The sequence below is a fragment of the Salvelinus alpinus genome, chromosome 1, assembly GCF_045679555.1.
Source record: "Salvelinus alpinus chromosome 1, SLU_Salpinus.1, whole genome shotgun sequence".
NCBI lineage: Eukaryota > Metazoa > Chordata > Actinopteri > Salmoniformes > Salmonidae > Salvelinus > Salvelinus alpinus.
In genome coordinates, this window is record NC_092086.1 from 78,046,224 (window position 1) to 78,190,402 (window position 144,179).

Genomic DNA, 144,179 nt, shown 5'->3' on the forward strand with positions numbered 1-144,179 from the left:
ATTGTGATAATGTGTTTCGTTTGACTTTTCTTTCTTCACAGGTTCAAAGACTGGGGAAGATGTCACCTGATCAGCAGTAAGTAAAAATTGTAAAGCGTTAAACCATTGTAATGGGTCGAATGTTTCACCTGATTATTCTCTTGTATTTTCAGAACTCGTGTCAAGGGAATGGAACTTGCAGTCCCCACTCAATAATAAAACAAGACAAATCCAGCAATAGTTGTTTATTTTTCATTGTCTCTTCTGTCCATACTGAACACACTCGATGTCCTATCTAATATTTTCTGTGTTTATTTTTGTAAATTAAAATCCACCGCACATGTCAGAATATTAGAAGTGAGTTTTATTATTCATAGACATACAGTTTAAGAATTCTCAGAGGATTTGTACCTGGCCTGAGATGGGTGTTACATGAGTCTGGTTCAGAAAATGTAATCAATAAATTAAACATGTGAACACTTGAAAAGCTTGAACCTTTACATGACTTCAATGCAAACCTCCAGCATTGGAGAAATTAAAGGAAAATTTTCAACACTGGATAGATGGAACCTCATGATCTTTGGATTGGAGGAAATGTGATTGGCAGTTAGTATTTGGCTTAGCTAGCCCCAACCACAGAACATGTATTGGAATACATCTTTCACTGTGTATTTACAACTAAATTGTAGGTTTTAAAGAAAGGGCTTGTAAATAACAGCTAGGTTTTGTAATTAGATTTTAGATCAGGAAAGGTGATTGTTTACAGCTGAATACTGAGTGGTTGAAACTTATATTTTCACCAAAACCAAATAAAAAAAACAGTATTTTACAAATATTTAAAAAAGTAAACCTTTATCTATAGGCATTTCAAAATATATTCCATCAAAAATAGTGACATTTTGCTGGTAGAAAAAAAAAAGTTCTAAATGACAAAGGTTTTTGAAGCAAATGTTTACAGTAGAAATGTGTTATGTTATATTTACTTCAGAACTTAGCTAAATACTTTTTCTCCTCCTGGCAGAAGATCTTACATAAATGTTTTTTTTTTCTCCAGCAGATGATGTTAAAAACCTTTTAAAACATGCAATAACTGTAACTTAACTCCATAATTTAGCAAAATAAGTTGATTGGTGATAAACGGTCAACAAGTTGGTTTCAAAACTTGTCTGTATCTGTAACGATGGTTAACAGTTCTATATAGATGTGAAAACTTGTTACCTTTGGCAAACTTGAATCATTTCAGACATGCTGAGAGCTCAAGGCACGTACTGTGGCAGCTCACTGGTCATCTCACACACTTAATGAGTTCAGTCCAAAGTACCACACCTTTCACTTCCATGCCCTTCGTCTTCCTCTTCAGATGACAAACGAAGATTTGTGTCGGAAGTCACCCTGGAATAAAAAGGAAGAGCAAGTAAGCTAAAGTTTAAAGGACTGCCTAGTTGAACTTTTTTTTAGTTAAAAAAAATCGTAGTTTTTCTTTACGCACCTCGTCCTCGGTTCTGACGTAGTCCACTCCTTCTCCTTTGGCTGGTGCTTTGTAACTGTGAAACACAATGGAGACATGATCAGAAGGCATTTATGCTGTTGCAAAAACAACACCATTTCTAGAAAGAATTGTTCCATGCATGTTCTAAAACCTTGGGCCGTAAGTTAACCAGGTCAAGTTGTGAAGTCAAGCTTGTTCATAAAGTCTAAATTGGAAAATGTTAAACCTCAATGAGCCATGACCCATCCCTATTGCCGCTCAATGGGAGGTTTCACTCACTTGTTTCCAGTCTGTTTCTGGCTGGCGAAGTAACCACGCTTGTACGCAAAGCAGAGGCCCACTGTTATGCACAATAGCACCACCACCAGCACTCCCAGGATGATCCTGGCAATATTGATATCATCTGGGGAAAAACAACATGAAGAATTGATGTTGAGATACCTTCAACTGTCTCTTTATGAAATGAATACCCGGACTACTGGAATGACATGCTTCAACAAACAACATGTGTCTTGTGTACAAATTTGTCAGCTGTCAGACAGACTTACAGATTTCCATCGTCTGCGGTCCACACTCTGAGTGACCCGCGTCGTTCTTTGCTCGGCAGAAGTACTCTGCTGAGTCGTTCATTCTGACAGCACTGAATTTCTGCAGAGGAAAAACCAACAGCAAGTCTCAATTACACTCCGTATAACCGGAGTCCTTTCATTCTGGTGTATTTACTGCATGTGGGAAAGTGCAGGCTTATAACGAGGTTCAATTTGAATTACATTGGGGGTGGAACTGTCCCCAAAATGAGTTGCTTTACTGTTCAGATATCCCTTCAGTTCTCGTTGTATGCTGTCTCCCATCGGATTTTAACCCACGTTAATGACGGTCTTGTCCTCTAATTCTAGTCCTGTTACTAATTAGTTGGCTTTCAGTTGGATATGAAAAGCAGATTTGGAAGCATGTGCTGGTGGTCTTCAAAGACAAGCGGCCAATATGAACAGTAGTAGGGTTGTGACTCCCTGGAAGTAAAGTATGTCAGTGACAGCCAGGCCAACCTTTAGAAGCCAGTGTAAAGGTTGAGTGGAGTGAAGGGGCCGAGCCACTGACTATCTGGCTGAGCAGGGGAGAGGGAGTTCAGGAATGTGCCAATGAGGACAGCAGATTCCCATAATGGCTCAAGCCCCCTCACACCATCAACTGTCACCCCAAAATATCTGCCCCTACCGCTGGGGGCATGGCCACCACCCCCGCAGCCTCGCCCTGCACTACAGTGGCCCCTTCCCTCCCAGTCACTGCACACAAACACACACTCACCAGGGTGCCTGTTTCGGCGTTGATCGTGTAGGAGGAGTTGATGAACTTAGGGCTGGTCTTGGGGTCATCTGGGATTTCCTCCTTGTTGCGGAACCATTGGTACTGAGACTTGGGGAAACCCTGATCCTCCACGCATCGCAGCTCTGCCGCCGTCCCTACAGGCACCGATTTGGGGACGGCACATTTCGGCACCACTGGCTTCACTGTGGACACAATCACACATTTAGCAATGGCAACATTCAGCATCTGATTGTGTCAAAAACAGCATAGCCCATGATACACACTGAATTATAGTTACTAGGCCAATGAATGATCTCGGAGGGTGGGTATGTGTTTTTTGTCCCGTGCCAAACCCTGCCAACACTTTCCATCTTTAGCACTGCGATTTAGCGGAGATGCAGTTTCAGAGGTTTCCCCATATAGCCCAGAACACGCCTTTCGGGCAGGGACGGGCCAGTCAAAAAGCATCCTCATACAGTACGTGTGCCAAAAAGTTGGCGTGACCTAAAACACGGTTTCAGCTTACAGCATCGATAGTTGTAACCACTAATGCAGCTCCATTTTAGTAAAACAGAGGAAAAACGAGTTCCTGTAAACTGATATGGCTGTTTTAGGGTCATTGTGTTCTGTTCATTGTGTTTTGTATGTTATGTTTCATAGCAACTTTCAAAGCTTCAAGGTTTAAGACTAACGGCAAACATTTTAGCAGTGAAATGATGAGATGCATTAAATAATTGCAACGCAAATGACTGATGGCAAACATGCAATTTCACAGAGATAGCGGCAATGCTTCCTTCCCCAAACATGCCATTTCAGTCATAGCCACAAGGTGATGCATCTTCGTGTGGGTGTATAGTCTTGAATTTGTTCTGGTTTCAATATTATACCACAGTTTACTGTAGTAATACAACTAATGATGTGCTTCTGGTACAAAAAAGCTGGTGATGATGTGTTGAGCAGATGTGAAGAAATGCGGCTGGGTGGGATGATAGACCTACCTCTTATGACGAGGTTGATCAAAATCTCATCAAAGGATCTAAAGTCAGTCTGGTCGCTGACCTCGCAACGATAACTGGCTGAGTCTGATCTTGTGGCGTTGGTTATCACCAATGTCGCAGGCTCTCTGATCCTTGCTCTGCCCTCCAAATCTCCTGCAGGAATAAAAAACATGCTTTAAGTTGCCATTGATTTAATACAGGCATAATTGATGATGAGTATAAAACAGAATGTCATTCCCTCATTAGTCCAAGTTGTTTGTGTCTGTAAGAGGATTTTAACATTTTTGGGGGGTGATTTTGAACCATTTTTGGTTTTGTCACTTTGATATTGATGTTGGAGAAATTAGTGAAGATGCCATTACGACAAAGCACTCCATTGAGTCTGCGTTACCTGAGATTTTCTTCTCAAAGTAGACATAACTGGGCTCTCCATCCTTAATTTTCTTCCATTCGATTCTAGGGCTTTTTGTGGAGATGGACTCTATCAAACAGGACAATTCGATAGCTGCCAGAGGAGACAAGAGGGAATTAGATTTAAGGTTTTTTTTAAAGGAAGAAGCAAAGGATAGATGTTATCTAGTTCGGGTTCCTTAGTGTCATGTCAAGATCAAGCAGGAAATGTCTGTAACTGATTGTCATGTTGGTGTATACATTACGACATTTCTATTGGCTCTTACATTCAAACTCGTTGGCCCATGGCGCATCATTCGTTGTTTTCAGTATTACTGCTAATACGTTGAAGTAGCCTGCAAAACAGGAAAGGAAGCAACATGAGCCTTACTGCCAAACTTTGCTATTACACACACGTGCAATGTCCATTGGTGGCTGTTTGCAGGGCTGTGGTATGTCAGCTGGCTGTTATGCCTGCATTAGGGATGTTTCTACCCAGTCAGTTCATCCAAAATTCCAGAAACTCAATTAACATCAAACCACTCCATCCCCTTGCTCCCAGTCTACCACCCCACCCAGACGCATTCCTCATTCTTTCCAGCGTACCATGACCTGGATCTGTTATCTTCCATTTTTAGTCTGGCGGGGCGAACCAATGCGGGCATATGCAAGGCGAGCTCAGTTTCTGCGCACGGTGGGTAATTGTGCAGGGAGATGCTGTTATGCTGTTATGCCTGCATTAGGGATGTTTCTACCCAGTCAGGTACCCAGGAGATGCTGTTATGGCTGTTATGCCTGCATTAGGGATGTTTCTACCCAGTCAGTTCATCCAAAATTCCAGAAACTCAATTAACATCAAACCACTCCATCCCCTTGCTCCCAGTCTACCACCCCACCCAGACGCATTCCTCATTCTTTCCAGCGTACCATGACCTGGATCTGTTATCTTCCATTTTTAGTCTGGCGGGGCGAACCAATGCGGGCATATGCAAGGCGAGCTCAGTTTCTGCGCACGGTGGGTAATTGTGCAGGGAGATGCGTGTCCTTCTCGGTGCGAGCTCTCCCGTGCCAGTGGCAGCCTAGCCGCCTGCCCGACCCCTCTCTTTCTTTCTCTCTCTCTCTCTGCGCCTGACACATGTGCCCATGTAGCAGTAATGGGCCATGAGTGCCCTGGAAACACGCCGCTTTGGTCTGTGACAGAGGGATGTACTGTAAAAAGTCAAATCTAAGCAATCTTAAATGCGTTTTCTTCTGACCAAACTAAATTATCTAACATCAATGGCAGATAATTTCACTTATTTTAACGAAAAAAATCCACACCATTTTCACATATGTAGACACTGGTTTGGTGCTGGAAATAATGAATATGAGGTTGAAAAGTGATGGAGTTGCAAGTAATTTATCTTACATGTATTTCAAGATATTTTACCTTAAATCGTCTTGTCTTTAAATAAGATAAATTACTTGGAACCCCATCACTTTTCAACCTCATATTCATTATTTCCAACACCAAACCAGTGTCTACATATGTGAAAACGCCGTGTTTCTATGATCTGTGGTTAAAAAGATAAAGAGTCCAAAAAAATGCTTCTCTGTGACATCACAGGGTGGGATTAAAAGTTTTTTTTAAATGATTTTCAAAACCTGCAACAAGTTTCTAGCCAGAGGGAGGGTATTTTCTTGCTCCCCACATCACCGTGAATCTCATAGTGTTTGAAAATCACAGTTTTTTAAATGTTTTAACTTATGATGATATAGAACTTTTTAACATTATTGTTTTTTACCAAACGTAGAGACACTGGTTTGTTGCTGGCCTTTTTTAGGTTAAAATAAGCACAATTATCTGCCAATGATAGTAGATAATTTAGCTTGGTATGAAAAAAAAACACATTTTAATAAATGAATTATCACTCTATAAGATATTTAGGCTTGATTTAGATTTCACTTTTTGCAGTGTGCACTGCAGAATCACACAGAAAGGCCATACTCCCACACATGCATCCCAACCCAGTCATACACCCATGAATAGTCTCCCTGAGACTAAAGCTTAGGCTCAAGTAGCTAGAGGCCTAAGCCCCCCAATCCATTAAAAAGACAGGAGCCCATTTAGAGCCTTTTACTGTTTTAGAGTTCACCATGCCTCTGCTGACACAGTGAATTAGCAAAGCACCACACGGTTCTTTCACACAGTAAGGCGAGTCGGTGACCTGAAGAGACAAGTCTTTCTGAAAGCGTAAGGTCACGGATCCTTTGGTAGACCATTCCCCAGGAAATTCTACTCACACCCAGGCATTAAAGTAGGTGTATTTTCTGTGACACTCACCCACTATCTACTAAGTCAAGGTCAGCTTGCTTTGGTATCATACCAGTTCCCTGCTATCCAATGCACTATCCAATGCATGCATGGTTGAGGGAGCTGTCTGGGGTTGCCTTCTAAAGCAGACAGGGTAAGCTGCTTACCCTAATGTCTCTGAGATCATTACTAGATCACAGCTTGTTTACCTTATGTCGTCAGTTTAAACACCATGCTATACATTGTCCCGCGTTTTGAAAAAGGTGATTATCCGCCCTCGTACATCAATATAAGATTAAACAATTAATGAGATGTAGTAAGGGAGTGATCCGTTTACCCTCACTACTTGGACAGACCAGACAGAGCCTTAGATATGCAGTTTTAGAAACTGTTCTTCGTCCTGTCAGCATTACATGGCAATACAGGAATTTTGATAGCACGGGCCAGAAGGTTGTAGGTTGGCATACCACTGTGGACAAGAGTAGGGGTGGAAAGATCGCCTTTATGGTAAAAACATTGCATGAATCTATCATCGTATTTGCAGGTCAGAGAAAAAAATGGCCTTTTAGAAACATTTCACGCATTTGTACTTCATTTTACATATTGGGAGAATATTTTTTAATACCACACAAATTACTGAAAGTGCAGGCTAAGGATGGACAGAGCAATAGGCCTATGTGTTTATCTTATCATATTTCTGCAATGCCAAATCAGTGTGTCTTGTTTGCAACGAACCTGTCCCTGTTTGTAAACATTTTTATCTGAGCATGGTACTTTCAAAAGTTAGGCCTACCTTTCCACCCTAGGCCGACCAACACAGAAAAATGTAAGCTTTAACTGCTGGCTACTCTTCTTCTGTGGCTTAACCTAACAAAAAAAGGTCACAGCTTTTCGGTAAACACTTGTCTGGGTTTAAACAAAAACATTATATTGTACCGAAAGTGAATAGCTTAATCAATTGATAGTGACAGAATTAGATTACTTCTCAAGCAAAGTCTATTTTTTGTTTCCTCGGTTAAAGGTTGTAGCTCAGCCTCTGAATGTCAAAGAAAATTAAACAATGAAAACCATATCCATCAGAGTCACATCTTTCCCAGTATTTTACAACTTGTTTCTAGCGTAAAGCATCGCCGACCAAAAAGCACTGTTATAGATCAGTTTATATAATCTGATCCATTTTATTTTCTTCAAAATGTTTAGTTAACAAGGGGTAGGCCTGTGCTTTTTGCCATTTTATTTAATATGGCATACCCTCTCATAGCCCCTCAATTCAAGTCTTGGTTTTAACTTAACAGCCCGTCAATGACACAGAGGTAGGCTATTTAAAGAGTGCAAGGTGAGTGTAGCACCTACAAATCTATGGATATAGCAGCTTATAGCCTCATTTCGTCTGTCAAACTGGTAGGCCTACCTCTTATTTTTTAAATAGGAAGAAATAGGCTCCAACACAAAGCCCTCTTGCTGTTAGTAAAGTCTAATTCAAATGAAGACGGTTTAAATGAATGCCTACTGGAATTTGCCTACATTCAACACCATCAGCTGTCCATTTCCCATTGATTTTGCTGCGGCTGCTGCTTCAAGTTTCAGCACCACAATGCAGGTTAGGCTACTCGGATCTGGCTTATTGTGAGGTCAATAACTCTGATGAATACATCCTGAGCAAGAAACAAATTGTTGTTGAATAAAATCAATTAAAGTAGTAAGCTATCAAAGTTCACCTCCAGTCCTCATCTTCGTGCTCTCTTTCTCAAACTGAACAGAACATAGGCTAGTCCCTGCGCAAGATAGTGAATTGTTTTGGACTAGACCTAATCAACAACAACAAAATTGTAAGAAGCCTTTGACTCTCCTCCTGAACTGCCACCCTAGGCCTACACAGCACAGCCGTTGGTTAGACAGGACACACATTTCTTTTTTTATCAGCAAGATCAGAGCAGGTCGAGGCTCAGGGTTGGAATATTCATTGCAGTGTTAAATGCAGCCTACTTGTATTTACACCGTCACAGCATCTATGTTAGAAATATAACTTTGCTTCTCCGAGCATGGACTTTGTAAACTATAGCCTATAGGCTATGGATCATTTGATTGAGAACACACTAAATAGCCTATAGGTGCACATGATATTGTGTGCACAGTGGAGAATCAGAGATGAGGGGTGGCATCGGGCACACATCAATATATAGCCGAATGTGGCAGTGGCTACAGTCCATTACGGATTACAAAGAAACCCAACCGTGATCTGCCCAACGATGCCTCTCTACCAGACAAACTCACACATCGATATATGGCCTAATATAGCCACGTGGCAGGGGCTACAGTCCATTACGGATTACCAAGGAATACCCAACCATGATCTGCCTAACGATGCCTCTCTACCAGATGAACTCAATGCATTGTATGCATGCTTTGACAACAACTATCGAGCCAGGTGAGGGCTCAACGACCCAAAGGATTGGGTGATCTTGCCATCTCTGAGGCCGATGTGAGAAGAGTCTTTAAAATCAGGTCAACACCCGCAAGGCCGGGGACCCCGACGGTATTCCAGGGAGCGTTCTCAGAGCATGCGCAGAATAGCTGGCAGGCGTATTCACGGTAATTTTTAACCTCTCCTGGTCACAGTCTGTAATCTCCACATGTTTTAAGATGACCACAATCATTCCTGTTCCTAAGAACTCTAAGGCTTCATGCCACAATGACTACCGCCCTGTAGTTCTCAGTTCTGTAATAATGAAGTGCTTTGAAAGGCTGGTTATGGAACATAATAACACCACCATCCCAGCCACCCTAGACGCACTCCAATTTGCATACTGCCCCAACAGATCCATTGATGACGCAATCTCAATTGCTTTTCACACTGCCCTCACACACTTAGATACGAGCAATACCTATGTGAGAATGCTGTTCATTGACTACACCATTGTCCCCTCCAAGCTCATGACCAAGCTTAGGACTCTGGGTCTGAACACCTCCCTCTGCAACTGGATACTGGACTTCCTGCCAGGCAGACGCCAGAAGGTGAGGGTAGGCAACGTCACCTCCGCCACGCTGACCCTTAACACAGGGGCCCCACAGGGGTGTGTGCCCAGTCCCCTTCACCCACGATTGTGTGGCCACGCACGACTTCATTATCAAGTTCACTGATGAAACGACGGTGATAGGCCTGATCACCGGCGAAGACGAGTCAGCCTACAGGGAGGTCAATGACCTGGCAGTATGGTGCCGGAGCAACAACCTATCCCTCAACGTCAGCAAGACCAAGGAGCTGATTGTGGGTGGGAGCGACGGGGCAGCAGTGGAGCAGGTAGACAGCTTCAAGTTCCTCTGTGTTCAAATCACTGAAGACTTAAAATGGTCCAAACACACACGCACAGTCGTGAAGGTGCGACGGTGCCTCTTCCCCCTCGGGAGGTTGAAACAAATTGGCATGGGGCCTCAAATCCTCAAAAGGTTCTATAGATGTACCATTGAGAGCACATTGACTGGCTGCATCACTGCTTGGTATGGAAATAGCACCGCCCTCCATCACATGGCGCGACAGAGGGTTGTGCTTACAGCCCATAACATCACTGGGGCCGAGCTCCCTGCCATCCAGGACCTCTAGAAGGCCCAGAAAATTGTCAAAGAAACCAACCACCCAAGCCATAAGACTATTATATCTGCAGCAGCACGGCAAGAGGTACACACACACACACACACACACTGTCACTCCAACACACACACACACACACACACACACACACTCACTCCATAATTTTCTCACTCACACATAATATGTACATACGTTTATACTGACTCTACACACCCGCACATCCATTCACATACTAGCTGCTGGTACTCTGTTTCTCTTCTATATTGTTGCCTAGTCTTTTTACCCCTGTACATATCTATCTCCATCACTCCAGTATCCCTGCACATGTAAATATGGTATTGGACCTGACTTTTTAAATATTTCCTGTATATAGTATGCTTACTTAAATACACAATAAAGTATTTCATATTTCTTAATCTTATTTCTCATGTTTTTTTCTAGTAATACATTGTTATTGATTATTGCACTGTTGGGTTTTGAGTTTGCAAGAAACACATTTTACTGTGCATGTGACATTAAAACTTGAAACTTAATAAGCAACTAATTCTAAAACACTGAAAAATACAGAAATGGAATCAATGACAAATGACATGACCCTCCCCTGGACTAGGTTTAAAACATACTTAACCCTTCCCTTGACTGAAATTGAAAAAGCATGACCCTCCTCCAGGTAACCATTATGTAAATTTCGATCCATTGCTAAAGTTCAGGAGTGGGAGCGATGGAAAGGTAGCCTAGCGGTTAGTTGCTTGTTCAAATCCCCGAGCTGGCAAGTTGGAAAAACCTTCCGTTCTGCCCTAGAGCAAGGCAGTTGACCCCCACAACAACTGCTCCCTGGGTGACTATGACGTGGATGTCGATTAAGGCAGCCCCCCTTCAGAGATTCAGAGGGGTTGGGTTAAATATGGAAGATATATTTTGTTTGAAATCATTCAGTTGTGCAACTGACTAGGTATCCCCTTTCCCCTTCTATATTATACAGTAGGTATGAGGTTCCTTTTTGGATATGCATCCTTCTTTCGACGCTAAACCCACCACTGGTGTGCATGGCCAAAGAGCTCTATTTTCATAACCAAGGGCATGTCTTCTTGTCCCTTGATATTCTGGAATAGAGGAATATGTGAATATGTTTCAGGCTTTGACAAAACAATTTGATGTAGGTCAGCGGGGTGGTGGCACTGGGATCCTCATCTCTCCCAAGTGGACATTCTCTCTTTCTCCCCTGACCCATCTGTCTATCGCCTCCTTTGAATTCCATGCTGTCACAGTTACCAGCCCTTTCAAGCTTAACATCCTTATCATTTATCGCCCTCCAGGTTCCCTTGGAGAGTTCATCAATGAGCTTGACGCCCTGATAAGTTCCTTTCCTGAGGATGGCTCACCTCTCACAGTTCTGGGTGACTTTAACCTCCCCACGTCTACCTTTGACTCATTCCTCTCTGCCTCCTTCTTTCCACTCCTCTCCTCTTTTGACCTCACCCTCTCACCTTCCCCCCCTACTCACAAGGCAGGCAATACGCTTGACCTCATCTTTACTAGATGCTGTTCTTCCACTAATCTCATTGCAACTCCCCTCCAAGTCTCCGACCACTACCTTGTATCCTTTTCCCTCTCGCTCTCATCCAACACTTCCCACACTGCCCCTACTCGGATGGTATCGCGCCGTCCCAACCTTCGCTCTCTCTCCCCCGCTACTCTCTCCTCTTCCATCCTATCATCTCTTCCCTCTGCTCAAACCTTCTCCAACCTATCTCCTGATTCTGCCTCCTCAACCCTCCTCTCCTCCCTTTCTGCATCCTTTGACTCTCTATGTCCCCTATCCTCCAGGCCGGCTCGGTCCTCCCCTCCTGCTCCGTGGCTCGACGACTCATTGCGAGCTCACAGAACAGGGCTCCGGGCAGCCGAGCGGAAATGGAGGAAAACTCGCCTCCCTGCGGACCTGGCATCCTTTCACTCCCTCCTCTCTACATTCTCCTCTTCTGTCTCTGCTGCTAAAGCCAATTTCTACCACTCTAAATTCCAAGCATCTGTCTCTAACCCTAGGAAGCTCTTTGCCACCTTCTCCTCCCTCCTGAATCCTCCTCCCCCTCCTCCCCCCTCCTCCCTCTCTGCTGATGACTTCGTCAACCATTTTGAAAAGAAGGTCGACGACATCCGATCCTCGTTTGCTAAGTCAAACGACACCGCTGGTTCTGCTCACACTGCCCTACCCTGTGCTTTGACCTCTTTCTCCCCTCTCTCTCCAGATGAAATCTCGCGTCTTGTGACGGCCGGCCGCCCAACAACCTGCCCGCTTGACCCTATCCCCTCCTCTCTTCTCCAGACCATTTCCGGAGACCTTCTCCCTTACCTCACCTCGCTCATCAACTCATCCTTGACCGCTGGCTACGTCCCTTCCGTCTTCAAGAGAGCGAGAGTTGCACCCCTTCTGAAAAAACCTACACTCGATCCCTCCGATGTCAACAACTACAGACCAGTATCCCTTCTTTCTTTTCTCTCCAAAACTCTTGAACGTGCCGTCCTTGGCCAGCTCTCCTGCTATCTCTCTCAGAATGACCTTCTTGATCCAAATCAGTCAGGTTTCAAGACTAGTCATTCAACTGAGACTGCTCTTCTCTGTGTCACGGAGGCGCTCCGCACTGCTAAAGCTAACTCTCTCTCCTCTGCTCTCATCCTTCTAGACCTATCGGCTGCCTTTGATACTGTGAACCATCAGATCCTCCTCTCCACCCTCTCCGAGCTGGGCATCTCCGGCGCGGCCCACGCTTGGATTGCGTCCTACCTGACAAGTCGCTCCTACCAGGTGGCGTGGCGAGAATCTGTCTCCGCACCACGTGCTCTCACCACTGGTGTCCCCCAGGGCTCTGTTCTAGGCCCTCTCCTATTCTCGCTATACACCAAGTCACTTGGCTCTGTCATATCCTCACATGGTCTCTCCTATCATTGCTATGCAGACGACACACAATTAATCTTCTCCTTTCCCCCCTCTGATAACCAGGTGGTGAATCGCATCTCTGCATGTCTGGCAGACATATCAGTGTGGATGACGGATCACCACCTCAAGCTGAACCTCGGCAAGACGGAACTGCTCTTCCTCCCGGGGAAGGACTGCCCGTTCCATGATCTCGCCATCACGGTTGACAACTCCATTGTGTCCTCCTCCCAGAGTGCTAAGAACCTTGGCGTGATCCTGGACAACACCCTGTCGTTCTCAACTAACATCAAGGCGGTGACCCGTTCCTGTAGGTTCATGCTCTACAACATTCGCAGAGTACGACCCTGCCTCACGCAGGAAGCGGCGCAGGTCCTAATCCAGGCACTTGTCATCTCCCGTCTGGATTACTGCAACTCGCTGTTGGCTGGGCTCCCTGCCTGTGCCATTAAACCCCTACAACTCATCCAGAACTCACCCAAGTTCTCTCACGTCACCCCGCTCCTCCGCTCTCTCCACTGGCTTCCAGTTGAAGCTCGCATCCGCTACAAGACCATGGTGCTTGCCTACGGAGCTGTGAGGGGAACGGCACCTCCGTACCTTCAGGCTCTGATCAGGCCCTACACCCAAACAAGGGCACTGCGTTCATCCACCTCTGGCCTGCTCGCCTCCCTACCTCTGAGGAAGTACAGTTCCCGCTCAGCCCAGTCAAAACTGTTCGCTGCTCTGGCACCCCAATGGTGGAACAAACTCCCTCACGACGCCAGGTCAGCGGAGTCAATCACCACCTTCCGGAGACACCTGAAACCCCACCTCTTTAAGGAATACCTAGGATAGGATAAAGTAATCCTTCTAACCCTCCCCCCCCTTAAAAGAGTTAGATGCACTATTGTAAAGTGGTTGTTCCACTGGATATCATAAGGTGAATGCACCAATTTGTAAGTCGCTCTGGATAAGAGCGTCTGCTAAATGACTTAAATGTAAATGTAAATGTATGTTTCAATTTAGAAACATAGTAAATTAGCTTTTCAGTCAAGCATTGTTACAGTATTAACAAAATACTGTATTTTATACTGCTTTTATGCCTTGTCACTTCTAATGCTTGTGGGTTTTTTAAAAGGCAAACTGAATAACTTTTTCCTCTCATGGCCTAACTTTTGTTGTTTGTCTGAACTAGAACTGTATGAAATGGATCACATCTCAAGAGACAAAGCCCAAAATGCTGTTATTAAAGATTCATAGCCATTAACATTAGCAATGTGGGGAACATTAAAGTTTCAAAGGCTTACACTAAAGGATTACTCATAGTCCTTCCTTTCAAGTAGTGGTGAATCTTTGAAGTTATGGGGCTATTTTGCATCCACTATTTTGCTTCCATCTTTAAGACAATAAACCCATATCAGCTTGCCTAAATATATTACTAAGCACAATAGTATTTTGTCTTTGATTTCACCAAACAGCTTTATTTTTGTTTTTACTGGCTAAAAGGCTAGCTAAGGCTGTAAATAAGACAGTATTAGTGCATATTTGGTGCTTAAGTTAGCTTGAAACTCCGATTAAAGGTTGTGAGGTCTGGCCTAGAAACAACTGTCCAGGAAAAAACTTCAAAAACCCCAGTCAAAAGGAATAACATTAAATTCCCATCTACATCCAGAGCATAATATTAAAGCCACAACACACTCTTTGGGAGTACAGAAGGCAGCTTTTAAAACAACATACTAAATAATACTGTGAAAATATACTGTCCCCGACGAGTCCCGACGTTTGGTAATTTACACACAAAATAGTCTAGTCTGCAGGCAGGAAGTCTGAATTCCTAATCATTTCCCTGGTTTGGCAGGCGAGGCTAGCTGAACAATACAAGAGATAGAATGGATCCAGCAGGCCGGGCCCTTGCTTGAACATACATCCTCTTAACAATGACATCCTCCTTAGCGTTTGCACAGCAACAGATGGAGCTTTCCTGATGGGGGCATTAGCGGATCGGCAGCAGTGGCCAGTAAAGCATTCGGAGTCTAGGCGGCAATGAGGAAGTGATGACTGTGCGCTGTGGGACAGGTATCTCCCGTCTCTCTTCCCCTGTCTGCCACATCCTGCCCTATGACGCCTCTGTCTTCCTGTCTATTCTCTCTCCGCCTTGCTCTGGGAGAGACTCTTCCCAGTGCCATGACGCAGCCCCTGACACCTGCGCCTGAGAGGCTGCTCTAGTGTTTCCCACTGGGTTCATATACAGTGGACGGACAGATCTTTGCAGTGTGTGTGCCTTTTGTGTGTGTAGTTTAAGCCCTCAAACCACAAAGGTGCTCTGTGACCTATATTACCCTGTCTTTCCTTCTCTCTTTCCCGTCTTCCTGGCAGGGCACAGCTGTGTGCGATCTGGCAATTTACATGAATGTTTTTTAATATCCCTCGCCCTCCTCAAGAGGGAAGGCTGGTTCTTCTTGGTAATCTTAGTGTAATGCCCTGATAAAATCCCAGGCTTAGCAGTGCTGAATAAAACAATAGCAGAGCAACTGGAGAAAAAAGCCATCCCTTAGCTTAATTTCGAATTATACATGCAGATGACATGGAGCGATGGTGATTGAACTGAAGACTATAGAAAGGATGTGAATTGGATCCTAGCTTTCTATGGTGTTTTTCTATTGGGAATTGCACAAATATTTCCCCTTATGGTAGTAAAACAACATTATAGAGGAGTGTGAAGTCATAAATGGAGGGTTCCAATTAAGCTTCCCAGTTAAATCCCCAAGTGACAACGCTGCCTAGCACCTCAGCAAGATACTCCCATGCCCCTTTGAAAACCACAGACATTAAAGTACCTAGTTTGCAAAGTATCTTCTAGTTGCTGTCTTCAAATATTTTTTTGTGTAATGCACACAAACACGTGATTAGTAATTTGACACATCTCCTCAGTGAACATTCAACAGCACGTAAAGCGGATAATATTCCTCGTTATTTTTAAACTGCTCCATTGATTCAGTTCCCCCAGGAGGAGGAGGCTGTGCGTTCGCTGAGCAAGTGGTGCCCACAGAGCAATTCATTATCCTCCTTAGTTAGCGATGGGATGTGTTTCTGTGCTCTGCAACTTCCACTCCATATGTGAATTGTGTTAAACTAGGCTCTACCCCAGTGCTAAGAAATACTGTCCAGTACAACACTCCTCAAGACTTAAGCTCTCTTCTCCCTCTACTGCTCTTAAAAGTTCAGCATGGCTGCCCGTTGGCCAAGGTGTGGATAAGGTCACACATTCTCCAATTCAGCCACTCGGGTAACTGCACTTCTGTACCTCCACAGTGTCTTGGCCTGCAGAGAGTTTAACTTGTAGCCGAGGGAGGCTATGTGAACACTTGGAATGCCTACAAAGATAGTAAATATTTATCTTTGCAAGCAAAACTAGGTTACAGTTTTTGTCACCACATACAGTGAACTACAAAAGTATTGGGACAGTGACACATTTTTTGTTGTTTTGGCTCTGTACTCCAGCACTTTGGATTTGAAATGATACAATTATTATGAGGTTGAAGTGTAGACTGATTATGGATAATGCTGAATGAATCGTGAATAATAATGAGTGAGAAATTTACAGAGGGTATTTTCATCCATATCGGTTGAATCGTTGAACCACTTTTTGTACAGAAGTAAGTAGCCTTGCACAAGCCTTGGCGTGTGCGAGCTGGAATGGCTCATAGGAGCAGGAGCCTATCTCCGGTTTCTGTAGTGTGAGGCAGCTTGAAGTACAAGTACACCCCCTAGACAGGACCCCCAATCTATCTCCTTAATGCTGCGTGCCAAGCAGAGACGCATCGGGTCCCAGAGATGCATCTGGTTCGCATCGGATCCCATTTTTACAGTCTTTGGTATGATTCGGCCGGATCGAACTCACAACCTTCCAATCTCAGGGTGGACACTAACCACAAGGCCACTGAGTTGGTCATAGTCCCCCCATTTTAGGGGACCAAAAGTATTAGGACACAATTCACTTATATGTGTATTAAAGTAGTAAAAAGTTAAGTATTTGGTCCCATATTCATAGCACGCAATGACTACATCAAGCTGGGGAATCTCCAAATTTGTTGGATGCATTTGCTGTTTGTTTAGCTTGTGTTTCAGATTATTTTGTGCCCAATAGAAATGAATGGTAAATAATGTATCGTGTCATTTTGGAGTCCCTTTCATTGTAAATTAGAATAGAATATGTTTCTATGCTCTTCATGAAATGTGCAGGCTAAACCACATTGTGTTTTTGAGTTACTTTTACCCACTAAAACCAAATGCGTTCACAATACTGTTAGACAGGATAGTGTTCAACAGAACTAAAATAAAAATATAATCTCACTGGCATGCTTTGCTTTCTCTCAAAAATACAGATCTGATTTGTTTTACCCCTATGAGATGCCAATTCCCACTTAGCTTAGCTGCAAATATATACACTGTGTCTGGACTCAGCCAGACTAATGAATTCATGAATTTACATTTATATTCCATATAGAATAAACTCCTTTCTAAGAAAGGATTAGCACTGACCCCAAAACAAAGCATGTTCCAGTTTCCACAGTTTCTATACCAAAGCATGCAAATTCCTGGACCTCTTTCCCTTCCCCCACCAGTAACCAGGAGCTCTGGTTGTCAGGGTTGGGGAGTAACTGAATACAGTTAATCTCATACATGTAATCTGATTACAAAACAACTGTAAATTTCATCTGTTACCAGAAAAAAAGCATTGTAATCAGATAACAGATACTTTTGAATACTTTTAAATTCATAAAGAATTTTTGCGAAAAAAGACATTATGACACATTTCTGTTTTCTCAATGACTTTAAATTAAGCATTGGAAAAAAGGTGCAAGTTTAAGTTTGTTCCACCTGAGGGAATCTGACCACAAGTCAAATGTGTTTGATGGATAATTTGTGTTCTTTCCTGCCTCTTGTGGGGAAAGTAATCAGATTACATTACTGAGTTTGGGTAATCCAAAAGTTACGTTACTTACTGATTACTACACAAGGTAAAAATCTGTCGTTCTGCCCCTGAACAAGGCAGTTAACCCACTGTTCCTAGGCCGTCATTGTAAAGAATTTGTTCATTAACTGACTTGCCTGGTTAAATAAAAGGTTAAAGAAAAAATTAAGAAATAAATACAGTTCGGACAGCAACTAGTAACTAACAGATTACATTTAGAAAGTAACCTACCCAACCCTGCTCGTGGTGGCCCACCTTTTTTATGAGCTGGGGGAAAGTGGCTAAATGGGGGTTTTCCATTACAGCACCAGTGCTTATGTTAATGCAGTGTTATTTTTGGGGAACTGTGTTTCCATATAGCTAGGGCTGACACTGAGGACTTGTGAAGAGCAGATTCAAAAACCACCGCATCATCAAGACAGTTGTTTGTCAGAAAGTGTTAACCGTGGAAGGTGTTGTTAACCCATGTTCACAGTTAGCCAATTATGTAAATCCCAGCTGAAAAGTACCAGTAGCCTGGGCTTGGCCACAGGTTAGACCAGGTCCGCCGGAGCAATGGCCCATAAGATGGAAACATAGATGGAAACAGAAAAGTCTGAGCCTTTTGGGGAAAACACTGGTGGTAAGTCCTTAGTAGAAATGTGACTATCTGACCTCAAGTCTTCAGTGAAAATAACAACCCTAACAACAACAATAGCAGGGACCGTTTTTTAGGGCAAAGCTTGCAGGCCGAGTGACCGCAGGTTGTGTTGTCACAGCTGAGGTCATCCAGCAGTGTCAGTGACCTCCAGTTCCTCATTGGAGGTCACTCTTGACAGCTGACTTGACCGGTCAACTTTGTTATCCCCTCTCACCCCTATTTTTATGCTTCAGGTCCAACACAGTTTAACATTGTTGTGGGGATACATAGTGGCGAGGGCACACTGAAGCCTCTTTATATAAGAAGTGAAGATTACCACCGTGGGCCGACTAAGACCATTACCAGCGGTATTTAGTTGAATTTTCATCTAGTTTCTTGGACGATAAGCAAAATCGCCCACCATTTGCTTTCGTAAAGTGCCACTTCTGTTCTTATTGGATGATACAAATAACCTCTGGTTTCAATCAAACACTGGATCCGTCTGTTCATCTTCCAAGCTTGAGCTCTGACAAGATATTCTGAAATGAAAGGTTTGTCTGCTGTCACAGATGGGCACAGATGAAACCCGAGGAGCAATATAAGCATCTGCGCGTAGGCGGCAATGAAATACAATGAACAAAAATATAAACGCAACATGTAAAGTGTTGGTCCCATGTTTCGTGAGCTAAAATAAAAGATATCAGAAATTTTCCAAAAGCTTATTTCTCTCCAATTATATACACAAATGTGTTTACATCCCTGTTAGTGAGCATATATCCTTTGTCAAGATAATCACCCACCTGACAGGTGTGGCATATCAAGAAGCTGATTAAACAGCATGATCATTACACAGGTGCACCTTGTGCTTGGGACAATAAAAGGCTACTCTAAAAGGTGCAGTTCTGTCCCACAACTAAATGCCACAGATGTCTCAAGTTGAGGGAACGTGCAACTGGCATGCTGACTGCAGGAATGTCCACCAGAGCTATTGCCAAAGAATTGAATATGCATTTCTTTACCATAAGCCGCCTCCAACATTGTTTTAGAGAATTTGGCAGTACATCCAACCAGCCTCACAACCGCAGACCACATGTAACCACGCCAGTCCAGGACCTCCAGATCTGGCTTCTTCACCTGCGGGATCGTCTGAGACCAGTCACCCGGACAGCTGATGAAACTGTGTTTGCACAACCAAAGAATTTCTGCACAAACTGTCTCAGGGAAGGTCATCTGCTTGCTCGTCGTCCTCACCAGGATTTCGACCTGACTGCAGTTTGGCGTCGTAATCATTTTCAGTGGGCAAATGTTCACCTTCAATGGCCACTGGCACGTTGGAGAAGTGTGCTCTTCACGGATGAATAGCGGTTTCAGCTGTACCGGGCAGATGGCAGACAGCGTGTATGGCGTTGTGTGGGCAAGTGGTTTGCTGATGTCAACGTTGTGAACAGAGTGCCTCATGGTCTAGGTGGGGTTATGTTATGGGCAGACATAAGCTACGGACAACTAACACAATTGCATTTTATCGATGGCAATTTGAATGCACAGAGATAACGTGACGAGATCCTTATGCCCATTGTCGTGTCATTCATCCCATCACCTCATGTTTCAGCATGATAATGGCTGCTGATGCAGCTGATGTGCCATGCTGCATGAGGCAAATGGTGGTCACACCAGATACTGAGTAGTTTTCTGATCCACGCCCCTACATTTAAAAGAAAATCTGTGACCAACAGATGCCAGTCATGTGAAATCCATAGATTAGGGCCTAATTTGTTCAGTGTAATTAACCCTAGGCAAATTTAACATTTGACCACTATTGCTATGCTGTGATTGCACAATATGTTGTGATAGTACGCTAAGATTCACACATCATCTTTGTGCCTCATTTCCTCGAATCACAGGTTGTCGCTAGACTTGCCTTGCCATTGCTGTTTTCCTCTCTCTTTTCAGTACTGAAAATAACTGAACAGGCTAAATATGGCACCGGCGGAAAGTCCTTTTGTATCCAGGATGCTGGGGTTGATAGTGGATACCAGATCAGGGAATGACGTCACATTGGTTGCATCTATATGATGATTGAAACAGTCACTGGAGGAATGTTAACTATTGTCATAAAATGATTCAATGGTAATGCATACAGGCATTCAAATTCCGAGTTCGGAAATGTACATGGGCTTTTTGGTCTTCCCTCATTCCATTGCGACTAAATATAGTGCAGTTCAAGCAAAGATAACGCAAGCCTCTCAAAGAAAATATCTCGGAGTCCTTCAGCTGCCGAGCAAATGTCACCAGGCTTGATATGGGAGAGGAGGGCTGAGCGTTCTAACAGTGCAAGAAAGCAGCAAACTTCAATTGTATATGCAATATTTAAGTGATAATGCCCAAGAAGTCAGAGTTTGGAGGATATATTGTCATGGGTGTTGTTGCAAACCGTGCCATACAAGGGGTTAAACATATTTCCATTAAAAACATAATTTTGATGAATTTATTCATACAATTTAATCATTCGACAAGATATTTATTTATTGTATCTTTATTTAACTAGGCAAGTCAGTTAAGAACAAATTCTTATTTTCAATGACGGCCTAGGAACAGTGGGTTAACTGCCTTGTTCAGGGGCAGAACGACAGATTTTTACTTTGTCAGCTTGGGGATTCGATCGTGCTAACCACTAGGCTACCTGCCGCCCCATATAGTCCTGACACAAATCTAAATTTGCTACCTAAGCCGGCTGGTCGTTCGTTCTATCACCCAGTCATTAAGTCTTTTTGTTCTGTATTTTGGGCAGTAGGAGTGAATGATAATGCCCTCGAAGCCCAGTCGTTCTTTCTAAATGTCCTATTGACATACTGGCTGGCAACATTCTTATCCTTTGCTTGCTAGCTAGCCAACTACGGCTAACTTAGTCACATCAAACTGTGCAGCCAGAAAAACAGTAGTAAGTAGCTGCATTTTGTGTTTGTTTAAGCTGTTTTTAGTGACATTTATTCAGATGTATCCATAATGAGCTAATGATGCACGAATTCGCCTGGCATAGAAAATGTACTCTCTTGTCAGAACACTGTTGTTTAGAGGAACTAGCCAACAACACACTTAAAACTAAAGCTGGAAAGACAGCAAACTAGCTGCATTTCATTTCGTTTTACCTGTATATATCCATAAAAATGATGCCAGCTGATTCATGATTTCGACTGTCTGAGAAAAGCTGCCTGCCTGTCTGTTTTGTCCGGACTCCTGACATGTTTATTACTATGGGACAGCTGGATATCGAATTTCAATATTGAAACAATGTTGCAAATGTCAGAGAGACAGACAGCGAAGTTTATCCAAGTCTCCGCTGTGTAATGCTAGTGTAAAAGAAATGGGAGATAATGTCTTGATGCTTTTTATAGTGGAGATCAAGTTTATAAAGTGCCTGGCTGGGCTGATGAGACAGTGGATTGCGCAGTGCCAGTGAGATGGAACAGAATAAATAGGCATTTCAACATCATAGATTTAGCCGGTGGTAACTTGTGGAATAGACACCGGCTGGAATGCATTATTAACCAATCAGCATCCAGGATTAGACCCACCCGTTGTATAACATGCTATATCCAGTAAGATACCTACTGCTGAGAAGAAACGGTGTACACTGTGTGTGTGTGTGTGTGTGTGTGTGTGTGTGTGTGTGTGTGTGTGTGTGTGTGTGTGTGTGTGTGTGTGTGTGTGTGTGTGTGTGTGTGTGTGTGTGTGTGTGTGTGTGTATAATGGTCTCAGAAGTTGTGGTTGGTAATCAGTAGTAAGCTCATTTACATTCCATCTTCTCCAGGTCGACTCTGGCAGAGTTCAGTTTTACCCGGAAGGGCTCTTTGCGCATTCATTTATTCTGCATTTGCATGTGTGGCTGCGATAAGCCCCGCTTCAGGGCAGCCCCCTGTGCTTTTACGGCAGGGAGGGGTCCTCTTGATCTACGCAGGTCAAAGGGTAGGCCTGACTAGAACCAATGAGAGAGTGGAGGGGTTAGGGGGGCGACGGTGTCACCGAATGCCTGGGAACATGTCACTTTGCATCAGCGTTTTCATCTGGCCGCTATCACTTTGTCCTCCAGCTGAGTAGTTACTAACTGACAGGGCTGGTCCACAAAACTTCACTCTTCACCTTTGGTCGCGCAGCCATACCAGTTGTGATCTGCACTCGCTTAACATTAGAATACAGGATGTCAAGTGCTCTAAAATTTCCTATTCAATTGAATTATTAACTAAATAATTTCTGAATGGTCTTTGAGGAGAATATTGCCACCCTCATTCATCGAGTCATGTGCAGCGTCTATGCATGATAAAATCTTGTTCCTGGATTAAAATAGTGCTCTTGTTTGGTGTCCTACTGGTGGTTCACATGGTCCAGGCCCTCGTGCATGCCAATTGAGACCATTGTTTTGTGACACCGTTTTAGGCAGTAGGAGTGAGTGAATGATAAATTCAACTGAACAATTGTTGATGGCTATTGTGTGCCAGGAATAATGGCATTCCAGCTTTACCCAGTAGAAAAGCATAACTAAAACTTGCATCCCCCAGCCTACAGGCCTAACTGAAATAAGAGGTCCAGAGATCTCTCTGGAACAAAATATGCCTGACCAGATTTACAAATGTGTAAAGTTATTTAACAGAAACATTGCTGCATTAACTCCTATAAAGATATGAAATATTTATGTTAAATTCAAGGTTGTTAAGAATGTAATCATGTTGTGATAATTTAATTCACTCTTTATTCCTCTTGACTTAATATGATATCAGATATCAACACTCAATATTCCCTAGACGTAAAGAAACAGGCACTTGATTCACAGTATGTTGCATCACACTTATCTGCACCAAACAGACCCCTCTGTACAGACTTTACAGTCAGACATCAGTCCTACTCACAATTACCAGAATTTATCCTTACTTTTCTCCATAAACTATTCCGCTGAGCTACAGAGAAAAATGTCATACTGTGTGCTACCTACAGTGCATTCGTAAATTATTCAGACCCCTTGACTTTTTCCACATTTTGTTACGTTACAGCCTCATTCTAAAATTGATTAAATAAAATCAACACACACACACACACACACACACACACGACAAAGTGAAAACAGACCTTTACAAAGTATTCAAACGCTTTGCTATGAGACTCGAAATTGAGCTCAGGTGCATCCTGTTTCCATTGATCATCCTTGAGATGTTTCTACAACTTGATTGGAGTCCACCTGTGGTAAATTCAATTGATTGGACATGATTTGGAAAGGCACACAGCTGTCTATATAAAGGTCTCACAGTTGACAGTGCATTTCAGAAAAGAAAACAAGCCATGAGGACAAAGGAGTTGTCCGTAGAGCTCAACGACAGGATTGTGTCGAGGCACAGATCTGGGGAAGGGTACTAAAAAATGTCTGCAACATTGAAGGTCCTCAAGAACACAGTGGCCTCCATCATTCTTAAACGGAAGAAGTTTGGAACCACCAAGACTCTTCGTAGAGCTGGCCACCCGACCAAGCGGGGGAGAAGAGCCTTGGTCAGGAAGGTGACCAAGAACCCGATGGTCACTCTGACAGAGCTCCAGAGTTCCTCTGTGGAGATGGGAGAACCTTCCAGAATGACAATGATCTCTGCAGTGCTCCACCATTCAGGCCTTTATGGTAGAGTGGCCAGACGGATGCCACGCCTCAGTAAAAGGCACATGACAGCCCTCTTGGAATTTGCCAAAAGGCACCTAAAGACACTCAGACCATGAGAAACAAGATTCTCTGGTCTGATGTGACGCTTGGCATTCAGGTTTCGTCTGGAGGAAACCTGGCCCCATCCCTACGGTGAAGCATGGTGGTGGTGGCAGCATCATGCTGTGGGGATGTTTTTCAGCGGCAGGGATTGGGAGACTAGTCAGGATCGAGGGAAAGATGAACGGAGCAAAGTACAGAGAGATCCTTGACGAAAACCTGCTCCAGAACACTCAGGACCTCAGACTGGGGCAATGGTTCACCTTCCAACACGACAACGTACCTAAGCACACAGCCAAGACAACACTGGAGTTGCTTCGGGAGTCTCTGAATGTCCTTGAGTGGCTGCGCTAGTGCAGAGAAGAATTGGAGAAACTCCCCAAATACAGGTGTGCCAAGCTTGTAGAGTCATACCCAAGAAATGTGATATCTGTTTTTTATTTGTAATTAATAAGGAAACATTTAAAACATGTGATATAAGTTTTTCTTTATATACATTTGGAAACATTTCTAAAAACCTGTTTTTGCTTTGTCGTTATGGGGTATTGTGTGTAGATTGATGAGGGGGAAAAAATCTATACAATCCATTTTAGAATAAGGCTGTAACGTAAGAAAATGTGGAAAAAATAAAGTGGTCTGAATACTTTCCGAATGCACTGTAGTCTATTCCCTGTGTTGTATTAAATGGCAAGCATACTGTTTATATTACTACCTCTTACACGGAACCCAAACCGGCTGCGCGCGTGCGCCATCGTGCATAAATGTATTTTGCCTCCCTACACCAGACGCGATCACGACACGCAGATTAAAATATCAAAACAAACTCTGAACCAATGACATTAATTTTGGGACAGGTCAAAAAGCATTGAACATGTATGGCAATTTAGCTAGTTAGCTTGCACTTTCTAGCTAATGTTAATTTGTCCTATTTAGCTAGCTTGCTGTTGCTAGCTAATTTGTCCTGGGATATAAACATTGAGTTGTTATTTTACCTGAAATGCACAAGGACCTCTACTCCGACAATTAATCCACACATAAAACGGCCAACCGAATTGTTTCTAGTCATCTCTCCTCCTTCCAGGCTTTTTTATCGTTTAACTTATATGGTGATCCATCTAAACTTTCATTGTATTACCACGACTACCGGCAAAACAGTTCGTCTTTCAATCACCCACGTGGGTATAACCAATGAGGAGATGGCACGTGGGTACCTGCTTCTATAAACCAATGAGGAGATGGGAGAGGCAGGACTTGCAGCACGATCTGGGTCAGAAATAGGAATGAGTTCTAATTTAGCCCTTGGCGTCGCAGACGCTCGTTGGCGCAATAATTGAATAACATGGGTTTCTAAATTTATTTTGCGGCGTATCCGGTCTGGTCAGCATGTTAGGTATTCTCTTCGTACTTGCCAAGGGCAACATGAAATTCAAAACAGCCAGTGCTATAAGTCTGATAACATCAATAGAATTATGATACGGTGTTCTGATAACAGGTAAAATAATCTAAGCTTGGAACTGCTAATCTACATATTTATATCCAGGCACATTTACACAGGAAGCATTATAAAGTCATGCACATTTTAGTGGGTATGAAAGTGAGAATGAAGAGGAGAGTGCGACATTCTGCTGTGCATAAAGTGAAGCCACCATGCTATATGGGTTGTGCATAGCCTGTTCTGGAGTCAATACTGTACATTAAGTGCAGGTTAGTGGTGATGTGGTGGACAATCAGAGGTAGCGGGTCTGGTAGGGTGAGAACAGGTTAGCGTTTGAGAAGCCTTGCAGCTATAGTGGCCCCCATAGTTCGCTAAATGGTTGCACTCTCAAGTAAGCATAGCAGCACTGCATCTCCTGATGTTTTACGGGCAGCTAGGGAAGCCTTGACCATTCTCCCTTAAGATCAATTGGTGGCTGATTTTTCAACCCCCGGCTGGCCCGTGTAAGATGCTGAAAACACCTTCTGTCAAGGCAAATTGAGTGAACGGCGCCCCTGATGTAGCACTCCAGTGCTTACAATCTGACACGCCACACATTTCGGACGTCAAAATAAATTGGGGAGCTCCCTCAGACCGTGGTAGGGGCTTAAGAGATCCATGGGCCTAATTCAGCTCATCAGAGTTTTGGCAGGGGACAGAGTCAATCCCATGCTCGAAGCGAAGCTCCTACAGCAAAAATCTGTGTTAAATCGTGTTGCTCTCGGGTGCCAGAATTAGCTGCTCACAGCACTCTGCACAGATGGCATCTGCCCTGCTCGCTGCAAATGCCTCACATTCTAGTCCAAGCAGACTGACCTTTTCCTAAATCCTAATTAGGAATGTAATTTCCACCCCAGCTTTTCCAATTGCAATGAAAATAAATGTCTATGCTTTGTCGAGAAAGGGAAAATAGCTTTTTGTGGGATTAAATAGGTTTCTGGGCCAAATATTATGGTCAAGAAATGTGATTGTGATGACATTTTGAAATATAAACTCAAGCAAATGGGGTTGAAACATGAGTGTTGCTTGTTCACTCCATAACCCCTGACAGTGTTCATACACAGATAGATAATACTATTGGGGTTAAATCTCTGGTCAGTCCCTGAGAGTAAGAGCTACATATGTATAACATCCTCCTATAATAATCCCAGCTCCCACAGACATATGCACAACCCCCCACATGTACTTCTCATCCTTCAACTCTATACCTGCGGTAATAACTCTTTCGTGAAGCTTTCCATCAACATGATACAACTCCTTAATAATTCCTCACGAGCATAAAGAGATACCAATGCGTGAGTTTCCGGAATGTCGCCTCAGCGTTTAGTTTACGTCGTAATGGCCTATTTGGCCCGATACACTGGGGTAGGTTCGGCCACATTGGCCCGAGCTACAGCGATAAGCGGCCATTGTTGAGAGTGCTGCATACATCGGCTTGCAGACACCGGTGAGCTAAGGCTTGTCTGACAGCTGAATAATAACGCCACACTGCTAGCAGAGACGTGTTGATTTAGTGGGGGCAAAAGCCTTAATCCGCCTCACTTCCTCGTCCAAAGGATGCTCGCTGTACACTGAAAAAGGGCTGAGTTGACAGAGCATCCCGTGTGACAATGCCTCTGGGGACAAGGCCATTGGCCAGACTTCACTGGCTCGCTTGAGCTTTTCACAAAACTGAGACTTTTCACAACCTACATATCTAAATCTAGCAAAGTGGTTTGACCTCATCTATTCATCTCTCTGTTTCCCAATGGAAGTTATCTACTACGTAGGCTTAGATCCTGTTGGAAGTGAGTGGAACAGGCCAGTTTTCTATTGGACAATGTGACAATGGCTGAAACACATTGTAGCACAGCCAGAGATGGTCACTTACTGAATGAACTCTTTAGCCACACAATCATGGTGTTCACAGGGCAGAGTCTGTGAGAAGGCAGCAGGAAGCTCATGAAGTCTCCATAATGGGCCTCCCGGTAGCATTCAGTCCACTCATCGAGATGCTATCAGCCCTGGAACAGCAGCCCAAGCACAAATCCCGTCGCCCCCACTGTCTTCCTCTCCAGCAGTCGCCCCCCATAGCCAATCCCATTAATTGCCTTTTGTTTGCACTCCTGAACAAAGGCCATCTTGTGCGGTGGGACAGCAACTTCAAATGCCTGGACAGTTAGGCTAGTTGAATGGATAAATAGCCTATACATCCCTCTAGTCACCTCTCTATTCTGGACACTGTTAAGCTCTGTGAAGCTGTTTCTTTTTTCATGACATACCCTGGTTTCATATCAGGGATTTTATGACATGTCATGGTTGTCAACAGCCATTTTATTTGATGAGATAGTGTGTTGCAAGGTATGCCTTCTAGAATGTTATTCTTACTGGCATTAAAAGAAATGAGCTAGCACTTCTATATAAAGAATAGTGAAGGGTGGGGTGAGGGAATTGATGCGGTTACATATTGCAATGTCATTTTTGGACGATATGTCTATATTCGACTCAATTTGTTTAAATAAAATACAGTGCCATCAAAGTATTCATACCGCTTGACTTATTCCATATTTTGTTGTGCTACTGTCTTAAATCAAAATGGATTAAATTGATATTTTTTCCACACAATACCCCATAATGACAAACTGAAAGCATGTTGTTGTTTTTTTGCACATTTAAGTATACACTCCCCTGAGTCAATACATGTTCAAATCATTTTTGGCAGCGATTACAGCTGTGGGTCTTTCTTTCTGGGTAAGTCTAAGAGCTTTGCACAACTGGATTGTACAATATTTGCCCATTATTCTTTTTAAAAATTATTCAAGCTCTGTCAAATTGGTTGTTGGTCAATGCTAGACAACCATGTAAGTCTTGCAATATATTTTCAAGCAGCTTTAAGTCAAAACGGTAACTCGGCCAACATTCATTCTCCTTGGTAAGCAACTCCGGTGTAGATTTGAACTTGTGTTTTAAGTTATTGTCATGCTGAAAGGTGAATTAATCTCCCAGTGTCTGTTGGAAAGCAGACTGAACCAGGTTTTCCTCTAGGATTTTGCCTGTGCTTAGCTGCATTCCATTTGTTTTATCCTGAAAAACTCCCTAGTATTTAACGATTACAAGCATACCCATAACATGATGCAGCCACCACTATGCTTGAAAATATGGAGAGTGGCACTCAGTAATGTGTTGTATTGGATTTGCCCCAAACATAACACTTTGTTTTCAGGAGAAAAAGGGAATTGCTTTGCCACATTTTGCCTTGTTGCAAACAGATGCATGTTTTGGAAAAAAATATTCTGTACAGACTTCCTTTTCGCTCTGCCCAGTAGGTTAATATTGTGATGTAACTTCAATGTTGTTGATCCATCCTCAGTTCTCCTATCACAGCCATTAAACTCTGTAAATGTTTTAAAGTCACCATTGACCTCCAGCAAATAAGTTAGGAAGGACGCCTGTATCTTTGTAGTGACTGGGTGTATTGATACACCATCCAAAGTGTAATTAATAACCACAAATGGATATTCAATGTCTGTTTTATTTTACCCATCTACCAATATGTGCCCTTCTTTGCGAGGCATATTTAACCTCCCTGCTCTTTGTGTTTGAATCTGTGTTGGAAATTCATTGCCCGACTGAGGAACCTTAAAGATAATTGTATTGTTGGGTACAGGTAGCATTAACTAGCGCTAGTTGGCTGAACCTGTGCCCCCACAAAAATGTTTCATCCTATAGCATGTGCTCCATCTTCTTTTTAAATAGTGAGCCAACATGTTTTCAGAACTTTTATTTCCCTGACTGATTAAAACTTTTTTCTCATGCTCTCTCAGCAGCAGACATAGTGAGAAATATGTTTGGAACATCAAATCGCAATAAAAATGGCAGTATTGAATCGCAATACATATAGTGAGAATTGCAATATATTGTATCGGCACCTAAGTATCGTGACACTTTCGTGAGGTCCCTTGCAATTCCCTGCCCTAATCAAGACATATCTACACAGAATTAAAACAACTTTTATTTATCACATGCTTCGTAAACAACAGGTGTAGACTAACAGTGAAATGCTTACTTACGAGTCCTTCCTATAAATGCAGAGAGAAATAATAGAAAAATATTAAAATACACAATGAGTAACGATAACTTGGCTATATACAGTACACTGGGTACCAGTACCAAGTCGATGTGCAGGGTAATTGAGGTACAGTTCATTGTAAATAAGAATTTGTTCATAACTAAAAGGTTACACATATGTACATATAGGTAGGGGTAAAGTGACGAGGCAACAGGATAGATAGTTAACAGTAGCAGCAGCGTATGTAATGAGTCAAAAGAGGGTCAATGTAGATAGTCCAGGTAGCTATTTGGTTAACTATTTAGCAATCTTATGGCTTGGGGGTAGAAGCTGTTCAGGGTCTGTTGGTTCCAGACTTGGTGCATTGGTACCGCCTGCCCTGCAGTAGCATAAAGAACAGTCTATGACTTGGGTGGCTGGAGCCGTTGACAATTGTTAGGGCCTTCCTCTGACACTGCCTGGTATAGACCCAGCAAAAAGGGGACGCCCTATTGATTATTATTATATTAAATATATATATATATATATATATATATATATATATATATATATATATATATATAAAAGAAATGTCCTCTCACTGTTAACTGCGTTTATTTTCAGCAAACTTAACATGTGTAAATATTTGTATGAGCATAACAATATTCAACAACAGACAAACTGAACAAGTTCCACAGACATGTGACGAACAGAAATGGAATAATGTGTCCCTGAACAAAGGGGGGGTCAAAATCTAAAGTAACAGTCAGTATCTGGTGTGGCCACCAGCTGCATTAAGTACTGCAGTGCATCTCCTCCTCATGGACTGCACCAGATTTGCCAGTTCTTGCTGTGAGATGTTACCCCACTCTTCCACCCAGGCACCTGCAAGTTCCCGGACATTTCTGGGGGGAATGGCCCTAGCCCTCACCCTCCGATTCAACAGGTCCCAGACGTGCTCAATGGGATTGAGATCCGGGCTCTTCGCTGGCCGTGGCAGAGCACTGACATTCCTGTCATGCAGGAAATCATGCACAGAATGAGCAGTATGGCTGGTGGCATTGTCATGCTGGAGTGTCATGTCAGGATGAGCCTGCAGGAAGGGTACCACAGGAGGGAGGAGGATTGCCTGCAATGGCAACAAGCTCTGTCTGATGATACTGTGACACACCCCCCCAGACCATGACGGACCCTCCACCTCGATCCCGCTCCAGAGTACAGGCCTCGGTGTAACGCTCATTCCTTCGACGATAAACGCGAATCCGACCAACACCCCTGGTGAGACAAAACCGTGACTCGTCAGTGAAGAGCACTTTTTTCCAGTCCAGTCTGGTCCAGCGACGGTGGGTTTGTGCCCATTTTTTCCAGTCCTGTCTGGTCCAGCGACGGTGGGTTTGTGCCCAGCATTCTCACATAGGTGTTCCTCTTATCCAGGTGGGAGAAGGCAGTGTGGAGTGCAATAGTGATGGCGTCATCTGCGGATCTGTTAGGGAGATATGCCAATTGGAGTGGGTCCAGAGTGTCTGGGATGATGGTGATGATGTGCGCCATGACCAAAGCATTTCATGGCTACAGATGTGAGTGCTACACATCTTTTTTTAAATTTAAAATTTTACCCCCTTTCTCCCCAATTTTCGTGGTATCCAATCGCTAGTAATTACTATCTTGTCTCATCGCTACAACTCCCGTACGGGCTCGGGAGAGACGAAGGTTGAAAGCCATGCGTCCTCCGAAGCACAACCCAACCAAGCCGCACTGCTTAACACAGCGCGCCTCCAACCCGGAAGCCAGCCGCACCAATGTGTCGGAGGAAACACCGTGCACCTGGCCCCCTTGGTTAGCGCGCACTGCGCCCGGCCCGCCACAGGAGTCGCTGGAGCGCGATGAGACAAGGATATCCCTATCGGCCAAACCCTCCCTAACCCGGACGACGCTAGGCCAATTGTGCGTCGCCCCACGGACCTCCCGGTCGCGGCCGGCTGCAACAGAGCCTGGGCGCGAACCCAGAGACTCTGGTGGCACAGCTAGCGCTGCGATGCAGTGCCCTAGACCACTGCGCCACCCGGGAGGCCCCACACATCTTTTTTTTTAATGACTCAAAGATGAAGGTTCGCATCTCTGTATATTTGTAGGTAAAAAATAACCCCAGTTAAGTCTTTAAATAAAAGTTGTTATTTTAAATATGCTGGCCATGTAGAATGGTGAAAAATGGGTCGTGGCAACAGAACCCATTTTGATGAATGACCCATGAATAGACTCCTGAAAATGATTGAGTGTTATGAGCGACTGTATTCTGAAAACAACTAGCATGAGGCGAGGTTGGAAGATGTAGGCTACCTAAACATTGTCTGAGGCATCCATAATACAGACTATTCAGACTTTGCTTGTTTTCTTTTTGACTTATTGTTTACTGACAAAATAGTAGTGTCAACACTTTTATTCCGGTGGAGAGCTGTCCACAATCACTACTATCGATTGAGGGACTCAGCGGTCATACAAGTAATATACTGCTTCAGCTAAGAATATATATTTTTACCAGATTTGAAGTAGACCTGGACTCAATAAATACGGTTATATATTTTGTGAAATGCTGTGGGCAGCAGTTCTGGCCTATTTCATTGTTCCTTGGTAAGCAGTTAGTGCAGAGGAGTGTAGAATGTGAGGTCACCCAAAGCATTTGACACAGTGGGGACAACCGGTCACAGGTGATGCAGAGTTTTGACAAGCGTGGACAGGGACAAGGGTCCCTTTTTAAAACGCACCCACACTCTACTCATAGACTTTCAGTGGGAGAAAGTCCTCCCAGGGCGAGGTCAACTAATGACAACAATCATAACTTCCCCCGTTAATTTGTTTACTGTCCCTTTTTATAATCCTCGCTTGTTAGTGTGAATACCCTTGTCCAACATATAAAAAGCTGTTTAAAGTGCCTTGCTGAGGCAAATACATTGCTCTGCTATATTCTATGTAGTAAATGTTATAGTCTTCACTACAGTAGGGTTTGTATTTTCATGTTTATTGACATTACAGCTGACCCCATTTAGTCGACTGGTTAATTGTTTGGTTGATAGACTGTTGGTCGAGATTCTTTTAGTCGAGCAGTGGCAAGTGTATAAAAACAAAATTATGGCACACGAGACGTGTCGGATTCATGCCTGTCTGAGTGGACTAATCCATTGGAGGCCACGGGTTTGGCACACCAGTAGTACATTTACCGTTAATTCACATAACTTCTAATCTGCAATATTTATTTGGTGACAGTAATTTCTGTAAATGCATTCAACATATTTTTACAGTTTTATCGTGGTCATTGTAGGAGTGGACACGTTTGCAGAGTGCAGAACCTAAGCTACGCTTGTTTTTTCCCCCATTTCATTTAGGAGTTCTCAATTTATTCATTGGCTTTTGCTTGGAGCGCTCCTGTCAATCTTGATTAAGGACACGCACCTGATTACGCATCTAAAAGTAGGACTAGGCTACCTGGCCTGCTCGCAAATGTAGGCCTACAAATGTGCCCATTTGGAGATCTGATACTATTGCTGATAGTCTTAACTCACCATCACTGTAGAGCTTCTCAAAGTAATTTTTTCTTTGCCTCAAACAGCAAGTCAACAGTCTGTTTTTACATCCATTGAGCATGACAAAAGCTCCTCAACGTAGCCTATTTTTAAAAATCTTTCCAGCTCTCTCCCTTTTGATTACCACTCAGCATAAAAAGGGGCCTACCTGATTACTTTTTATCCATTTCGCAAAATAGCCTACAGCTGTGTCTGTCTGTCCGGAGCTCACTGGCATGGGAAACTCTGAGGACCTAGAATATTTAATAAAATGTTGCAAGTTTGCTATCATGAGCTTCGGGCAGGACCAAGTTAATACAATGTTTCCAGTTTGTTGCAGACAGGCCATGTGTAGCCAACGTGATTTATAGGATATTTATTTTCATCAGGATATTTACCTGTGGTCTGCAATATTTTATTTGTTGGCTTTACAGTGCATTCGGAAAGTATTCAGACCCCTTGAATTTTTCCACATTGTTACATTACAGCCTTATTCTAACATTGATTAAATCGTTTTTTTTTCTCCTCAATCTACACACAATACCCCATAATGACAAAGCAAAAACGTGTTTTAAAAAAACAACTAAAATGTCACATTTAAATAAGTATTCAGAACTTTTACTCAGTACTTTGTTGAAGCACCTTTGGCACCGATTACAGCTTTGACTCTTTTTGGGTATGACGCTACAAGCTTGGCACACCTGTATTTGGGGAGTTTCTCCCATTCTTCTCAGCAGATCCTCTCAAGCTCTGTCAGGTTGGATGAGTGTCGCTGCACAGCTATTTTCAGGTCTATCCAGAGATGTTCGATCAGGTTCAAGGACATTCAGAGACTTGTCCCGAAGCCTCTCCTACATTGTCTTGGCTGTGTGCTTAGGATCGTTGTCCTGTTGGAAGGTGAACCTTCACCTCAGTCTGAGGTCCTGAGAGTTCTGGAGCAGGTTTTCATCAAGGATCTCTCTGTACTTTGCTCCGTTCATCTTTCACTCGACCCTGATTAGTCTCCCAGTCCCTGCCGCTGAAAAACATCCCCACAGCATGATGCCGCCACCACCATGCTTCACCTTAGGGATAGTGCCAGGTTTCCTCCAAACGTGACGCTTGGCATTCAGGCCAAAGAGTTCAATCTTGGTTTCATCAGACCAGAGAATATTGTTTCTCATGGTCTGCGAGTCCTTTAGGGGCCTCCATCATTCTTAAGTGGAAGAAGTTTGGAACCACCAAGACTCTACCTAGGGCTGCCTTCACGTCCCTGACCAAGGCCCTTCTCCCCCGATTGCTCAGTTTGGCTGAGCAGCCAGCCCTAGGTAGAGTCTTGGTGGTTCCAAACTTCTTCCACTTAAGAATGATGGAGGCCACTGTGTTCTTGGGGACCTTCAATGCTGCAGGATTTTTTTGGTACCCCTCCCCAATCTGTGCCTCGAAACAATCCTGTCTCGGAGCTCTACGGACAATTCCTTCGACCTCTGGGCTTGGTTTTTGCTCTGACATGCAGTGTCAACTATGGGACCTTATATAGACGGGTGTGTGCCTTTTCAAATGATGTCCAATGAATTGAATTTACCACAGGTGGACTCCAATCAAGTTGTAGAAACAGCTCAATGATGATCAATGGAAACAGGATGCACCTGAGCTCAATTTCAAAAAAACTGTTTTCGCTTCATCATTATGGGGTAGTGTGTGTAGATTAATGAGGAAAACGCTTAAAGTAATCAATTTTAGAATAAGGCTATAACGTAACATGTGTAAAAAGTCAAGGGGTCTGAATACTTTCAGAATTTTTATATATTGGCAATGGCAATAGAAGTTAATTTTAGATTTGTATAATTTTAATTTAGAATTTTGATTAACCACATGACATTGATTTTGAGGTAGTTTAACTTAATTTATAATAAAGTCTTCATGTTCCACGAAAATGTGCATATTAAAATCATAACTGGCACACAGATCAGTAGGATTACTTGGCACTCCAAATGGAAAAGGTTGCCGACCGCTGGCATAGCCTATTACCAGCAATTTCAGGAGAGTAATGGCACAATCTGCAAAGACCAGCAGCAGTGGGAAGCGGGAGGAAGAGGGTCAGGAACAGTTTTTTTTTCTTCTGCTTAGGCTATATTTATCTCTGGCTCCCTCTTTAGTAACTTGTGTGTCTTCATTTTTTGAACGCAGTGCTTAAAGCATCAGACAAGCTCAGTAGCCTACATATAGGGTGTGTTTATACAGTATATGGAAAAATGCACATTTAAACATTTTGACCAATTGATTGGTCGAAAGAACAGATGACTCTGTCGATTTAAGTGTTTTTATTTTTTCAGGGACAGCCCAAATTGACGTCCCAAAATTATTGTGTTCTGACTTTTCTGGTGGAAAAGGCGTTCTTACCACCCACTCTCCCAACTCTAAAGTATCCCAAATTCCACAGCATAAGATACATAACTTAATAAATCAGGACTATTTCAGAACCATTTCCAGACTAGACAGACATTTCCAGACTAGACTAGGCTCTCATATAACAAAAAAGAATTGAGACTTCAAAGTGCGCAATTCCCCGGTGAGCAATCCCAGCAACTGACCCAGTGAGCAGTTCTTCAGAACAACACAAAGGCATACTCCAGACTGAAATAGTTAGCATCGGCCGTCTGAGGAGCAGGACAGGGAATGTTACCACTGACCTCCCCACAGTACCCGTTTCCATCACCTGCTCGGGAGGAATTCCCCACAGATTTCTATGGGGAATGCTGGATAAATGCGCTGCATAACCGCTGAGCGCTCCGTGACCCCCATTCCATGGCCGGCTTTAACGCTAGAAATGCAGTCACTCGCGTGCCGTTACAGGAAATAAGACATACTGTACAATGTTACAATGTAACCTGGATGTTGGGACACAATGGTCAGCCACGGAAGTGCTTTCATGACAAGAATAGAGGACAGCTGTTGACCTTTGTCACCTGCCGGTCTTTTCAAACGTAAGTCCTCTGTGGTGTTCTGTTTGATAAACAAAAGTGCTCCACCGTCAATAGCCCTCCTTTATGTTTTGCCTCAAACGTAAGGGAGGAAAAAGGGGGGAAAATCAAGATTAAAGTCGCATACAAATGTGAAATTCTGCCACAGTTGCCTGGCAGGGACTTTTTAATTAAACAGTATGCCTTTCCCTGAAGCTCTGAAAGACTGAATGATATAGTTGGCAGATTAAGCAGTGTTTACATGTCAAGACGGAGTCACAAAAAAGATCTGGACCTTTCTAAACCCGCAGGTAATCCTCATTATTTATCCACTATACAGATGTGCAGTACACCGCTGAGGTGTGTTCATAACCCAACCTCCCAACCAAAGAGAGCAATCACCAGTCTCTGTCTCGGTTTCTTGCTATGCTTGTTCTCATCTTCTGTTTCTCATGCAATGGAGAATTCCTTTGTCGATGCACTTTAATGATACAGTTTAACCTATTATTACAGTACTAGCTGAGTCATTGTAGCATGACTCAGCTAACCGAGAGGGGAAAAAATGCCCTTTAATGGGAAATAATTATGGTCAAGCTCATTAGTCACACTGAGGAGAATATCCCCAGTAATTGGGGAGTGTCACTGGTCTGCATATTGCTCGGAGTATTATTTTGATTTATTTTTTCAAATATTATTATTTATTTGTATATTGTATTATGCATTGTTGGGAAGGGCCCGTAAGTAAGCATTTCCCTGTTAGTCTACACCTGTTGTTTACGAAGCATGTGACAATTAAAATTGTATTTGATTTGAATGTCCAGATTCTGATGGACTCTTTGCACTTGCAATTACAGTAGCCTCACCGCCGATAAGTGATGTCTCCAACTGATTGGCCAACTGCTGCCTGATCTCTAGTCAAGCGCCCAGCTAAACTGAGGGGAAAACAGTCAAATTGAGTGGGTATCAGTATGTTTAACCTACTGTACATACAGTACTCTACACTACCTTCATTGCTCAAATCTGGGGCCTCCTGTAGATATATGCTTGATCACAAGGCCTTCCACGAGGCTTTCCAAGCCCTGTCATTCCCAGCGCAACGGAGGTCGGTCTCAAAACATTGCACTAACACTCTCCCTGAAACCACGGGATGCTGCCCACGGACATATGCGGGATGATCCTGAGTGTTGATGATCTGAAATAAAACTGCATGGTTGGCTAGTTCCGCATGAATGACCGTCAGTGCAGGGAATTAATTACACTGAACAGGAGGCTGTTTAAAAGGGACTCGTCAGCCAAGAGATATACTGTAGATTCCCTCTGAAAGTGTGGTGAAAATGCACAAACCCATAAGATCCTTATTGTGGCTCAAACCGGATATAGACAGAATGGATGGGTCCGAGGAAGCTGCGGTTCAACTTTTGGGGGGGTGAGAAACTTTAGTTTTTCCTCTTCTCATCCAACAGGCACACTTTGAGGCCCCGTGTGAGCACTAACATAACTCGTCCTGCGTAAAATGCTTTTGTTCTTGTGTTTTCTACCGTTCTTATTTATTCAATCAATAAATAATTTGGGTGCTCTATTCCTTCTCTCTGCTGTTTTATGCGTTGAATATTTCAGGAGACGCACAGCTGTGCTCGCATTGTTCTTTCAGGAAAGACTATAAGCCACGTCTTCATCATACCAGCAGTACATACTGGAAATGAAGAACACTGGTCAAGCCCCTGAAGACATTTGACTCTTTCTTTCTCTATTACTGCTATCAGCTCAGTGTCTTAACTTCCTGATCGTGACAACTCTCTTGGTGCAGGTTGACCAGATGTTCCAGTACTTTCATCTGATTTGACAGGACTGTCAGGATACATCTCTCAAAACTATTTAATTTCATGGTTTGTTATCAATATGCTACCTTGCAATGCAGGCAGTATTTGTTTGAAGATCGGGGTTTGCACAGTGAGGGGCGTTATTTCAGCCAATAACAATCTCACAACTGATGACATTTTGGGATTGAATAAGCCTATGTAGGCCTGCAGACTGACTCAACATGGGTCTGACAAGTCACAACACAATTTTCTGTGTCAGGGGTTCAGGGCAACTAGTCTGCAAACGAAACCAGTGGGTGGATAGATGAATCAGTAGTTCTATATTAATCTTAGCTTTAATCCATGCAGAGGCTATAAGGAAATGGGGAGGATATGACAGAATGATCCTGTACAGCTTGCAGATAATTGTGACTGTGTGTGAAATGTGCATTCATGCATAGAGGGTCTTATAATCAATCAATGGTTTCGAGCATTGTTTTTAGAAAGGAATATTATTCCAGTGGAGACTTGACAAATGCCGCATCTAGGCTTAGTGCTTCGTATTCATCATTTGGGTTTTGGCCATTACAAAAATTGCATGTTTTCTATCACAATCTATTGTAATACTGACTTCAAAAGCATTATTGTTGCTTCTATTGGAATTAAGTAGGTTATGGGGAAAGTTTGTGGGCCTTTGCGCTTCAACAAAGGAAAAAGGGTTTTTTAAAAGGGACAAATTGAATCTGTCATTGTCTCACCTCCCATGTTGCTTTGCTCACAAGAAGTCGTAATTTCTATATCTCTGCCATTCATCTAGTGGTCTTGAATTCCTTCCAGCGTTACTCTTCTCGTGTCCAACTTACATGGCTATCTTTGGTGAATGTACCAGTATCTTTGTTGTGGTATCTTTCCACATTGTGAGGATCTCTTTTAAGCTGCATAATCCCCTCCAATAATACTGTCTGATTATTCTGCCTGTGTGAAACCCTTCCAAGGTCTTGGTGGCTCCTTTTAAGGTCATCTTGTAAGCACTGATCATGACCATTGTGTAAACATGTTCAACTCGGGAAGTGTGACTATCAGGAGTAAATGGTAGATGAGATAGCGTGGTCGTTTTGGGATGTCTCCGTTGCATTTCACATTAGAACAATTTAGTTTAATTACAACCTTCTTGCTTTAGAAAATCGGGAAATGCTAAATGTGACACATTTGACAACAGTTGTCTACTTTTTTCTCTCCTATTCGCTTTTTCTTTCCCCTCCTTATCCCTGGCTGATGCAGCAGTGTTTATGAAAATGTATCCAAATGACTGTGCACTTCCATGAGTTGGTCTTTTTTTTTTTTTTTTTTTTTACTTGCCAACGTCACCAGTTCAGGCAAGCACCCTTATCAGCCCATTTATGCTCTGCTACTAAAATGGACTCTTAAGCAAGCTTCACACATGAATGATTAAACCCTCTGTCTCCAGCTCTGAGGCTGCGGCCTTGTCCAGCATCCGGTTACAGCCATGACAAATGTCAGCCAAAGCTCTGTTGTTACAATGAAAATGACCCAAATTGTTATTATTTTTCTATAGCTTGCTGTAACAGTTGACAGGCAAATACTACAGAATATACACCCTCTACCGGAGCTCAGTCGAGGGCCACCATGGTACAAACTCGTCAACAATTTCTGGCATGTCGACAAATATCTCAGGCACTTACTTACCCAAGGTATGCACTCACACACGTGTGGCAGCTGCACTGTGTACATACTGTATCTGGGCTTCTACCATGTTCTCAGGCACAACTCATGGCAAACCTGAAAACATGGGTCGCCTATGTCCCTGTGATACATTCTGACAGGATTAGGAAATGCCATTAATGTCGCTGGAAATCAAACATGTCAGTGCTCAGTAAGTATTTACTGTATACATGCTCTGTCCGAACACTTTTCTCAGGCTTTTTCCCCCACTTAACTGATGAGGTTTTAATTGATGTGCTCCAGACTAGGTCAGCTGAAAGCCATCGTGAAGATATTATTACTGGCTATACTTAGTCCCGTTTGTCTATATTTACCTGGTATGTACTAATGAAATTATGCGATGACAATTAATACTTTTTGGTCCTTAATTCAAATAAAGCAATACTTCAGAACACTATTACTTGGACCCAAATGCTGGTGCTTTTTTCAATTAATCCCAAATAAACCAAACAAAGTTAAAGCTATTATTGATTATTTATTACCATTTCACCATGTAATTTCTAAGTAAGTACTAGGTAAATAGCATACTGTAATATAAAGAGTATCTGTGTTAAGAGCATTAATAGGACAAAGGAATTACTGAGGTCATACTTGCTCAGTTACACTGTGGCATCTCTGCCGCATCAAATCATCCTTTTTACAAGTTAATACTGTAGCCCCTAAGTGTTAGCCCTAATGCCCGGTCACCATATGTTCTGGTTACAATCTTCCAACACTATCTGACCAGTCAGCTAAATTAACATTGCAAGTCTGATGCTAATGGTGGATTTTCAACAGTAAAAAAGGCTATTGATTCTAATAAGGCCTTCCTTTGTTTGACACAAATCATTAATAATTTCTTGTAGCTTTGTCCGTTCTCTGTCGCCTACTCACCATCATTTTAACATTTAGTGGAGAGAGGCTTTATTTAAGCAATAAGGCCCGAGGAGGTGTGGTATATGGCCAATATACCACGGCTAAGGGTTGTTCTTATGCACAACGTATCGCCATATATCACAAACCCCAGAGGTGCCTTATTGCTATTATAAACTGGTTACCAATGTAATTAGAGCAGTAAAAATACATGTTTTGTCATACCCATGGTATATGGTCTGATAAACCATGGCTGTCAGCCAATCAGCATTCAGGGCTCGAACCACCCAGTTTATAATGTGAAATATAGTGTGTGTTGTAAATTCAATCTGGAGTGGCAGAGTGTGCTCTGTGCTCTGTGCGCTCGTAAATTCAGAGAGGTGTCAGATTGTCAGTTCGTAAATTCAGAGCGTTTCGCTCTCGGAGCGTTCAGAGCGTGCTGGGCTCACAACGGTAGTCAAGCCAACTGGCTAACGTTGGCTAGCTACTTCCAGACACAAATGAGAGTAAAATCTCACTCTGACCATTTTATGTTATCACCATTTTATGTGTTTTCATGTTATCCAGAGCGTTGATGACTGTAACCGTGCTGCTGGCAACAATTGAATTATGCTTTTTTGCCGACGTTAACTGACACCGGCCATATTCAACGGGTGTTGAGGGTTCGTAAATTCATCAGTTATTCTGAACTCTGGCACACTCAGACGAGAGTGCTCTGAAATCGGGGTAGACAACCAGAGTGAATTTACGAACGCATCCATATTCAATTGGAAACGGTACTATAGTTGTAGCCCTACCCATCAGCTGCCCAAATACAGGGCTCGATATACAGGGCTGCCCACTGGCCCGGGGAGATTTTGGAAACTCTGGGCCAATCAGTGGCCCGCTTGGGCCAGTAAAAACAATATGGTAATAATGCTATTTTTAATCTAGGCTATATAATTGATTTAAAAAACTGATTCCCGAAGCTGTTATTTCGTTTTTGTTGATTATTTATCACCAGCACACCGTACACATATAGTAGGCCTATATCTGTCGGGCAACTTAAACAGCTGGTTGTTGCATGGAGTTATGATCTCTACCAGTAAATGGTAAGGCAAGAATGGGTATGCAAACCAGGTATTTAAAATTGCCTACTTTGAAAATCAGACATTTCCTCTTGGCTATTTGCTATTTGAAAAAAAGTATTCAAGTTATGGCAGCCAATTTAGAAGTTCTACTGCACCAATATAATTATTCTTTCATTTCTTATCAGTTTTCATGATTGTTTCAATTGACAGGTGTTCTACCAGTCTGTTGCTTTCTTTGCGCTAAAACCATGTGCGGTTATTATAAGCAAGACGACATTGAACGCTGGCGTTTCATTGCAAAGGGAAACCGGTTGTTGGTCGCTTTATCGTTTTAAAACATGAAACAATAACCCCTCAATAGCTCTTCAACATCTCAAATGGCAAGACCTACTAGCTACCACATGGACAGACTTCATTAGTGTTTTTGTCGGGAGCATGATGTCTTTAGTCAATGCCCACCTTATTCTTACATATTTTATAATGTGAATGTCAATGCATAATGCCATTGGAAAGGCCTATTAAAACATGCATTATTCTTAGTGGTAATTAGGGTTGCACATTTTGGGGAATATTCAGAGGTGGAAACTTTCTGTGGGAATATATGGGAATTAACGGAAATATATGCAAATTAATATTAAAACCGTTTAAATGTAGATGTTTTTTGCATTGGATATATTTACCATATCATATGGAGACAGAAACAAACATTTTACCTTATCATAAGTAGACATAATTGCAAACGATTAAATCCTTCCAATAGAAAAATAAAAAACTAATTTAGTTACGAATTGAACTTTAATTAAATGAGTTGACTCTTCACATGGGATGATTTCACTGAACAACAAAAGAAAATGAATATTGAATGATCCATCGCATCTCCCAAAAACGTTTCCAACATACATCTGTAAAATGATAACCAAAGCTTTAGTTTCTTGGCTGTCTTCCTCTCAGGCTTCCATGTCTTCTCCCTGGACCTCCTCAATGTCCATCTTTTGAACATCAGACTCTGAGGCCTCATCTTCACTGTCACTTTCCTACCTTGTTGAGGATGGCTCGTTGTCAGGCTCAAAAAGCAAAAAGTTTGCCCGGATGGCCACCAATTTTTCAACCCTTGTATTTGTCAGCCTGTTGCGTGCTTTGGTGTGTGTGTTCCCAAACAAGGACCAGTTGCGCTCTGAGGCGGCTGATGTTGGTGGGATTTGGAGGATGATGGAGGCAACAGGGGAAAGAGCCTCAGATCCACAAAGTACCTTCCACCAGGTGGCTGATGAGATATGTTGGCACGACTGCCATATTGCATCTCAATCCCAAAGCCCTTGCTTGGAAGTGTACTTCGCCAGACTGCCAAGAACCTTGCCCTCATCCAGGCCAAGGTGGCGAGACACGGTAGTGATGACATCATAGGCCTTGTTGATCTCTGCAGCAGACAGGATGCTCTTGCCAGCATACTTGGGGTCCAACGTGTATACTGCGGCGTGTATGGGCTTCAGGCAGAAGTCTTCAGCTTTTTGATGCATTTCAGAACTGTAGTTTCCTCTGAGGTAGATTGCTGCTGTAACTTGATGACCCTTCACATACCTAACCATTTCCTTGGCTCTCTTTTAGAGTGTATCCATTGGTTTCAGTGCCATGATGTCCTTGAGGAGCAGATTCAATGCATGAGCAGCACAGCCAATGGGTGTTTGCAGCATTGTCTCTCACCAGTGCAAGTACCTTCTGTGGTCCAAGGTCATTGATGGCTGCCTTCAGATCATCTGCAATGTAGAGACCAGTGTGTCTGTTGTCCCCTGTGTCTGTGCTCTTGTAGAATACTGGTTGAGGGGTGGAGATTATGTAGTTAATTATTCCTTACCCACCGACATTCAACCACCCATCAGAGATGATTGCAATACAGTCTGCTTTCTCTATGATTTGCTTGACCTTCACTTGAACTCTGTTGAACTCTGTATCCAGCAAATGAGTAGATTAAGCATGTCTGGTTGGAGGGGTGTATGCTGGGCGAAGAACATTCAGAAATCTCTTCCAAAACACATTGCCTGTGAGCATTAGAGGTGAGCCAGTTGCATACACAGCTTGAGCAAGACATTAATCAGCATCTCTGACTACGTTCCTCCATTGAGTCAAAAAAACTTCTGATTCCAGGAGGACCATGAGCTGTTGCTATCGATAAGGTGTCTGATTCATCATTTTCACCTCGAATAGAAGTAGAGGGACTTTTGTCAGAGGTTGCTTGTTGTGAGCTCTGAGGGAACTTTATGCACTCGGCCAGATGAATCTGCATCTTTGTTGCATTCTTCACATATGATTTGGCACAGTATTTGCAAATGTACACAGCTTTTCCTTCTACATTAGCTGCAGTGAAATGTCTCCACACATCCACCCCGTGGCATTTTCCTGTAAAGATTAAGAAAAAAAACAAGTAAAAAAATATAATTCCATGTACAGATAAATAGTTAAGTAGTTAGATTAAACAACTCCTTTGTAAAAGAAATGGTTTAAAATGAAACATGTTTGGAAACCGGTGAATTAACACTCCTCAGTTAGCAGGCTCAAACAAACTAAAACCCACATGGTAGCAAAAACTAACTAGCCGAAATTGTTAACAAGGTAGAAATGATTTAAACACACTTTGCTGTAGGCTACTATTTACTAGTTAACAAAAAATGTCATAAAATATATTCACCCCACCCAGTATTGTAATCAAAACTTACCAGAAAGCATGTAGTCCTTGGCTCAGACAGTGTAGTAGTGTGGGCTCAATAGCATCTCATTAGTGTGCAAGATCTTGAGAATCAGCTGTGCACTGCAGAGTACACTGCACATGTGATGGAAGAATACACTGCATGCAGAGGGTTGCAATTCCATTGAATTGGGGATAGTTTAACCAAAATATGCCACAAGACCTAGAATTGCCTTATGTGTATCCCACAAAAAAAGGATCACTGTTATAAGCTAACTTTTTTAATTGAATTTAAGCAAAATTCCTCAAATTCCAGGGCTTAACTTTCCATGGAAAATTTCCCGGAAGGTTTCCGACCCTCTGCAACCCTAGTGGTAATGCATACTTTTTTGCATACATTTTGTAGAGTTTTTTTCCTATAGGCTATTACAACAATTCATATACATTTGGTAATTTAATTAGAATTAAGTACCTTAAAAAGTTATAAATCTTTGAATTTGACTTGCCAATGTCTGTATGAACCATGTATAGGCTACTAGCAAATCAAATCACCTGCTATTTAAATTATGCACGCATCATTCGCTTTCCTGTCAGATCTTGAACTGGGCCCGTTTTTTTTCTTCATTTGGGCCAGTAGCTTTCAGTTGCCACTGGCCTGTACCTGAATGTCGAGCTCTGTGAATAAGAACCTCTGGACAAAATTACTAGAACTGTGTAATACCAAACTTTGAGGGACCAAAGAGTTATCTGATCAAAAATCTAATTTGCGATGGCATGGTAGTCTGCAGTGGACTACTGTACACTTCCTGAGCTTGAGATGGTCGTAGGAAGGATTTCTCCCTGATGATGAATAATTTGTGGCAAATGTGTCACTGGGTGGATAAAGCATCTGGGCCAATTACCTTGGATAGAAACATAAAGAGAAGTCACAGTAAACTCCCAAACACTCCCTTTGGATGACCACAAACATTTTTGCCAGATCTTAGTGCAAGAATTGCACATCCCTCCCTGGAGGCCGTACAACCATGGCGCTTGCATACTGACCTTTTTTCGGTAAGGCACTACATCAAGAGAACGCCCCAGCGTGGATTAGTTACGGTCAACAAAATTATTGTAATGTCTTTTTTTATTACAATGCTGGTGTCATCTGCCCTTCATAGAAGACACTTAAGAACTCTGCTCTAAGGGATTGGAGTCATCGTCACACCTGCAATTCACAGGAAGGAGAGTGTTTTGACTGTCAGCTTGGCTGTTGGTGATAGACTTGTTTTGGGACCTAACACCGCTCCCTCTGAAAGTGCCAAATTGCATTTTCAGGAGGGTAGAAAAGCAGCGATGATGGCGCTGAAGCTAGCCAGTTGTCGACAATGTGTCTTTGATGAATTATTTATTGGTCATGGGGAATTTCTAATATGATTCAAATCTATTCTCCAATTTTGAAGAGGAGAAGCAATTTGGAGATAGAATTTAAGATTTAAAAAATAATTTCCTGAAAAATGGCAATAGTTTCTATAGTAGTTTTATTATGGTTTAGATGTCAGCACTATGCATATGTTTCAAGTTGAATCATATATTTAGAGTTGCTTGATTACAAGCCTAATGCTTTGGAATAAACAGTGTTCAAACACCTGAGGGTGTCTCATGATTCTGGCACCTGGCTATTTATAGAGAGAGTAATTGCCTTTGTGACAGTATGGTAAATAGAGGATGAATCCAAAGCGATTATCTGGCTATAACTCCCAGCATGTAGCTCAGCCTTCCCTTGCCTTTTCAGACAGGCAGTTCTTCAGCAACATTCACTTCATTATCTGTGCACTGTCATTAATTATTCTGTAATAATTTCACCAATTTGACAGCATCCCATTGTGTGATCGATGGCGGTTCCTCCTGACCTGTTGATGTGCTGGCTCTATCTGAATCCAGTGACTGAACACAGGGAGTAAAAATCCTCTGGTGCTTCCTCCCCTGGGGATCATGCGACCACAGATAGCCAAACAGGAAATCACCCAAGCACTGCTCAGACAGCCGATTTAAGAGAATTTCTGAGATTATCCCGCAGACACAGAATAAACATAGCATAATAATGTCTTAGTAACTCAAACAGCCTGCTATTGACAAGGGGAAATATCTCTTCCAGACTTAATGTTGACATATCTCATGACAGACAAAAGTGCAAGAAAGAGAAATAATGTTTCCATTAAACTACATTGAGGCCTACAGTACCAGTCAAGTTTGGACACACCTACTAATTCAAGGGTTTTTCTTTATTTTTACTATTTTCTACATTGTAGAATAATAGTGAAGACATAAAAACTATGAAATAACACATATGGAATCATGTAGGAACCAAAAAAAAAGTGTTAAACAAATCTAAATGTATTTGAGATTCTTCAAAGTAGCCACCCTTTACCTTCATGACAGCTTTACACACTCTTGGCACACAATGTAGAAAATAGTAAAAATAAAGAAAAACCCTTGAAAAAGTAGGTGTGTCCAAACTATTGACTGGTACTGTATATATATATATATATATTCATGGTGGGGTTTGGCCAGTACTTTCAGCTTATACAGCCAGGCTCTAGGTCTATTTTTTATCAGTGCTTCTTCCACATGATAGTCTTATTGACATTTGAAGAATGTACCTGCTTGCCATTCCTGGAGAGCACAGTAAGCATGTCATTTTCAACTTTCCCCTCAGCATCTGCCACTGCTTACCAAGAGGAGATGTTTTTTTTAAAGCATGATAGCGCCGACTTCAATAACCTTTCAAGCTCTTTGTGTGAAGTTCATGTGGATTTGTATCTCATGAAAGACCATTCCATTTTTTATCCAGCTTTTATGTGTAACTCCTTCAGCTAACACAACTGTTATGCTTCCTTTCTTAGTCAACTCCCCTTTCATTTTCTTTAAGCCCAATTTATCTGCAGGGGTTTCTTCTATCTCTTAACAAAACAGGTCAATCAAATCTAATTGTATTTGTCACATGCTTGCTTCGTAAACAACAGGTGTAGAATAACAGTGAAATGATTACTTACAGGCCCTCCCCAACACTAAAGTGAGACATTTAAAAAAAAACAATTTTTGAAAGAGAATAATACGAGGAATAAATACACAATGAGTAACAATAACTTGGCTATATACACAGGTACCAGTACCGAGTCGATGTGCAGGGGTACAAGGTAATTGAAGTAGATATGTACATATAGGTAGGGATAAAGTGACTAGGCAACAGGATAGATAATAAACAGTAGCAGCAGCGTGTGTGATGAGTCAAAATAGTTAGTGCAAAGGGGGGGGTCCATGCAGATTGTACAGGTAGCTATTTGGTTAACTATTTAGTAGTCTTACGGCTTGGCGCTAGAAGCTGTTCAGGGTCCTGTTGGTTCCAGATTTGGTGAAGTTGTACCACTTGCCTTGCAGGAGCAAGAGATCAGTCTATGACTTGGGTGGCTGGAGTATTTGATCATTTTTAGGGCCTTCATCTGACACCCCCTGGTATAGAGGTCCTGAATGGCAGGGAGTTCGGACCCAGTGATGTACTGGGCTGTATGCACTACCCTCTGTAGCGCCTTGCGGTAGGATGCCAAGCAGTTGCCATAACAAGCGGTGATGCAGCCAGTCAAGATACTCTCAATGGTGCAGCTGTTGAACTTTTTGAGGATCTTAGGTCCCATGACTAATCTTTTCAGCCTCCTGAGGGGGAAAGAGGCATTGTCGTGCCTTCTTCACGACTGTGTTGGTGTGTGTGGACCATGTTAATTCCTTAGGGATGTGGACACCGAGGAACTTGAAGCCCTCGACCTGCTCCACTACAGTCCTGTTGATGTGGAGCATGCTCGGCCCGCCGTTTCCTGTAGTCCACGATCAGCTGTTTTGTCTTGCTGACGTTGTTGTTGAGTGGGAGGGGTATTGTAATTCACTGTACATTAGAATGTTTTTCCCCCCTCCATATGCTTTTGATTCAGAATGCCATATGTGTTAACATACGGCGTCTGAGGTTTGGGAGGGACGCCACAGATATTTCTGGTCACCCATGCATTCACACCAAACACCTCCACCCACTCCTGCTCAGCTGTTTCAGGCCATTCCACTGTAGGAGGTATGTGCTGCGCTGCCTTTATCCCACGCATGGACCTTTGTAGGGCGGTTATCGTCTTGTTGTTGTCCATGGATTAGCTTCAACTTGAGTGTAACTTCTAAATGCTGAAATGAATCTGCATGTTTCGTGCACATCACATAATTCAAAATGACATTTCAGATTGTCAAAACCTAACCCCAGAATAGGTCAACTGTAAACAGCTTTACATGCAAACTAGAAATGTAGGCTAAAGCTGCAAGCCTTATTACAGGAAAATGGATACCGTGCTAGTTTAAATGGACAGTGGGTCTACCATTCTCTCACAACTGCTTTGTCTGTTAGGAATAACTCTTTAAACAAACGAGCGCTGAGTGGGCAGCAACTCCTCTCAGAGTGTGCTATTCCCTTTTTCCCTGCCATTTACTGTCTTTCCACTAAAATATCAACCTGGATGTGACTCGCCAGGAAGGGTCCAGCATGCCATTTAGGGAGTGCTCCAAACATTTGCTCACAAGCTGTGGGTGGGAAGGGAAGCATCTGATAACAAGCACCTCCTGGGGGAAGCACTAGCAGCACTTTCCCTGGGGCTCACTAACTCCTGCCTACCCCAGTAATGCCACACATTTCAGACAATGAAGAAAGCACCTGTCGTCTGGCACTTGTTTAAATGGATGCTTGTAGTTCTTAAAGGCGTCAGCATGCTTCAGTTCGGGTGGTGCCTAGCCGGGCTCGGCTAGCAGAACCGAACGAGTGTGCTCGCATACTCCTTAAAAGACCTTTGCTTGAAAAAGAAAAAAAGCAGCAATCGTACTGTTTGTCCATTTTGAGACACCGTAGCCAGTATACGTTTTCAAAATAGCCAGAATTAATCTAAGATAAAATTAATGACAGATTTCTTGAGTTAACGGTTTTGACGAGATCTAAGGGCTCCCGAGTGGCGCAGTGGTCTAAGAAACTGCATCTCACTGCAGTATCTGGTTCGAATCCAGGCTGCATCACATCCGGCCGTGATTGGGAGTCCCATAGGGCGGCGAACAATTTGCCCAGCGTCGTCCGGGTTTGGCCGGGGTAGGGCTTCATTGTAAATAAGAATTTGTTCCTAACTGACTTGCCTAGCTAAATAAAAAAATTGTAGTGCAATTTTGCATCTGACTAGGATGTCTGGTGCAGTATTTCTCTAGTGAAAAAAATGTGCATAAGGACGAGTCGTCTCTCGTTGAATGACAACAGGCACTTCATTGAAGAATCCCTACTTTTGAGCATTCACCGGCGAGGGGGGACGTAGACTTCGGCTACCGTCTTTGGTTTTACTTCGGCTACCGTCTTCGATTTGCCCCGAGAAAAAATGCTGTGTGCCTGAACCTCCGAAAAACCCTTGCCGAAGTCCAAAACATCACAAAATGTCATCATAATATATGCACGAACTGTTCCGAACTGTTTTGGCTGGAAAGCACGCGGACGCCTTAAGTCAAAGAAGACAGACGTCTTATCCTTCATTGTGTGTGTGTTTCTGTGTGTGTTTGTCCGTGTGTGCGTTTTCTTTTCTTTACATACAGTATCTCCTCAAATAAGGGACTTCTCTTCTCACCCAAAGAGGCATGAGGCTTAAGCAGACTTACTGTGAGCTGCCATAGAGCAAAAAAAGAACTAGACCAGAGTCAATCATTTCAGTTGGCCAAGCCTCCACGAGTAGCCTAATAAATGTCCCACTTATTTGCTAAAAGGTCATTTATCAAGTCTGAAATGACATTTGCCAGAACCATGCTTTTAAGAAATACATGGTAGATTGTAATGCATGTTTCTTTCACATTTATTCAGACTGGAAACACTTTGAGCATTGTTCAGCTCGCACATATCTTGGCACTTCTAAGTATTGGCAGGAGTTCTCAGGCAAAATGCGGTCCTGACTGCTTACACCTTTCTTAGGAAAATGTATGTAAAACAACAGCGAAATGTCAGCCTGCTCTCTAAGATCTGTGATGGATAAATACACAATAGCTACATTTCTCATAACTATTCAAAATAAATATAAACTGTGACATGAGTTCAAAACAGTTCTTTGACAATGAACAAACAAGCCAATGACGAGTTAGCCTAAAACCAACAAAAGAATATGCATAGCAAGAGATCTAATTAATTTGAGATTCAAGCAACAAAAATAAATTAAAAAGTGTTTAAATGTACAAAGCTGATTAAAGTTATTTTCCTCAGAAATGTTTAATTATGTTTTTCTTTCAGAACTATAGTTGTGGTCAACAGTATTTCCAACAACAATCAGGGTTAACCAGCTCTTACTATATAGCCTACAGACAATAACAACTGGATAAGCTGTAAAATAATACACCACTTAAAGCACACTAAATCAGATTGTCAGTAGGCCTAAATCCAGAGCAACAGAGAAAGACACCAGCAACATATTTGGAAGCAGGCTTCTTGCTATTCCTAATTAAATCCACACAGAATTAAGCCAATCCACACACTTGGATGATCAGAGGAGCTGAAGGCACACTGAGGTCTGTGGCCCCCCTTTTCTGGTGTGTGTCTGTCGTCATGAAGGGTTCAACCAGGCTTAAAGTACACCAGGAAAACAGTTAAGCCAAGCCCTTGCTCAAAGCAAATGAGCACCACCAGTCCATCACATGTGGTGCTGTTTAATAAGATCCTGCTATGATCTAGTCTTATTTATTGTGTATGCGAGTAGCCTTAACTTAGTTATTATTAACTTTAGTGATTATCCTTCTCATTACAATACACACAAGATCAATTTGACATAGGCTATACTATAACACCTGCTACAAGCTATTAGGAACCATTTGGGAACAATTCTAAATGTTTTGGTTACATTTTTCTTATTCTGAGTTCTATTTTGTTTCATTATGCATAGGCCTATCAATGACAACAGTTGTGAAAGTTGATACAAACGTAATTCTAAAATGTCAACATAATGATTAAACGTTCTTTCCGAGGAGGATCTGACCATGCATTGTCTAAACAAGAGGGAGCACTTTTCCGCGAACAAATTGCATCATACCCTTTCAGAAACATAGCCCAATCAAAACATGAAAAAACGCCACAATTTGGTAAGGTGCAGAGACAAATCGCTTGATCTGAGATGGCTAATAAAAAGTGACATATCAACGTTTTAGAACCGATCTTCAATGAGTTCTCAACGCTTGCAAAGCGCGCCGCATGCTGCTTTCAGGCAGGCTCCTCCCGCGGACTGTCTTTATTCCAGAATGGAAAAAAACGTTCTCGCATCACTGAAGATTGCCAGTCTAACAACCACAACCTTTATCAACCACAATTCAAACACGTAAAAAAAAACGTTTGAGCAAACGTATGTTACTATCAAATACGTATTTATTCAACACAATAACACAGTTAGAGTTGAATTGATTGTTGACAACTTTTGAAAGTAAGGAGACGGACAAAAGGGACTCGACTCATCCCCTCGAAACAACACGCCTCTCAAATAATGTATACATTTTATATCTTCTTGCTATTTCATAATGTAAAATTTGTAGCAAATCAACATGCGCTGTCGATAACTAACTGTATGTAGAGCAGTTTGCGGGGGTTTCTATCTCTGAAGAGTTCGAGAAGCTAGACATGCCTCCAAATGCCATACAGATAACGGTGCACTGTCGGGCTCGCGACGGATCAAACATTCCAACGAGCCAACAAGGCTTGAGCCTCGTGCGTTACCAAACAATTTCTTACTTCTGGTCTTCGATTGCTTACTTTATAACTTAATATATTCCCTCCACGAATAACAAGATAGCTGGTTGACTATAGCTAGTTTGCTGAGTTTAGTTAGGTCAGGAAGAATCACTTAGGTTATATCCTAACGCAGATCACATTGTAGCTCGAAAATATCAAAGTAGCTAATTCTGAATAACAAGAGCGAACGTCACGTCCAGAATGTATCTGAGCTAGGGAATTCAAGCGTGGTCCTCATGCATTTACTTACAGTGAGTTGAGAGCAGGACCAGAATGCAAGCCAGACGTGTTAACGCCATCTTGGAGTCGATGCAATGTTCAGTTTGGCCGTACATGCGCAAAGTTAGGAGCTTTTCAGTGGATGGAGAGAGGAGGACTGGCCGGGGAGAGAGAGGCGGAGGGGTGAATCAGGTTTCGGGGAATCAGGTTTCCATGGCTACCAAAAGCATCACTCACACAGTCAAGAATTTATGGTTGACAATACGTGGGAGGACCATACGTTTTACAACGCTGGAAGCTGTGATTGAGGACTACTGTATTAGGCTACCCATTCTACCCATTATATTATATCAGACAAACTCTGCTGTGAGATTATGATACAAATTACAAATTGATGATTTAAGAAAAATGATTATCAGATATCCAAACAAATCCCATTCTTAAAAATCAAAAATAAACAATAGGCATCCTTCTTAAAACAAATGACTGAGAGATGTTTTGTTGACTATTCCTGGTGTGTTGAGTAAACACGGGATTAATGTGCATTGTTTGGAGGCTCTTTTTACTGGCCTAATCCTGTCAGTGGTAACTGCGCTTAAGTAGAACACCACAGCTGTGTCATCAAGCAGATCAAGATTGAAAGAATCTGCTACTTATCCCAGTTACTCTCAATTGAGGTTGCATGAAATCGTTATTGCTTTTAGATAGCTAAAGCCAACCATTGGAATAGTGTCTCCTAGAAAGTATTTGACTGGATGTGTGTGGATTGCGCGAATGTGTGTGCATGTGTATGTGCGTGCGTGCTTCTGTGTGTGTGTGTGTTGGTGTGTGGACTAGGAAACATTGTCTGGATTGTGGTGTAAACACCTTAAGTATGATTTTTATCCACACTCATTTATGTGCCTCGAATATATTGCTTGCAATTTTATTGCGACAATATCAGATTAAATGTGTATTGCTTTGATGAACTGGAGGGTATAAAAACTATTCATTGCATTACACTTTTCGGGTTGTCAGGGTGTCTTCTCCCTAATGAGTTTGTATGGTTTTTAAATATCAGACCATGTAAGTTCTAGGTAGTAATACAGAAAATGGAACAATACTGGTAATTTTACTAGTAGTTTAATGTGTTCTATGTTGTCAAGGTCCACGCAGTGAATAACGCTCAAATGTAAAACACATTCCCATTATGCACCTAATGCACCAGGCTTTTTGATGTACAGTGTAGGAAAGTAACCCTTAAACCCCCCTACCCCATACACGCACAAACAATATGTAACAGCTTCTTTTGTTTCCATTGTGTCTCTTATCTTTTGAATAATAGAGGTGCCTTGACTCATTTAGAGACTTCCTGAATTCTCAGGTTTACTTTCAGCACTTAAGACAACAACATTCTTCGTTGCCATCCACTTTAAGTCCAAGCTTTTGGCTCTGAGTCCATATTGTATTCACGGTCATCATTCTTATCCCTGGATTCCTCTTTCAGGGCATGTTTTAAGCAGAATGGACGTGTCAGACGGAAACGTTGACTTGCATGGTCCCTCCCTAAATATACCGATTTATTTTATTTTTATATACTCGTGGCTGTTGCTCCAAGTCACTTATGTGGCAGTCAGCAAGGTCAGGGGGAAATGAGGCGGCTATCTAAGACGTTCACAATGAATGTCCTCCCATGAAGGTTTAGACACTTTCTATTTATACTGAACAAGAATATAAACACAACATGCAACAATTTCAAAGATTTTACTGATTCACAGTTCTTAAAAAGAAATCAGTCAATTTAAATAAATTCATTTGGCCCTAATCTATGGATTTCACATGACTGGGAATACAGATATGCATCAGTTGGTCACAGATACCTTAAAGAAAATGGGCCTCACAATGGGCCTCAGGATCTTGTCACAGTATCTCTGTGCATTCAAATTGCCATTGATAAAATGCAATTGTGTTTGTTGTCCGTAGCTTATGCCTGCCCATACCATAACCCCACCGCCACCATGGGGCACCCTGTTCACAACGTTGACATCAGCAAACCACTCGCCCAGATGACGCCATACACGTGGTCTGCGGTTGTGAGGCCAGTTGGATGTTGTCACGTTCTGACCATAGTTCTTGTGTGTTTTACTTGTTTTAGTGTTGGTCAGGACGTGAGCTGGGTGGGCATTCTATGTTGTGTGTCTAGTTTGTCCATTTCTATGTATGCCTGATATGGTTCTCAATCAGAGGCAGGTGTTTGTCATTGTCTCTGATTGGGAACCATATTTAGGTGGCTTGTTTTGTGTTGGGGTTTGTGGGTGGTTGTTTTCTGTCTTTGTGTTCTGCACCAGATAGGACTGTTTTCGGTTTTCACATTTATTGTTTTGTTGCTTGTAGTGTTCACGTTATTATCTTTATTAAACATGTTGAACACTAGCCGCACTGCGTTTTGGTCCTCTCCTTCATCCCAGGAAGAAAACCGTTACAGATGTACTGCCAAATTCTCCAAAACAACGTTGGGGGTGGCTTATGATAGAGACATTAACATTCAATTCTCTGGCAACAGTGGATATTACTGCAGTCAGCATGCCAATTGCACGCTCCCTCAAAACTTGAGACATCTGTGGTATTTTGTTGTGTGACAAAACTGCACATTTTAGAGTGGCTTTTTATTGTCCCCAGCACAAGGTGCACCTGTGTAATAATGATCATGCTGTTTAATCAGCTTCTTGATATGCCACACTTGTTCACGTGGATGGATTATCTTGGCAAAGGAGGAAAGCTCATTAACAGGGATGTAAACCAATTTGTGAGAAATAAGCTTTTTGTGCCTATGGAGATTTTCTGGGATCTTTTATTTCAGCTCATAAAACACGGGACCAACACTTTACATGTTGCGTTTATATTTTTTTCAGTGTACTTTGTTTATATACTGAGTATACAAAACATTTAGAACACCTGCTCTTTCCATGACATAGACTGACCAGGTGAACCCAGGTGAAAGCTATGATCCCTTATTGCTGTCACTTGTTAAATCCAGTTCAATCAGTGCAGATGAAGGGGAGGAGACGGGTTAAAGAAGGATTTTCAAGCCTTGAGACATGGATTGCGTATGTGGGCCATTCAGAGGGTGAATGGGAAAGACAAAATATTGAAGTGCCTTTGAACGAGGTATTGTGGAAGGTGCCAGGCCCACCGGTTTGTGTCAAGAACTGCAACGCTGTAGGGTTTTTCATGCTCAACAGTTTCCCGTGTTTTTCAAGAATGGTCCACCACCCAAAGGACATCCAGCCAATTTAACACAACTTTGGAAAGCATTGGAGTCAACATGGACCAGCATTCCTGTGGAACGCTTTCGACACCTTGTAGAGTCAATGCCCTGACGAATCGAGGCTGTTCTGAGGGCAAAATGGGCTGGGTGCAACTCAAAATTAGGAAGGTGTTCCTAATGTTTGGTATACTCAGTGTATCTTCTCTATTGATGTTGAAATGTGTAATGCGTCAGGTTAGATTTGACTACTCAGCGTTGTTACAACCATCATCAGGGATTGTTACATGGATCTATGCATTTCCAACTGCATCTAAGTAATAATACTAGTAATACCCTGATTTAACTTTCATTGTTCATTTGTTTATTTTTCATGGAAGATTCTTTGTCCATAAAAGGAAGTGCGCAGAAAACAAACCCCTCTTCACATTATTTAAGATAATTTCAAAATTATATTTAAATTCTATCTGTAAATGTAAAAACATAAAAGCAATACGCACAGTAAAACGTTTTTGTACAAATTGAAAATGTATCTTGGTATGTAATACCTCTGTCTGTTAGGTTTATGTACTCTTGTTTGTATATTTCTGTTTTTGTATTTGTTGTGTTCATAATTTAAAAAAATAAAATATATATATGTTTTTTTTATTTTTTATAATAATATTAATACTAGTAATCAATAATATGGACATTAGCAGATGCCTATCAGATAGGACACATCACACACTCACCCACAGTTGAGAGGAGCACGAGGTCAGCTGCACTGCATGTTGTGGGGTTTAACACTCCATGGTACAATGCTAGGGGATTGTTGTTAGGATCTGAACCCCACAGCCCTCCAGTTGCCAGATCAATTCTCACTATGTTTTACTGCCCCCACAACCAACGCCATGCTCCAGCTAACAGCCATCGGAACCACAATTTTGGTTCAGTCCTCTGGTTATGGAGCTAAGTCAATATAACACTGACATCATGTCCAAGCCCACTTCCCCTTTAACAGAGACATTTAAAGATACAATTTTAAGTGCAAAATGATCTCATCAAATAAATCTTAAATCACATTTTCCAGTGTGCACTGCTGTTTTAATGTATCACAAGACCCTTAGTTTACATTTCCCTTTGACTCTGAGTGGCATTGGCTCACTTGCTGCTATGGTGACATTTCTCATGTTGTAAAACGCTGCAGACAGAAGACAAACTGCCTCCCTTGGTCTGTTTTACCCGGACGCTCTGGGTTCACCGAATCTGTCAGTGAAATTTTCTTTGGGTCCGGCGCTGCGACCTTGGCCCGTTAGCACTATAAACTGTGTGAATCTCAGGTGTCCTCTTTATGGCAGTGCAGTCACAAGTACCACCAGACAGTACGTGAGAAAAGCCTTCTGGTCCTCTGTCCCCACGGTCAAATAATCTATATGGCACTGTAGACTAAATCTCTTTTTAAGAGGGCCTCCACGGTATTCCACTATAGTGCAGTATTTGGATTCATGCCTTTGACACAAAGACATATAGGAGAGTATATCAGATTTAAGTGGATAGATGGGTGGGTAGGTAGCTACCCATCCAGGTAGATACTGTACATACTGTATGTCAGTGGTATTCAAACTTTTTCACCAGGCACCCATTTTTTCCACCAGAATTTCTGGGGACCCCCACCCCAAATCTAATGACACAACCAATTTTTGGATCAACAAACAACCTTCAATTCATTGCATTTTCATCTCTTATCAAAATGAAAAGGAATCAATAAATATATTTTCTGTCACGTTCCTGACCTTATTTTCCTTTGTTTAGCTGTGTTTAGTTAGTCAGGACGTGAGCTGGGTGGGCAGTCTATGTTGTTTGTTTCTATGTTTAGTTTCATTGTTAATTAGCCTTATATGGTTCTCAATCAGGGCCAGGTGTTTGACGTTTCCTCTGATTGAGAACCATATTAAGGTAGGCTGTTCACACCGTTTGTTTGTGGGTGATTGTTGCTGTGTCTGTGTTTGTTCGCCACACGGTACTGTTTCGTTCGTTCCTGTTCGTGCGTTCATGTTTTATGTTCTCAAGTTCAGGTCTGTTCACGTCGTTTTGTTGTTTTGTAGTTTATCAAGTGTTTTCCGTCTTCGTTTACATAATAAAAAAAGTATGTATTCAAACCACGCTGCATTTTGGTCCGATCCTTGCTCCTACTCAGACGAGGAGGAAGACGAGCGTTACATTTTCTCAATAAAATTTACTCAAAAACTTTTGTATATACTCAAAACATGTTCTTCATAAAAACATTTATTTTCCACCCATTTAAAAAAAAAAATGGCGACCCAACTGCAGTTCAACCGCAACCCAATTGCAGATCCCCCGAGGAGTCGTGACCTCGGCTTTGAATACCACTGCTGTAGGTGGATGGATAACATCTCTTGTATCATAGTTTGTAAAATCCCTCAAGGCACATGTCAAATGAGCAAATAATTATATACACTGAGTGTATAAAACATTAGGAACACCTTCCTAATATTGAGTTCCACGCCCTATTGCCCTCAGAACAGCCTCAATTCGTCCGGCATGGACTTTACAAGGTATCAAACGTGTTCCACAGGGATGCTGGCCCATGTTGACTCCAATGCTTCCCACAGTTGTGTCAAGTTGACTGGATGTCCTTTGAGTGGTGGACCATTCTTGATACACACGGGAAACTATTGAGTGTGAAAAACCCAGCAGGGTTGCAGTTCTTGACATACTCAAACCGGTGCTCCTGGCACCTACTACCATACCCCGTTCAAAGGCACTTAAATATTTTGTCCTGCCCATTCACCCTCTGAATGGCACACATACACAATCCATGTCTCAATTGTCTCAAGGCTTGAAAATCCTTCTTTAACCTGTCTCCTCCCCTTCATCTACACTGATTGAAGTGAATGTAACAGGTGACATCAATAAGGGATTATAGTTTTCACTTGGATTCACCTGGTCAGTCTGTCATGGAAAACGTGTGTGTTCCTAATGTTTTGTACACTCAGTGTACATAATCAATTCAACAGTTCCAGTGTAAAGGAGTTGGTTTGGTGAGTAACCTCGCCTGAGACTTAGCTCCCAGAGATGACACCTAGACTTAGTAATAGTCGTTTTCGAATAACAAATCCTCAAAGACAGTAGAAGAGGAAGGAGAAAGGAAAAGTATAATCAAATAAAAAGGGCCATATCTGTCCCCTCCAATGATATATATAAACCCTGTATTGCTATGTATTGGCCAATGAGAGGCTTTGAAGTCACCGGTCAGCCATATTGGCACTCCTCAGAAAAGCAGTCTTCCATAGGAATGAATGGAATTCTACAGTGTTTAATTTAAATGTATGTAATTTTGTCCTTGAAAAGTATGATATTTGTCCCCATGTGCAATTGCAAACCATAGTCTGGCTTTTTTATGGCGGTTTTGGAGCAGTGGCTTCATCCTTGCTGAGCGGACATTCAGGTTATGTCGATGTAGGACTCGTTTTACTGTGGATACAGATACTTTTGTACCCGTTTTCTCCAGCATCTTCACAAGGTCCTTTGCTGTTGTTCTGGGATTGATTTGCACTTTTCGCACCAAAGTACGTTCATCTCTAGGAGACAGAATGCGTCTCCTTCCTGAGCGGTAAGACGGCTGTGTGGTCCCATGGTGTTTAAGTATTTTCTTGTTGCAGTGGTGACAGTAACATTAGTAATTTAAAAAAATTATACTTTTAGGGAAATGTTTTATGTTTAGCTCAAATAATATAATTTAAAAGTATGCACTACGGTGTCTGTAATAGAACATTACAAAAACAAATGTAGACATTTCTAAATGCATTTCTATAGCTTCCAAAATATGTTTTACAACGGTGGGGGAGTGCCAAGATGGAGGTGCAGTGGCTTCAAAACAGTGGCCCCTGTAATTCATCTAGTGTATATATAAATCACTTGTCCCCTCGGTCTTGGGGTTCAGCAGCAAAGCCATTACATTACCCTGCTGATGTGCGAACGTTACAGGCTTTCGTCATTTGAAGCCTTTATCAGAGTCAAGGACGCTCAAAGGAGAAATCTGAAAACCGTCACAACACTCAGTACTCAGACGGATCTCCAGTCTCCACAAGGGGCTGGGGAAGCAGGCACGCAATCAGGGCCCAATGTGACACTTGATTGGCGAAGGGTGAAGAAAAGGGTATCAAGTCAGTCAATGTATTTATATCCCTGATGTTTCATGTGTTATATTTAGAATGTGATAGACAGGACAACTGAAAGCTTTTGTCATCCAAATTATCTTCAGGCATCTCGTATAGAACAAAAGGTAACACTTTACTTGACACCCAGTGTCATAACACGTTATGACACGGTCATAATCATGTCATAATATGTCATAACAACTGACATAACTTATCCTAACCTGTCATAATATGGTCATAACACTGTTATAACACATATCTTTACACCTGTTATAACATATATTGCGTTATTTTATGGCTGGTTATGACTCCTAAATAAGTGTCAAAACCCACGTTTAGTCAACAAACAAAAAAAATCCCCGCCAAGAACTTTCCTTTCGTTTGAAAGTTTGTTTCTTAATTAAATCATTAGTTGTTGTTGTAATGAATTCTTTACAGTAATTTTTTTCATCATATTTTAAATAACTTTTAGAAAATACACTTTACTGTCAAGAAGCATTATGACCATACTGTGTCACTTTACTTGGACTAACAAAATACACTTTTTGACACTGACAAGAAGCATTATGACCATCATAATCATAAACTCAGCAAAAAAAGAAACGTCCCTTTTTCAGGACCCTGTCTTTCAAAGATAATTCGTATAAAATCCAAATAACTTCACAGATCTTCATTGTAAAGGGTTTAAACACTGTTTCCCATGCTTGTTCAATGAACCATAAACAATTAATGAACATGCACCTGTGGAATGGTCGTTAAGACACTAACAGCTTACAGATGGTAGGCAATTTAGGTCACAGTTATGAAAACTTAGGAGACTAAAGAGGCCTTTCTACTGACTCTGAAAAACACCAGAAAAAAAGATGCCCAGGGTCCCTGCTCATCTGCGTGAACGTGCCTTAAGCATGCTGCAAGGAGGCATGAGGACTGCAGATGTGGTCAGGGCAATAAATTGCAATGTCCGTACTGTGAGACGCCCTAGACAGCGCTACAGGGAGACAGGACGGACAGCTGATCGTCCTTGCAGTAGCAAACCACGTGTAACAACACCTGCACAGGATCGGTACATCCGAACACCTGCGAGACACGTACAGGATGGCAACAACAACTGCCCGAGTTACACCAGGAACGCACAATCCCTCCATCAGTGCTCAGACTGTCCACAAAAGACTGAGAGAGGCTGGACTGAGGGCTTGTAGGCCTGCTGTAAGGCAGGTCCTCACCAGACATCACCGGCAACAACGTCGCCTATAGGCACAAACCCACCGTCGCTGGACCAGACAGGACTGGCAAAAAGTGCTCCTCACTTACAAGTCACGGTTTTGTCTCACCAGGGATTCGCGTTTATCGTCGAAGGAATGAGTGTTACATCGAGGCCTGTACTCTGGAGCGGGATCGATTTGGAGGTGGAGGGTCCGTCATGGTCTGGGGCGGTGTGTCACAGCATCATCAGACAGAGCTTGTTGTCATTGCAGGCAATCTCAACGCTGTGCGTTACAGGGAAGACATCCTCCTCCCTCATGTGGTACCCTTCCTGCAGGCTCATCCTGACATGACCCTCCAGCATGACAATGCGACCAGCCATACTGCTCATTCTGTGGGTGATTTCCTGCAAGACAGGAATGTCAGTGTTTTGCCATGGTCAGCGAAGAGCCCGGATCTCAATCCCATTGAGCACGTCTGGGACCTGTTGGATCGGAGGGTGAGGGCTAGGGTCATTCCCCCCAGAAATGTCCAGGAACTTGCAGGTGCCTTGGTGGAAGAGTGGGGTAACATCTCACAGCAAGAACTGGCAAATCTGGTGCAGTCCATGAGGAGGAGATGCACTGCAGTACTTAATGCAGCTGGTGGCCACACCAGATACTGACTGTTACTTTTGATTTTGACCCACCGTTGGTTCAGGGACACATTATTCCATTTCTGTTCGTCACATGTTTGTGGAACTTGTTTAGTTTTTGTCTCAGTTTTTTGAATCTTGTTATGTTAATACAAATATTTACACATGTTAAGTTTTCTGAAAATAAACGCAGTTGACAGTGAGAGGACGTTTCTTTTTTTGCTGAGTTTATAAGCCAGATAGGCCTATCACGTACATGACCTTATGTCAGTCTTCAGTCAAAAAGAGGGTGTCTTGTCCTCAGCCTGAAATCTGCTCCTGCATTCATCCCAGTCATCAGCCACAGAGCATTGGGGTAGGTGCATGTCTGACATTAATTTGTGCGGAACTATAATGATAGTTTCATATGGTCAATTTAAAACAAATATATAGATATCATAAACATACTGTTGACATGTTGGCTATGGTGTAATGGAGTGGTTTGCCTGTGTGGTAGGTTTTGTGGGTTTTGACACTCTTATGTAGGTGTCATAACCAGCCATAAAATAATGCAATATATGTCACAATAGTTCTAAATATATGTGTTGACAGTGCATTTATTACCATATTATGACAGGTTATGACAAGTTATGTCAGCTGTTATGACATGGTTATGACCTTGTCATAATGTATTATGACGCTGGGTGTCAAGTAAAGTGTTACCGAAAGAAAATAGTTGTGAAAAAACACTAGCGTCCAGAAAATGATATTTTTGATGAAATGGTCTGTAATATTTTCCTCCTTTCATGCTCGTTTACAATTTCCACTTGGAACCGGCTTAAGGGAGTAAAAGGATTGAGGAAAAAAATAGAAAGCGATTGAGAATCCAGATGAAATAAATGGGGAATTCTTTCCTAAGGGGATGCGATGTGTTGCAAGTAATCACTTATTATGCTCTGGCAATCTGTCACGGGCATATTGAGGATGCTACCATACAGTTATCATTACAGTTTAACTTGGAATGACCCTCAACTCCCAGGCACATAGTGCTTAATAGCACTGTAGATATTCTCCCTGCTATCACTAAATACTCACAGCAAACCCATATAGCACAAACCTTAGAGGAAACAAAGCACAAGTCGCTGCTAAAGTTTGACGAACAAAATTACTGTTAAGTGTTGAAGCCTTACACACATCAGAGTAGGAATTCACAAATGTCTTTTTTCTAATTTGTTTTATTTAGTTGCGCTGCTGAAGCTGTGCCTTGATTAACAGAGGAACCCTAAAGTTGTAATTGTGCAAATCGTGTATAAAACGGTGAGTAACTTTAACAAATGTATTTATTTATTCGTTTTATTTAACCTTTATTTAACCAGGTGAATACTTACAATAAATTAGTTCAGAACTATAGGAGAATACACATTCCACTTGACTTCCGACGCCGACATTGTTACCCCAGGTAATCTTAGGTTTTATTACATACAGTCGGGAGGAACTATTGGATATAAGAGCAACGTCAGCTCACCAACATTACGACCAGGAATACGACTTTCCCGAAGCGGATCCTCTGTTTGGCCTACCACCCAGGACAATGGATCGGATCCCAGCCGGCGACCCAAAACAACGACGCCGTAGAAGGGGCAGACGGAGCAGTCTTCTGGTCAGGCTCCGTAGACGGGCACATCGTGCACCGCTCCCGAGCATACTACTCGCCAATGTCCAGTCTCTTGACAACAAGAGGGGGTACCGATGTAAGAAATAACACATAAAAAACAAATATATTTTCCAAGGAACGCGAAGCGAGGCGGCCATCTCTTTTCGGCGCCGGAAGTAATCTTCCGGCGCCGAAAAGAGATGGCCGCCTCGCTTCGCGTTCCTTGGAAAATATATTTGTTTTTTATGTGTTATTTCTTACATCGGTACCCCAGGTAATCTTAGGTTTCATTACATACAGTCGGGAGGAACTACTGAATATACGATTAACGTCAACTCATCATCGTTCCTACCAGGAATATGACTTTCCCGAAACGGATCCAGTGTTTTGCCTTCCACCCAATACAATGGATCTGATCCCAGCCGGCGACCCTGTGCGACGCCGTAAAAGGGGCAAACGAGGCGGTCTCCTGGTCAGGCTTCGGAGACGGGCACATCGCGCTCCACTCCCTAGCATACTACTCGCCAATGTCCAGTCTCTTGACAATAAGGTTGATGAAATCCGAGCACGGGTAGCATTCCAGAGAGACATCAGGGATTGCAACGTGCTCTGCTTCACGGAAACATGGCTAACTCAAGGGACGCTAACGGAGTCGGTGCAGCCAGCTGGTTTCTTCATGCATCACGCCGACAGAAACAAACATCTTTCCGGTAAGAAGAGGGGCGGGGGGGTATGCCTTATGATTAACGAGAAGTGGTGTGATCATCATAACAACACACAGGAACTCAAGTCATTCTGTTCACCTGATCTAGAACTCCTCACAATCAAATGTCGACCGCATTATCTACCAAGGGAATTCTCTTCAATCATAATCACAGCCGTATATATTCCCCCCCAAGCAGACACATCGATGGCCCTGAACGAACTTTATCTGACTCTTTGTAAACTGGAAACCACACACCCTGAGGCTGCATTCATCGTAGCTGGGGATTTTAACAAGGCTAATCTAAAAACAAAACTCCCTAAATTCTATCAGCATATCGATTGTGCTACCAGGGCTGGAAAAACCCTAGATCATTGTTATACTAATTTCCGCGACGCATATAAGGCCCTCCCCCGCCCCCCTTTCGGAAAAGCTGACCACGACTCCATTTTGTTGATTCCAGCCTACAAACAGAAACTCAAACAACAAGCTCCCGCGCTCAGGTCTGTTCAACGCTGGTCCGACCAATCTGAATCCACGCTTCAAGACTGCTTCGATCACGCGGATTGGAATATGTTCCGCATCGCGTCCAACAACAATATTGACGAATATGCTGATTCGGTGAGCGAGTTCATTAGGAAGTGCATTGACGATGTCGTACCCACAGCAACGATAAAAACATTCCCAAACCAGAAACCGTGGATTGACGGCAGCATTCGCGTGAAACTGAAAGCGCGAACCACTGCTTTTAACCAGGGCAAGGTGACCGGAAGCATGACCGAATACAAACAGTGTAGCTATTCTCTCCGCAAGGCAATCAAACAGGCTAAGTCCCAGTACAGAGACAAAATCGAGTCGCAATTCAACAGCTCAGACACAAGAGGTATGTGGCAGGGTCTACAGTCAATCACGGATTACAAAAAGAAAACCAGCCCCGTCGCGGACCAGGATGTCTTGCTCCCAGACAGGCTAAACAACTTTTTTGCCCGCTTTGAGGACAATACAGTGCCACTGACACGGCCCCCTACCAAAACCTGCGGGCTCTCCTTCACTGCAGCCGAGGTGAGTAAAACATTTAAACGTGTTAACCCTCGCAAGGCTGCAGGCCCAGACGGCATTCCCAGCCGCGTCCTCAGAGCATGCGCAGACCAGCTGGCTGGTGTGTTTACGGACATATTCAATCAATCCTTATCCCAGTCTGCTGTTCCCACATGCTTCAAGAGGGCCACCATTGTTCCTGTTCCCAAGAAAGCTAAGGTAACTGAGCTAAACGACTACCGCCCCGTAGCACTCACTTCCGTCATCATGAAGTGCTTTGAGAGACTAGTCAAGGACCATATCACCTCCACCCTACCGGACACCCTAGACCCACTCCAATTTGCTTACCGACCCAATAGGTCCACAGACGACGCAATCGCAACCACACTGCACACTGCCCTAACCCATCTGGACAAGAGGAATACCCATGTGAGAATGCTGTTCATCGATTACAGCTCAGCATTTAACACCATAGTACCCTCCAAACTCGTCATCAAGCTCGAGACCCTGGGTCTCGACCCCGCCCTGTGCAACTGGGTCCTGGACTTCCTGACGGGCCGCCCCCAGGTGGTGAGGGTAGGTAACAACATCTCCACCCCGCTGATCCTCAACACTGGGGCCCCACAAGGGTGCGTTCTGAGCCCTCTCCTGTACTCCCTGTTCACCCACGACTGCGTGGCCATGCACGCCTCCAACTCAATCATCAAGTTTGCGGATGACACTACAGTGGTAGGCTTGATTACCAACAACGACGAGACGGCCTACAGGGAGGAGGTGAGGGCCCTCGGAGTGTGGTGTCAGGAAAATAACCTCACACTCAACGTCAACAAAACAAAGGAGATGATTGTGGACTTCAGGAAACAGCAGAGGGAGCACCCCCCTATCCACATCGACGGGTCAGTAGTGGAGAAGGTGGAAAGTTTTAAGTTCCTCGGTGTACACATCACGGACAAACTGAATTGGTCCACCCACACAGACAGCGTTGTGAAGAAGGCGCAGCAGCGCCTCTTCAACCTCAGGAGGCTGAAGAAATTCGGCTTGTCACCAAAAGCACTCACAAACTTCTACAGATGCACAATCGAGAGCATCCTGTCGGGCTGTATCACCGCCTGGTACGGCAACTGCTCCGCCCACAACCGTAAGGCTCTCCAGAGGGTAGTGAGGTCTGCAGAACGCATCACCAGGGGCAAACTACCTGCCCTCCAGGACACCTACACCACCCGATGTCACAGGAAGGCCATAAAGATCATCAAGGACAACAACCACCCAAGCCACTGCCTGTTCACCCCGCTATCATCCAGAAGGCGAGGTCAGTACAGGTGCATCAAAGCAGGGACCGAGAGACTGAAAAACAGCTTCTATCTCAAGGCCATCAGACTGTTAAACAGCCACCACTAACATTTAGCGGCCGCTGCCAACATACTGACTCAACTCCAGCCACTTTAAAAATGGGAATTGATGGAAATTATGTAAAAATGTACCACTAGCCACTTTAAACAATGCCACTTAATATAATGTTTACATACCCTACATTACCCATCTCATATGTATATACTGTACTCTATATCATCTACTGCATCTTGCCATCTTTATGTAATACATGTACCACTAGCCACTTTAAACTATGCCACTTTATGTTTACATACCCTACAGTACTCATCTCATATGTATATACCGTACTCTATACCATCTACTGCATCTGCCATGCCGTTCTGTACCACCACTCATTCATATATCTTTATGTACATATTCTTTATCCCTTTACACTTGTGTGTGTGTGTAAGGTAGTAGTTGTGGAATTGTTAGGTTAGATTACTTGTTGGTTATTACTGCATTGTCGGAACTAGAAGCACAAGCATTTCGCTACACTCGCATTAACATCTGCTAACCATGTGTATGTGACTAATAAAAAAATTTGATTTGATTTTGATTTGAAGATAGACGAAATCCGAGCAAGGGTAGCATTCCAGAGAGACATCCGAGACTGTAACGTTCTTTGTTTCACGGAAACATGGCTCACTCGAGACATGCTATCTGAGTCGGTACAGCTACCTGGTTTCTTCACGCATCGCGCCGACAGAAACAAGCATCTCTCTGGTAAGAAGAAGGGCGGGGGTGTATGCCTTATGATTAACGAGACGGGGTGTGATCATAACAACATACAGGAACTCAAGTCCTTTTGTTCACCTGACTTAGAATTCCTCACAATCAAATGCCGCATTATCTACCAAGAGAATTCTCTTCGATCATGATCACAGTCGTGTATATTCCCCCCCCCCAAGCAGACACATCGACGGCCCTGAAAGAACTTCATTGGACTCTATGTAAACTGGAAACCACATATCCTGAGGCTGCATTTATTGTAGCCAGGGATTTTAACAAGGCTAATCTGAAGACAAGGCTCCCCAAATTCTATCAGCATCTCGATTGTGCTACCAGGGCTGGCAAAACCCTAGACCACTGTTATTCTAACTTCCACGACGCATATAAGGCCCTCCCCCGCCCTCCCTTCGGAAAAGCTGACCCCGACTCCATTTTGTTGCTCCCTGCCTATAGACAGAAACTAAAACAGGAAGCTCCCGCGCTCAGGTCTGTTCAACGCTGGTCTGACCAATCGGATTCCACGCTTCAAGATTGCTTCCATCACGTGGACTGGGATATGTTCCGCATTGCGGCGAACAACAACATTGACGAATACGCTGATTCATTTTATTAACAAGTGCATCGGTGATGTTGTACCCACAGCTCTATTAAAACATTCCCCAACCAGAAACCGTGGATTGATGGCAGCATTCGCGCAAAACTGAATGTGCGAACCACTGCTTTTAATCAGGGCAAGGTGACCGGAAACATGACCGAATACAAACAGTGTAGCTATTCCCTCCGTAAGGCAATCAAACAAGCTAAGCGTCAGTACAGAGACAAAGTGGAGTCGCAATTCAACGGCTCAGACACGAGAGGTATGTGGCAGGGTCTACAGTCAATCACGGACTACAAAAGAAAAACCAGCCCCGTCGCGAATCACGATGCCTTGCTCCCAGACAGACTAAACACATTTTTTGATCGCTTTGAGGACAATACAGTGCCACTGACACGGCCTGCTACCAAAACCTGCGGGCTCTCCTTCACTGTAGCCAACGTGAGTAAAACATTTAAACGTGTTAACCCTCGCAAGGCTGCAGGCCCAGACGGCATCCCCGGCCGCGTCCTCAGAGCATGCGCAGACCAGCTGGCTGGTGTGTTTACAGACATATTCAATCAATCCTTATCCCAGTCTGCTGTCACCACATGCTTCAAGAGGGCCACCATTGCTCCTGTTCCCAAGAAAGCTAAGGTAACTGAGCTAAATGACTACCGCCCTGTAGCACTCACTTCCGTCATCATGAAGTGCTTTGAGAGACTAGTCAAGGACCATATCACCTCCACCCTGCCTGACACCCTAGACCCACTCCAATTTCTTACCGCCTCAATAGGTCCACAGACGACGTAATCGCCATCACACTGCACATCTGGACAAGAGGAATACCTATGTAAGAATGCTGTTCATCGATTACAGCTCAACATTTAACACCATAGTACCCTCCAAACTCGTCATTAAGCTCGAGACCCTGGTTCTCGAGCCCGCCCTGTGCAACTGGGTCCTGGACTTCCTGACGGGCCACTCCCAGGTCGTGAGGGTAGGTAACAACATCTCCACCCCGCTGATCCTCAACACTGGGGCCCCACAAGGGTGCGTTCTGAGCCCTCTCCTGTACTCCCTGTTCACCCACAACTGCATGGACATGCACGCCTCCAACTCAATCATCAAGTTTGCAGACGACACTGCAGTGGTAGGCTTGATTACCAACAACGACGAGACGGCCTACAGGGAGGAGGTGAGGGCCCTCGGAGTGTGGTGTCAGGAAAATAACCTCACACTCAATGTCAACAAAACAAAGGAGATGATCGTGGACTTCAGGAAACAGCAGAGGGAGCAGTAGTGGAGAGGGTGGAGAGTTTTAAGTTCCTCGGCGTACACATCACGGACAAACTGAAATGGTCCACCCACACAGACAGCGTGGTGAAGAAGGCGCAGCAGCGCCTCTTCAACCTCAGGAGGCTGAAGAAATCCGGCTTGTCACCAAAAGCACTCACAAACTTTTACAGATGCACAATCGAGAGCATCCTGTCGGGCTGTATCACCGCCTGGTACGGCAGCTGCTCCGCCCATAACCAGAAGGCTCTCCAGAGGGTAGTGAGGTCTGCACAACGCATCACCGGGTGCAAACACCTACACCGCCCGATGTCACAGGAAGGCCAAAAAAATCATCAAGGACAACAACCACCCAAGCCACTGCCTGTTCACCCTGCTATCATCCAGAAAGCGAGGTCAGTACAGGTGCATCAAAGCGGGGACCGAGAGACTGAAAAACAGCTTCTATCTCAAGGCCATCAGGCTGTTAAGCAGCCATCACTAACATTGAGTAGCTGCTGCCAACATACTGACTCAACTCCAGCCACTTTAATAATGGAAAAATCGATGTAATGTGTCACTAGCCACTTTAAACAATGCCACTTCATATAATGTTTTCATACCCTACATTACTCATCTCATATGTACAGTGGGGAGAACAAGTATTTGATACACTGCCGATTTTGCAGGTTTTCCTACTTACAAAGCATGTAGAGGTCTGTAATTTCTATCATGGGTACACTTCAACTATGAGAGACGGAATCTAAAACAAAAATCCAGAAAATCACATTGTATGATTTTTAAGTAATTAATTTGCATTTTATTGCATGACATAAGTATTTGATACATCAGAAAAGCAGATCTTAATATTTGGTACAGAAACCTTTGTTTGCAATTACAGAGATCATACGTTTCCTGTAGTTCTTGACCAGGTTTGCACACACTGCAGCAGGGATTTTGGCCCACTCCTCCATACAGATCTTCTCCAGATCCTTCAGGTTTCGGGGCTGTCGCTGGGCAATACGGATTTTCAGCTCCCTCCAAAGATTTTCTATTGGGTTCAGGTCTGGAGACTGGCTAGGCCACTCCAGGACCTTGAGATGCTTCTTACGGCGCCACTCCTTAGTTGCCCTGGCTGTGTGTTTCAGGTCGTTGTCATGCTGGAAGACCCAGCCACGACCCATCTTCAATGCTCTTACTGAGGGAAGGAGGTTGTTGGCCAAGATCTCGCGATACATGGCCCCATCCATCCTCCCCTCAATACGGTGCAGTCATCCTGTCCCCTTTGCAGAAAAGCATCCCCAAAGAATGATGTTTCCACCTCCATGCTTCACGGTTGGGATGGTGTTCTTGGGGTTGTACTCATCCTTCTTCTTCCTCCAAACACGGCGAGTGGAGTTTAGACCAAAAAGCTCTATTTTTGTTTCATCAGACCACATGACCTTCTCCCATTCCTCCTCTGGATCATCCAGATGGTCATTGGCAAACTTCAGACGGGCCTGGACATGCGCTGGCTTGAGCAGGGGGACCTTGCGTGCGCTGCAGGATTTTAATCCATGACGGCGTAGTGTGTTACTAATGGTTTTCTTTGAGACTGTGGTCCCAGCTCTCTTCAGGTCATTGACCAGGTCCTGCCGTGTAGTTCTGGGCTGATCCCTCACCTTCCTCATGATCATTGATGCCCCACGAGGTGAGATCTTGCATGGAGCCCCAGACCGAGGGTGATTGACTGTCATCTTGAACTTCTTCCATTTTCTAATAATTGCGCCAACAGTTGTTGCCTTCTCACCAAGCTGCTTGCCTATTGTCCTGTAGCCCATCCCAGCCTTTTGCATGTCTACAATTTTATCCCTGATGTCCTTATACAGCTCTCTGGTCTTGGCCATTGTGGAGAGGTTGGAGTCTGTTTGATTGAGTGTGTGGACAGGTGTCTTTTATACAGGTAACGAGTTCAAACAGGTGCAGTTAATACAGGTAATGAGTGGAGAACAGGAGGGCTTCTTAAAGAAAAACTAACAGGTCTGTGAGAGCCGGAATTCTTACTGGTTGGTAGGTGATCAAATACTTATGTCATGCAATAAAATGCAAATTAATTACTTAAAAATCATACAATGTGATTTTCTGGATTTTTGTTTTAGATTCCGTCTCTCACAGTTGAAGTGTACCTATGATAAAAATTACAGACCTCTACATGCTTTGTAAGTAGGAAAACCTGCAAAATCGGCAGTGTATCAAATACTTGTTCTCCCCACTGTATATACTGTACTCTATACCATCTACTGCATCTTGCCTTTGCCGTTCTATACCATCACTCATTCATTTATATTTTTATGTACATATTCGTATTCATTCCTTTACACTTGTGTGTGTATAAGGTAGTTGTTGTGAAATTGATAGGTTATATTACTTGTTAGATATTACTGTGTAACAGTATAATTTTAGTACGTCCCCTCGCCCTGACCTCGGGCGCGAACCAGGGACCCTCTGCACACATCAACAACGGTCGCCCACGAAGCATCGTTACCCATCGCTCCACAAAGGCCGCGGTCCTTGCAGAGCAAGGGGAACCACTACTTCTAAGTTTCAGAGCAAGTGACGTAACCGACTGAAAGGCTGCTAGCTCGCACCACCGCTAACTAGCTAGCCATTTCACATCCGTTACAACTGCATGGTCGGAACTAGAAGCACAAGCATTTCGCTACACTTGCATTAACACCTGCTAACCATGTGTGTGTGTCAAATCAATTTGAATTGATTTGATTAAAACATCCAGGCATTGAGCATGATTTGATCGTACACTAACAGAAAAGCTGTTATAGAATCCACCCATTAGTTGTTTGTTTGTCTGTTGGTGCATATGATGAAAAGAAAACAGACCAAATACAAAACTATTTGCACTCAAAACAGACAAAAACCAGAGATGGATAAATTATTGATTTAATAAATCATAAGTACTGGTGCACGGCACAAGGTGCTCACGAGGTGAATAGTGGGGAAGCGTTTCAGTGCTTCACACACAATCAAACATAAAAGAAAACAGATCAAATACGAAAATATTTGCACTCAAAACACCCATCCAGGACATCTAGTTGAAACGGTGCCTGAGGAAGTCCCGCAGCATCATCAAGGACCCCACACAACCCCAGCCACGAGCTGGTCTCTCTCTTACCGTCGGGGAGACCGTGTTGGAGCATGAGGTCTGATACCAACAGGCTCAGAGACAGTTTCTATCTAAGCCATCAGACTGCTGAACACTTGAACTGGACTGAGCACCTGCAATGACTCTTCGCACCTTAGCACACATGCTCTCACTCAGACACGCACAGACATACACACACACACACATATACAGCACATTCATGTTACAAACAACATCACAACTGCTGCTACCAGTCTCTTATTTACTATTGCTAATACTGCACAATTTAAACACCTGCTGCCCAATCCCCCATTTCCTGATAAATGTTAAAATATTGGACTGTAAATTGTGCTTTCATGTATTATACTCATGCAAAAATTTTAGCTTAGCTATTTACTTTATGTTTTCGTATTCTTATCTTTTAGAATTTCCTATTGTTGTTGCGTTGTCGAGAAGGAAGCTACAAGTAAGCATTTAGTTGGACAGTGTATACCATGTGTATCCTGTACATATGACTAATAAAACTTGTGAAAACTTGATCAAATGGCACTCTGGGTAGGTGCTCAGCGAGGTGGGCCCTGGAGAGAAAGGATGGGTGAACCCCCATCCCCCAAGAGGTGACATAAGATCACCCCAGCAGACATCCACAAACCCTTACTCAAGAGATCCTCATCGCAGCAAAAGCAGGGGAGGATCTTCTTTTCAACAGGCAAAATAATATATAACTAGTGAAACAGAAAGTATATTGATAAAGGTGTCATCTGAACAGGGGGGAGCAGGTGGTGTTTTTTTTTTAAAAGGCAGGAAAGAAGAGGAAGGAAGCTGGTCGCAAGGGTGCCCTTACAGGATATATAGAGGTTAGTGTTCTTAGTCATAGAATGGAGCTCAAACAAACTACAATTTGTACCTACACTATGGTTACACTGAACTTGTCTATTGGCTTAGTAACTACCATGTACTGACAAAAAAATATATATTGTTTGGTAGACGTAAATAGAAAGAATCTTACATAAATGGTGTGTTCGTGAAGAGTATTTTAAGTCTTGAAAAAAGGCAGAACACCTTAAAAGCTGATAAAAGGGATAATCTATTCATGAAATACGCTTTTTTAATCTTATTTTTCAGATTTTTTGTAACGTTTTTCAACTATGTCAAGTTACTTCAGTAGGCTATCAGCCCACCTTTACTAAAACCATTATGCTAACATGTTAATACGCTATCCTTCACTAAACTATAATATGACATACTGAAATCACTCCTTATTGTAACATACTGCCAGTGCCATGTGGCTAATTTTAGCTGAATGGCTTTTTAAAGGAATTATGCTGTTGTAATGATAGTCAGGACAGTGGTCCCTAACTGGTTGATGAATACATTCATTGAATAATGGCAACAGATGTCTGGCTAATACACAAGTGATTAATTTCTTTCTGCTGAGGCGAGCGCTTTGCCCGCACATAATCAGCCGTTGGATTCTGTCCGGATGTATGCATTTATTACTGGGTAAGGGTCTGTTTTGCTGTATCTTGCATCCTGTAACCCTTGAGGGGTTTGTTTGCACAGATGGGGTGGACGGGGATGGGGGGCATGCCCTTGTTTTGGTATGCCTTCTCTCGTGCAGTCGTTCCTGCTTTTCTGAAGGGACACCTATCCAAGAAGGCTAATGACATGGACTTCCTCACTGGCACAAGCGAAAGCTCCAACTTCCCTTCCATTGGAAACAACATGTTTTTCACAGATCTCAGGAAGTGGTCTTTGAGGTGTGTTTTGTATATATCTTATTATCAGACAGATGTTTTTAGCTATTAAGCTACACTTTGGAAGTTATAATTAAGAAATTCCTTTTCGGGGATATTGTCAGAGATTTGAGTTTTGCTGAGGCATTATTTACAGTTAATTTCATTGATATAGTGGCAGTTTAGGCTTATCTCAATGAAAAGAGAAGACACATTGTATTGGGTGAACTTTAAATGAGATGGTGTTTTCTTCTTTTGCCAGAGTCTGTAGGTCACTTGGTCTCATCACAACAGGTCACACATATATTCTTTCTGCAAACCAAAGTGTCAAATATCAGTCACCATCCTATTACTTTAACTGTACACTATCAGGATGGAATCACTTTATCTGGTCAAGGCAACACTGTAAATCACTTAACTTAGCTATCCATAATATGATTGTTCCCCACTAAGGAAATCTTGTCTCTCTAGCCATAAGAGAAATGGCCTCAGTTTCCTCTGAGTTTTTCAAGCGTCTCCAACAATCACCCAATCCGTTTTATGCCAAACATGACATCATTCTGCGCCCATAGAGATAGACAAACTTGTTCCTGTTAAGGAGAAGGAAACATGTTCATGGAGAGGAAATATAAAGGGAGAATCAGCCTCATAACCTCCTCAAACCATCCTGCCTTGTGTCAAAAGAAGCTGTACCAATGTTTTTGGCCCATTTATGAGTCTTTCTCATATCAGGTTTTCCTCCAATTGTTCGTATTTTTTTTATGTCACATGTGCCGAATACAACGGGTGTAGTAGACTTTACTGTGAAATGCTTACTTACAAGCCGTTAACCAACCACGCAGATCAAGAAGTAGAGTTAAGAAAATATTTACTAAATTAACTAAAGTTAATAAATAAAAAATTTAGCAAAAAGTAAGAGAAGAAAATTACATAACAATAATGAGGCTATATACAGGTGGTACCAATACCGAGTCAATGTGAGGGGGTACAAGTTAGTCGAGGTAATTTGTAAAGTGACTATGCAGCACGGTAAAAACAAATGTAAATGTATTTAGTCCAAGTGGCCATTTGATTAATTGTTCAGTAGTCTTATGGCTTGGGGGTAGAAGCTGTTTAGAAGCCTCTCGATCCTAGACATGGCGCTCCGGTACCACTTGCCGTGCGGTAGCAGAGAGAACAGTCTATGACTTGGGTGAAAGGGGTCTTTAACAATTTTTTGGGCCTTCCTGACACTGCCTAGTATATACAGTGGGGAGAACAAGTATTTGATACACTGCCGATTTTGCAGGTTTTCCTACTTACAAAGCATGTAGAGGTCTGTAATTTTTATCATAGGTACACTTCAACTGTGAGAGACGGAATCTAAAACAAAAATCCAGAAACTCACATTGTATGATTTTTAAATAATTAATTTGCATTTTATTGCATGACATAAGTATTTGATCACCTACCAACCAGTAAGAATTCCGGCTCTCACAGACCTGTTAGTTTTTCTTTAAGAAGCCCTCCTGTTCTCCACTCATTACCTGTATTAACTGCACCTGTTTGAACTCGTTACCTGTATAAAAGACACCTGTCCACACACTCAATCAAACAGATTCCAACCTCTCCACAATGGCCAAGACCAGAGAGCTGTGTAAGGACATCAGGGATAAAATTGTAGACCTGCACAAGGCTGGGATGGGCTACAGGACAATAGGCAAGCAGCTTGGTGAGAAGGAAACAACTGTTGGCGCAATTATTAGAAAATGGAAGAAGTTCAAGATGACGGTCAATCACCCTCGGTCTGGGGCTCCATGCAAGATTTCACCTCGTGGGGCATCAATGATCATGAGGAAGGTGAGGGATCAGCCCAGAACTACACGGCAGGACCTGGTCAATGACCTGAAGAGAGCTGGGACCACAGTCTCAAAGAAAACCATTAGTAACACACTACGCCGTCATGGATTAAAATCCTGCAGCGCACGCAAGGTCCCCCTGCTTAAGCCAGTGCATGTCCAGGCCTGTCTGAAGTTTGCCAATGACCATCTGGATGATCCAGAGGAGGAATGGGAGAAGGTCATGTGGTCTGATGAGACAAAAATAGAGCTTTTTGGTCTAACTCCACTCGCCGTGTTTGGAGGAAGAAGAAGGATGAGTACAACCCCAAGAACACCATCCCAACCGTGAAGCATGGAGGTGGAAACATCATTCTTTGGGGATGCTTTTCTGCAAAGGGGACAGGACGACTGCACCGTATTGAGGGGAGGATGGATGGGGCCATGTATCGCGAGATCTTGGCCAACAACCTCCTTCCCTCAGTAAGAGCATTGAAGATGGGTCGTGGCTGGGTCTTCCAGCATGACAACGACACGAAGCACACAGCCATGGCAACTAAGGAGTGGCTCCGTAAGAAGCATCTCAAGGTCCTGGAGTGGCCTAGCCAGTCTCCAGACCTGAACCCAATAGAAAATCTTTGGAGGGAGCTGAAACTCCGTATTGCCCAGCGACAGCCCCGAAACCTGAAGGATCTGGAGAAGATCTGTAGGGAGGAGTGGGCCAAAATCCCTGCTGCAGTGTGTGCAAACCTAGTCAAGAACTACAGGAAACGTATGATCTCTGTAATTGCAAACAAAGGTTTCTGTACCAAATATTCAGTTCTGCTTTTCTGATGTATCAAATACTTATGTCATGCAATAAAATGCAAATTAATTACTTAAAAATCATACAATGTGATTTTCTGGATTTTTGTTTTAGATTCCGTCTCTCATAGTTGAAGTGTACCTATGATAAAAATTACAGACCTCTACATGCTTTGTAAGTAGGAAAACCTGCAAAATCGGCAGTGTATCAAATACTTGTTCTCCCCACTGTAGGTCCTGGATGTCAGGAAGCTTGGCCCCAGTGATGTACTGGGCCGTACGCACAACCCTCTGTAGCGCCTTCTGGTCAGATGCCGAGCAGTTGCCATACCAGGCGAAAATGCAACCGGTCAGAATGCTCTAGATGGTGCAGCTGTAGAACTTTTTGAGGATCTGGGGACCCATGGCAAATCTTTTCAGTCTCCTGAGGGGAAAAAGGTGTTGTCGTGCAGTCTTCACAACTGCCTTGGTGTGTTTGGACCCTGATAGTTCGTTGGTGATGTGGACTCCAAGGAACTTGAAACTCTCGACCAGCTCCACTTCAGCCACGTCGATATTAATGGGGGCCTGTTTGACCCTCCTTTTCCTGTAGTCCACGATCAGCTCCTTTGTCTTGCTCAAATAGAGGGAGAGGTTGTTATCCTGGCACCACACTGCCAGGTCGCTGACCTCCTCCCTATAGGCTGTCTCATCGTTGTCGTGATCAGGCCTACCACTCAATCAATCAATCAAATGTATTTATAAAGCCCTTTTTACATCAGCCAATGTCACAAAGTGCTATACAGAAACCCAGCCTATTACACCAAACAGCAAGCAATGCAGATGTAGAAACACGGTGGCAATGAAAAACTCCCTAGAAAGGCAGGAACCTAGGAAGAAACCTAGAGAGGATCTAGGCTCTGAGGGGTGGCCAGTCCTCTTCTGACTGTGCTGGGTTGAGATTATAACAGTACATGGCCATGAATGTTCAAACATTCATTGATGACCAGCAGGGTCAAATAATAATAATAATAATAATCACAGTGGTTGTAGAGGGTTGATGAGTGTTGATGTGAGCCATGACCAGCCTTTCAAGCACTTCATGGCTACCGACGTGTGTGCTACGGGTCGGTAATCATCTAGGCAAAAGGTCTTGCTCACTTCGGCTACGGAGAGCGTGTCCGGAACAGCTGCTGCTCTCATGCATGCTTCAGTGTTGCTTACCTCAAAGCGAGCATAAATGGCATTTAGCTCGTCTGGTAGGCTCGCGTCACTGGTCATCTCGCGGCTGGGTTTCCATTTGTAGTCCGTAATAGTTTTCAAGCCCTGCCATATCCAATGGTACTGATGTTGCCTGTAATCCATGGCTTCTGGTTGGGATATGTACGTATGGTCACTGCGGGGACGACGTTGTCGATGCACTTATTGATGAAGCCGGAGACTGAGGTGGTATACTCCTCAATGCCATTGGATGAATCCTGTAACCTATTCCAGTCTGTGCTAACAAAACAGTCCTCTAGCAAAGCATCCGCATCATCTGACCACTTCCGTATTGAGCGAATCACTGGTACTTCCAGCTTTAGTTTTTGCTTGTCAGCCGGAATCAGGAGGATATAATTATAGTCAGATTTGCCAAATGGAGGGCGAGGGAAAGCTTTGTATGCGTCTCTGTGTGTGGAGTAAAGGTGGTCTAGTTTTTTCCCCCTCTGGTTGCACATGTGACATGCTGGTAGAAATGAGGAAAAACGGATTTAAGTTTGCCTACATTAAAGTCCCCGGGCACTAGGAGCCCCACTTCTGGATGAGCATTTTCTTGTTTATTTATGGCTTATACAGATCGTTGAGTGCCGTCTTAGTGCCAGCATCGGTTTGTGGTGGTAAATAGATGGCTATGAATAATATACATGTGAACTCTCTTGGTAGATAGTGTGGTCTACAGATTATCATGAGGTATTCTACCTCAGGCGAGCAATACCTCGAGACTTCTTTAATTTTAGACATTGTGCACATAGACACACACCCCGCCCATCGTCTTACCAGACGTAGCTGCTCTGTCCTGCAGATGCACGGAGAAGCCAGCCAGCTCTATGTTATCCGTGTTGTCGTTCAGCCACGTCTCGGTGAAACATAAGATATTGCAGTTTTTAATGTCCTGTTGGTAGGATAGTCTTAATCGTAAATCGTCCAGTTTGTTTTCCAATGATTGCACGTTGGCCAATAATATGGAGGGTAGTGGTGGTTTACCTACTCGTCTGCTAATTCTTACAAAGCACCCCGCCCTCACCCCCCTTTTTCTCCGTCTTTTCTTGACACGGATGATAGGGATTTGGGCCTTGTCTCGACAAAGCAGTATATCCTTCGCGTCGGACTCATTAAAGAAAAAATCTTTATCCAGTTCATGGTAAATAATCACTGTTCTGATGTCCAGAAGATCTTTTCGGTTATGAAAGACAGTAGAAGCAAAATAATGTAGAAAATTAGTTGCAAACAATGTGAAAAAACAAACAAACAAAATGTCACAGTTGTTAAGAGCCCGTAAAACAGCAGCCGTCCCCTCCGACGCTAACGTTAATGCCACAAAGATATGGAGGAGGAGAGAAGAGTGAAATAATCATTATTATCCCCCAATGAACATGCTTCCTTTCATGTTAGTGCTCTTGTTTCCCTACAAAGCCTGTCTTCAAACACTTTGAAATATGGGTCATGTTGCCTGTAGTTTTCTGTCAAAGTTAATAGATATTAATGAGCTGTTTCGAATCCATTTCATGTAAAGGCCTATCTATAAAAAGAGTGACACGTAATCTGTCAGCCAAACATTACCATCATTGTTCAAAAACATATTTTTAGTAACTGGGTTGGTTGAGGGGATACAAATAAAACTAAGTACTGGCAACTATTTCTGCACAATTACTAGGACTCTCATTTTGATGCCAAACCCACTACTGGTGTGCTTGGCCAAAGAGCTTTATTTTCATGTCATCTGACCAAAGCACCGGTTCCAATCCAAGTGCCAGTGCCGTTTAGCCAACTCCAGGCATTTACATTTGTTGGATGACATGAAAATAGAGGTATTTGGCCACGCACACCAGTGGTGGGTTTGGTGTCGAAATCAGAATGCATGAGCAGAAAATAACCCCATCCTACTGAAAAATATGTTGTTGGATCTTTGATGTTATGGGGCTAATTTGCTTCCAGTGGTCCTGGGGCCTTTGTTAAGTTCAACAGCATCATGAACTTGACCCAGTACCAGGACATTTTAGCCAAAAACCTGTTTGCCTCTGAGGTGAATTTGAGGCGTGGGTGCTGGAGCTCTGAACACCTCCACCAGTAGTGCAATGCAAGCAAAAACCCAGGAAAGCTGCATCTCAATACCAATTAGGTAATGGGATCTGACAGCGGGTCGCCGCACCCAGGCCGAGACACAGCCAGGAGAGGGGAGAGGCGGCTGCAGCGGGCTCACACCCCCTGTCCTCAAAACCCCTAGGGGAAGATAGGGGGAGGTAAGAGGTGCATCAAAAGAATAGAGCGAGAGGGATTTCAAGAAAATTACACGAGAGAATATGATAAATTGTGTGAGAGTGAAACGACGAGAGAGCACAGAGAGAAACGTTGTGAGTGAATCTAGAGAAGGGAATGAATATCAGAGTGAGGTGGCTGTTGCAACAGATATGGAGGGGAAGTGAGAAAGGGGAGAAGAGATAAATGGAGAGAGAGTGACAGAGAGAAGGAGAAATTGACAGGAGGGGACTCATGAGAGTCATCTCCTGTTCAAATCTAGTTGAAGGCCAACTTAACAAGGAGAGAATCAATTCCTTAATTAATTTGGGTGGCAGGGTCATGGGAACATTAAGCCCTTGTTGTTTACGTACCTAAATTAAGCGGGATTAAAGGGAGCTGATTCAATCGGATGCTCTGTGCTTTGTGAGATGGCGGCGCCATCAAGGCTCTTATGTAGTAATATCCAAGGACATACGAATAGCTTTCTCCAAAGAATTAAAGGCCTAAACCTCTTACACCGTTCTTCCTAAAGCTCTTAATGTGAAGCAGGGATTGTTTCTGGATTTTCCTCACATCACTGAATGAAAGAAAGACGAATAACGTTTCAGTAGTCTGTCCGTGTGTCCTCCTTGAAGGAGACGGCGCAGTAGAAAAAGGCTTCTTTGGCTCATGGAAGTTTGAACTTGTCTTTATGGCTCAAAACCGGAACGCTTCTTTTTATTTCAGCAGTTGTTTATTCATCTCAGTTGACTTTCATTTTCACCTTATTTTACAATATCACTCAAAACAAATGTTCAGACACTGTCATGCAGTATTATACATTTTCTGTCAAAGGGGGACTTCCTCCAAAGTCCTTTATCTATTAGCCCCAAGCGCCTATCTTCCAAGCCACTGACGTTACTCACTTTCAGGCATTAGTAACAAGTGGATTATCAAGTAGCCAGAACTGCCATGCCTGGGATTTCTGGCACGTGATGTAAGAGCGAGGCTCTGGCCAGGGTGGCCTGCTCACCCCTCACACATGCGAGCCTCACTCGGATGAGCACTGCCCACCTGTCCCTCCCGGCCTGCCACGACTGAGCGACTGTCTCACCATCTGCCCCAGCATGCCATGCGTGCACTGGGCCAGTCTGGCCCAGGAGGGAGAGCTGCCATTGGTCGGGAGGTTGTGTATATCGGAGCGATGGCATGTAGTCCCTGTACCCTCCCCTCCCATGGCGGCGCACGGACAGATTTCAGGCCGCCTTCTTCCCTCCCAGGGCTCGTGACACGCTAACATCTGCACAGAGAGGAGTGTCGGCTGGGGGGAGAGAGGGAGGCGCTGGCCTCCTACCTTGATTGCAGATGCTCCAGTACAGTATGTTAGGCTAGCAGGGCTTCCCAAACTTTTTTGCCTCGTGACCCACCAATTGAGGTGTCTTTTGAGTCGCGACCCACCATAAGGGTTGAGCAGTGAAAAAACATACACAGAAAAAGTAGAACATAGATTAATAATACCATCTTCTTCAAAACATTTAACTGAATGTAGATTTGAGTATGAGCTCTTGTAACCAATTTTAAGAAATATACTATAATTATGCAATTATTTGTAAAAATTCTGAGGGATTTGGTGGTGCAAGTGACAAGGGGTGTGGCAATGGCCTGAAATCTGTCTGGGCCCTAGACAATAATATTTGAGGCCCTCATCTTGGCACAGGAGAGAACATTTCGCAATGTTAAACCTAATTTCCTGCAAATCTACACATTTTCCAATGGAGCTGAGAGAAAATGTTGCAGTTTCCTAATTTCCTACAATTCTACACATTTTGACATGGTAATACTTATGGTAAATTCTTATGCTCAAATATAACACAATCAATGGTGGCCTGATTGTCTACCTTTTATTTTGGTGATTGTAAGTTCTCAAAGATTATAGGCTATTATTAAAAATATATAGGTCCACTATATTTTCTACATACTTGCTATTTAGTTTTAGTATTCCACTGATTTCAAAACTCGGTCATCCAGAAAGTGGAGAGCAACACTTATGCAGTTCTACTAAACAATATATATTTTTTAAAGTTGCGTTAGACAGGATTACCTACACATACTGACCAACTCAAATAGACAGAAGCGTGCAATATGGCAAACCAATCCGAACTCATCTCTCGGCATGTCCAGCCCACTCATTATCTCAGCCAATCATGGCTAGTTGGAAGATTGCTAGCTTTTTCTGTGGCTAAACAAACAGGCTTGAAATTTAACAATTGTATTCGTATTTACAGATGGCATACAAGTTTGTAATTAAGGCACATGAAAGTTCACATGTTCCAGGAGGCATTTCTGCCAAAAAAAACGCATTTAGATAAAACAATATATACACTATCGTTCAAGAGTTTGGGGTCACTTAGAAATGTCCTTGTGTTTGAAAAAAAAAATTGTCCATTAAAATAACATCAAATTGATCATAAATACAGTGTAGACATTGATAATGTTGCAAATGTTGTAGCTGGAAACGGCAGATTTTTTATGGAATATCTACATAGAGGGAGGTCCATTATCAGCAACCATCACTCCTGTGTTCCAATGGCACATTGTGTTAGCGAATCATTAGAAAACCCTTTTGCAATTATGTTAAGACAGCTGAAAACTGTTGTTCTGATTAAAGAAGCAATAAAACTGGCCTTCTTTAGACTAGTTGAATATCTGGAGCATCAGCATTTGTGGGTTCGATTACAGGCTCAAAATGGCTAGAAACAAAGAACGTTCTTCTGAAACTCGTCAGTCTATTCTTGTTCTGAGAAATGAAGGTTATTCCATGCGATAAATTGCCAAGAAACTGAAGATCTCGTACAGCGCTGTGTACTACTCCCTTCACAGAACAGGGCAAACTGTCTCTAACCAGAATAGAAAGAGGAGTGGGAGGCCCCTGTGCACAACTGAGCAAGAGGACAAGTACATTAGAGTATCTAGTTTGAGAAACAGACACCTCACAAGTCCTCAACTGGCAGCTTCATTAAATAGTACCCGCAAAACACCAGTCTCAACGTCAACAGTGAAGAGGCGACTCCAGGATGCTGGCCTTCTAGGCAGAGTTCCTCTGTCCAGTGTCTGTGTTCTTTTGCCCATCTTAATCTTTTGTTTTTATTGACCAGTCTGAGATCTGCCTTTTTCTTTGAAACTCTGCCTAGAAGGCCAGCATCCCGGAGTCGCCTTTTCACTGTTGACGTTGAGACTGGACATTTTCTTTGTTCACCTTTTCTAACCTGATAGGTGGGCCTACCTACCCAAGTCTTTATGAGGCTGTCAGTTCTGTAAAGCTGGTCGGTCCAAGTCGTGTTCCTTCCGTAAGACAGAATTCGCAGAAGTGTGCAGCAAACCTGGTGTCCAGATGGTGAGTGCATAACACTCCCCTCACTGGTTAGCTTCACTTTTCATTTCAATTTCATCCTGGTTTATAGAAGAAATAAACTAGTGAGCCATTTAAGCAGTGCATTTTCAATTGTTTGGTTACGGTAATAACATGTGCTGGTTCTCTTACACTAAATGAAAATGGAGATGACAATACTTTGTTGTCTGGAAAGAGGCCAGTTTTAAGAAATGTTTGCCCTGGTATAATAATATACATCTTATCCATGAAATAGCACTCTTATCCAACAAAAACATAAATGGACTTGAAATTACTTTATTTAGAAAGCAAAGCATTACTTACATTTGACAACTTAATTTTTTGTGTCTTGCTGTAGGCTGAATGTGTACCATGAACCACCGCAATTAAAATTAATGGAAATTGATTCACCTCTGAATGTAAACCCCAAACGCACAAAACCACTGAAGTCGTCTGATTGTTAACTATGTGTGCTCGCTCCTCTGCTTCTTGGAAAGCTATTTTCTGTGCTAAATTCAGCACAACGGGTTACAAATGTATGCATTTAGCAGTAAACGTGTATGCTATAGCGCTAGTAAGAGACTAGGAAATGGTGTTGCTCTCTGGTCAACACCACTTTAGTATCCAAACCCTCGTCGTTTGCTGCAAAGTAATAATATTTGAAATCATTGTGGATTAGGAAAGACAGTCTATGGCATTGATGTAAGTTCACTATGCTGGATAGTTTGAATATGCTTTGAAGATACAGTACTTTGTTTTCTTCTGTGGGTTCATTCATGTTTTGGGTTCTCAGACATGCTTCGATTGTTATGAATTTGGTAGATCAATGAAGTTGTGCCGGTGTATGACATTGTAGCTTATATTGCGGTTTGTCAATGTATTTGCCCTGCTCATAGTGTAGTTACTATTACCTCTGGTGTGATACTGAATTTGTCCTGTGTAGCTGAATTGGTAGAGCATGGCCAGGGTTATGGGTTCGATTCCCACGGGGGACCAGTGCAAAAAAAAGTATTCAAATGTATGCACACAGTACTGTAAGTCACTCTGGATAAAATGTTCATGGCTGTGCCCAGTAACTCCTCTCTGGTTTTGAAGAAAGTGTAGCATCCAGTTTTGCAAAGGAGAGTACTCTTTATCCTGGCAATCTTCAAAGTTGTATGAAAACAACATCACAGACCAATACAAATGGATATGGTGTAAACCACTCCCACAAATCTCCCACCTGCATTCCAATTGTGAGTGCAGAGGATATTGGAATAAAGTTAGATAATACCATGCTGTGTTAGAACTAAAATTATAATCTGAGAAATACAAATTCATACAATTTAGCTAATGCCACTCAAGTCAGTCTTTGGGCTCCTTAAAATGCTGTAACTGTTGACTGTACCTATTTTTCAGGGTAAATAAATTGATAAATTGATAAACACATTTTATTGCACTCACAACACTGTGAAAGAAAGGGATGGGATGAGGGACTGAATGAGAAAGAGAGAGAGTGAGTGAGCAAATGTGGAGGGAGGAGTGTGAGATTATGGTGGAATACTGACAGTCCAGGTGAGACCCATAACAGCTCTGGAGCCACTATGGACCACTACATGATTTTACACACAATTTTTAGCTCCATGACACAATATGCAAATCCACATTCCTTTCTCTCTGTCTCTCCCCACTGGGCACAGACGTCAGTTCAACAACTAGTTTTGATGTACATTGGATTGAGTTGTCAACTAACGTGAATTCAACATGAATCAACAAAAATGTTAACCATGTCATTGGATTGATGTTAAAAGTTGGGTGACAAAAATCCCCAAATATTTTTTCCGCGTTGATTCAACGTCATCACATTGAATTTTGTGAACAACGTTGATTCAACCAGTTTGTGTGCAGTGTGTCTTTCTCCTTCTCCGTCACACCCATCCATCGCTCACTCAGCCCATCCTCGCTCACAAAGTTATTCACAATGACACCGCCCTGACAGAAGCACTTCTTCTCTCATGCCAAACACATTTTAATTATAGAAATGAAGTAAAAAGAGAATAATTGAGAGGTGGAATGGCTTCCATTTTGTGTCATGAACTTAAAAGTATGGATCAAGGCTGTATCACATCTGGCCATGATTTGGAGTCCCACAGGGCGGCGCACAATTGGCCCAGCATCGTCCAGGTGTTGCCTAGTTAAACAAAGGTTAAATAAAACATAAATAAAAAGTAGGTCAGCGTCAGGCACTGTGTCCAGAAGAGTGGTGGTGACAGAAGAGTGGGCTAATCTCCATTAGATGACCCCTGCTACCCAGGGGTGGAAAAAGTACCCAATTGTCATACTTGAGTAAAAGTAAAGATACCTTAATAGAAAATGACTCAAGTAAAAGTAAAAGTCATCCAGTAAAATACTACTTGAGTAAAAGTCGAAAAGTATTTGGTTTAAAAAAGACTTAAGTATCAAAAGTAAATGGAATTGCTAAAATGTACTTAAGTATTGAATGTAAAAGTATAAATCATTTCAAATTCCTTATATTAAGCAAACCAGATGGCACAATTTTTATTTTTTGTATTTTTTTATTGACGGATAACACTCAGACACAATTTAAAAACGAAGCATTTGTGTTTAGTGAGTCTGCCAGGTCAGAGACAGTAGGGATGACCGGGGTTGTTCTCTTGATAAGTGAGTGAATTGTACAATTTCCTGTCAAAATGTAATGAGTACTTTTGGGTGTCAGGAAAAATTGAGTTTGGAGTAAAAAGTACATTATTTTCTTTTGGAATGTAGTGAACTAAAAGTAAAAGTTGCCAAAATATAAATAGTAAAGTAAGTACAGATACCCCCCAAAAATACGTAAGTAGTACTGTAAAGTATTTTTACTTAAGTACTTTGCACCACTGCCTCTACCAAAGTCAAAATGCCCTGTAGTACAAAAAGGTGGCACATTGCCTTAAACAGAGGGCACAGTTGAGGATTCTCCTTTAGTCTACTGTGGTGTGTCCTATGCATTGTCATCAAAGGTAGTCTGAACAATCTAAAATGACAGGCTTCTGAGAGGTAGAATGACACAAGTGAAGGCCATTCACCACACACAATGACTTAATCAGGCGTATGCATGCATAATCTATTTTTCCTGTTTCCCTTTAAATGAACTGTATTTTAATGTAATTAAGTAATTGCTTTGCCAGACTGCCTTTACAATGCATTTCAATGCATGGGAGTGCAGCCGCAGTGTGAATCACTCAACTGCTGCTGAGAACAATCGCAACATACTAGGTCAACAAATTTCCCACCCTATATTTTGGTCACTTGTTGACGTCCATTTGTTGGGAGTGTAGCGCGTGTGAAATCATCTCAAGCGTTTCAGGAATAATCTCGAGTTCCATGCTTTTGCTATTTCATAAACATCATTGCCCCCTATGGTGGCGGAATGGAAAAGGAGAATCTAACATGATGTCATCACTATCCACAACAACATTACATCACTATTTCTCACGTGCCACACGTGTGCAATATTTTTTTTAATGAGCGAATCCCATACAATTTCAAATACTATCTGTGCTTTTAAATATCAGTATTGCGTTCATGTAACTTGTCATAATAAGACATATTTTCCTCTAAAGTACTTTCTCTATTTTCTCCTTTTTGTTACTCATACCGCCCTGGATTCTAGCATTTTTCACCATGGATCTTTATGTATTTTCAGAATGAGCCTATCGGCAAGGCCATACCCCTTTGGGTGGTTCAACTAATTCAACTAACCAACACAGTGCCCCCCTCCCTCCCTTTCCCTTAGAGCTCCACCCAACCTTTTATTTTTGCTAAATGCTTTAATGGCAGCCTAGCCCAGGGAACTCTGGGAAGGTGATTTAATTTCCCTGTCAGGTCACAGTGTACCTGTTAGTGGAAAATACCTGCCCACAGCAAAGTCACTTAAAGTCAGTCCTCTGTGAAACAGGCAAAGGGCCCACTAAATTGGCCTGACAGCGGAGGAATCATAGAGCAAAATGCCAGGTTGCAGTTCGCTGGCAGCCAAAGCTTTTGACACACTGTAATAGCCCCTAGATGTATAGAGCTGCCTGTCTGCACTCTCCCTTTTTTTCTTCTTCGTGTGGGATTGCTCTCTAGTGTTTCGCTTCAAAGCACTACTGCATTTAAGCCTATGTTGTCTATTTGATGTCTTTCTCAGCTTCTCTTCCTGACACACACTTCTTTTCTCATATTACTTTTTTTCACTGGCTCAAACATTTGTTTACCATCGGCTTAGTGCCTATTGGGCATTGCATTCACATTGATAAACAGAGAAATGCATTTGAAACTGATCTTTCACGAAATTAATTGGATCTTTCTCTATACAATGTGTATACCAAACATTAAGAACACCTTCCTAATATTGAGTTGCACCCTTTTTGCTCCCTTTTGACACCTTTACAAGGTGTCAAAAGTGTTCCACAGAGATGCTGGCCCATGTTGACTCCAATGCTTCCCACTGTTGTGTCAAGTTAGCTGGATGTCCTTTGGTTGGTGGACCATTCTTGATACACACGGGAAAACGTACACTTCTTGAAACCCAGCAGCGTTGCAGTTCTCGAAACACTCAAACCGGTGCGCCTGGCACCTGCTACCATACCCCGTTCAAAGGCACTTAAATATGTTGTCTTGCCCATTCACCCTCTCAAGGACACACACACACACAATCCATGTCTCAATTGTCTAAAAAAAAATCCTTCTTTAACCTGTCTCCTCCCCTTCATCTATACTGATTGGTGTGGATTTAACAAGTGGCATCAACAAAGGATCCTAGCTCTCACCTAGACTCACCAGGGCATTCTATATAATGGAAAGCAGGTGTTCTTAATGTTTTGTATAATCAGTGTATAACCAACGGTCCAGCTGTTGGGCCCCCACCTGTACCATCCTGTGTCTGCAAACTTGATGCCCAAACGTTTTTGATGCACTGTCTGGCCCAGATGTTTAATTGGCCTTACCTGGCCATCCAGACCGAAAATGGGCTACCCCGCTAGAGTCTGGTGTCTCACAAGGTTTCTTCCCATGTAGGGTCTGTTTACTTGCCACTGTGTCTCTGTGTGTTCTTAGGATGTTTGAGGCAGAGTTTCATTTTTGCACTTTATGAGATAAAATGTGACTGATCATTTTTTGAATCTTTCAGAGAAATGTCACTGATTTCAATGGAAAATTGAAAACAGACACTTGTGTGTGTCCCTTATTACAGTTGTGTCCTCTTTATGGTGAAATTCTGCCCTCTGGAGGCTAGACTGTAACCGTATTCCTTGTACATCGGGGCTTTTCAATTACAGTCATGGAGGACCAAAACATTTCGGGTTTCTTTTTGCTGATCAAAAATAGTAAAAATAAAAGCCAACTCGTTTTTTTTTTGCGAATATTCTTCTTTAAAAAATTATGGGAGTTCTATTGATGGGAATATTGACAACAGAAATGAATGAATGCATTTTTTTGTTGCAAAACTAGAATCTTTTCCTCTTGAGGATCTCCAGTTTCCAGTTAATTCAGTCATGGGATAGACCTTCCAGGTTAGCGAGCTCTGGTCAATCAGTGACATTAATAAATGAATTAGATCAACTCCAGCAATACCTTGGCCCTTGAGGGCTGGATTTGAATAGCCCTGCAGTGGCTTATTATAATTTACATGAAGAATATGTGTATAGAATTAATTCCTATATTTTAATACTGTGTCTCAAGTCAGTGTTTATCGTAAAAAAAATCTTATTTACCATTAATATTTATAAAAAAGAGGGCAAGAGGAATAGGAGTAACTTATTTTTATTATTTGGAATGTTTAAGTCCAATTCCTCCTTTGTTGTGTGGTGGATGTTTAATTCATTCTGGGATAAACAACAAAAATCATGCCTTTTCAGCAAATAATGGCAACCCCATAAATGGCAATAAATGAGTGTATATTGTTATGAGAGCGGTTTTATCTGTTATCTACACTAGAGGGCAACCTTTGTTAATGATTATTGGTGTACTTGCTCAGTGGATATCTCTGCTTTTGTTTAAAGCCCCACATTAGTTGGTTAAATCCTGTGTAAAAGGATGAAAGGAGTAGGTATGAGCCTAACCACTGATTCAAGGCCAGATATTGTTGAATCCCCCTGATGGTGAATGCCAGGACTATATGATCCTAGATCAGTCAACATTTACCCTTAGTGTGGAAAAGTGTGCAAATTATTGTAAGAACTAACCATATAATTTAGAAGTTCAGTTCTAATACTAAATCTCATGTCAAAACCACGTCTTTCCCTCTTTGTATTTGTGTTCTATCAACTGGGAACAGTATTTGTTATTACATTTTTTGTCGATTACAAAGGCCTTTTCCTTTATATTGATCTAGGAATTGGTTGCAAGGAAAGTGTGAGGTGTTGAAAGAGACAATCATAAGTGGCGGATGGCTAGATGGCCATTGTTAGTACGAAGGACCAGGTTAGGAATTTAGCAGGGACTTCAGCAACACTTCAGCACATTCCAGGTGATCTTGAATGATCATTGAGAGTCAGGACCTACTTTGAACTGCAGGAGGGCACCCTTTGCAAAGAAGTGTGTCCAACCACTGTCCTGGAGCTTTAGGGTCTCATTAGCTTGTCCACAGGCTTTCCCCTCACCTACGAGAACAATGTGAGTGAAGCCTGGAAGCGAGTCTAGGGTACAGACCAAATTGAGGAGTACCCACTATATGTGACTGTAAAGAGTACAGATGAAATACTGTAGCATATGAACTCGAGGTTAACTTTGTCAGTGAATCTGCAGAGCAAATATATGATGTAATCCCATTGTGTAGTCTCAGTCAGCAGGTGACAGTAATCTGTGTTGATAAAATCGCGGTGCCAGAATCACAATGAATTTTAATGAGGTGCCAGCCTGCCACCCAGAATACTTCTGAAGTGTGAGAATGAGGCACACATTTTGGTGACATCATCGGTCACATTCCCATGCAGCGAGTAGAGGCGCTGTAATGGGTGTAATGCTCTCTTTTTAAAGCCTGTAATGAGAAATCTCCCTTGCCCAACCTCTTGCTTTTCAGAGTTCTTGGAGTTATTATCCCAGGGCGGATCTGTGATTTAGCGCTAGCTACTGATTAAGTTTTCTTTAGGTGTGATGTCATCCACAATTCATTTTAAATGACCTCCAGCACATGTACACACCAGTGTATGGTGTCCATATTAGGACAGCCTTAGCCTTAGCATACTCAAGTCTTGGGGATGCAGAACCTGTGCTCAGAAGATTTTGTTTGGATGATTTCATGCATGTCTTGTATGTCTTGTTGTAAAGTGGTTCCACTTCCAAATAATTCTAAGGTGAGAGCTTTCAAGGATCATCATAGCACTTGAAGTCTCCAGGAAATCTGTTCAATAACAGCTTCTTACTGAAGTTACATTTCAATTCTCTAGGGTTAGGGGTTAAAGTTAGGGTTAAGGTTAGCGGAAGGGGAAGGGTGAGCTAACATACTAGTAGTTACAAAGTAGCTAAAAACGTATAAGTAGCCTAGTGGAAAGGTTGCTAATGAACGAAAATGCTAAAGTTGTCCGTGATGAGATACGAACATGTAACCTTTGGGTTGCTAGATGTTCACATTATACACCCACCCATCCACTCCAACCAAGCACCATCCTTTCCATTTTGCCTTAAGTAACCTTCTACACTACATTACCATAAGTATGTGGACACCTGCTTGTGGAACATCTCATTCCAAAATCATGAGCATTAACATGGAGTTGGTCCCCCCTTTGCTGCTATAACAGCCTCCCCTCCACTGGGAAGGCTTCCCTCTGGGTGTTGGAACATTGATGTGGGGACTTGCCTCCATTCAGCCACAAGAGCATTTGTGAAGTCGGGCACCGATGTTGGGTGATTAGGCCTGGCTCGCAGTGGGCGTTCCAATTCATCACAAAGGTGTTCGATGGGGTTGAGGTCAGGGCTCTGTGCAGGCCAGTCAAGTTCTTCCTCACCAATCTCTATAAACCATTTCTGTATGGACCTCACTTTGTGCACAGGGGCATTGTCATGCTGAAACAGGAAAGGGCCTTCCCCAAACTGTTGCCACAAGGTTGGAAGTACAGAATCATTGTATGCTGTAGTGTTAAGATTTACCTTCACTGGAGCTAAGAGGCCTAGCCCGAACGATGAAAACCAGCCCCACCAGAGTCCAATAACGGCTAGCTTTACACCACTCCAGCCAACGCTTGGCATTGCACATGGTGATCTTAGGCTTGTGTGCAGCTGCTTGGCCATGGAAACTGCTCATGAAGCTCCCGAGGAACAGTTATTGTGCTGACATTACTTCGAGGCAGTTTGGAATTCGGTAGTGAGTATTGCAACCAGGGACAGATGATTTTTATGCGCTTCAGCACTCAGTGGTCCCGTTCTGTGAACTTGTGTGGCCTACCACTTCGCGGCTGAGCCGCTGTTGCTCCTAGACATTTGCATTTCATAATAACAGCACTTACAGTTGACAGAGGCAGCTCTAGCAAGGCAGACATTCTATGAACTGACTTGTTGGAAAGGTGTCATTATATGACGATGCCACGTTGAAAATCACTGAGCTCTTCAGTAAGGCCATACTACTGTACTGTCAATATTTGTCTATGGAGATTGCATGGCTGTGTGCAACGGGTGTTGCTGAAATAGCCAAAACCACTAATTTGAAGGAGTGTCCACATACCTTTGTATATATAGTGTATCTTATGTAACCATACCATACCAAACGTAAAACATGATACTCATTTGAGTGACCCGGATTTACATTTGCTATGTTACGTCTAGTCTATGAGACCAGTCTGCAAACACATTCACACACCACACACACCAGCCATCATTGATAAATAAATCTACCCTGCTAACCCAAATATCATTGGGTCTTATGACATTGTGTAATCTCTCACTGTTATTCCAGTCTCCTAACCTGTAGTTAGGAGACTGTTGCCAGGCAATACAATCCCCCTGGATCCCACTGTTATGAATAGAGAATTATGACCTTCCTCTCTGGGGAAACAAAGTGTTCAACTACACACTTGTTGTGAGAACAAGGTTGCCACTGAGTAGCTCCAAACAAAAGTCTCTTCATGTTCTCTTCATGTTGTTTTCCACGGGGCTACAACGGCTCTCACTCACTGTCAGCCTCCATCCAATCCTCAATGAGACATATCAATAAGATCAAGGGAGTGTTCATAAAGTCAATCTGGAGTGCCGGAGTGCGCTCAGAGTGCCCACTGGGAATTCGTAAATTCAGAGCGTTGTCAGATTGTCGTTTTGTAAATTCAGAGCGCTTCGCTCTCGGAGTGTTCAGAGCGCACATTTGATCTGAGCGTTCTGGCCTCACAACGGCAGTCAAGCACCCAGGCTAACTGGCTAACGTTGGTTAGCTTGCTAGCTACTTCCAGACACAAATGAGAGAACAGCTTACTCTGATCATTTTACTCGCCCTAGCAGAGCTGGTTCGGCTGTTTTTATGTTATCCAGAGCGTTCGTGACTGTAACTGATGCTGGCAACAATTTAATGACACTATTTGCCAGCGTTTACTTTCACCGGCCATATTCAACGGATGTTGGGCGTTAGTAAATTCACCTTTATTCTGGGCTCTGACACACTCAGATGAGAGTGCTCTGAAATCAGAGAGATAGCCAGAGTGAATTCTACGAACGCGCCCCCAAGTGCTGAGTAAAGCACACGTGTGAATCTGGGCTTTCTTCTGAGCATGGAGCTCACGACTCACATGCCTCTCCATTGTTAATGACGTTCAAAAGCGTTGGCTCATTACTTTTCAGTAAGCACACCTCTACACACTTTTCAGGTTGATTGTACACACTTGAGTGTATGGCTTTGTGTGTGCGAGCGGTTTGCTGAAGTCAACGTTGTAAATAGAGTGCCCCGTCGTGGCAGTGGGGTTATGGTATTATTATTGGCAGGCATAAGTTACGGACAACGAACACAATTGCATTTTATCGATGGCAATTTGAATGCACATAGCTACCGTGACGAGATCCTGAGGTCCGTTGTCTTGCCATTCATCCGCCACCATCACCTCAAGTTTAATCATGACAATGCACTGCCCCATGTCGCAAGGATCTGTACACAATTCCTGGAAGCTGAAAATGTTCCAGTTCTTTCATGACCTGCATACTCACCAGACATGTCACCCATTGAGCATGTTTGTGATGCTCTGGATCGACGTGTATGACAGCATGTTCCAGTTCACACCAATACCCAGCAACTTTGCACAGCCATTGAAGAGGAGTGGGACAGCATTCCACAGGCCAAAATAGTACATTTGTACAGTGTTTATACAATTGATGTTCTTAGCTGTGTTTTCTCTAAATGTCTTATTAAGACCACTAATCTGTGGACTCTGAGAGAATAGTGAAAAGAAAACTGCATGAAAAGTGACTCTCTCATGCGTCATTCCTCACTATGACTGTAAAGTGCGTAGGTAGAGCTGAGTAGAGTCACCAACAGTGTGACAGTCATGACCTTTACCTCCATGTCATGATGTCACAAGATGACCAACATCGACAGTGGGGCCTGAGATTATTGACACCCTTGACAAAATTAGCAAAAATAATAAAATAAATTATTCACATAATGAGCTCCAACAAATGGAGAAATTACCCTTAACAAAAATGCATTCAAATAAATTACCGTAACCAAAGTAGCAAACATTGTAGATTAATTATAGGAATTAATGTTAAATGTACTACTGGTGATATATGTAATGGGGAATTGATATACATTAACAATCAAACGCAAAAAATTCACAAAACGAAGTGATGAAAGAATGAATGCGCACAAATTGGAGGGAGAGAGCGCATTCTGGAGAGAGAAGTGCATTGTGCATCTGGGAACATGGACAAACTGAAGTCTGCATTGGCCATGCAGCATTTAAGCTGTAGACCACACTATTCACCAAGAGAGTTTCCATCTATATTCTTCGTAGCTGTCTACTTACCACCACAAACCGATGCTGTCACTAAGACCGCACTCAATGAGCTGTATATGGCCATAAGCAAACAGGAAAACGCTCATCCAGAGGCGGGGCACCTAGTGGCTGGGGACTTTAATGCAGGGAAACTTAAATCCGTTTTACCTTATACCAGCATCTTAAATGTGCAACCAGAGGGGAAAAAACTCTAGACCACCTTTACTCCACACAGAGAGATGCATACAAAGCTCCCCCTCGCCCTCAATTTGGCAAATTTGACCATAATTCTATCCTCCTGGTTCCTGCATACAAGCAAAAACTAAAGCAGGACGCACCAGTGACTCAGTCAATAAAAAAGTGGTCAGATGAAGCAGATGCTAAGCTACAGGACTGTTTTGCTAGCACAGACTGGAATATGTTCCGGGATTTTTAAAATAGCATTGAGGAGTACACCACATCAGTCACTGACTTCATCAATAAGTGCATCAATAACGTCGTCCCCACAGAGTCTGTACGTACATACCCCAACCAGAAGCCATGGATTACAGGCAACATCCGCATTGAGCTAAAGGGTAGAGCTGCCGCTTTCTAGGAGCCAGACTCTAACCCCACTAATCCCGCTATACCCTCTGATGAACCATTAAACAGGCAAAACATCAGTACAGGACTAAGATTGAATCGTACTACACCGTCCGTAATACCAACATGTTTCAAGCAGACCACCATAGTCCTTGTGCCCAAGAACACTAAGATAACATGCCTAAATGACTACCGACCCGTAGCACTCACGTCTGTAGCCATGAAGTGCTTTGAAAGGCTGGTCATGGCTCACATCAACACCATTATCCCAAAAACCCTAGACCCACTCCAACTTGCAGACCGCCCCAACAGATCCACAGATGATGCAATCTCTAATGCACTCAACACTGCCCTTTCCCACCAGGATAAAAGGAACACCTATGTGAGAATGCTATTCATTGACTACGGCTCAGCGTTCAACACAATTGTAACCTCAAAGCTCATCACTAAGCTAAGGACACTGGGACTAAACACCTCCCTCTACACTGGATCCTGGACTTCCTGACAGACCGCCCCCAGGTGGTAAGGGTAGATAACAACACATCCACCACGCTGATCCTCAACACAGGAGCCCCTCAGGGGTGCGTGCTCAGTCCCCTCCTGTACTCCCTGTTCACTCATGACTCCATGGCCAGGCACGACTCCAACACCATCATCAAGTTTGCCAATGACACAACAGTGGTAGGCCTGAAAACCGACAACGATGAGACAGCCTATAGGGAGGAGGTCAGAGACCTGGCCATCTGGTGCCAGGACAACAACCTCTCCCTCAACGTGATCAAGACAAAGGAGATGATTGTGGACTACAGGAAAAGGAGGACCGAGCACGCCCCTATTATCATCGAAGGGCTATGGTGGAGCAGGTTGAAAGCTTCAAGTTCCTTGGTGTCCACATCACCAACAAACTATCATGGTCCAAACATACAAAGACAGTCATGAAGAGGCCACAACAAAGCCTATTCCCCCTCAGATCCTCAAAAACTTCTACAGCTGCACCATCGAGAGCATCCTGACTGGTTGCATCACCGCCTGGTATGGCAACTGCTCAGCCTATGACCGCAAGGGACTACAGAGGGTAGTGCGTACAGCCCAGTACATCACTGGGGCCAACCTGCCATCCAGGACCTCTATACCAGGCGGTGTCAGAGGAAGGCCCTAAAAATGATCAAAGACTTCAGCCACCCTAGTCATAGACTGTTCTCTCTGCTACCGCACGGCAAGCGGCACAGGAGCGCCAAGTCTAGGTTCAAAAGGCTTCTTAACAGCTTCTACTCCCACGCCATAAGGCTCCTGAACAGCTAATCAAAGTGCTACCCAGACCCCTCTTTTACACTGCTGAAACTCTGTTTATTATCTATGCATAGTCACTTTAACTATACCTACATGTACAAATGACCTCAATTACCTCACTAACCGGTGCCACCTCTCATTGACCTTGTATATAGCCTCGCTAATGTTATTTTACTGCTGCTGTTTAATTATTTGTTACTTTTATTTCCTTTTTTTTTTACACAACGCTTCTTTTTCTTAAAACTGCATTGTTGGTTAAGGGCTTGTAAGTAAGCATTTCACTGTAAGGTTAAATCGGCGCATGTGACAAATACAATTTGATTTGATTTGATTTACGATGACATGGCCTGAGCAAAAGGCAGGGCATTCATACTTCTTGCGCATCACGGAGCAGTGCAGAGCTGTTGTCAAAGAAGTGAGTTTGTATTTAAACAGGATGTACCGCCCCCACCTACCGTCAACCAATCATGTCAATGTGGAGCTATACAGAGCCCATTTCTTGAAGCTCCCAACGAACAGTTATTGTGCTGATGTTGCTTCCAGAGGCAGTTTGGAACTCGGTAGTGAGTGTTGCAACCGAGAAGAGACTATTTTTACTCGCTGTCCCGTTCTGTGAACTTGTGTGGCCTACCACTTCGAGGCTGTGCCGCTGTTGCTCCTAGACATTTACATTTCACAATAACAGCACTTACAGTTGACCGAGGCAGCTCTAGCAGGGCAAACTTTTTACGAACTGACTTGTTGGAAAGATGGCATTATATGACGGTGCCACGTTGAAAATCACTGAGCTCTTCAGTAAGACCATACTGCTGTCAATGTTTGTCTATGGAGATTTCATGGCTGTGTGCTCGATTTTCTACACCTGTAAGCAACAGGTGTGGCTGAAATAGTCAAATCCACAAATTTGAAGGGGTGTCTACATACTGTACATTTGTATATATAGTGCATCTTAGGTAACCAAACCAAACGTAACAGTGACCCGGATTTACATTTGCTATGTTACGTCAAGTCTATGAGACCAGTCTGCAAACACAGTCACACACCACACACACCAGCCATCATCATTAAATACATCTACCCTGCTAACCAAAAAATATCAATGGGTCTAATTACATTATGTCTCTCACTGTTGTCCCAGTCCCCTAACCTGTAGTTAGTTGCCATTGCCGATATGTGTTGCCAGGCAATGCAATCCCCCTGGATCCCACTATTATGAATAGAGACTTATGACCTTTCTCTCTGGGGAAGCGAAGTCTTCAACTACACACTTGTTGTGAGAACAAGGTTGCCACTTAGTAGCTACGAACAAGAGTCTCTTCATGTTCTCCATTGTTTTCCACGGGGCTACAACGGCTCTCAAAGGGGAACACTATCAATCCCGACAAGCCACATTGTTCATTCACTGTCAGCCTCCATCCAATCATCAATGAGGCCTTGAACAGATCAATAAACTCAAGTGCTTAGTAAAGCAGTTTGTGTGAATCGGGGCTTTCTTCTGAGCATGGAGCTCACAAGGCTCTCCATTGTTAATGACGTTCAAAAGCGTTGACTCATCACTTTTCAGGAAGCCCACCTCTACACATTTTTCGGGCTGATTGTATGAAAATAGTAACAATGTTGTAATTTGTATAGTGTTTATACAATTGATGTTCTTAGCTGTGTTTTCGCTAAATGCTTTATTAAGACCACAAATCTGTGGACTCTGAGAGAATAGTGAAAAGAAAACTGCATGGAAAGTGACTCTTTCATGCGTCATTCCTCACTATGACTGTAGAGTGCGTAGGTAGAGCTGAGTACACTCCAACAGTGTGACAGTCATGACCTTTACCTCCATGTCATCGACAGTGGGCCCGAGATTATTGACACCCTTGACAAAATTTGCTAAAATAATCAAATAAATTATTCACATAATAAGCTATATTGTATGCTCCAACAAATGGGGAAATTACACTAAAATATAAACGCAACATGTATAGTGTTGGTTTCATGTTCCATGAGATTAAGTAAAAGATCTCAGAAATGTTCCATACACACAAAAATGTATCTCAAATTTTGCGCACACATTTGTTTACATCCCTGTTAGTGAGGATTTCTCATTTGCCAAGATAATCCATCCACCTGACAGGTGTGGCCTATCAAGAAGCTGATTAAACAGCATGATCATTACATTGGTGCACCTTGTGCTGGGGACAATAAAAGGCCACTGTAAAATGTGTAGTTTTGTCACACAACACAATGACACAGAAGTTTTGAGGGAGTATGCAGATGGGATGCTAACTGCAAGAATGTCCACCAGAGCTGTTGACAGATACTTTTATGTTCATTTCTCTGCCATAAGCCGCCTCCAATGTCATTTTAGAGAATTGGGCAGTACGTCCATCCAGCTTCACAACCGCAGACCACGTGTAACCATGCCAGCCCAGGACCTCCACATCCGTCTTTTTCACCTGCAGGATTGTCTGACACCAGCCGCCTGGACAGCTGATGAGCCACCTGGACAGCTGATGAGGACAACCATCTCTGCAGCACTCTTCCAATCAGGCCTTTATTGTAGAGTGGCCAGACGGAAGCCACTCCTCAATAAAAGACACATGACAGCCCGCTTGGAGTTCACCAAAAGGCACCAAAAGACTCTCAGACCATGAGAAACAAGATTAGTTGTTCTGATGAAACCAAGATTGAACGCTTTGGCCTGAATGCCGAGCGTCACGTCTGGAGGAAACCTGGCACGATCACTACAGTGAAGCATGGTGGTTGCAGTATCATGCAGTGTGGATGTTTTTCAGGGACTGGGAGACTAGTCAGGATTGAGGCAAAGATGGAGCGCTCAGTACCTCAGACTGGGGTGAAAGTTCACCTTCCAACAGGACAACGACCCTAAGCACACAGCCAAAACAACGCAGGAGTGGCTTTGAGACAAGTCTCTGAATGTCCTTGAGTGGCCCAGCCAGAGTCAGGACTTGAACCTGATCGAACATCTCTGGATAGACCTGAAAATAGCTGTGCAGTGACGCTCCCCATCCAACCCGACAGAGCTTGAGAGGATCTGCAGAGAAGAATGGGAGAAACTCCCCAAATACAGGTGTGCCAAGCTTGTAGTGTCATACCCAAGAAGACTCGATGCTATAATCACTGCCAAAGGTGCTTAAACAAAGTACTGAGTAAAGGGTCTGAATAATTATGTAAATGTGATATTTCTTTTTTTTATATACATTGCAAACATTTCTACCTGTTTTTGCTTTATCATTATGGGGTATTGAGTGTAGATTGATTGAGGGGGAAAAACTATTTAATCAATTTTAGAATAAGGCTGTAACATAACAAAATGTGGAAAAGTCAAGGTGTCTGAATACTTTCTGAAGGCACTGTATACACTAATCTTCCTTGGGTTGAAAAACTGAATGTGGCAATTTTCAGAATGACTCAAACCACAGTTTTCTTTCTTTCGTGTGTAAAGGCTCTCCTAAACTGTTTTTTTAAATGATTCATAAATACTTAACTAACTCTAAATAATCAACAAGATCAGATTATTAAAACTACCAATTGGTGTTGAAACAAAGACGAATATGCATATACATTACATGACCTAGTGTATGTGGACACCTGCTCGCCGAACATCTCATTCCAAGGTCATGGGCATTAATATGAAGTTGGTCCCCCCTTTGCTTTCTGCTCGATGTTGGAACATTGCTGCGGGGACTTGCTTCCATTCAGCCACAAGAGCATTAGTGAGGTGGCACAGATGTTGGGCGATTAGGCCTGGCTCGCAGTCGGCGTTCCAGGTCATCCTAAAGGTGTTTGATGGGGTTGAGGTCAGGGCTCTGTGCAGGCCAGTCAAGTTCTTCCACACCGATCTCGACAAACCATTTCTGTATTAAAATCTTCTGTTCTTTCGACCAATCGATTGGTCTACATTTTTAAGTGTATTTTTGACACACCCTATGTGTTTTAATGAAATCAACTACATGCGTTTAGCTTGTCTGATGCTTTAAGCTTTCAGTTAGATGAAATAATAAAAATGCCTCAAGAGGGCGCCAGAGATCTAGCTAATCAGAAGAAGAAAAAACTTAACCTGACCCAATTACTCTCCTCCAGCTCCTGCTGGCTTTCACAGATTATGTTATTACTCTCCCGAAGTTGCTGTTAATAGGCTACATGTGGAGTCTGCCACTTTTCTCATGTGAAATATCAATTTATCTCACCATTTCTGCTGATCTGCGTGCCAGTTATGGTTTTCATATGCCTATTTTCGTGAAACCGTTTCATAACATTTTTGTCACGTCTTCATATCTCAAAATCATTGTCATGTGGTTAATAAAAAATCTATTAATTCTAAACTAAAATGAAAGTAACTTCTACTGCCATTGCCAACTATGTAAAAATAGCATACATAAAGTCAACAAATAAAAACATTGCAGCCTGCAGGTAGAAAATATCCCGATTAAAAACAAATATCCCATAAATCACATTGGCTACAAATGGCCTGTCTGCAAATAACTTGAAATATTGTACAATCTATTAATTTGTGTCTGGCCTGAAGCTTGGGCTAGTGAATTTAAAACATTGTATACATCCCCCTTGACGTTTTTCCTATGTTGTTGCATTACAACTTGTAATTTAAATTGATTTTTATTTGGATTTCATGTAATGGACATACACAAAATAGTCCAAATTGGTGAAGTGAAAAAAAAAAAAATTACTTGTTTCCCCCTTTGCTATGAAGCCCCTAAATAAGATTTGGTGCAACCAATTACCTTCAGAAGTCACATAATTAGTTAAATAAAGTCCACCTGTGTGCAATCTAAGTGTCACATGATCTGTCACATATATATATATATACACCTGTTCTGAAAGGCCCCAGAATCTGCAACACCACTAAGCAAGGGGCACCACCAAGCAAGCGGCACCATGAAGACTAAGGAGCTCTCCAAACAGGTCAGGGACAAAGTTGTGGAGAAGTACAGATCAGGGTTGGGTTATAAAAATATATCAGAAAATTTGAACATCCCACGGAGAACCATTAAATCCATTATTAAAAAATGGAAAGAATATGGCACCACAACAAACCTGCAAAGAGAGGTCCGCCCACCAAAACTCACAGACCAGGCAAGGAGGGCATTAATCAGAGAGGCAACAAAGAGACCAAAGATAACCCTGAAGGAGCTGCAAAGCTCCACAGTGGAGATTGGAGTATCTGTCCATAGGACCACTTTAAGCAGTACACTCCACAGAGCTGGGCTTTACGGAAGAGTGGCCAGAAAAAGCACACTCAAGTTTTCAGTTTTTTTGTGTTATTTCTTGTTAATTTGACAGTAAAAAATATTTTGCATCTTCAAAGTGGTAGGCATGTTGTGTAAATCAAATGATACAAACCCCCCAAAATCTATTTTAATTCGAGGTTGTAAGGCAACAATATAGGACAAATGCCAAGGGGGGTCAATACTTTTGCAAGCCACTGTAAAATATTCTGGGCCCTCAGTTTCCTGGCACCCAGTGAGCTCAGGACAGACACAGCTCAGGTTATGGATGTGTCACTGCAACCTTAAAGGTCCTCAATGATGTCACCATTGCCCTTGATTCTAAGCAATGTTGTGCTGCTATTTTTATTGACTTGGCCAAAGCTTTTGATACGGTAGACCATTCCATTCTTGTGGGCCGGCTAAGGAGTATTGGTGTCTCTGAGAGGTCTTTGGCCTGGTTTGCTAACTACCTCTTTCAAAGAGTGCATGTATAAAGTCAGAAAATCTGCTGTCTCAGCCACTGCCTGTCACCAAGGGAGTACCCCAAGGCTCAATCCTAGGCTCCACTCTCTTCTCAATTTACATCAACAACATAGCTCATAGCTCAGGAAGCTCTCTCATCCATTTATATGCTGATGATACAGTCTAATACTTAGCTGGCCCCTCCCCAGATTTTGTGTTAAATGCTCTACAACAAAGCTTTCTTAGTGTCCAACAAGATTTCTCTACCCTTAACTTTGTTCTGAACACCTCCAAAACAAAGGTCATGGGGTTTGGTATGAAGAATGCCCCTAACCCCACAGATGTGATTACTACCTCTGAGGGTTTAGCATTTGAGGTAGTCACCTCATACAAGTACGTAGGAGTATGGCTGGACAATAGTGTTCTTCTCTCAGCACATATCAAAGCTGCAGGCTAAAGTTAAACCTAGACTGGGTTTCCTCTATCGTAATCGCTCCTCTTTCACCCCAGCTGCCAAATTAATCCAACCTATACTAGATTACGGCGACATGATTTATAGATCGGCAGGTAAGGGTGCTCTCGAGCGGCTAGATGTCCTTTACCATTCCGCCATCAGATTTGCCACCAATGCTCCTTATAGGACACATCACTGCACTCTGTACTCCTCTGTAAACTGGTCATCTCTGAATACCCGTCGCAAGACCCACTGGTTGATGCTTATTTATATAACCCTCTTAGGCCTCACTCCCCCCTCTCTGAGATATCTACTGCTGCTCTCATCCTTCACATACAACACCCGTTCTGACAGTCACATTCTGTTAAAGGTCCCCAAAGCACACACATCCCTGGGTCGCTTATCTTTTCAGTTCGCTGCAACTAGCAATTGGAACAAGCTGCAACAAACACTCAAACTGGACAGTTTTATCTCAATCTCTTAATTCAAAGACTCAGTCATGGACACTCTTACTGACAGTTGTGGCTGCTTTGCGTGATGTATTGTTGTCTCTACCTTCTTGCCCTTTGTGCTGTTGTCTGTGCCCAATCATGTTTGTACCATGTTTTGTGCTGCTACCATGTTGTGTTGCTACCATGTTGTTGTCTTGTTGTGTTGCTACCATGCTGTGTTGTCATGTGTTGCTGCCTTGCTATGTTGTTGTCTTAGGTCTCTCTTTATGTAGTGTGTGTTTTGTCCTATGTTTATATATTTTTAATCGCAGCCCCCGTCCCAGCAGGAGGCCTTTTGCCTTTTGGTAGGCCGTCATTGTAAATAATAATTAATAAATAATAATAATTAGTTATTAACTGACTTGCCTAGTTATATAAAGGTAAAAAAAAAAAAATTAAAATGTAGTTTCACGACTCAGGATATCACCCAGATGCAGACACAGGATTCAGATAGTACAGTTCTCAGATAATTTATTATAAACACGGGGCAGGCAAAGGGCAGGTCGAGGACAGGCAGAGGTTTGTGATCAGGTCAGAATCAGGCAGGTACAGGACGGCAGGCAGGCTCGGAGTCAGGGCAGGCAGAGGTTCATAATCAGGTCAGAGTCAGGCAGGTACAGGACGGCAGGCAGGCTCGGGGTCAGGGCAGGCAGAATGGTCAGAACCGGGAAAAACTAGAAAACAGAACTTGAGAAACAGGAAGACGGGGAAAGCACGCTGGTAAGACCTGGCAAGAAAAGATGAACTGGCAACAGACAAACAGAAAACACAGGTATAAATACACACGGGATAATTGGGCAGATGTGAGGGGGGTGGAGACAAGCACAAAAACAGGTGAAACAGATCAAAAGTTTTGTGGAGCTCCTGCACCTAAATGTAAACAGTACCAACACCCAAAAAGAGTACCGGAACCTATTTCAGTCCGTGGAGCTTCTCAAGGTAAATGTTTTCTTCACCTCAAACAGCAAGCAAACAAAGTCTGTTTTTACATCCATTGAGAAATACAATAGTTCCTCAATGTATATGAAAAGTCATTCCAGATCTCTCCCGTACTCCTATACATGCGCATCCTTACTCAACATTGACAGGAGTGCTCCAAACAAAAGACGACTACTAAATTGACAAAACTAGTAAACAGAATGAAATAAACCAAAACTTGTTTCTCAAGTGTATTATAGGTTGTGCACCTTGCAAACAATGTGTCCACTCCGACAATGAGATTGGGAAGACTGGAATAATAATATCAAATACATTCAAATAAATTACCATAACCAAAGTAACAAACATTGTAGATTAGAAATTATAGGAATTAATGTTAAATGTAGGTGATATATGTAATGGGGAATTGATATACATTAACAATCAAACGCAAACAATTCACACAATGAAGTTATGAAACAATGAATGTGCACAAATTGGCAGTTTAGAGTGCATTCTGGAGAGTGAAGTGCATTGTGCATCTGGGCACATGGACAAACCGAAGTCCGCATTGGCGTAGGGCGGCAGGTAGTCTAGTGGTTATAGGGTTGGACTAGTAACCGGAAAGGTTGCAAGATTGAATCCCCGAGCAACAAAAATCAGTTGTTCTGCCCCTGAACAACGCAGTTAACCCACTGTTCCTAGGCTATATATATATATATATATATATATATATATATATATATATATATATATATATATATATCTGTTACTGCTCGATTAAAACAATCTCGGTCAACCAAAAGCCTGACAACCAAACAAAACTAATTGGGGTCAGCCCTAAATGGAACTAAGGGGCCTAGCCCAAACCATGAAAAACAGCTCCAGACCATTGTTCCTCCTCCCCTAAACTTTACAGTTGGCACTATGCATTAGGGCAGTTAGCGTTCTCCTTGCATCCACTAAACCCAGATTTGTACGTCGGACTGCCAGATGGTGAAGCGTGATTCATCACACCTGAGAACGTGTTTCACTCCAGCCGACGCTTGGCTGCTTGGCCATGGAAACACATTTCAAGAAGCTCCCAATGAACAGTTGTTGTGCTGACATTGTTTCCAGAGGCAGTTTGGAACTTGGTAGGGAGTGTTGCAACCAAGGACAGACAATTTTTACTCTCTGAGCTTATGTGGCCTACCACTTCGCAGCTGAGCTGTTGTTGCTCCTTGATGTTTCCACTTCACAATAACAGCACTTACAGTTGACCGGGACAACTCTGGCAGGGCAGAATTGACGGTGCCAAGTTGAAAAGTCACTTAGCTCTTCAGATAGACGAACATTGCCAGTAGAATGGCCTGTGGAAATTGCATGGCTGTGTGCTCGATTTTATAAACCTGTCAGCAACGGGTGTGGCTGAAATAGCCAAATCCACTTAGGGGGGGTGTCCACATACTTTTGTATATACAGTGTATTTACAGTATTTACAGTTACAGAAGTCTGAAGTTTACATACACTTAGGTTGGAGTCATTAAAACTTGTTTTTCAACCACTCCATACATTTCTTGTTAACAAACTATAGTTTTGGCAAGTCGGTTAGGACATCTACTTTGTGCATGACACAAGTCATTTTTCCAACAATTGTTTACAGACAGATTCTTTCACTTATAATTCACTGTATCACAATTCCAGTGGGTCAGAAGTTTACATACACTAAGTTGACTGTGCCTTTAAACAGCTTGGAAAATTCCAGAAAATGATGTCATGGCTTTAGAAGCTTCTGATAGGCTAATTGACATACTTTGAGTCAATTGGAGGTGTACCTGTGGATGCATTTCAAGGCCTACCTTCAAACTCAGTGCCTCTTTGCTTGACATCATAGGAAAATCAAAAGAAATCAGCCAAGACCTCAGAAAAAACATTGTAGACCTCCACAAGTATGGTTCATCCTTGGGAGCAATTTCCAAATGCCTGAAGAGACCACGTTCATCTGTACAAACAATAGTATGCAAGTATAAACATCATGGGACCACGCAGCCGTCATACCGCTCAGGAAGGAGACGCATTCTGTCTCCTAGAGATGAACGTACTTTGGTGCGAAAAGTGCAAATCAATCCCAGAACAACAGCAAAGGACCTTGTGAAGATGCTGGAGGAAACAGGTACAAAAGTATCTATATCCACAGTAAAACGAGTCCCATATCGACATAACCTGAAAGGCCGCTCAGCAATGAAGGAGCCACTGCTCCAAAACCGCCATAAAAAAAGCCAGACTACAGTTTGCAACTGCACGTGGACAAAGATCGTACTTTTTGGAGAAATGTCCTCTGGTCTGATGAAACAAAAATAGAACTGTTTGGCCATAATGACCACCGTTATGTTTGGAGTTAAAAGGGGGAGGCTTGCAAGCCGAAGAACACCATCCCAACCGTGAAGCACGGGGGTGGCAGCATCATATTGTGGGGGTGCTTTGCTGCAGGAGGGCCTGGTGCACTTCACAAAATAGATGGCATCATGAGGGAGGACAATTATGTGGATATATTGAAGCAACATCTCAAGACATCAGTCAGGAAGTTAAGGCTTGGTCGCAAATGGGTCTTCCAAATGGACAATGACCTCAAGCATACTTCCAAAGTTGTGGCAAAATGGCTTAAGGACAACAAAGTCAAGGTATTGGAGTGGCCATCACAAAGCCCTGACCTCAATCCCATAGAAAATTTGTTGGCAGAACTGAAAAAGTGTGTGCTAGCAAGGAGGCCTACAAACCTGACTCCGTTACACCAGCTCTGTCAGGAGGAATGGGCCAAAATTCACCCAACTTATTGTGGGAAGCTTGTGGAAGGCTACTGTCACGCCCTGACCTTAGAGAGCCTTTTTATGTCTCTATTTGGTTTGGTCAGGGTGTGATCTGGGGTGGGCATTCTATGTTCTGATTTCTATGTTTTTGTATTTCTATGTTGTTGGTATGGTTCTCAATCAGGGACAGCTGTCTATCATTGTCTCTGATTGGGAATCATACTTAGGCAGCCTTTTTCCCTTTTGTCATTGTGGGAAGTTGTCTTTGTTAGGGGCACTATAGCCCTTGTAGCTTCACGGTCGTTTTTGTTATTTCTTGTTTTGTTGGCGACATTTTACAAATAAAAGAAAATGTACGCTCACCACGACAATGTGGTGTATAGACCAGATCAAGTATGCAGGGAAGATTTGGACATAAAGTATGGACATGATAGATTGGACACTATATCATTTGATCCGGTTCTCATGCAATATTTCATACATTTATTATATTCTAACTCTTTATATCAGTATGTAAAAATGAATTCAGAACCTAATTAGGCCTAACATAAGTAATATTTCCTTTTAAAATCTCAAAATGAATCAAAAAGAGGCTTGAGATGATATTGTTGAATAAAGCTGTTACCAAAGTTATGCTCCGCCCTGTATGACCTTCACCTATACTTCATAAACAGTGTCAGAGGATGGGGTTTGTGTTTGGGACCACCTGTGTAGACGTACCCTTCATATACAGAGCTGTGAGTCAGTCCTCTCCCCCACTCTGCTTGCTGTGCAGTCAGCAAACACGTAGAGTGAGAGGGAGGCAGAGTTTGAGTAGGGAGCTTCCCGCACAGTGCAGTGACGAACACGCTGGAACCCATGGCAACGCCGGGGAACAAATGTCAGCCATTCTTCATTCTCCATGTGAAGCAGCCATACATTGACGGCGGGGCTGACCACCGTGTGCCGTAGGTAGGTGGGTGGGCAGGGCTGCTGACTGATTCACCGTTGGGGGCTTCTCGATGAGTCCTTTATTCCTACACCTCCTCTGTACACAACAAGGGGGTTGAGGGAGTATGGAGGAGGGGTATAGTGACTCACTCACTGGATGGAATATAGTCCAAGCACATTACAGTGGGAAGCCGCCTGTTTTATTATATTTCACGGAGGAACAGATGGATTCAGTGGGTGGCTCACTATAAGACGTCAGGTAGAGTAGAGTACAGTTCACAATGTAGTGTGTGGGTGGGTGGTGGGTACATGACTGGTTAAGGGAAGGCTCGTGCTGTAAGAGGTTTTGAAAGACAATGTCTGGCGTCGTTGTTATTCGGTGTGGTTCTGATGAAAAAGGTCATTAGTCTTCATCACTCATGGTCACAGCCCACTCATCAAAATATCATCCTTTGAGTCAAGGTACGTTTCTAGCAGGCTCCTATTTCAAATGAAGGAATACAAAATGTATTCATTCCCATGTGTTCCTCTGCACTAATAATGCTAACTTTTTTTTCTTAAGTAAACAACATATTTTCCATATTTGTAAATAGATAATGTACTGTATGTATTTATGTATTTCATAATGTAAACCTATAGTATTCATCTCCCACAGGATGAAAGCCTTTGCAAGATCATTCCACAGGCTCAAGATAGAAGTAATACTGTACCCAGACATGTACAACTTTTGCCAGAGAGAGAGAGAGCTGCAATTGGGACTCAAACCATGGCTACTACACATGTATATTGTGTTACAGTATTCGCCCTCAAGATAGAAGCCGACACTGCGCCTCAAACTCGTACAAGTGCACGCTCCCCAACTCGTTGTGGAATGATCCCTCCACTGCCACCAATGTAGCGGGAGAGAAAAAGCTGCAACAGGAACTCGAAACAATGCAGAGGCAATAGTCCAATAGACTGTTCCACAAAAGCCCAGGCCTCTGGGCAGAGGCAGTACAACTATTACATACGTTGTGTTACACAAGCAACTGAAAATTAAGAAAAAGAGCAAACCTGGCATGACAGAGCTCACCCTCCTTGTTATTTTGTCTGCCCCCCAGGGCTCCATGTGCTACCACATGCCACCCCCCCCCCCCCCCCCCCAGAATATCAGAATCTGTCTCTCCTCTGAGTCCAGCGCGTTGGGGTATCCTGGAGTGTGCGTGAGTGTGCCCTCCAGCATAGGTCAAGACCATGGGCTGGGGGTGGAGGCCAGTACACTCACCCAATGACTCATGGGTATGGTGAATGGCAGTGCCTCTGCCTCACTCTACCAACCCCACTTTCTCCCCAGTAGTGTCCTTCAGGACTCATGCTGGCTGTGGTAACCGTATGCCGAGGGCAAGACGACGAGGAGTAGGTAAATCAATGCTCACCTGACATTCACTTCACTGTGGCAAATGTACAGTATCCATGTAGAGTGGCATTACCTGGAATGGAAGAGAGGTACGCATAAGAGCATCTTCTAAATAGCTAAAAAAGCAAATGTGTGAGGAGAAAGGAGATAAAGGAGGTGGTTTGTTGTCTAAATGGGAAAAAAATGTAATTTTTTACTAAGCAATATGCATACAAGTTGGATATAAATGGATGTGCCTCACATTTATAAAATGTAAACACAACTAGAGACAAGCTAGCAAAAAAAAGTGCGAAAACAGTTCCTAACTAACTGTAAACAACTTTGACTAGACAACCATTTTGTCTAACTGTGAGGTGAAGCGATTCACTTTTTTAATAAGCAGCAGCACCACCAGTCTTCGCTAGCAAATGTGATGCTAAACTACAAGTTGTCTCCAGTAATGTTTACCTTTTGACATTCTATGACGTCTATTGTCACTTAAATGATACAATTCTCAACCAAATGTTAATCTTACCGGAATCAATGTGAGGAATTATCCCCACACCTCCAATATGTAGCTATTGTACTTTCCGCTGCTAGATTATCTTCTAAAGATAATAGAATGGTTCTGCCCTCCATTATCATACCTGTTCCTTTAAGATCAGCTGGCAGAGGAACGAATAGTAATAACGCAACACAAACCATGTCTGAACAGAACTGGAAGTCATACATTATTGCACCCTGTTTGCTTAATAACCCATTCAGGCATGTTTGAGACGGATTTATTTAGATTTATTCCACCCCAACTATGCTATTTACCCAGTGTTCATATCAATAAATGACATGCTTCCCTCGAGACTGACACAGCACATGGTGGCTAATAGAATATGGCATTACCATAATCACTCCAAGACAGCATTACTGTACAGCACAATGCAACAAAAAACTATTTGGTGTTCTACATCTCCCTGGTGAATATTCAGGCATTCAAATTATGTGGGAGAGTTTGAGTTGCATTGGCCCATTTCAGTTCAAATGAAAGTTGAGTTGCATTGATCTCTGCTGTTCAAATGAAAGCAACTTTGTGTCATGTTTGCCATTTTGCCTTGTGTCCATCCAATCCAAACCACTGTAAATATATTTACAGTCAGGTCCATAAATATTTGGACATTGACCAAGTTATTATTATTTTAGCTGTCTAACACAACTTGGTGCAGACGTTAAGCTTTAAATTGAAGGTATTTACGTCCAAATCCGGTGAACGGTGTAGGAATTACTGCTCAGCTTTTCCATGGCCAGGTGTGTGTTATCCCTTCATTAGTTAATTTACAAGTAAGCAGATAAAAGGTCTAGAGTTGATTTCAAATGTGGCATTTGCATTCGGAATCTGTTGCTGTTAGCCCTCAATATGAAGCCCAAAGAGCTGTCACTGGCAGTGAAGCAAGCCATCATTAGGCTGAAAAATCGAAACAAACCCATTAGAGAGATGGCAAAAAAATTAGGTGTGGCCAAATCAACTATTTGGTACATTCTTAAAAAGAAAGAATGCACGCACTGGTGAGCTTAGAAACACCAAAACGCCCAGAAGACCACAGAAAACAACTGTGGTGGATGACAGAAGAATTATTTCCCTGGTGAAGAAAAACCCCTTCACAACAGTTGGCCAGGTCAAGAACACCCTCCAGGAGGTATGCGTATCTGTGTCAAAGTCAACATTCAAGAGAAGACTTTACCAGAGTAAATGCAGAGGGTTTACCACAAGATGTAAACCATTGGTACGCCTCAAAAACAGGAAGACCAGATTAGAGTTTGCCAAACAACATCTAAAAAAAGCCTGTCCAGTTCTGGAACAACATCCTGTGGACAGATGAGACAACGATCAACTTGTACCAGAATGAAGAGAAGAGTATGGAGAAGGGAAGGAACTGCTCATGATCCGAAGCATACCACCTCATCTGTGAATCATGGTGGAGGTAGTGTTATGGCGTGGGCATTTATGGCTGCCAATGGAACTGGTTCCCTTGTATTTATTGATGTGACTGCTGACAAAAGCAGCAGGATTAATTCTTAAGTGTTTAGGGCTATATTATCTTCTCTGATTCAGCCAAATGCTTCAAAACTCATCGGATGGCGCTTCAGTGCAGATGGACAATGACCTGAAGCATACTGCAAAAGCAACCCTATACTTTTTTAAGGCAAAGAAGTGGAATGTTATGCAATGGTCGAGTCAATTACATTTACATTTAAGTCATTTAGCAGACGCTCTTTTCCAGAGCGACTTACAAATTGGTGCATTCACCTTATGATATCCAGTGGAACAACCACTTTACAATAGTGCATCTAACTCTTTTAAGGGGGGGGGGGTTAGAAGGATTACTTTATCCTATCCTAGGTATTCCTTAAAGAGGTGGGGTTTCAGGTGTCTCCGGAAGGTGGTGATTAACTCCGCTGACCTGGCGTCGTGAGGGAGTTTGTTCCACCATTGGGGTGCCAGAGCAGCGAACAGTTTTGACTGGGCTGAGCGGGAACTGTACTTCCTCAGAGGTAGGGAGGCGAGCAGGCCAGAGGTGGATGAACGCAGTGCCCTTGTTTGGGTGTAGGGCCTGATCAGAGCCTGAAGGTACGGAGGTGCCGTTCCCCTCACAGCTCCGTAGGCAAGCACCATGGTCTTGTAGCGGATGCGAGCTTCAACTGGAAGCCAGTGGAGAGAGCGGAGGAGCGGGGTGACGTGAGAGAACTTGGGAAAGTTGAACACCAGACGGGCTGCGGCGTTCTGGATGAGTTGTAGGGGTTTAATGGCACAGGCAGGGAGCCCAGCCAACAGCGAGTTGCAGTAATCCAGACGGGAGATGACAAGTGCCTGGATTAGGACCTGCGCCGCTTCCTGCGTGAGGCAGGGTCGTACTCTGCGAATGTTGTAGAGCATGAACCTACAGGAACGGGTCACCGCCTTGATGTTAGTTGAGAACGACAGGGTGTTGTCCAGGATCACGCCAAGGTTCTTAGCACTCTGGGAGGAGGACACAATGGAGTTGTCAACCGTGATGGCGAGATCATGGAACGGGCAGTCCTTCCCCGGGAGGAAGAGCAGCTCCGTCTTGCCGAGGTTCAGCTTGAGGTGGTGATCCGTCATCCACACTGATATGTCTGCCAGACATGCAGAGATGCGATTCACCACCTGGTTATCAGAGGGGGGAAAGGAGAAGATTAATTGTGTGTCGTCTGCATAGCAATGATAGGAGAGACCATGTGAGGATATGACAGAGCCAAGTGACTTGGTGTATAGCGAGAATAGGAGAGGGCCTAGAACAGAGCCCTGGGGGACACCAGTGGTGAGAGCACGTGGTGCGGAGACAGATTCTCGCCACGCCACCTGGTAGGAGCGACCTGTCAGGTAGGACGCAATCCAAGCGTGGGCCGCGCCGGAGATGCCCAGCTCGGAGAGGGTGGAGAGGAGGATCTGATGGTTCACAGTATCAAAGGCAGCCGATAGGTATAGAAGGATGAGAGCAGAGGAGAGAGAGTTAGCTTTAGCAGTGCGGAGCGCCTCCGTGACACAGAGAAGAGCAGTCTCAGTTGAATGACTAGTCTTGAAACCTGACTGATTTGGATCAAGAAGGTCATTCTGAGAGAGATAGCAGGAGAGCTGGCCAAGGACGGCACGTTCAAGAGTTTTGGAGAGAAAAGAAAGAAGGGATACTGGTCTGTAGTTGTTGACATCGGAGGGATCGAGTGTAGGTTTTTTCAGAAGGGGTGCAACTCTCGCTCTCTTGAAGACGGAAGGGACGTAGCCAGCGGTCAAGGATGAGTTGATGAGCGAGGTGAGGTAAGGGAGAAGGTCTCCGGAAATGGTCTGGAGAAGAGAGGAGGGGATAGGGTCAAGCGGGCAGGTTGTTGGGCGGCCGGCCGTCACAAGACGCGAGATTTCATCTGGAGAGAGAGGGGAGAAAGAGGTCAAAGCACAGGGTAGGGCAGTGTGAGCAGAACCAGCGGTGTCGTTTGACTTAGCAAACGAGGATCGGATGTCGTCGACCTTCTTTTCAAAATGGTTGACAAAGTCATCAGCAGAGAGGGAGGAGGGGGGAGGAGGGGGAGGAGGATTCAGGAGGGAGGAGAAGGTGGCAAAGAGCTTCCTAGGGTTAGAGGCAGATGCTTGGAATTTAGAGTGGTAGAAATTGGCTTTAGCAGCAGAGACAGAAGAGGAGAATGTAGAGAGGAGGGAGTGAAAGGATGCCAGGTCCGCAGGGAGGCGAGTTTTCCTCCATTTCCGCTCGGCTGCCCGGAGCCCTGTTCTGTGAGCTCGCAATGAGTCGTCGAGCCACGGAGCAGGAGGGGAGGACCGAGCCGGCCTGGAGGATAGGGGACATAGAGAGTCAAAGGATGCAGAAAGGGAGGAGAGGAGGGTTGAGGAGGCAGAATCAGGAGATAGGTTGGAGAAGGTTTGAGCAGAGGGAAGAGATGATAGGATGGAAGAGGAGAGAGTAGCGGGGGAGAGAGAGCGAAGGTTGGGACGGCGCGATACCATCCGAGTAGGGGCAGTGTGGGAAGTGTTGGATGAGAGCGAGAGGGAAAAGGATACAAGGTAGTGGTCGGAGACTTGGAGGGGAGTTGCAATGAGATTAGTGGAAGAACAGCATCTAGTAAAGATGAGGTCAAGCGTATTGCCTGCCTTGTGAGTAGGGGGGGAAGGTGAGAGGGTGAGGTCAAAAGAGGAGAGGAGTGGAAAGAAGGAGGCAGAGAGGAATGAGTCAAAGGTAGACGTGGGGAGGTTAAAGTCACCCAGAACTGTGAGAGGTGAGCCATCCTCAGGAAAGGAACTTATCAGGGCGTCAAGCTCATTGATGAACTCTCCAAGGGAACCTGGAGGGCGATAAATGATAAGGATGTTAAGCTTGAAAGGGCTGGTAACTGTGACAGCATGGAATTCAAAGGAGGCGATAGACAGATGGGTCAGGGGAGAAAGAGAGAATGTCCACTTGGGAGAGATGAGGATCCCAGTGCCACCACCCCGCTGACCAGAAGCTCTCGGGGTGTGCGAGAACACGTGGGCAGACGAGGAGAGAGCAGTAGGAGTAGCAGTGTTATCAGTGGTAATCCATGTTTCCGTCAGTGCCAAGAAGTCGAGGGACTGGAGGGAAGCATAGGCTGAGATGAACTCTGCCTTGTTGGCCGCAGATCGGCAGTTCCAGAGGCTGCCTGAGACCTGGAACTCCACGTGGGTCGTGCGCGCTGGGACCACCAGGTTAGAGTAGCAGCGGCCACGCGGTGTGAAGCGTTTGTATGGTCTGTGCAGAGAGGAGAGAACAGGGATAGACAGACACATAGTTGACAGGCTACAGAAGAGGCTACGCTAATGCAAAGGAGATTGGAATGACAAGTGGACTACACGTCTCGAATGTTCAGAAAGTTAAGCTTACGTTGCAAAAAATCTTATTGACTAAAATGATATAGTACTGCTGGCTGGTGAAATAGGCTAGCTAGCAGTGGCTGCGTTGTTGACTTTGTTTGAAAGTGTAGCTGGCTAGGTAACCTCTAACTGGCTAGGTAACCTCGACAATTACTCTAGACTACACAATTATCTTGGATACAAAGACGGCTATGTAGCCAGCTAAGATCAAACAAATCAAACTGTTGTACTGTAATGAAATGAAATGTAATACTACCTGTAATACTACCTGTGGAGCAAAGCGGAATGCAACTACTCGCTCCAAACCAAACCGGAAGTGCGTATCGTAGAGGGAGAGGCAATAGAAGTGTTGTTTCTTGTATTATTGTCTTTTGTGTCTTTAGAGGACTGCTTAACCTTCACCTTAATGTCCCCTTTCCCTTTTCTTCTGTCCTTATTTTGTCCCACTTTATCCCTTCTTTGTCCCTTCTTCTCTTCTGCCAACTAGACACTCCTTGTTAGCTAGCTAGCTTCTTTTCAGGAATGTCCCTAGCAACTGCCTAGCAACAGGTAAACAACTTAGCTAGCTAAGAAAACGGTATAATTTTATGAAAAATTGTTACTTTTTCAAAAGCCTTTCTTCTTTGTTTGCTGCTTGTTTGGTCTCCTATTCAGTTTGCAGTTTTCTTTTGATTTTTTTCGATGTACTTTACTCTAAAAAAACATTTAAATTTCAATATTTGTAGGAGCTCATCTTTTCAGCTGCTGCTGCTTAATTTGGAACTCCGGAGTCAATCACCTGACCTGAATCCAATTGAGCATGCATTTCACTTGCTAAAAGCATAACTGAAGCCAAACTCCCCAAGAACAAGCAGGAACTGAAGACAGCTGCAGTAAAGGTCTGGCAGAGCATCACCAGGGAAGCAACCCAGCATCTGGCGATGTCTATGGGTTCCAGACTTCAGGCAGTCATCGACTGCAAAGGATTTGCAGCCAAGTCTTTAAACTCACAATTTAATTTATGATTGTTTGTTTGACCAATTACTTTTGATCCCCTAAAATTGTGGGGACCACATATAAAAAGTGCTGTAATTCCTACACCGTTCACCCGATTTGGATGTAAATGCCCTCAAATTAAAGCTGAAAGTCTTTCAACTCATCAAAGATTGTTTCCTTTCAAATCCATTGTGGTGGCATAGAGCCAAAATAATAATAACTTGGTCAATGTCCAAATATTTATGGACCTGACTGTATGTATGATATGACATGCCTTTTGCCTGAGGCACAAACCTAATTATTCCCTCCCTGGTATCCATTCATGTTTCATTGACCATTAAGAACAATCATCCAAAATGTAAAAAATGTATGGATTGTACTCGATAAAAGTGACAGGGCGATATTGTGGTCTAAAAACAGCCTGGATGGGCAACCAGAATGGCCGTAATGTAGAGATTTTAACATGGGGCATAATCTCCTTTAAAACAGTGGAATCACTTATTGAGGGTGTGTGTCACGGCTGTTGAAAGGAGAGGACCAAGGTGCAGCGTGGTCAGCATACATTTTCTTTTATTTAATCAAAATGACGCCGAACAAAACAATAAACACTACAAAAACAAACCGTGAAGCTCAAAGGCTATGTGCCCTAAACAAAGTCAACTTCCCACAAAGACAGGTGGAAAAAAGGGCTACCTAAGTATGGTTCTCAATCAGAGACAATGATAGACAGCTGCCTCTGATTGAGAACCACACCCGGCCAAACACAAAGAAATAGAAAACACAGAAATAAAGAAACTAGAATGCCCACCCTAGTTACACCCTGGCCTAACCAAAATAGAGAATAAAAACCTCTCTATGGCCAGGGCGTGATAGTGTCTCTCTGTTTAGGGAGAATTTAGATATAATCTCTCTTAGCAAGGTCAGACTGTACACTGGCTTTCACTTAAAAAAGGAGATCATTTGGTACAGTAGGCCTAATTGAGCAGTTTGTGCGATCTGACCTATAAGGACTACTGTATTCCCTCTCCTCAACCTGTCCTGCTCTGAATGAGAGAAAAACAGTAGTGATATTAAACTTATTTTTCTGATATGAAAATGACTTCTTTAATAATCAGTACCTTAGGTCTCATCTCATATTTACTGTTGTGCCTTGTCAATGAAGCTGTTATTTTGTATTGTGTATTTTAGGGGTAAACAGTGGTGATCTCTCTGGGCAAAATCTCAAAGAACACCCTATTCCCTAAGTCATCATCACTCATGGTCATATCATTCTTGTCAGTGTCGAATGCTCGAAGTTGGAATATGTGAACTGTAATCGAATACTTAATTGGTTGACCTGTGTAGCCAACACTAATATAACAATAAACAATAATCCGTTTTTATTTTGTAATTTTATTTTCATATGCAAACATTGGTGACAGGCTACACTTAATGAAATGCCTTATCTTCTTACAGGAACAAACAATTGTGGCTCACCTCTGGCTAGTGATGCCTCCTCCATTCCCTGACACTGGAGATGGTCCCAAATCGCCAGTTCCCATACTTTTCTCTTGTCTGCACTTTTATTTTCCTTCAGCTCCCATCCCCTTATTGTAATACATGTGGACAGGTCTATGATTAGATTTTAAACTCTTAGCTTCAGCGCCCCTAACCCTCTCCTCTTTGGTCAACCTGTTCTCAGAGCATTTCGTATTATTCTTTAAGAAAATCCGAGACACTCCATTTAGTATGATATGTTACGTTTCGGATTTACATTTACTATGTTACGTCTAGTCTATGAGACCAAGCTGCTTTGGTACATTTCTCCAATTCTGTCACTTTAACTACATGGGAGCTGCTTCCTGTGCTGCGCCCTCCGATGCCTCCATTCCAGAGAATGACAGTGTAATATTTGCACCTGGTTTGCCTGGGCAGCGGCGTCCCTTCAAGGAGGCGCCGATGGCCTCGTTGATATTCTGAGTCTTGCCTCGGATCAGGGAAGGATCAGAGGAGATTGAGCGGCCCAACTTGAGGAAGTGACAGGCAGGAAGCGGGCTCTGCTGGGATAATGAAGATGACTGCTCTCCTTGAGTGTCTGTCCTACCCTTTACTGCCCCCTGGGAAATACGGTAACCATTTTTGTATCCCCCCCTCATAGTGCAGTGGTGTGTTCTGGTGTGTCCAGTTTTTCAGAGAGCTCCTATTGGCGCAGACGTCATGTCGACCCTCTTCCGCTGAGAAGGCCCTGAACCATGTTTGATGATGTCATGTAGTATTACAGTTGGAGCATAGGTATCACATATAATAATTTGGTTTATATTTGTCCTATTTCACACATGTACGAGACACGCTCAGAGAGTGGGGTCACAGCCAGGGTCTGACATTATGAACAGCGACCCTGGAGCAATTAGGGTTGAGTGCCTTGCTCAAGGGCACGTCATGGATTTGAACACTCTAACCACTAAGCTACCTGCCGCACCTCCTAATATCATCAAGAGTTAGCTGGAGTACATCTTTACCCCTTCAAACAACCTTAAAAAGGACTGCAGAGTAGAATGTTTTTTAGTGCAGTTGGCGTTATGCATGTATTAACATCTTTTAATATTTGGAGAGGTATCCGTCAATGTCACTATCTCAAGACTAATTGTCTTGGGAGCTTTGCACCTCCGAGTGACTTTGCAAAACCATTTTGTTCACAAAGGTTCTCTTATCATACATTTTCAACACATTGTTCTTGACAAGAGGAAGACTCAGGCCAGCGTAAAGGCATGGCTACAACATTGCTGTAATGTTCCAGGTGGAATCAGTGAGATAGTCTAGTGGATATTGGGGATAGAATATTCCTACTGTTGAAGGTAGATACTTAATGCCTGCTGCACCAATCTAGGTATTTGCATTTGATAATTGCATTACTGAATAATTTATTGGACAGTCACTGTGTGAGCCACGGCGTTTCGACACATTCTCAGTGTCATTACGGTGTGCACAGTTTGTAACACATGAAGGTTGAGGCTACAGCCACACAGAGATTAAGTGTCTGATAAAGAAGAATTGAGATAATGGCTTTGATGATGGACAACCATGACCATTGTCCTTTGAAACACGCACCATATGTCCGGCTTTTGCATTGGCAGCTCATCCGAAAAGAGTTCACTCGAGTTCAGTTTTTTACAGACAATGATGAATGGGTCATCCAATTTCATACTGTACGTCTTCATTTGGGTCTGTGTGGCCGTGGTCTTTCAAAACCTAGCTGACATACTGACATACAGGATCATCCTCCATCCAGACGTTTCAACCAATAAGGTGGTGTTCCAACCCCAGTGAGGTAGATCTGTATTCTTCCGCGTCCATAGAGAGAGCTCTGATAATATCAGTTAGGATCTATTAATGGAGAGTCCCAAAGTGTCCATATTTCCTTTAGGATAAGTTACATTAGTCTTGTGGTTTGAAGATAGTGTGATTATTGTCTTTGCAGGCGATCCAGTAGTACTATCAGTGTCACCCTTATTTGTGGAGTAGTGCATTGTCTGATTCTGAAACAAAACAAATGCACATTTTTGTGGATTCACTTTCAGCTCAAGAAATTAAGGCCGATTTCAACCTCTTCGGCTCTTTCAAGTTTGATTAACTCACACAATCTGAGAATTAATTAGCTCGCTCAATCAAAGCCATCTCCCTCTTGACATTCTTTGTTTGCACTTAAAAGAGAATCGTATACTGGAGAGGGTACCCACCTCAGAACCACAACCACTGGGCCCTATCCTACTTCGGTGATTAACCTGACTGGGTGACAGTGCATAGCTACTCTAGTTTACCTTCCATTGAGATTGATGGTGTGCTGTAATAAAGCGCTCCTCCACTAAAATACATAATTCCCACCCCGTAAAGGAAATGGCTTCTTCACAGCCACTCTTAGCATTGCCATGAGAGATGAGAGGACCCACTGGCTCTTGAATGGAGATAGAGCACATCAATTAGTCCCCAGATAATTACTGAAGGAGATAGCAGTGCAAGGCCACAGATCATTCACATGCACACTCTAACACGCACGCACGCAGGCACACACACACACACACACACACTGCAACAACCCCGCTGCTGTCAAACGATGTGTGGGGAGTTTGTGAGTAATAGAGTTTGTGGGAGTGTGGAGAGAATGTGAGTCAGTGTGTTGTGTGGATAGGTATTAGTGTTTGCATGAGGAATGTATGTGTGAATGGGTGTCATAATAATTAATGGTCTTTCTCAATTCATGGTCTCACTGTCTTATCTATGACTTGTGAACGTTCAAACCACTCATCTGTTGGTCTTCGCTTTACTTTCAGCCCGTGTTGCCCTTCATGCCTCACAATCCTCCTTGTTTTATACAGGATTGCTTTGCTCAAACTCATGGTGCATATACCCACTGCAGCATTACTTCTACTGTACAGCACAATACAGTCGTGTGCGATGAAGATTGTGAGTGATCCTACCAAGAGATGAGGACTGGTCAGACTTTGACAGAGGGGAAAGAAGAGGTCAGCTGCACATCCCTATCATCATTGCCTCATACCCGTTCAGAAGCCTCACTGTCAGAAGCAGCACCTTTAATTTGGGTGACAACACTGAATCGTTACGATTAGCAGCTTTAAGATGAATGAAATTCAGCCTCTCTGCGATCCCGCTCAGCATCTTGACGTAGCCTCATGGTAGCAGCTGTCAACAAGGCCCGCTCATCTCTTCTCCTGCCACCTTTGTTTTGTTTCATAAAAAAGGAGGTAGAGCTTCAAGGCGTATGGACAGGTGGCAGAACATGTGAAGTCCAGTCACCTATATTGTTCTGTAGCTGGACAACTGTCCTTGAAGATCGCTTGTCAAGCAGATTAGACGGTTTGGTAAGTCAGGTTTAGTGTTTGTTTGCGGTGAAAATCCTCATTGTAACAATCCAAAACCAGACTTCCCAGCTAGAAATAGCGTGCAAGGAGTTTTACTATAAATTTCGGCAATGCATGACCAGACGACCCAAGTCTCGAGCCCTGCAAAGGAACATTTTAAAGGCCACACCACTTGTCATCGGAGAGAAAATGTAGCGGTTTTCAAGCTAATTTCCTGCAATTCTACATGCCTCTTTTTTGGGAAAAGGGGATGGGCTTGGAGAAATGTAACCACTTTCAAATGCATAGACGGAGCTATGGATGCAAGGACTGATCATCCATGACATCAACATTATCGTTTTGACAATGTTTTGAGGCTATATAGTGTTTGTTTACACCGTTTACAAACATTGGAGTAAAACAAATTTTTATTTTGGATTCTGATGGGTACCCCAGTTGAACTAAGAAAATGTTATTACACCATCTAAACTTATTCCACTGATTTATATTTGAGATCTGGCCGAGGACCCCCTGCAGTACCTCCGCGGACCCCACTTTGAGAACTCCTGGACTAGAGGACAGCCTCCTTAGTCCGTAGCACATATGGACAAGAGCACAGCGTGGACTGACAGGGTAATGCTAGCCCGCTGTGTCTCAGGATCATCTTTTAAGCACTGTTTGTTTTTCTGCATAATTAAGCAGAGCGTCGCAACTGTCCGACGTAGTGGATCATGTGGAGTCAGTCTGTCTACACTCCATCTCTCACCAAACCCTTTTGCCTCCCTCTAACATTGGCCATCCATCTGGCCCAGGGGCCATTTGTCCACTTACATAGACATATTGTATGATCATCATGACCATAGGGTTTGCTTATGTGCCAAAACCCTCTCTTGGCTCTTCACTGAGCATGCCAACAATTCCGTGCATTGAGCATTTTTCAAAAGACACAACTTCCCACTTGTACGACCAGAATGACTTGAAGCTTGGCTGTGTATCACCTGCTTGTATTAGCTTGGGAAGTGTTATTAAGAGTTATGAACATGTTATTAACCTACAGATACCCTGCATAAGAATATCATAACTACCCTGACATTGCCACCATAAGCTCTGGGCTTGGGACCAACGTCATTACAGGCCGTGACCTGTTGAAACAAGGACATGCACTCCATTCGCCCTGCTTATGTAGAAATGCATTACCTTAGACTGAGTAGATACAGCACACATATTTACAGTGCAAACAGAATTCCCATTTAAGCAATATCAAGGCTTTACTATCAACTGTTGGGACAGGGAGAAGCTGCCGTCCACTTTTGCGTACAGTATTTTGTACAGAAACTCAGCTCTGCTAAATCCTCTTCCAGGCCATTAGCCTGTGAGGAGACAGACACTGACATATTTCTCCTCCGCTGATTACGCATCGAAACTTGACCAGGGTGAGTGGGTAAATTGTAAGAGTAACTGATTCCATGCCAAGCCTCTGCCAGCGATTAAGCCATAGTTCTGCCTGTCATCAGGAAGGACCTAGTTGGTTGGCTGTCTTATAACCTTGTCATGGTGGTCACCTGACTTGAGATCAGCCAAGATGATGAATGGCACCATTAGAGAATTATTCTTTTGAAACCATCAATCACATTGGAAAGTATAACGCAAGAGTACGGTGACACAACTTCCATTAGCACACTTCCTAATATGGACATCGTATGAGAGTGAACATTCCTTTTGTGCTGATAGAAAGACTATAATTCAAAACCAAATCTTTTTAAAACTGTTTCATGTCTTGAGATGTCTTCTGTTAACGCTTAACTATGAGCTTAATTAACTGTATCACTTATTTTGATGTTTTATAGTCACTTTGTAAATCTATATGATTTCTTGTATTCTATTTATACAGTATAATAAGATGTCCTTCCTTTCAACTGTCAGTCATTTCTGTTGAGGGGACACACTGGTAATGCTCACATTTAATAATAAGTCATATTAAATTATCTACTCCTCTTCACTCTGAGACAGCTCACTGTCACCAAAACATATCACGAGCAGTGTGAGTGACCGATGCAAGACATTTATGCATACAAAAATAGAGCTGCTCACAGACTGTGCAAAACGAATGCATCTGAGTTGTCCAGAAATATCTGATTGTGATGACATGTACAAAATATATTCAAAAGTATGAGGACACCCCTTCAATTGAGTGAATTCGGCTATTTCAGCCACACCCATTGCTGACAGGTGTATAAAATCGAGCACACAGCTATGCAATCTCCATAGACAAACATTGGCAGTAGAATGGCATTACTGAAGAGCTCAGTGACTTTCAATGTGGCACCGTCATAGGATGCCACCTTTCCAACAAGTCAGTTCGTCAAATTTCTTCCCTGCTAAAGCTGCCCTGGTCAACTGTAAGTGCTGTTATTGTGAAGTGGAAACGTCTAGGAGCAACAACGGCTCAGTCCTGAAGTGATAGGCCACACAAGCTCACAGAACGGGACCGTCTGTCCTTAAGTTGCAACTCTCACTACCGAGTTCCAAACTGCCTCTGGAAGCAACATCAGCACAAGAACTGTTCGTCGTGAGCTTCATGAAATGTGTTTCCATGGCCTAGCAGCCACATACAAGCCTAAGATCACCATGCGCAATGTCAAGCATCAGCTGGAGTGGTGTAAAGCTTGCTGCCATTGGACTCTGGAGAAGTGGATTCTCAGGAGTGATGAATCACGGTTCACCATCTGGCAGTCCGACGGACAAATCTGAGTTTGGTGGATGCCAGGAGAACGCTAACTGCATGAATGCATAGTGCCAGCTGTTAAGTTTGGTGGAGGAGGAATAATGGTCTAGGGCTATTTTTCATGGTTTGGACTAGGCCCCTTAGTTCCAGTGAAGGGAAATCTTAACGCTACAGCATACAATGACATTCTTGATGATTCTGTGCTTCCAACTTTGTGGCAAAGGTTTGGGGAAGACTCTTTCCTGTTTCAGCATGACAATGCCCCTAGGCACAAAGCGAGGTCCATACATAAATGGTTTGTCGAGATCGGTGTGGAAGAACTTGAATGGCCTGCACAGAGCCCTGACCTCAACCCCATCGAACATCTTTGGGAGGAATTGGAACTCTGACTGCGAGCCGGGCCTAATCGCCCGACATCAGTGCCCGACCTCACTAATACTCTTGTGGCTGAATGGAAGCAAGTCCCCGCAGTAATGTTCCAACATCTAGTGGAAAGCCTTCCCAGTAGAGTGGAGGCTGTTATAGCAGCAAAGGGGGGACCAACTCCATATTAATGGCCATGATTATTAAATGAGATGTTCGACGAGCAGGTGTCCACATACTCTTGGTCATGTAGTGTATGTTGCAATTTAATATTTTCCAAACTATTTTGACTGTTCATGACTTATGGAACAGTACTGTTTTGGAAAATCCTAAATATACTCAAAGAAGTTGTGTTATCAAGGATTTTGGAAGGACAGCCTTTAAAAATCGAACACACAGTATTTTTTTGCCCCAGTAAATAATTTCTGCTTTGTTTGTTACATTGCTTTTATCTTCCGACCCAATATCCATCCCCTTGTTTACCAGCCCCAGTCCCTCCACTCCTGTTACTATCATCACTGCGACCCTTCGGCTGTTTTGCACGGAAGTTCCCTCTTAACAAAAGGGATTTCTTAAATTAGTCAATGAAAATCTCTGGTCTGCTGCGATATCCCTCGCTATCCCTCCGATGCAAACGAGATGGCCACTCCAGCTTTCCCCACGGTAGCAATTAAGCCTAAGCACTGCCATAAAACATTAATCGTGGCCGCAAAGCATACTGGGCTCTGATTTATAGGGCCGCTCTCCATTGAGAAAATGTGAATATTTTTGTGCTGGAAGTCCCCAGCTAAGATCCTAATAGAAGGCACTCTAGGGCTCTTAGCACAATGTTGACTATGACAGAGCTCCATCTCGTATATATTGTAAAATACTGGATGTATGTCCAGGGAGTTGACATAATATATACAGTATATAAATAATGATGTTGTTGGGTCCAGAGTGATGTGTGACTCCACTGTGTAGGTTTTCTTTTATATTTTATTGAACCTTTATTTCACTAGGCAAGTCAGCGAAGAACAAAATCTTAATTACAATGACTGCCTACCCCGGCCAAACCTGGACGATGCTGGGCCAATTATGCACTGCCCCATGGGACTTCCAATCACGGCCAGATGTGATACAGCCTGGATTCAAACCAGGGACTGTAGTGATGCCTCTTGCACTAAGATGCAGTGCCTTAGACCGCTGCGCCACTCGGGAGCCCTGGGGGTGGTGTGCCAAGGGGTGGTGTGGGGTGGGGAGGAGGGGGGTTAGGGGATGATGTGCATATAAGCACATACATATTGTATGTCTGTGGTGTACACAGTGTTCACGTATGTGCAAACAAGAACACTGTGTATGCTACAGACAAACAAACTGATACTGCATTCATTCATACACATTATATGCTACCACTGGTTTATTATATTACCATGCTAACAGAATGTATATGTCACAGCGATTGCAGTGATTGATTTTATATCAAATGTCATATATTGCAATGTGCAACCCTCTCACGGACCGCTGACGATCGCGTTTAACATTTCTAAGATATGTTAAGGTTCGCCCACTGTCTCTGCCTTACTCAATTTATCTGGAAGTTGGAGAAATATAGTGAAATCCAATTATGTTTTCTGGACAGTGTATTTATTGAGGAACCTTGAACACATGCTAACTACATGTCCGATTCGGTCCTTATCGGGAGTTTGCATGTGAAATCCCATAAATCCATGAAGTGTTAGCCGAAGGGGTCTGTCATTAATCACTTTGTTGTGGACCCCCAAGAACACACACACACACACACACACAGCCCCTGACAGTGGAAGACAACTTAAACTGGCTGACTGGCGTTCTGAATCTGTCTGTAAGCTGCTTTGCAGTACAGGTATGCTTAGCTTGGACCTGACAACATGGAGTTCATTCATGAATTCCCTTATCTTTGGTGTAAAGCTCTGAGGCTTACACAAATCCATATCTTTCTCAGGTTTTCAGTACTTTCCCCAGACAAAATAGCCCCTACATTGAACTAAGCCACATTTAATTATGCTGCAAAGTGCACTTTGGGCTTTACAATAGCTCAACCAAATGGTGGTTTTAGTACCTATGAGTGAAAAGTTGTGTCAGGGCCAAATAAAACACATTCTACATTAAACTGTAATTACGCGCTGGAGACATTGTGATAGCGCGTTCCAATACAGTGGACTGCAATGGTAATCACTCACGGAGAGCCAATGATAAACAGGCAGACAGCGTTATCAACATTGCTGGTTTCACAAGGCAGCCCAACAATGGAAGAAAGTGGAAGGAGTGAGGGAGAGTACTAAACAAGGGCTAGGTATAGGAGGGAGGGAGGGAGAGAGAAGGGGAATAAAGAAGTGAAGGAGAGTACTAAACAAGGGCTAGGTATAGGAGGGAGGGAGGGAGAGAGAAGGGGAATAAAGAAGTGAAGGAGAGTACTAAACAAGGGCTAGGTATAGGAGGGAGGGAAGGGAGAGAGAAGGGGAATAAAGAAGTGAAGGAGAGTACTAAACAAGGGCTAGGTATAGGAGGGAGGGAGGGAGAGAGAAGGGGAATAAAGAAGTGAAGGAGAGTACTAAACAAGGGCTAGGTATAGGAGGGAGGGAGGGAGAGAGAAGGGGAATAAAGAAGTGAAGGAGAGTACTAAACAAGGGCTAGGTATAGGAGGGAGGGAGGGAGAGAGAAGGGGAATAAAGAAGTGAAGGAGAGTACTAAACAAGGGCTAGGTATAGGAGGGAGGGAGGGAGAGAGAAGGGGAATAAAGAAGTGAAGGAGAGTACTTAACAAGGGCTAGGTATAGGAGGGAGGGAGGGAGAGAGAAGGGGAATAAAGAAGTGAAGGAGAGTACTAAACAAGGGCTAGGTATAGGAGGGAGGGAGGGAGAGAGAAGGGGAATAAAGAAGTGAAGGAGAGTACTAAACAAGGGCTAGGTATAGGAGGGAGGGAGGGAGAGAGAAGGGGAATAAAGAAGTGAAGGAGAGTACTAAACAAGGGCTAGGTATAGGAGGGAGGGAGGGAGAGAGAAGGGGAATAAAGAAGTGAAGGAGAGTACTAAACAAGGGCTAGGTATAGGAGGGAGGGAGGGAGAGAGAAGGGGAATAAAGAAGTGAAGGAGAGTACTAAACAAGGGCTAGGTATAGGAGGGAGGGAGGGAGAGAGAAGGGGAATAAAGAAGTGAAGGAGAGTACTAAAACAAGGGATAGGTAAAGGAGGGAGGGAGAGGTGGGATGATTTCTGTGCACAGGTGTTCTTAGCTCCAGGCACTACTTCTGAATTCTAAATCGACCCCTAAACCCTACCCCATAGGCACTCCTGTAGATCTGAAAGCATATTGAATAGGTTTAATACAATATGTAAATTGCTTGCCTTTGCCTTATATGGGCTGGGTGTAATTTTGTGCCATGTTGTGCTTACATCTATCCAATTGTTTTAGATCTTCCAAGATGAGTAACTGGGAGTTGGAGTCAATTTGCAATTCTGTATATCGATATCAATGATAGATGTAGATAGAAGCTGTTAGCAATAATCCATAGCGTTATACTTTTCATCATTATAGGGGAATTCCAACCAAATCCCTTTAATCCTGGTAAACCAAAGAGACCCCATAGGGTGTGCATACCTTGGTCCTAACCAAGTAACACACTTGGTTCAGATAATTGAGATCATTGAATCTTTCAGCTTTTGATCCCAGCCCTTGAGGTGAATCAGGTGTGTTAGTTAGTTATATATATTAGTCCCCAGGACTGAAAAACTCTATCCTCACTATCCTCAGGGCTGAGGGTTCAGGGGGTCCAGCAGAATTGAGATGTGCTGATAGTGCATCAGTAGCGGGGTGCTTGAGATTCACAGCAGCACGCGTCTGCCTCAGACACTGCCTCAAATGGCCAGCTGGGCTAAGGCAGCAGACTCACGTGTGATGAGAGAACTGTAATTACAATACCAAGGGCAGGGTGCGTCGTCACTCTCTCTGCTGGTGACCACTTCTGTCAACTCAGCACAACTGGAGGGGGAAAATAAGAGAGGGAGAGAGAGGGCTCAGTCTGTAGGCTACTGTACAGGAGCAGTCTGGTGGTGCAGATATTCCGTCTCACTCTCCTTGCCGAAATGACTTGAAGTGGTGAGAGTACTCACGACACACATATCGCTACCACCCTCTCCTCCTCAAACACTGATATTGTCCCCACGTGTTGATATGTGAAAAGGTTAGAAGAAAGGTTAATAAGAAAAAAAGTGTGGTCAGGTGTATTTGTCAACTTAATTCTGCGCTTCAATGCAGTGTTAGACTACCATACGGTTCCTGTAGGACTTGACACAGTACTGCACAGGGAAGATGAATTGATTGGTTAATTGTATCATTCCAGATGCCTTTGTTGCAAACCTGCAAGGACTATGACAAACGTTTTACCTTTTGAATATGTCATAGTGTTTTGAATTGTGGCACCTAAAGCCTTACAAAATCAAACAAATGTTGGTGTCTGTCAAAAAAACATTTATTTGGTCTCAAACATTCCTCAAAATATCTTATTTGGTTCCTGATAATAGTATTTTGACAACAGAGTTTACACTTAAATGTTTTGTTTGTAAGTAAGTAAGACAGACAGACCAACAAGGGCAGGTTCTGTAACCTACTGTTAGGAGTGCTGCACTAGATTTGGAGTGTGTGAAGTCCCTTTCTCTAGTACTGCAATAAGAATACCTGCCCGTGCCCTCTCCCTATGGTATTTCATCCTTGATCTACCGTTTGGTTTGCTTTAACATGGTGGCACAACACAAAACATCAAGTTCTGACTCTACAGGGTTACTAAAGTCACATGGCATCCAAAGCAATGTTTTTGTTGTGCTAGCAAACAACACTGTTGAGTGCCTAACTTCTCACAAGGAGTATAAGGGAAAGAACAAGCTTACTTGCATAACTTCATTCTTGCATTTTTAACAACATAGATAAATGTCTAATATTAGTTGTAGTTTCAGCTCACACATGGCCAATTGTGTATATTAAGTAAAATATGAAATATTTTGTTTCATCAACATATCAGTTGTGTGAAAGGAGAGATTTAAATAAAATATAATCTGCTTCAATTTTGGGCAACTGTGACTCCAATGCAGCATGTCAGAGAGGACTTTATTTCTCACAAGTTCCTGCCCCAAAACAGGAATCATCAGATGTGAACATTTAACAATCATCCTCATGCTCTGCTGCGGTCCACCCTGGGGAAATTGTTGAAAGAGCAAAACCTTTCTGGATCAAGAACAAGATAGTGAGAATTGTTATTTAGTAGTTGAAGCATAAAGAATTCTAATCACTTAGGTTTTGCAACTAACAAACAGAGATTATGTTTTTCCCCGAAATATCGAAATTATGCATACTTAAGTGATAATGCCCTCAAAGCCGGTGTTAGGAGGATATATTGGCACGGGTGTTGTTAGGCCCGAGACGAAGTCAAACCGTGCCAATATATCCTCCAAACACCGGCTTTGAGGGCATTATCACTTTTATACAATGAGTTACCAACATATTCAAATAATGATTGACATATTTTCATTAAAAAAACGTTATTTTGATGAATTAATTCATACTATTTCATCCTTCCACAAGATATAGTAAATCTAGGTTTGCTACCCAAGCCAGAGACGCGACCCAGTCGTTCATACTTTTTGCTCTGTATCTATGGATGCGATCCAGTCGTTCATTTTAAATGTTCCATTGCCATATTGGCTGGTAATATTCTTATCCCTTGCTTGTTAGCTAGCCAACTACGGCTAACTTAGAGTCACATCTAACAGTGCAGCCAGAATAACAACGAAGTAGGTTCATTTGCATTTATTTAAGCTGTTTCTAGTGACATTTATTTGGATACATCCATAACAATGTGCTAATAATGTGCGATTTCACCTGGCATAGAAAATGTGCTCCCGTTAGCACACAGTTGTTCAGGGAAGCTGGCCAGCACAGCTAACACAATCAGTTCAAACTGAAGCTGGAAAGACTTCAAACTAGCTGCACTTAGTTTCGTTTGACATGTTTTCTATTGCTAGTTCTTTGTATATATCCATAAAAATGATGCTGATTCCTGATTTCGACTGGCTGAGAAAAGCTGCCTGCCTGTGTGTGTCATCCCGACACGTTCTTTACTATGGGACAGCTGGAGATCGAATTTGAATATTGAAACAATGTTGCAGATGTCAGAGAGACAGACAGCAAGGTTTATACAAATCTCTGCTGTTGAAAACTAAATGTTAGTCTAAAAGAAATGAGACAATGTCTAGATGCTTTTTATAGTGGAGATAAAGTTTATAAATTGCCTGGCTGGTCTGATGAGGCAGTGGATTGCGCAGTCAGATGGAACAGAGTCAATAGGCATTTGCTAGTATGACAAGCTAAAGAAAATATAAATGTTTATGAAATGTTTGTTTACTTTTTGAAAAAAATAATATTAATGGACCAAAATACCAACACATCTCAAAATTGATACGTAGATGCAAAAATGTAATTTCAGCCTGTGGTGCCTGGCCTTAAAGTGAAAAATCTGAGTCTCACTCTTACCGTGCATTTACGCTTACTGAGACTCCCACCATCGCTCTCTCTCGACGTTCACAGCTGCTGAGGAGGTGGGCAGCTGACGTCCTTTCTCATGTTCCATTAGCAAGCCAGTTACACCATCAGTCAACGACACAGAATGAGTAACAGGTAAGAGTGGAGTACGGGCAACTTATTTTCATTAGTGTCCTTAACAGTTGCATTCCATGACGTCCGTGAACGAATAATTGTAACTGTGTCATCCATCATCATTGACAGATGGCTGATATCAGAGAGCAATGTGACATTGGGAGTTTTCCGTTTAAAGACTGTATTCATATCAAGCAGCACCCTTTTTGATGTAATTTATTTTTTAAACTGTATTTTAACCTTTATTATAACCTCTTGTCATGTGAAGGTGTGCACTAAACCATTTTCATGTCAGTTTACAGGAAAATAACCACTTCAGGTCAGTTTTATTCCATTCACTGCTTACAGCCAATCTGAAAACAGACAACTCATTGGCACTGTACGTAGCCTGTGTTATAGCCCCATTCAAATGTAGCCTATGCCTCCAAAACAGTAAGACCAGTTAACTATGTCCAAAGCCAGAGGCAACAGAAGTGAACACCTTTCCCCTGGTTGTGGTTCCTCCTGGTTCTCAAACGGCAGTGGATTTGTCCTAAGAACAGATATAGCCCTTGGTTCACCCCAGACTTGACTGCCCTTGACCAGCACAAAAACATCCTGTAGCGTACTGCATTAGCATCGAATCGCCCCCGCAATATGCAACTGTTCAGGGAGGTCAGGAACCAATATACACATAGCTTGTTCAAACAGAAATTTGCATCCTGTAGCACTAATTCCAAAAAGTTTTGGGACAATGTAAAGTCCATGGAGAATAATATTCATCCATGGATGAATATGTATGAACTTTCCAATTTGTAAGTTGCTCTGGATAAGAGCGTCTGCTAAATGACTTAAATGTTAAATGTATAAGAGCACCTCCTCCCAGCTGCCCACTGCACTGATGCTAGGAAACACTGTCACCACTGATAAATCTACGATAATCGATCATTTCTATAAGCATTTTTCTACGGCTGGCCATGCTTTCCACCTGGCTACCCCTACCCCGGCCAACAGCTCTGCACCCCTTGCAGCAATTTACCAATTTGTATTTCAAGGTCTACCTTCAAACTCAGTGCCTCTTTGCTTGAAAGCATGGGAAAATCAAAAGAAATCAGCCAAGACCTCAGAAGAAAAATGGTAGACCTCCACAAGTCTGGTTCATCCTTGGGAGCAATTTCCAAATGCCTGAAAGTACCACGTTCATCTGTACAAACAATAGTATGCAAGTATAAACACCATGGGACCATGCAGCCGTCATACCGCTGTAACGGCTTTCGTCCTCTTCGTCTGAGGAGGAGTAGGAAATATCGGACCAATGTGCAGCGTGGTACGTATCCATAATATATTTTAATAGAATGAATACAAAATGAACAAGAAAATCAAAATGAAAACCAAAACAGTCCCGAATGGTGAAAACACTGAAACGGAAACAACCACCCACAACACACAATGGAAAACAGGCTACCTAAATATGGCTCCCAATCAGAGACAACGATAAACAGCTGCCTCTGATTGGGAACCACACCAGGCCAAACACATAGAAAACAAACAACCTAGAAAAAAGAACATAGACTGTCCACCCCAACTCACGCCCTGACCAACCTAACACAAACAAGTCCCATATCGACATAACCTGAAAGGCCGCTAGGCAAGGAAGAAGCCACTGCTCCAAAACCGCCATAAAAAAGCCAGACTACGGTTTGCAACTGCACATGGGGACAAAGATCATACTTTTTGGAGAAATATCCTCTGGTCTGATGAAACAAAAACAGAACTGTTTGGCCATAATGACCATCGCTATGTTTGGAGGAAAAAGGGGGAGGCTTGCAAGCCGAAGATGTCACGATCGTGTGGAGGAGAGACGGACCAAAACGCAGCATGTGGAAAATAAGCCATCTTCTTTTATTTTACTACGAAGATGAACATGAAACGAAACACTATTACAAACTATACAAAAACAACAAACGACCGTGAAGCTATAAACGTAGTACACACACACACACACACACACACACACACACACACACACACACACACACACACACACACACACACACACACACACACACACACACACACACACACACACACACACACACACACACACACACACACACACACACACACACACACACACACACACACACACACACACACACACACACACACACACACACACACACACGCTACAAACGTTCAACATAGACAATTCCCCACAAACAGCTAAAGCCTATGGTTGCCTTAAATATGGCTCCCAATCAGAGACAACAATAACCAGCTGTCTCTAATTGAGACCCAATTCAGGCAACCATAGACTTTCCTAGATACCTACACTCAACCATAGACACAGCTAGACTACTATACTAAACATAAACCCAACTACTCTAATAAACCCCCTAAACCTTACAACCACCCTAGACACTACAACAACCACATACATTCCCCATGTCACACCCTGACCTAACCAAAATAATTAAGAAAACAAAGAATACTAAGGCCAGGGCGTGACAGAAGAACACCATCCCAACGGTGAAGCACGGGGGTGGCAGTATCATGTCGTGGGGGTGCTTTGCTGCAGGAGGGACTGGTGCACTTCACAAAATAGAGGGCATCATGAGGGAGGACAATAATGTGGATATAATGAAGCAACATCTCAAGTCATCAGTCAGGAAGTTAAAGTTTGGTCGCAAGTGGGTCTTCCAAATGGACAATGACCCCAAGCATACTTCCAAAGTTGTGGCAAAATGGCTTAAGGACAACAAAGTCAAGGTATTGGAGTGGCCATCACAAAGCCCTGACCTCAATCCCATAGAACATTTGTTGGCAGAACTGAAAAAGTGTGTGCGAGCAAGGAGGCCAACAAACCTGACTCAGTTACACCAGCTCTGTCAGGAGGAATGGGCCAAAATTCACCCAACTTATTTTGGGAAGCTTGTGGAAGGCTATGCAAAACGTTTGACCCAAGTTAAACAATTTAAAGGCAATGCTACCAAATACTAATTGAGTGTATGTAAACTTCTGACCCACTGGGAATGTGATGAAAGAAATAAAAGCTGAAATAAATCATTCTCTCTACTATTATTCTGACATTTCACATTCTTAAAATAAAGTGGCAATCCTAACTGACCTAAGACAGGGAATTTCTACTAGGATTAAATGTCAGGAATTGTGAAAAACTGAGTTTAAATGTATTTGTCTAAGGTGTATGTAAACTTCCGACTCCAACTTTATATCCATCCTGCCCTGCCTTTCTAAAATCATCGAAAGCCAAGTTAACAAACAGATTACTGACCATTTCGAATCCCACCGTACCTTCTCCACTATGCAATCTGGTTTCCGGGCTGGTCATGGGTGCACCTCAGCCACGCTCAAGGTCCTAAACAATTTCATAACCGCCATCGATAAAAGACAGTACTGTGCAGCCATCTTCATCGACCTGGCCAAGGCTTTCGACTCAATCACCGTATTCTTAACTGCAGACTCATTAGCCTTGGTTTCTCAAATGACTGCCTCGCCTGTTTCACCAACTACTTCTCAGATAGAGTTCTGTGTGTCAAATCGGAGGGCCTGTTGTCCGGACCTCTGGCAGTCTCTATGGGGGTGCCACAGGGTTCAATTCTCGGGCCGACTCTTTTCTCTATATACATCAATGATGTCGCTCTTGTGGCTGGTTATTCTCTGATCCACCTCTACGCAGACGACACCATTCTGTATATTTATGGCCCTTCTTTGGACACTGTGTTAACTTCTTATGGCTGGGGGCAGTATTGAGTAGCTTGGATGAATAAGGTGCCCAGAGTAAACTGCCTGCTACTCAGGCCCAGATGCTAATATATGCATGTTATTAGTAGATTTTGATAGAAACCACTCTGAAGTTTCTAAAACTGTTTGAATGATGTCTGTGAGTATAACAGAACTCATATGGCAGGCAAAAACCTGAGAAAAAATCCAACCAGGAAGTGGGAAATCTGAGGTTTGTAAGTTTTCAACTCATCGCCTATCGAATATACAGTGGGATATTGGTCATATTGGTCTTCCATATTGGTCTTTCCTTCTTTAGAACCTTGTTTAATGCTTCTACTGTGAGGGAGGGTGGAATGAGAGCTCTTTGAGTCATGGGTCTGGCAGAGTGCCATGCGCTGAGCGTCTGCTAAATGACTTAAATGTAAATGTAATGTAAATGTAAATGTAAATGACCAGGCGCGTTCACGTGAGAGAGTTAGCTTGCGTTCCATTGCATTTCTGAAGACAAAGGAATTCTCCGGTTGGAACATTATTGAAGATTTATGTTAAAAACATCCTAAAGATTGATTCTATACTTCGTTTGACATGTTTCTACGAACTGTAATATGACTTTTCGTCTGAACATTTGCATGGACTTGCCCGCACGTCGTGAGTTTGGATTGTGTACTGAACGCGCAAACAAAAAGGAGGTATTTGGACATAAATTATGGACTTTATGGAACAAATCAAACATTTATTGTGGAACCGGGATTCCTGGGAGTGCATTCTGATGAAGATCATCAAAGGTAAGTGAATATTTATAATGCTGTTCTGACATCTGTTGACTCCACAACATGGCGGATATCTTCATGGCTTGTTTGGGCTCTGAGCGCTGTACTCAGATTATAGCATGATGTGCTTTTTCCGCAAAGTGTTTTGAAATCTGACACAGCGGTTGCATTAAGGAGAGGTTTATCTAAAGTTACATGTTTAATACTTGTATCTTTTATCAATGTTTCTTATGAGTATTTCTGTAAATTGATGTGGCTCTCTGCAAAATCACCGGATGTTTTGGAGGCAAAACATTACTGAACATAATGCCAATGTAAACTGAGATTTTTGGATTTAAATATGAACTTTATCGAACAAAACATACATGTATTGTGTAACACGAAGTCCTATGAGTGTCATCTGATGAAGATCATCAAAGGTTAGTGATTCATTTTATCTCTATTTCTGCTTTTTGTGACTCCTCTCTTTGGCTGGAAAAATGGCTGTTTTTCTGTGAATAGGTGCTGACCTAACATAATGATATGTTGTGCTTTCGTCGTAAAGACTTTTTGAAATCGGACACTGTGGTGGGATTAACAACAGGTTTATCTTTAAAATGGTGTAAAATACTTGTATGTCTGAGGAATTTTTATTATGAGATTTCTGTTGTTTTGAATTTGGCGCCCTGCACTTTCACTGGCTGTTGTCATATCGATCCTGTTAACGGGATCCCAGCCATAAGAAGTTAACTAACCTCCAGACCAGCTTCAATGCCATACAACACTCCTTCCGTGGCCTCCAACTGGTTTTAAATGCTATTAAAACTAAATGCATGCTCTTCAACTGATTGCTGCCCACGCCCGCCCGACCGACTAGCATCACTACTCTGGACGGTTCTGACTTAGAACATGTGGACAACTACAAATACCTAGGTGTCTGGTTAGACTGTAAACTCTCCTTCCAGACTCACATTAAGCATCTTCAATCCAAAACTAAATCTAGAATCAGCTTCCTATTTCGCAAACAAAGCGTCCTTCACTTATGCTGCTAAACATACCGTCGTAAAACTGACTATCCTACTGATCCTTGACTTCGGCAATGTCATTTACAAAATAGCCTCCAACACTCTACTCAGCAAACTGGATATAGTCTATCACAGTGCCATCCGTTTTGTTACCAAAGCCCCATATACTACCCACCACTGTGACCTGTATTCTCTCGTTGGCTGGCCCTCACTACATATTCGTCGCCAAACCCACTGGCTCCAGGTCATCTATAAGTCTTTGCTAGGTAAAGCCCCGCCTTATCTCAGCTCACTGGTCACCATAGCAACACCCACCCGTAGCACGCGCTCCAGCAGGTATATTGCACTGGTCTTCCCCAAAGCCAACACTTCCTTTGGCCGCCTTTCCTTCCCGTTCTCTGCTGCCAATGACTGGAACGAATTGCAATAATCACTGAAGCTGGAGACTTATATCTCCCTCTCTAACTTTAAGCATCAGCTGTCAGAGCAGCTTACCGATCACTGTACCTATACACAGGCAATCTGTAAATAGCACACCCAACTTCCTCATCCTCAAATTGTTATATATCTTCTTGCTCTTTTGCACCCCAGTATCTCTACTTGCACATCATCATCTGCACATCTATCACCCTGGTCAAAAGTAGTTCACCATAAAGGGAATTGGGTGCCATTTGCCGAGAAGATTGACTTAACCCCTGACCCATTTATGAAGACAGAGGGGTATAGTACGAAGGAAGGTAGATTTACTCAGTGTTTTCTAAAGCTAGCTAGCTTCAGTTAGCTTCACATTCCAGCTCCGGCTTCATCCGTACTATGACGGTGGATATAGATTTTTCGTCTGCCGCCAACTCTAGCAGGCTTGTAACTGCACATGCATGTCGCACATGGCTATTCGATTGACGAAATCTTAATTGAGAAAATGCTGAAAATCAATCCATGGGTGAGTCAGTGACACATTTTTGGCCAAAATCAAAATGAAAGAAAAATTATCTTGCAAATTCAACAGGTTATGGTGTGAAATAGGCTTTCACAAGTGCCGTATTTATTTTATTACTTATCCGTTAATGGAGTCTTTGGTGTGCTTATCAATGCACAGGCACCTTTTTTTTCCATTCATACAAAGGTAGTACAAACTTTTACTGTGTGTGAAGTTTTAAATGCATTCTGTCATTAGTAAATGTGTAATGTAACATTGCTATTTTTTACACACAAAAAAATTGATTAATAAAATATTTAATCAGTCGTCTTCCTCAAATGAAGGGGATGATGACCAATCTTTGCAAGAGGGTGGGATTTTCACTTCATTCAGGATAAATGGAGTTAGCCCAAAGTTAGCCTGCAGGTTAGTTCTGAAGGATTTGTTGCAATAGAAATGTGCCTGGCTAAAAGGTGAGCCAATTTTGCGGTACTGGTTATCCCGAGTTGAACTCAGAGTTGACCAAGTTTACCTCGGAAACTTCTGAAACCTGATTCGTAGTATAGGGTCAATAACATGAAGCCAGACATTTATGACTAATTTCACCCCCAGATGGTACTCAGAGGTGTGTGTGCATGTGCAGGTACGTGCACAGATGTAGTACACATGTCAATCATGAGCTCTCCATGGGCAGTCCCAGCAGTTGTCTTATATACGGTGTGGCGTACAGCAGGTCAGCCACCAGGGGGAGACTCGTCGAGGCCTCGTGACAGACGGAGTATACATCACGAGGCGATGGCTCCATCTGCTGGACGTGCCAGGTCTCGACAAGCTCTCCGCCCAGGACTAATTGGGGCTGATTGGGGAGTTGGTGAGTAATCAAGGGCTGATTGCTCACCAGCTGTACAAGCCCCATAAAGCTGCCAGAAGGGCAGCACACAGGAGAGGACTGGGGAAGTAAGGTGACTTCCGTGTAGTTGGAGACGGGGCCGAGCTAAGATGAGGGAGTTTGAGTGCCAAACAGGATACAGCAAGACCCGGAGCCCAGAAAACAGTATCCCGGAGAGGGTCTCATGGGGGAGACATGTCCTTTTCTTTTGATTTATTATTTAATAAACACCCTTGAAACCGAGCTAATCATACTCTGTCCGTGTCTGATCTGTGTAAACGTCTTGACCAAACCCCTTGGTCTGCCACAATATATATATATTTTACCTTTATTTAACGAGGCAAGTCAGGTAAGAACAAAATCTTATTTTCAATGACGGCCTAGGAACAGTGGGTTAACTGCCTTGTTCAGGGGCAGAACGACAGAGGTTTACCTTGTCAGCTCAGGGATTCGAACTTGCAACTTTTCGGTTACAAGTCCAACGCTCTAACCACTAGGCTACCTGCCGCCCCAGATTTCTTTGTAGGTGACATTTTTCCTGTAGTCCTTTTGTCATTATATGCAGTAACACTTTATTTGGTTAGTCCATGTTACCTTATATTCTTTAAGTCCTGAATAGTGTTATTCTCTCGTCCTTTCCTTCATGATCGCTGATCAGAAGGGTATCTGATAGGTAAAAGCACCTGCTAGAAGCACATGCTAGAACCTATGTCCCTTTCCTTGAATGACCAATCAACAGATATGGAGGAAAGGCCACAAGTTAAAGGACAGGCTTCCATCCCTACTGTATGTCCATAGCTTATTGTGTAAAGTCTTGGACGTGGACGCATCACGGTCCTGTCAGTAACACATAGGCCTACTGGTACACAACTCAGTCTGTCGACAGTATGTCAACGCATCACGGCCAGCTGCGAGCTTTTGCTTGTTACTCATCCACCTCCAACCACCCAGTCAGCAGTGTGGGATCCCACCTACTGGCTCAAACTGGCACCAAATATCAACCGTATCAACTGACATGTATCAGCACCCATGCGTTATTAAATACTACTGGATGATTTGAAATGGGAACCAAGTGCACAGTGTCCATATTAGGACAGCCTCAGGTTAACATAACGTATATAATAATCTAAGCACTATTTTAAGATTTACAGAGAGCAATCTCCAAAATAAAGAAATAGCACGTCTGAAATGGATGAGCGTCTCAGGTGGACGGCAGTGGATTTGAAAGCAAACATTCTTTGTCACTGACAGAAAACCAGATATTTTGACTCCTGGTTGAGAAACGTAGCTTTGGTATATAAAAGACTTTGCAATCGCAGTCCATTCTGGGCCACATTATTCTCATTAGGCAACTGCGTCATGTAAGAATGATTGTCGGAGTTCAGTGTCTCAGCCATCCTCAAATTAAACACAAGCTTTACCTTTGCCATGGTTTAGAAATGTCACCACTGAAACGAGACAGACCCAGATCTCTAATCTCAATAAGTTTACCCTGTTTCTCTGTGAGAGAAAACAAAATCAACATGCAAGCGAGCGGCTTGCCTGCTCGACAGAAGAACCGCGGCTAACACATTGAACAAACTCATTTAAAACAAATCTATTCATGTACTATGAATGCACGAATGTGCAAATTGCAGAAAGAAACAAGTTTGTGCGTACGCCTGGGGGAGGTAATAATTTCAATATCTTCAAATAACAACTGCAAGTGGGACAAAGAGGGCCACATGAAGCCTGTTTTGTTCCAAGTTAGGCCTGTGTCTGAAGAGTTGGATTAAATTGGCACTGGCTATAGTTAACGTTGTGTGCTGCTCCTCTGTGATAACATGGAGTTAGAGGAAAGACACGTGTTGATAGATATTACCATCCACTGTTGGTTTGTAAGGAAAAGATGGGGTATGAATAACACTGCAATTCAATCCAAAGAGCTCAACTCTGATGCTAGTGTATGTACTGTATTAGAAATGAAGGCTGTACTTCCAACAGTCTCTCTAAATTGCACTCAGTGGAGTCTAACCAACCAAGTGGCAGAGTAAGGTATTTCAAAAGGTCCCCAAACTACAGGAAATGTCCTCTTTTGGGTTAGCCCTAATAAACTGAGTTTGTGTAACGCTTGATATTTTGGCGAGTTTCAGTTCCAAAACTCGGTTGGAATAGACTTGAATTTGTCGTAACTGTTACGTAACCAGGTAACTCAATATTTTACCTGAGTTTTGTTTTTCTATTAGTTTCTACTATCTATCCAGTCCTTCTAATGTTTCAATAGGTTTGACACTTTGATGCTTGTTTTGAAATTCCAAGGGTGTCTTAATCACGTCCTACTGTAAATAGGGAGCTGGACTGATCCCTTTTAAGGGGCCTAGTTGGCTGTGTTTAGAATCCTCAATTCCTTTTTGGCACTCTCTTCATTGTTGAGGCCAGAAGACAGAAACAGCAGTGCTGGAATTAATCAGCAGTGGGAAAATGCTGCCACTTGACCAAGGCTGAACATTATTTGTAGTACAACTAACTGGCAACCTCATTTGGGATGGCTGGAAGTTCTCTTTCCATGCTCTGTGAATTGTCCATCCAAGAGGATTTTATGCTTGATGGTGAGGTAAATTGAGCCAGTAGCTAAATAGTTATGTTTCCCATTTTGAGGCCCAATGACAGTGTAAGAGGTTTTCTCCAAACAGCCCCAAGTCCAGTGTGTCTTCCTGTGAGGGGACAACTACCATGTGTATTCTACTCCCTTCCATACTGAATCATGGTTCGTCACAGAGAGCTCTCCAAGGACGTTGCACGTCATTACAAAACCACTCGAGAACCCGACACACTCTAGTTAAAAAGAAATTGAAGACAGCTAATCCTATGCTCAGGGGCATAGCACTGCATGGCCATTTCCAAAGAGCAGGGCCATTGGGGAATGAATGTGTCAGCGTTATTCAAGATAAGCAACAAGGAAATGGCAATATTACATGCTTCTTCGCCTGCAAGGATATAGATATTATGGTGAGAGCGGAGAAACGGCTAGACAGGGCAGAGCCTGGACCGATTGCTATGAGTAAATCCTAAAGGTGAGCGGAGAAAGTCCATCTTGGGAAAAATACCATCTAATGCCACTGCTAGCACAATGGCCGCCGATGGCAAATCCCCTTGAAATGGGCTGAGAAAAGGTATCTTATCACCACAGAGACAGACATGGCCCAATGACACGAGGGGAAGGAGGGGGAATTATGTCCAGAAAATGTATTATTCATTAACTGAAAATCCACAGGAGAGGTCTGACCGTCAGAGGTCTGACCGTGATTTTGCTTGAGAGGTCTGACCGTGTCTGACCGTCTCAGACACATTGTACTGTATATATATCTGTATATATATTTTTTGTGGACTGATGGCCTGCATCTGACGGGCAGTCTGAGGGGAGGGAGGTAGCAGCGGCGGCGCTGCCTCTCACCTGACTAACCATCCCTCCACTCTCCCTTCATTGAGAAATGGGACACCGGCTGCATTCCAAACTCTTAAAAGACACACCCTATCCCCTCAGCCCTCAAATTAAGTGGATACTTCTGATGACGTATCATGACGTCGGACGAGTATACACTTGCAGGGCAAGGGGCGAGGGAGGAAGGAATGATTTTTAAATGTACCTCCCTTGCCTGGAAATTCGTCACTCGTTCATCCTGCGATGATTGTGTTTTCAGCCACCGGTAGCTTGTGGGTGCTTTATATGCGCTACAGTCAATTATGATTGCATGTCTACTTACATAAACTACATAATTAATAATATACGCATACTGTATGATATCTAGCAAATGAATTAGCTAACTAACGTTACCTTGCCTAGCTGGAACTTCTGAAGAAGGAAAATGTTTTATTTCTACAATTTCCAAAAGCTAACCAAACAAAAACATAATTACTTTTACGAGACGTGTTTGTGCCGTCATGTGCATTAGTAGCACAATTTCTAACCTTTTTACATTCGTTTTTACTTACACTTGTATGTTGACTTATCCATATTGACATGGTTTTAACTGACTTTTCTTAGCGGATGTACAATCATCGCAAATTGAATTATGGGGTCTTTCAGGCCCCGAAGTGAACATAATTGTACACTCGCAAACTCGATCAAAAACGAGGGCTGAGAGGCTTACGTTGCGAACTTCTCTTGTTTGGCTAATCGTTTGGACCGACATCCAAGATGGTGACGGGGATTCCCCCAAGGGCATAAGGTGAGGGTAAGTGGACAAGGTTGTGTCTTTCATGAGTTTGAAACGCAGCCACCGTCTTCCAGCTGATGGTGAAACTCAAGTCGTACTGCATTATTTCTGCCTCATGCACCAATTCATGTTGTTACTCCTATGATCAGAGAAAGTTAAATATTCCTTGATATTAAAAAAGACACACGCCGCTAATAATAACTGTAACGGCTGTCCTCTCTCTCTTCATAAGAAGAGGTGGAGTAGTGATCGAGCCAAGGCGCAGCGTAGTGAAATGACATACTTTATTAACGAAAACACGAACTTGACTAAACTAACAAAACAATAAACGGTGTAGACAAACCTAGACGACGAACTTACATAAAACAAGAAGAACGCACGAATAGGAAACATAGGCTACACAAAACGAACAAACCGTAAACAGTCCCGCGTGGTGTACAGACACAGACACGGAAGACAATCACCCACAACGAACACTGTGACAACGCCTACCTAAATATGACTCTTAATTAGAGGAACGCCAAACACCTGCCTCTAATTAAGAGCCATACCAGGCAACCCAAAACCAACATAGAAACAGATAACATAGAATGCCCACCCAAACTCACGTCCTGACCAACTAACACACAAAACTAAACAGAAAACAGGTCAGGAACGTGACATAACCCCCCCCTCAAGATGCGTACTCCGAACGCATCACCAAAAAGTCCAGGGGAGGGTCTGGGTGGGCATCTGACCATGGTGGTGGCTTAGGCTCCGGGCGTGGTTCCCACCCCACCATAATCAATCCCCGCTTCCCTATCCTCCCCACAATGACCACCCTCCAAATAACCCCACCTAAATTTAGGGGCAACACCAGAATCAAGGACAGCTCTGGGACAAGGTAGCTCAGGACATAGGGATAGCTCAGGACAGAGGGATAGCTTAGGAGAGAGAGGTAGCTCAGGATAAAGAGGTAGCTCAGGATAGAGGGGCAACTCCGGACTGAAGGGCAGCTCCGGACAGAGAGACAGCTCTGGACTGAGGGGCAGTTCTGAATTACTAGCCGCTTCTGGCTGAGGGACAGCTCATGGCTGACTGACGGCTCTGGACGCTCATGGCAGGCTGACGGCTCTGGACGCTCATGGCAGGCTGACGGCTCTGGACGCTCATGGCAGGCTGACGGCTCTGGACGCTCATGGCTGGCTGACGGCTCTGGACGCTCATGGCTGGCTGACGGCTCTGGCTGCTCATGGCTCTCTGACGGCTCTGGCTGCTCATGGCTCTCTGACGGCTCTGGCTGCTCATGGCTCTCTGACGGCTCTGGCTGCTCATGGCTCTCTGACGGCTCTGGCTGCTCATGGCTCGCTGACGGCTCTGGCTGCTCATGGCTCGCTGACGGCTCTGGCTGCTCATGGCTCGCTGACGGCTCTGGCAGATCCTGTCTGGCTGGCGGCTCTGGCAGATCCTGTCTGGCTGGCGGCTCTGGCAGATCCTGTCTGGCTGGCGGCTCTGGCAGATCCTGTCTGGCTGGCGGCTCTGGCAGATCCTGTCTGATTGGCGGCTCTGGCAGATCCTGTCTGATTGGCGGCTCTGGCAGATCCTGTCTGGTTGGCGGCTCTGGCAGATCCTGTCTGACGGGCGGCTCTGGCAGATCCTGTCTGACGGGCGGCTCTAGCGGCTCCTGTCTGGCGGACGGCTCTGTAGGCTCATGGCAGACGGGCGGCTTTGCAGGCTCATGGCAGACGGGCGGCTTTGCAGGCTCATTGCAGACGGATGGCTCAGACGGCGCTGGGGAGACGGATGGCTCAGATGGCGCTGGGGAGACGGATGGCTCAGATGGCGCTGGGTAGACGGATGGCTCAGACGGCGCTGGGGAGACGGATGGCTCAGATGGCGCTCGGGAGACGGATGGCTCAGATAGCGCTGGGGAGACGGATGGCTCTGGCCGGATAAGGCGCACTGTAGACCTGGTGCGTGGTGCCGGAACTGGAGGCACCGGGCTAAGGACACGCACCTTCATACTAGTGCGGGGAGCAGGGACAGGGCACACTGGACTCTCAAAGCCCACTCTATACCTGGTGCGTGGTACCGGCACTGGTGACACCGGGCTGAGGGCAAGCACATCAGGATTAGTAGGGGGAGAAGAAACAGTGTGTACAGGGCTCTGGAGACGCACAGGAGGCTTAGTGCGTGGTGCCGGAACTGGAGGCACCGAACTGGATACACGCACTACAGGGAGAGTGCGTAGAGGAGGAACAGGGCTCAGGAGACGCACTGGTAGCCTAGTGCGTAGTGTAGGCACTGTAGGTACTAGGCTGGGGCGGGGAGGTGGCGCCGGAAATACCGGACCTTGGAGGCGTACTGGCACTCTTGAGCATTGAGCCTGCCCAACCTTACCTGGTTGAATACTCCCGGTTGCCCGACCAGTGCGGGGAGGTGGAATAACCCGCACCGGGCTATGTAGGCGAACCGGGGAAACCATGCGTAAGGCAGGTGCCATGTATGCCGGCCCGAGGAGACGCACTGGAGACCAGACGCGTTGAGCCGGCCTCATGACACCTGGCTCAATACCCAATCTAGCCCTCCCAGTGCGGGGAGGTGGAATAACCCGCACTGGGCTATGCACTCGTACAGGAGACACCGTGCGCTCTACTGCGTAACACGGCGCCTGCCCGTACTCCCGCTCTCCACGGTAAGCCTGGGAAGTGGGCGCAGGTCTCCTACCTGCCCTTGGCCCACTACCTTCTAGCCCCCCCCCAAGAAATTTTTGGGAATTACTTACGGGCTTTTTGGGCTTCCGTGCCAGACGGGTTCCCTCATAGCTCCGGTTCCTCTCTCCGGTAGCCTCTGCTCTTCTCAGTGCCTCCAGCTGTTCCCATGGGAGGCGATCCCTACCAGCCAGGATCTCCTCCCAAGTG

The 144,179-nt window shown here is 43.3% G+C and overlaps 1 protein-coding gene across 1 annotated transcript; it reads right to left on the bottom strand.

Annotated features, from left to right (window-relative positions):
• Nucleotides 1–325: 325 nt before the first annotated feature.
• On the bottom strand, nucleotides 326–52,608 carry LOC139530661 (junctional adhesion molecule 3B-like). Its single transcript, XM_071327253.1, has 9 exons — nucleotides 52,478–52,608; nucleotides 4,449–4,517; nucleotides 4,163–4,276; nucleotides 3,772–3,924; nucleotides 2,774–2,976; nucleotides 2,017–2,116; nucleotides 1,748–1,871; nucleotides 1,469–1,523; nucleotides 326–1,371 (listed from the first exon to the last, which is right to left on the bottom strand). Exons 1-9 carry the CDS (start codon nucleotides 52,560–52,562, stop codon nucleotides 1,336–1,338), a joined length of 939 nt encoding a protein of 312 aa, XP_071183354.1. The 5' UTR covers nucleotides 52,563–52,608; the 3' UTR covers nucleotides 326–1,335.
• Between the last annotated feature and the right edge of the window lie 91,571 nt (nucleotides 52,609–144,179).

Bases quoted from the DNA above. Each gene is read 5' to 3' on its own strand.
- LOC139530661 (XM_071327253.1), bottom strand. From the start codon at position 52,562: ATGTACGGCCAAACTGAACATTGCATCGACTCCAAGATGGCGTTAACA. The intron at 4,518-52,477 runs GTAAGTAAATGC...CCTGTTTTGCAG, and splicing joins GGTCCTGCTCTCAACTCACT to GCTACTTCAACGTATTAGCA. The intron at 1,372-1,468 runs GTGCGTAAAGAA...TTTTTATTCCAG, and splicing joins ACGTCAGAACCGAGGACGAG to GGTGACTTCCGACACAAATC.